Source organism: Oncorhynchus nerka, linkage group LG3 (assembly GCF_034236695.1).
Source record: "Oncorhynchus nerka isolate Pitt River linkage group LG3, Oner_Uvic_2.0, whole genome shotgun sequence".
Classification (NCBI taxonomy): domain Eukaryota; kingdom Metazoa; phylum Chordata; class Actinopteri; order Salmoniformes; family Salmonidae; genus Oncorhynchus; species Oncorhynchus nerka.
Window position 1 is genome coordinate 68,143,121 of NC_088398.1, and position 111,929 is coordinate 68,255,049.

The 111,929-nt window shown below is 44.1% G+C and overlaps 1 protein-coding gene and 1 pseudogene across 3 annotated transcripts; one reads left to right on the forward strand and one right to left on the reverse strand.

Moving 5' to 3' along the window:
- Positions 1 to 6,336: 6,336 nt before the first annotated feature.
- Positions 6,337 to 17,453, forward strand: LOC115115931 (sushi-repeat-containing protein SRPX-like; annotated as a pseudogene).
- Positions 17,454 to 21,061: 3,608 nt separating this feature from the next.
- Positions 21,062 to 111,493, reverse strand: sytl5 (synaptotagmin-like 5). Of its 3 annotated transcripts, none has more exons than XM_029639744.2 (17): positions 111,302 to 111,493; positions 70,386 to 70,808; positions 66,077 to 66,292; positions 65,527 to 65,760; positions 64,967 to 65,128; positions 62,510 to 62,621; positions 57,019 to 57,163; positions 39,591 to 39,688; positions 32,852 to 32,947; positions 28,957 to 29,025; positions 28,252 to 28,430; positions 25,233 to 25,335; positions 24,483 to 24,644; positions 24,272 to 24,380; positions 24,013 to 24,148; positions 23,670 to 23,878; positions 21,062 to 23,433 (listed from the first exon to the last, which is right to left on the reverse strand). In XM_029639744.2, exons 2-17 carry the CDS (start codon positions 70,502 to 70,504, stop codon positions 23,291 to 23,293), a joined length of 2,292 nt encoding a protein of 763 aa, XP_029495604.1. In that variant the 5' UTR covers positions 70,505 to 70,808; positions 111,302 to 111,493; the 3' UTR covers positions 21,062 to 23,290. The 3 variants fall into 3 exon arrangements, with proteins under 3 accessions (XP_029495604.1, XP_029495598.1, XP_029495609.1); XM_029639738.2 differs by having other exon boundaries at positions 62,504 to 62,621; positions 111,302 to 111,488; XM_029639749.2 differs by lacking the exon at positions 28,957 to 29,025 and having other exon boundaries at positions 62,504 to 62,621; positions 111,302 to 111,485.
- Between the last annotated feature and the right edge of the window lie 436 nt (positions 111,494 to 111,929).

Consider the following 111,929-nt stretch of genomic DNA (forward strand, 5'->3'; position numbering starts at 1 on the left):
CATATTTTGTATGTTGTTTTCTTGGTAAATTTTACTGGGGAAGTCTGGTTTCTGTTGGCATCCATGAATACACGCCACTGGTTGAGAAAGATGGAAACAGAGAGAAAGAGATGGTAGAACCATTCCGCTGTCTTCAGTCTGTGTTTCTGATTGGGCGGGCGGTTATGGATCTGTTTCCTTCCGTTTGCATGTACGATAGTATGTACATTAATCACACGCGATACCTCAGACACCACTGGCCCAATTTTGACAAAACTTGATTGAATGATGTGTCTTGCCATAGAGATATGACATTTACACTGATTGGCCCAAGGGGTTGCTATGGTAATCAACTCAAATTCCAAGTATGTGGCCTCCCCTTAAAATTAGTGGACACCCGTTGCTGACAGGTGTATAATATCGAGCACACAGCCATGCAATCTCTATAGACAAACATTGGTAGTGGAATGGCCCGTACTGAAGAGCTCATTGACTTTCAATGAGGCACCGTCATAGGATGGCACCTTTCCAACAAGTCAGTTCATCAAATGTCTTTCCTGCTAGAGCAGCCCTGATCAACTGTAAGTGCTGTTATTGTGAAGTGGAAACATCTAGGAGCAACAACGGCTCAGCTGCAAAGTGGTAGTCCACACAAGCTCACAGAACGGGACCATCTGTCTTCGGCTACATCACTACTGTTACGCACGCCTCTATGAAGAGGGAACGCAACACCATGCTACAATTAAACTCTCCGTGAAGTGAAAAAGGTATGGACTGTAGGTGCGAGTAAGAATGACAACAAGCAGAATGTGGTACCGTTTACAAGGACTTTAGTCCTTTACACGGAAATATGGGGAAAAGGGGCTGGACGGAACCAAAGCAAAGAAAGTAAATCTCAAAGCCCCCTCTCCTATCTTACCTGCCTAACCAATATTTACCCAATTTAGCACCACCTGGTGCCCTAACCAAAATACAGGGGGTGGTCCGCCCAGGTCTTACCTAGTGTGCCTAGACAGCGAATATGCTACGGGTATATGTATGCCCGCGGGCCTCTTGCCTAAGCACTCCCTAGGTGCCTTCCCCTTCTCCCCTGGGAACAAATGAAACAGAATATTAAACCATTTTCACAAACAAACTAAGGACATCAAATAAGCTCTATCTGAGCAACAAACTCACAAAACATACCAACTCTCAGCAATGAACTCCCAGCAAAATCAACCTCTAGCAAAATCTCTGCAATGACCTCCCAGCAAATCTCTCTCTCTCCTGAACAGAACACTGGCTTTTTTATATAGCTTCAGATTGAATTGGTAATTGGAGACAGCTGAGTCTTGACGAGGGGGCGGGGTCAGCTCTCCAATTAGCCATGGAGTCGACCAATCAGCTGCTTGAGGGATTTCAGGAAGCCATTTCCTGAAATAAACACATGCACAAACACAAACTACAACACATAAACTGGGGAACGTAACAACTACCGAGTTCCAAACTGCCCCTGGAAGCAACGTCAGCACAATAACTGTTAGTCGGGAGCTTCATGAAATGGTTTTGCATAGCCGAGCAGCCGCGCACAAGCCTAAGATCACCATGCGCAATGCCAAGCGTCTGCTGAAGTGGTGTAAAGCTCACCACCATTCAACACTGGAGCAGTGGAAACTCGTTCTCTGGAGTGATGAATCAACCTTCACCATCTGGCAGTCCCAGAATCTGGGTTTTGCAGATGCCAGGAGAACGCTACCTGCCCGAATGCATTGTGCCAACTGTAAAGTTTGGTGGAGGCGGTATAATGGTCTGGGGATGTTTTCTTTAGTATCAGTGAATGGAAATCTAAACACTACAGCATACAATGACTTTCTAGTTGAGTCAGTGCTTCCAACTTTGTGGCAACAGTTTGGGGAAGGCCCTTTCCTGTTTCAGAATGACAATGCCCCTGTGCACAAAGCGAGGTCCATACGTAAATGGTTTGTTGAGAACTTGAGTGGCCTGCACAGAGCCCTGACCTCAACCTCATTGAAACACCTTTGGGATGAATTGGAAAGCTGACTGCGAGCCAGGCCCAGTCACCCAACATGAATGCCTGACATCACTAATGCTCTTGTGGCTGAATGAAAGCAAGTCTCCGGAGCAATGTTCCAACATCTAGTGGAAAGCCTTCCCAGAAGAGTGGAGGCTGTTATAGCAGCAAAGGGGGGACCAACTCCATATTAATGCCCAATGAGATGTTCGACGAGCACGTGTCCACATACTTTTGGTGTCTCCTGTCCTGTTTGAGCTACAGTGTGGGACTGTTTGTCCTCCACCAAACATTGAACAAGCATATACAGTATATATGTTTTTTCTCTCTCATTTATCCACACAACATACGTTTGAATAATTGTTACTAATTGGCCCGTGTTTACTGTTGCCTTGTTCCCAGATAAAACAACAGAGGCTGTCTGTACTATCTGTACTATCTGTACTGTCTGTACTGTCTGTACTATCTGTACTATCTGTACTATCTGTTACTATCTGTACTATCTGTACTATCTGTATTATCTGTTACTATCTGTTACTGTCTGTACTATCTGTACTATCTGTACTATCTGTATTATCTGTTACTATCTGTACTATCTGTTACTATCTGTACTATCTGTTACTGTCTGTACTATCTGTACTATCTGTACTATCTGTTACTGTCTGTACTATTTGTACTATCTGTACTATCTGTACTATCTGTACTGTCTTCACTATCTGTACTATCTGTACTATCTGTACTGTCTGTACTATCTGTACTATCTGTTACTATCTGTACTATCTGTATTATCTGTTACTATCTGTACTATCTGTTACTATCTGTACTATCTGTACTATCTATTCACTTCCCCTCCTGGCATGTTTCTACATTATTGATCTGATTGGAACCTCCATTTGTGTTCCCTATGGTCCTGTTGTTCTCTGAGCTTGATAGGAGAGCCTCTCCCTCTCTCTCTCTCTCTCTCTCTGTCACTCTGTTCTCTCTGACGTCTTTCCACCCTCTGAGGAGCCGTTTTCACTGTGAGAGAAGAAAAAATAAGAGAGGAGCGGAGAGAGAAAGAGAGAGCTAAGGCCGGGATGCTATCTGAGAGACATACCATTTGGAGTGGATGTAAGCCGTCTCTTTCTTTGATCTTGTATGATCAGGATCTAGCCTGTATTCACTCACTGATGTTAACCAAATGGGAAATAAGTAATAAAAGGAACCTTTATACTGTCAACCTTTCAGCATATCAGCTTGCATTCAAGGCTGGCTCGTGTTGATGATGTGGATGAGATAGTTTCAAGTCAATCAAAGTGTTATTTTACCCCTGGCTGTTCTGGAGTCAGCTTTATTGTAAGATATTGTAAGATCCCTTAGGGAGGGAGAGAGAGATTGACAGTCTATAATAATGTGTTAGGCCCTCTGCTGCAGTTCCCTGGATGGGATGTGAGTGCCAGTCTACCTGGCTGTCTCTAAGGATGTGGATGTGGTGCTCTGTGTCTGGGGAAATATCCCCTACCATAGGCTGTGCTGGCTCTCTGCTGGTATGGTGTATGTCAGTAGGGCCCATGTAGGAGTCTATTTCTTACGGAAAAACAAAACTAGGAAGTTAGGTTTTCCGAGCAGAACTTTCATTATTGAAGCAGGATAGCAATCTGTAGAACAGTCTCGGTAGAGACAGAAATGAAGGCCTATGTTTGTGTTAGCTTGACTCTATTATCTGTTGTTATGGCTCCATAACCAAGCCCAGTAGAGATGTGTAGCTCCATGTGCTCTCTGGTGGGGTGCTTGTACTATGTAAGGTCGTATTACACAACCTCACTGTAGGCAGTGAATTGTCTGCAAGCTTGAGATTTCCCCTCAGCCAGCTAAATCGGATCAAAGTCTGTGTGAGGATGTCCTCAATACCAGTGTGATCTGACTGCTAAAACTGCAGTGTGTGTGTGTGTGTGTGTGTGTGTGTGTGTTGACAGAGCTGGAGGCACAAAGTAAAGACGGGTGCACTGCAGCGGTCATCTAGCTTCTCCTCAGACCGCAGCGGTGAAAGAATTCCCCTTTGAGGAACATCAAACCCTTGTGATTTCTGTTCCAGACAGGTCGTGTTCGTTTGACAGAAAAGCCACGTTAAGGAGAGGAAAGTCCGACACTCACGTCTCAGTGACAGAATGTAATTAGAGTATCAGACAGCCATTGATAGACATGTGTAAACCCATAGGGCGGAGAACTTAAGGCTGTAGCAGGAGTGAAACTCTTCTCTGTCTGTTATGTCCCTTAAGGATTCAGAACAGGGGACAGATTCATACAGGGCTGGGGTCCATGACGTCCTCAGCTGGTCACTCCCCTTACCCATTTTCTCTCCCCCCATCTCCTCACTCTTCTATCACCCATTCTCTCTCCCTCATGTCACTCTTCCTTTATTTTCCATTGAATGGTCATGTATAATTTTGAAGCAGAATGTTCTGGATCATGCAGTAATTTTGCTGTGACAGCGAAGCATTGTCTGCTTGACAAGTGATGTCCCAATACTCTTATCTTCTTTCCTTTTGACAACTATTGTCAAAGAACTTGACAGGTGAAAGCAATCAAAGGCCATTATTTGCTATCATCTTTCTATCTCTCTCAAACCAGTGACCAAGAAGAAGAGGAAACCAATATCACAGTAAGTATGTTGGTGACTGCACAACAACACCCTGGGTCACATTCATGCTTACTGGTTTTACAGCAACGTTTCACTAAGCACAAACCTGCTGGGGAGAAAGGCTCCCATGGGGTTTATCTTCTCTCTGTGTGTGTTGTGTAACCTTTATTTAACTAGGCAAGCCAGTTAAGAACAAATTCTTATTTATAACAGCCAACAGTGGGTTAACTGCCTTGTTCAGGGGCAGAACAACAGATTTGTACCATGTCAGCTCAGGGATTTGATCCAGCAACCTTTCAGTTACTGGCCCAACACTCTAACCACTAGGCTACCTGCCACCCCTTTTCAAGAGATCTCTCTTATGGTCCAACCTCTGGGGTTCTCTTTGGAGGTATAGCTCAGCAATGTTTTCCAACAGTGATAGCCTTGATTTAATAATTCCCTCTGGCAAAACACCAGTAAAATCCAACCCAAACTCTTGCTCAAGGATGAGGCCTACGTCATGTTTTGAAATGTTGCTAATCCCTTTGAATGCAGCCCTACTCTTATCCCGAACAAAGCCTTGCTCTCTCCTTGCCTGGTAACTAGCAGCTTTCTTCTCCCTCATATTTTCCCAGGGTCGGCCTACTATGTCTATGGAGATGATGAAGACACATATGCTCGTAGAAATGGAGGTGAATGCTTTGATCAAGCTCTGCTGCCACATGCTCTCACACTTTTCCACACTCTCAGACACTCGCTTTCAACATGCAGGAGAGTTTAGGGTTGACGTAAGTCTCTGAAACGCAAAGCAATAACTTTTTACTTTTTAAAAACATGGGGGAATAATTGTTACTTGAATAGCCTAGAAATGTGATGTCTACACTTGGGTTCATTTTCTGTCCACAAGATGCCGATATTCTGCATCCGTTCACTGTGTTTTACAAACTGACAATTATGCCAAACTAACTTCCAACGTATCATTGTGGTCAGTTGGACATGGAACCTTACCCTCTAGGTCAAACCAAAGGTTTTATTTTCCTGGAATACGAACCTGGTGTCCCCTCAAACTTCACATTCTCTAAAGGAATCTTTACACAAGTGTTTGAAGGATGGATAGAGTGGTCCAACTGGCAGAGGAAAGATGACAAATCTTCTGACAAATCTTTATCCTCACGATTATTACACGTCCTGGTAATCCATCTGGCCCCGCGGCTTTGTGAATGTTGACCTGTTTCAAGATCTTGCTCACATAGGCTACCGAGACCGTTATCACATAGTCATCCAGAGCATGCACGAGAGCACCAGCTGTTCTGGATGACTGTGTGATAACGCTCTCGGTAGCCGATGTGAGCAAGGCCTTTAAACAGGTCAACATTCACACAGATGGATTACCAGGATGTGTACTCAAAGCATGCTCGGACCAACTGGCAAGTGTCTTCACTAACATTTTCAACCTCTCCCTGACTGAGTCTGTAATACCTGCATGTTTCAAGCAGACTACCATAGTCCCTGTGCCCAAGGAAGCGAAGGTAACCTTCCTAAATGATAACCGCGCGTAGCACTCACGTCGGTAGCCATGAAGTGCTCTGAAAGGCTGGTCATGACTCACATCAACAGCATCCTCCCGGATACCCTAGACCCATTTCAATTTGCATACCTTTCCAACAGATCCACAGATGACGCAACCTCAATCTGACTCCACACGGCCCTTTCCCACCTGGACAAAAGGAACACCTATGTCAGAATGCTGTTCATTGACTACAGCTCAGCGTTCAACACCATAGTGCCCACGAAGCTCACCACTAAGCTAAGGACCCTGGAACTTAACACCTTCCTCTGGTGGTAGGGGTAGGTGACAACACGTCTGCCACGCTGATTCTCAACACTGGGGCCCCTCAGGGGTGTGTACTTAGTCCCCTCCTGTACTCCCTGTTCACCCATGACTGTGTGGCCAAACACGACTCCAACACCATCATTAAGTTTACTGACAACACAACAGTGGTAGGCCTGATCACAACAATGAGACAGCTTATAGAGAGGAGGTCAGAGAACTGGCAGTGTGGTGCCAGAACAACAACATCTCCCTCAATGTGAGCAAAGCTAAGGAGCTGATCGTGGACTACAGGAAAAGGCGGGCCGAACAGGACCCCATTAACATCAACGGGGCTGTAGTGGAGTGGGTAGAGAGTTTCAAGTTCCTTGGTGTCCACATCACCAACGATCTATCATGGTCCAAACATACCAAGACAATCGTGAAGAGGGCACGACAAAAACCTTTTCTCCCCCAGGAGACTGAAAAGATTTGGCAAGGGTCCCCAGCTCCTCAAAAAGTTCTACAGCTGCACCATCGAGAGCATCCTGACCGGTTGCATCACCAACTGGTATGGCAACTGCTCGGGATCTGACCGTAAGGCACTACAGAGGGTAGTGCGTGCGGCCCAGTACATCACTGGGGCCAAGCTTCCTGACATCCAGGACCTATATAATAGGCGGTGTCAGAGGAAAGCCCATAAAATTGTCAGAGACTCCAGTCACCCAAGTCATAGACTGTTTTCTCTGTGACCTCTAACCTGTACCCCCGCACGCACACTGACTCGGTACCGGTGCCTCCTTTATATAGCCTCGTTATTGTTATGTTATTGTGTTACTTTTTATTATTTTCACGGTAATTTCACAGTAAGGTCCACACTTGTTGTATTAGGCGCATGTGACAAATAAAGTTTGATTTGATTATGACCATATTGCTGTAAATCAGCTCTTAATTATCATCCACTTCAGCCTCTATTCTGAAGGTTTTATTTGTTGATAGTTGAATTGAAGGGGTTAAGTACCTCTAATCAACACTATGATTGAATGATCCCATTTGAATCCACTGTATCTACAGCGACCAAAGACAGACGAACACAAGCACACACCCTCAAACACACCTTTTCCTTCTCTCTCAACCCCTCGGTCTCTTCTTTATTCAAGCAAGCATTTCTTATTATGTCAGTGTGGACTATGGTAAGTGACAAACCCATTGTATCTGTTTATCTACCTGTGATGATTGATTGGTGGGTGAACACTAGCACTGCAGCTTTTACCTCTCTAGTCTATGCTGTAAACACTGTCCTGTGGTCAGTGGGGATAGGTTATGTATGTTGCTATGGGTAAGTCAGTGCCTGCTCTCTCTAAAATTAAGAGAGTATGTGTGTAAGGTAAGAAAACATGGATGTCCACACAACTCTAGTTTATTTACATTGATGCAAAAATAATATTTCTATTTTCTATGGATGGATAGCTGAACCAGTAGGTTTTATTTCACTCTTTTATATGAATGGTATACAGTGCATTCGGAAAGTATTCAGACTGCTTGACTTTTTCCACATTTTGTTACGTTACAGCCTTATTCTAAACTGGAATAAAAAAATGCATGCACTGTCCACTGTGGGACCTTATGTAGACAGGTGTGTGCCTTTCCAAATCATGTCCATTCAATTGAATTTACCACAGGTGGACTTTAACCAAGTTGTAGAAACATCTCAAGGATGATCAATGGAAACAGGATGCACCTGAGCTCAATTTGGAGTCTCATAGCAAAGGGTCTGAATAGTATTTTTTGTCATCATGGGGCATTGTGTGTAGATTAATGAGGAATAATATTTATTTAATTCATTTTAGAATAAGGCTGTAACGTAGCAAAATGTGGAAGAAGTCATGTGGTCTGAATACTTTCCAAATGCACTGTAATTCTCCCTCTCACTCCGTTCCCACCCCTGTTTTTAGGGACCCCTTGGTGCGCCCCCATCAAGGTGAAGCACGGTAATGTGAGCTGTCGCAGTCCCGGCGGGGAATACTCTGGGATCGCGCTGTAAGATCCGCTGTAAGAGGGGTTACCAGGTGCAGCATGGACACACAGAGGTGGTGTGTATGGCCAGCAAACACTGGTCAGGGAGCTATGCCTGCAGGGGTGAGACCACCACACACACACACACACACACACCTGTACTACTGGCGAGACACAACATCACTGGACACACACCTCTACACCAAAAATAGAGTTGTGTGTCCAGCTACCTGACCATCTACGTGACAATCAGACATGTATGGACTATTCATTTATGTTTCTATGTCAGAGATTCACTGTCCTAAGCTGCAGATGCCTGCGAATGGGGGCTATACGTGTTCAGACGGATCCTACCTTAACTCCCACTGTGAGTTCTTCTGCTCCCCTGGATACAATCTGAAGGGGCCCAATACTGTCACCTGCCAGTACCACAAGACCTGGACCTCAGGAGAGAGCGTCTGTGTGGGTTAGTCAGAGAGCGTGTGTATGTGTGTGTGTTCGTCCGTGCATTTACAGATGTACAGTGTGTTTGTGGTGTGTGTGTCTGTGTCTGTAGCTATGTGATTATTATTGAGGTTTCCACGTCAAAAGCACATTGAATTTAACCACATCCTAATTCCAACCCCCACACGGTTTAACAGCTGCATATAGGCTGCTCTCCAGACTATGGGATCAATTAAATGATAAATCACATTCACTCTGAATCCTGACTGACTTCATGAGGCTGTGTTATAGACGGGTTTTATCAAGATCTAAGACCTACATCAAACACACACACACACACACACACACACACACACACACACACACACACACACACACACACACACACACACAGTGTAAGGGTGAGTAACCATACGCCTGTGCTACTAGCTCAAGCATGACACACTATGAACTATGACAATCCCAGTCTCAGAACAACTGGAGTAGCATCTCATATGCAAACACATTTTAATTAAGGTGGTGTGTGATTTGTTAATGCAGTTGTGGAGACATTGTTCACTGTAGCTTGTCTTCATTACTGACGATGGATATGGTGAGATTCAGATTCCTCCCTCCTCATCCCCACCAGCAAATTACACCCAACAGCCAACTAGCAATCTCACAGAGAAAGTAGATGTTCAATGACTGTGTTTATGTAATTATAAGCATGGCTGAATTTGTGTGTGTGTGTGTGTGTGTGTGTGTGTGTGTGGTGTGTGTGTGTTTGTGGCTAAGCCTGAGACTCAAAAATTATCACTAATGTTCAAGACAATACTTCATATTGCATGTTCTTTTGTCCAAGAAAGTCAGATTTGGACTTTTTGAGTTATTTAGAAGAACAGGTTGTGTAACACACACACACACACACACACACACACACACACACACACACACACACACACACACATAGCTGTGATGGAGTAGAGTGCTTTCTGCTCTAGTGAAATGACATTGATTCTCCTGGTCTGCAGTGACAATAGCTTCTCTAGTCTAGATTCAGCCCAGTTACATAGACAGGACACAACATCGCAGAACAGAACAGGGGGATCACTCTGGATAACAGTTTTCCTTTTAATTTTTCTCTCTTCCTGTTTCTCTCCTGTCTCTGTCTCCTGACATTTCCTCTTCTCCTCTACTTCCCCCTCTCTCTACTTCTCCCTTTCCCCCCTCGCTCTCTCTCTGGTAGATGTTGACATCCCAGTAATAAAGTGTCCTAACCTGAAGGAGAAGACAGCAGAGCCAAGCAGGCTCACAGCCAGGGTGACCTGGGACACACCAGAGGGCAAGGACACAGCTGATGGCATCCTCACCGAGTCAGTCTGACCTCTGACCCCTGACCCTTAACCCCTTCCTTTAACATGTAGTATTAAAGGAATATTGTTCTACTTACCCAGAGTCAGATAAGCTCATGGATGCCATTTGTATGCCCCTGCGTGCAGTCTGAAGAGAGTTTCATGTGCCGTTGCTAACTAGTGTTAGCGCAACGTAGTGGAAGTTAGCAACTTCCTTCAAACTGCACGCAGAGACATAACAATAGTATCCATCAGTTTATCTGACTCTCAGGAAGTAAAAAATTTTTAATTGCCAAATGAATAGTAGTAGTAGCAGCAGTAATAGTAGGGTAAATCTTTAGTTAGGCTTCAGCACTATTGACACAGTATAGTATTTGACTGAGGCTTTTTACAGTGTTATATTTAAAGGGAAGCCTCCTGGACACTTCCCTGAGGGTCTCCATAAGATGTCCTACACCGTCTACGACCGCGCCGGGAATAAGGGCAGCTGCCGCTTCTCTGTCAGAGTACGAGGTGACCCCCCAACATAAGGGCCAGTTTGAAATTTACTGGGGCAATGTTCTGACAACATTTGAAGGAACAATCACATAACTTACACATTTTTCCTGTGAAAGTGGTTTCTGAATCTGTTTTGTGCCACCAGTGCGTCGCTGCAGCCCCATGACCCCCCCAGACAACGGTTTTATGAAGTGTGATAGTGATGGTAATAACTATGGAGCAACCTGTGAGTTCAAGAGTACAGGAGGGTATGAGCTGCAGGGCAGCGCTGCGAGGGTGTGCCAGTACGGCCTCACCTGGTCTGGCACGGAAACCAACTGTGCAGGTACGTGTCTGTGCACACATACGCACACACACACACCACACAAACGTACATGACACATCCACCATGTTGTGTTTAGCAGTAGTGAAGCGGTGGTCAGGGGTGCTGAGGGGTTCGCTGGAGGTGAACATGGGCATGTCTCCCTCGGCCAGGGTGGGCTGTCGATCGGTCACAGAGATCCAGAAGATCAATACCGCCTGCTCTGAAATCGACCAGCACTGTCTGTGACACATACTTATGTGGGTTATTTAAGCAATAAGGCCCAATGGGGTCTGGTATATGGCCAATATACCACGGCTAAGGGCTGTTCTTTTGCATAATGCAACGCGGAGTGTCTGGATACAGCCCTTAGCCGTGGTATATTGGCCATATACCACGAACCCCCGAGTTGCCTTATTGCTGTTGTAAACTGGTTACCAACGTAATTAGAGCAGTAAAAACATTTTTTTTGTCATAACCGTGGTATACAATCTGTAATATACTGGGTGGTTCGAGCCCTGATTGCTGATTGGCTGACAGCCGTGTTATATCAGACTATATACGACGAGTATGACAAAACATTTATTTTTATTGCCCTAATTACATTGGTAACCAGTTTATAATAACAATAAGGCACCTCAGGGTTTTGTGATATATGGCCAATATACCACGGCTAAGGGCTATTCTTAAGCACGACGCAACACAGAGTGCCTGTATACAGCCCTTAGCCGTGGTATATTGGCCATATATCACAAAACCCTGAGGTGCCTTATTGTTATTATAAACTGGTTACCATATACCACACCCCCTCATGCCTTATTTCTTAAATATACCACGGCTGTCAGTCAATCAGCATTCACGGCTTGAACCACCCAGTTTATAATGTCTGATAGAGGTGTATTATACTTCTATTGTATTGTGTAATATAGTGACAATTCACATAGCACTTCTTATACACTCTGGGTAATTGGCTAACAATGTTTCTAGCAACAAGACCAGTACAGAGTAAAACAGCAATGAAATAAATAAAAAACAATTTTTTTATTGTCAATTGCAATTCAAGTGTTTCAAAAAAATAACATAATTTACATTCATAAAATGTGATGATGTGATATGATGAAATTGTATATAGTGTTTTATTATGTCATGTCACAGCTATGAACATCAACGTGGGGGTGCGTACGGCCTCAGGTCTGCTGGACCAGTTCTATGAGAAACGACGCCTCCTCATCATCTCTGCTCCCACTGCTGCCAATCATTACTACAGGTTCCAGATGACTGACCTACAGGTGAGGGAGAGAGGGATGGAGGGATAGAGGGATAGAGGGAGGGATGGAGGGAGGGATGGAGGGATAGATGGAGAGGAAGGGAGAGAGGGAAGGAGGACAGAGGAGAGGGAGGGACAGAGAAGGAGGGAGGGAGGGAGAGAGGGAGAGAGGGAGAGAGAGAGGGAGAGAGGGGAGAGGGAGGGAGGGAGGGAGGGAGGACAGAGGAGAGGGAGGGAGGGAGGGAGAGAGAGAGGGAGAGAGGGAGGGAGAGAGAGAGGGAGAGAGGGAGGGAGGGAGAGAGAGAGGGAGAGAGGGAGAGAGGGAGGGAGGGAGAGAGGGAGAGAGAGAGGGAGGGAGAGAGGGAGAGAGAGAGGGAGAGAGAGGGAGAGAGGGAGAGGAGAAAGGCTGAGAGAAAGAGGAGAAAGACTGAGAGAAAGAGGAAAAAGGCTGAGAGAAAGGAGAGACTGAGTGGGAGAGTAGGTAAAATTCTGCTTATTGAGTGCCGCAGCAGAATGTGTGTGTTTGAAGTGGTTGTGCTGATGGGGTGTGTAGTGCCACAGTTCCTGCTAAACAGAAAATGTCATGGGGCAGAGTAAAAAAGGCCAGTGCTCTCTGAAAATTCAGGCTGTTTGGAGTGTTCTCTGGCATAAAAAGCTATTAAAGGCCAGTGCTCTCTGTAAATTCAGGCTGTTTGGAGGGTTCTCTGGCATAAAAAGCTATTAAAGGCCAGTGGTCTCTGTAAATTCAGGCTGTTTGGAGGGTTCCCTGGCATAAAAAGCTATTAAAGGCCAGTGCTCTCTGTAAATTCAGGCTGTTTGGAGGGTTCTCTGGCATAAATATGTCAATATGCCTTGTATACCTGTTGTTCAGGTTAGTTATCATTGTTTTAGTTTACAATGGAGCCCCTAGTTCCACTCTTCATACCCCTGATACCTCCTTTGTCCCACCTCCCACACATGCGGTGACCTCACCCATTACAACCAGCATGTCCAGTGATACAATCTCTCTCATCATCACCCAGTGCCTGGGCTTACCTCCGCTGTACCCGCACCCCACCATACCCCTGTCTGCGCATTATGCCCTGAATATATTCTACCATGCCCAGAAATCTGCTCCTTTTATTCTCTGTCCCCAACGCTCCAGGCGAACAGTTTTGATAGCCTTTAGCCGCACCCTCATTCTACTCCTCCTCTGTTCCGCGGGTGATGTGGAGGTAAACCCAGGCCCTGCATGTCCCCAGGCACCCTCATTTGTTGACTTGTGTGATCGAAAAAGCCTTGGTTTCATGCATGTCAACATCAGAAGCCTCCTCCCTAAGTTTGTTTTACTCACTGCTTTAGCACACTCTGCTAACCCTGATGTCCTTGCCGTGTCTGAATCCTGGCTCAGGAAGGCCACCAAAAATTTGGAGATTTCCATACCCAACTATAACATTTTCCGTCAAGATAGAACTGCCAAAGGGGGAGGAGTTGCAGTCTACTGCAGAGATAGCCTGCAAAGTATTATCATACTTTCCAGGTCCATACCCAAACAGTTCGAATTACTAATTTAGAAAATTACTCTCTCCAGAAATAAGTCTCTCACTGTTGCCGCCTGCTACCGACCCCGCTCAGCTCCCAGCTGTGCCCTGACACCATTTGTGAATTGATCGCCCCCCCATCTAGCTTCAGAGTTTGTTCTGTTAGGTGACCTAAACTGGGATATGCTACAATCCTACAATCTAAGCTAGATGCCCTCAATCTCACACAAATCATCAAGGAACCCACCAGGTACAACCCTAAATCTGTAAACAAGGGCACCCTCATAGACGTCATCCTGACCAACTGGCCCTCCAAATACACCTCCGCTGTCTTCAACCAGGATCTCAGCGATCACTGCCTCATTGCCTGTATCCGCTACGGAGCCGCAGTCAAACGACCACCCCTCATCACTGTCAAACGCTCCCTAAAACACTTCTGTGAGCAGGCCTTTCTAATCGACCTGGCCCGGGTATCCTGGAAGGACATTGACCTCATCCTGTCAGTTGAGGATGCCTGGTCATTCTTTAAAAGTAACTTCCTCACCATCTTAGATAAGCATGCTCCGTTCAAAAAATGCAGAACTAAGAACAGATACAGCTCTTGGTTCACTCCAGACCTGATTGCCCTCGACCAGCACAAAAACATCCTGTGGCGGACTGCAATATCATCGAATAGTCCCCGCGATATGCAACTGTTCAGGGAAGTCAGGAACCAATACACGCAGTCAGTCAGGAAAGCTAAGGCCATCTTCTTCAGGCAGAAATTTGCATCCTGTAGCTCCAACTCTCAAAAGTTCTGGGACACTGTGAAGTCCATGGAGAACAAGAGCACCTCCTCCCAGCTGCCCACTGCACTGAGGCTAGGTAACACGGTCACCACCGATAAATCCATGATTATCGAAAACTTCAACAAGCATTTCTCAACGGCTGGCCATGCCTTCCGCCTGGCTACTCCAACCTCGGCCAACAGCTCCGCCCCCCCCGCAGCTACTCGCCCAAGCCTCTCCAGGTTCTCCTTTACCCAAATCCAGATAGCAGATGTTCTGAAAGAGCTGCAAAACCTGGACCCGTACAAATCAGCTGGGCTTGACAATCTGGACCCTCTATTTCTGAAACTATCCGCCGCCATTGTCGCAACCCCTATTACCAGCCTGTTCAACCTCTCTTTCATATCGTCTGAGATCCCCAAGGATTGGAAAGCTGCCGCAGTCATCCCTCTTTTCAAAGGGGGAGACACCCTGGACCCAAACTGTTACAGACCTATATCCATCCTGCCCTGCCTATCTAAGGTCTTCGAAAGCCAAGTCAACACACAGGTCACTGACCATCTCGAATCCCACCATACCTTCTCCGCTGTGCAATCTGGTTTCCGAGCCGGTCACGGGTGCACCTCAGCCACGCTCAAGGTACTAAATGATATCATAACCGCCATCGATAAAAGACAGTACTGTGCAGCTGTCTTCATCGACCTTGCCAAGGCTTTCGACTCTGTCAATCACCATATTCTTATCGGCAGACTCAGTAGCCTCGGTTTTTCGGATGACTGCCTTGCCTGGTTCACCAACTACTTTGCAGACAGAGTTCAGTGTGTCAAATCGGAGGGCATGCTGTCCAGTCCTCTGGCAGTCTCTATGGGGGTGCCACTGGGTTCAATCCTCGGGCCGACTCTTTTCTCTGTATATATCAATGATGTTGCTCTTGCTGCGGGCGATTCCCTGATCCACCTCTACGCAGACGACACCATTCTATATACATCCGGTCCGTCCTTGGACACTGTGCTATCTAACCTCCAAACGAGCTTCAATGCCATACAACACTCCTTCCGTGGCCTCCAACTGCTCTTAAACGCTAGTAAAACCAAATGCATGCTTTTCAACCGTTCACCACCCTGGATGGTTCCGACCTTGAATATGTGGACATCTATAAGTACCTAGGTGTCTGGCTAGACTGTAAACTCTCCTTCCAGACTCATATCAAACATCTCCAATCGAAAATCAAATCTAGAGTCGGCTTTCTATTCCGCAACAAAGCCTCCTTCACTCACGCCGCCAAACTTACCCTAGTAAAAGTGACTATCCAACCGATCCTCGACTTCGGCGATGTCTTCTCCAAAATTGCCTCCAACACTCTACTCAGCAAACTGGATGCAGTTTATCACAGTGCCATCCGTTTTGTCACTAAAGCACCTTATACCACCCACCACTGCGACCTGTATGCTCTAGTCGGCTGGCCCTCGCTACATATTCGTCGCCAGACCCACTGGCTCCAGGTCATCTACAAGTCAATGCTAGGTAAAGCTCTGCCTTATCTCAGTTCACTGGTCACGATGGCAACACCCATCCGTAGCACGCGCTCCAGCAGGTGTATCTCACTGATCATCCATAAAGCCAACACCTCATTTGGCCGCCTTTCGTTCCAGTTCTCTGCTGCCTGTGACTGGAACGAATTGCCAAAATCGCTGAAGTTGGAGACTTTTATCTCCCTCACCAACTTCAAACATCTGCTATCTGAGCAGCTAACCAATCGCTGCAGCTGTACATAGTCTATCGGTAAATAGCCCACCCATTTTTACCTACCTCATCCCCATACTGTTTTTATTTATCTGTGTTAATCTGCAAAATTTTAATTATTCGCCTATCTCCTCATGCCTTTTGCACACAATGTATATAAGACTCCCTTTTTTTTCTACTGTGTTATTGACTTGTTAATTGTTTACTCCATGTGTAACTCTGTGTTGTCTGTTCACACTGCTATGCTTTATCTTGGCCAGGTCGCAGTTGCAAATGAGAACTTGTTCTCAACTAGCCTACCTGGTTAAATAAAGGTGAAATAAATAAAAAAATAAAAAAATAAAAAGCTATTAAAGGCCAGTGCTCTCTGTAAATTCAGGCTGTTTGGAGGGTTCTCTGGCATAAAAAGCTATTAAAGGCCAGTGCTCTCTGTAAATTCAGGCTGTTTGGACGGTTCTCTGGCATAAAAAGCTATTAAAGGGCAGTGGCCTTTAAAAGGCCTGACCTTTAAAAGTGACACGAAAGAAGTGACTCTTGTCATATGCTGTGAGTCATTCCAAACTCGCCTTTAACTGTCCAGGTGATAGATTCAGTGAAACGTCTATGTGAGTGCATTTTCATGTTCTGTGCTAGTGTGCTAGTGTGTGTACAATGTTATTTGTGTGTTTATGATATGAATGGCTGTGTGTGTGTGTGTGTGTGTGTGTGTGTGTGTGTGCTTTTGTGCATGCATGTTCCAGCATGCCCAGTGTGGTCTGGACCTCAGGCATGTGACAGTGATTGAGCTGGTGGGGATTTACCCCGCACAGATCGGCCGTATCCGCCACAGACTTATCCCTCCAGGGCTGGCCTTACAACTCAGGTACACACACACACACACCATCATCATTCATAACAAACCTACAACTAATTTTCCCAGCATTCTTCAGAATGACCATTGTGTGTTCAGCCTTGACCTGATGGAAGTGTTGATGTCTGTTGTCTAGGTTACTGCTCCAGATCTCCCATAATAACTTCAACATGGTGATGATTGACAAGCAGGTGATGGACAGGGAGCGCTACACGTACCCCATCACCTCCGCCCAGATCTTCACCACCATTGACAAATGGCAGGGACGCGTAGATGAGATGGTGCAGCAGGAGGCAGGCCACACCTGCCAGTAGTACAACAGCTCAACAACGCCCTCACCCTAAATAATCCCCCTGCCCCCAACCAGAATCATATAGAGGGTGGGGCCAGGTTTTACAACTGCTGCCATGTTAGCGTCTTCATTCTTGCTGTAAACAATCACAACAGAGCAGTGTTTTATGTTTAACAACAGACATTTTTATTTGGGATAGTTATGTGTATCCAAGTCTGTACTGTGTTGTGGTGTCAACAAATTGCATATCTGCTTTCACTGGACATCTTCACAGGTTTAGAAAACTTTCAGCATAACTTGGAAGCGTCAATCTTCACTTAGCAACGGCTATGGAAGAGAAAGTGCCGACTTCGTTCAGACAATGCGCATTGGCCCAACTCTCTCTCTCTCTCTATATATATATATATATATATGACTCTGCCCGCAACTTTCTCTTTACACCCCCACCCCAGTCCTCCCCATCTCAACAAAGACCCTTCTGTCACTTAAACCCAATTTACTACTTAAACTAAACTGTCGCTCAAGCTTACTACCTGAACTCATGACTCCCATCCTCCACTTCCCCATATCAGACCACAGCCCTCACTAGGAGACTCCCTCAAATGGTTCAACCCTGCATTTCCCACCAATGTAACGCCTTTCAGTAATTAAAGACGTCCTCCAGCGATGTTTGGAGTTTTACTGTTGGAAACTGTTTCCCCATCTATAAATACAGTCAACACAAACTAAAGGGTTTTGGATAACTGAAAACAAGCTGTTCTTTGTCTAATAAAGGTACAGTATGCAGAAATAGCTCCCATTTTCTGGTTGCTACAATTCTAATAGTTTGCCTAATTTTAGTTTGTGTGACAAAACAAGCAAGTATAGTGTAGAGAATCATTGTACCATATAAACTGATGTGAAATATATTTTCACTAACCAAAAATATTGTATTTTCAGCTGTTTGAAGCTGGTGTACAAAACCGAATGTAAGAGATGCAAAAACGAAAAAGAATGGGAAGCATAGACATAGCGCCCATAGAACAAATCTATCGCTTCTTAGAGTTGCTTTCAATGAGAATGACAGATCTATAACTCACATTTCTACGTGAATATGTTTTAGGGTCGCCATATTGCAGCTTTAACCATTTTACTGCATGGTGATGTTACCATGGAAAGCTGCAACTCCTGCCCATGTAAACCGGCTGATTAGATGGTCCTGTGTAGATTGTATTTTCAACCTGCAACTATCAGGAAATAACACTAATCCTAATTTGTTCACACTTTTACAGACGCCCACACACACTGGATCTGATACAGACAACACACAGAAAAGTTTGTTCTCAACATACATAGAAGTCATCTGAGGAACGATGTTGTTTATTTCTTCAACATATTCTGATAAAACATTTTAAACCAAATCAGAGATTGATTCAATCACATTGCCATGTCAAATCGAACAATCTAGTTTTGAATGAGAGGACATTAAAACAGAGACAGTAACATGCTGTCAGACACGTCTAGTGTTTCTTTAGTAGCAGGGTATTGCCCGCAACTCATCTACACACTAAATGCCATTTTAATAGTATTATTATTACTGTATTCTGTAGTTTTCAATGGTTGTTTACACTCAGAATTCAGAGCATAACAGGAACTCAGACAATGGTGAATATGTAGACTTGCATTCCACAGTAGACTGTAGGTTGTGACAGTAGCCTGTGACACCGAGACCAAGTCTGCAGCCCAAATGGCATCCTTTTCCCTATAGAGTATTTGGGGTACTCTACAGAAGTGTTGTAAATTGCTGTCCCACTTAAAAATTAATAATAAACTATTTAGAAAAACATTTAAGTCTCCAAACTTAGGACATTTCATTACATCATGATGTATTCTAATTCACTTCAAGGGAATAACAAACATATTTTTCAATTAATATAGTACAAAGTCATTGTTTATATAGCTGTTTCTATTGAGAGATGTCTGTCTCACACACTGACTCTTAAACTTCATGTTTGAAAATAAAGCAATTCATGATTTTTTAAATAGTTTTAGTATTATTATTTCAACAGAACATCTTGAGTTGTTCTATTATTACATTGAAAGATACTGGTATAATTAGTAGATTTGTTTATTTTAAAACATACTTCCCAAAAAAATGCTGGCCCACCTTTTGATGTCACTACCGTTAAGACTGATAAAGCACACACATTAAAAGACTGATAAAACACACACATTAAAAGACTGATGAAACACACACATTAAAAGACTGATGAAACACACACATTAAAAGACTGATGAAACACACACATTAAAAGACTGATAAAACACACACATTAAAAGACTGATGAAACACACACATTAAAAGACTGATGAAACACACACATTAAAAGACTGATGAAACACACACATTAAAAGACTGATAAAACACACACATTAAAAGACTGATAAAACACACACATTAAAAGACTGATGAAACACACACATTAAAAGACTGATAAAACACACACATTAAAAGACTGATGAAACACACACATTAAAAGACTGATAAAACACACACATTAAAAGACTGTAGAATGAATCTGCATTAAGCCACACCCCTACTTATATCTCCAGCTGATGGGATTGCACCCCTCTCTAGCATGGCCACATAGTGAGTAGTCTGTCTGCAAACATATTGGATAAAATTTGTGAACAGGTTTAATAAATCTTCATGTATTTTTAAGACGCTTCACTACTCAACATCTAATATTTCAAGAAATATGTATGTATGTATGTGTTTGGTGGGAAGTACATCTGTCCAAAAGTCTAAATTGTCCAACCAAAGCAGTCACAACTGAAACAATTGACTCCATAGAGATTGATAGAGGTCTCATCTTTGTATCTGTGCCATTATGGCATCTGTGCCAGCATGACATCTGTGCCAGCACAGGCAGCGCCATTGAGGCTATCTCCATTTTAAATTTGCAAGCGCCATGCTATACATCCTGAGCAACCATGTAGGTAGTGGTCAAGAGCACACTTCAGGAAAAAAGAGCCCAAACATAAACGTCTATAATGTGCTGTGCTGTACTCTTCTCTACTGTACTGTACTATACAGTACTCCAGTGAACTATACTCTACTTTACTCCACTCAAGTTTCTTCGAATTTAAGAAAGGGCCCATGGAGTCTTGTGGTCTTGGTCTTGAGACCACTCAAGTCCACATATATTATGTATTTAACTTGTCATGGTCTCAACTCCTTAGGTATGGATCTTGGGACCAATGTCCTGGTTTAAATCTTGGTCTTGGCTCATGCTCTCGGACAAGACCTTAGTCTTTGGCTTACAAACCATAGGCAACTCAATTTGAAGAAGAGAAATGCTCCCAACCCATAAGAATCCCCATCCAGCTGACTACTTTAAAATGATGGAAGCCCTCAATGGTAATGTCTATACTAAAATATACCCAATATATATTCATTGACAATCTTTATTTTGCTAAAATAAAGATAGGAAAAGTTACAATGTATACATCAAGCAACAATGAATTAGATACATAAGTAAATTAATTAATCAAAACATTTTAGATTCTACAATCAACATTGAACATTTTACAGAAGAACAATAGAGATTATATTTCTCTAAATTCAATTTAAAGGATTTGAAAGTCCGGTTAAAAATCATGTTTTTATTATTTTGACCATTTTGTATGCAAATAAAACATTAATAGAAGGTTAATCCAAATGATCAATAATGAGCATGTTTCTCCATGTATTTATACTATTTCAGTATGTTTCGGTCGTGACACATTTTTTTCCTGGTAAGAAATTCAGGACAATACTTCAAATTTGAAATACAAACAGTGTGTGAGTATTAATACAAACAGTGTGTGAGTATTAATACAAACAGTGTGTGAGTATTAGATATGTCTATCTGGCATATGAGATGTGTGCTGACAGTTTAGGAAAAATAGGATACAAATGTGATTTTTTTTCCCAACCCCCAATTTACACCACTTCTGTAGAATCACCCATATTTATTTTTTATTTTATTTTACCAGGCAAGTCAGTTAAGAACAAATTCTTATTTTCAATGACGGCCTAGGAACCTAACCACTAGGCTACCCTGCCACCCCAATAGGGAACAGGGTGCCATTTGAGGTGCATGCCAAGACTTCAGAACCACTAATGGGGGGATACTAGAAGTGCTATTACTCATCCAATGAGGTCGTAGGGACAGACAGGTCACAGTGGCCTGGGCTACAGCGACAGACAGGCTGACGGATGTGTTCTATTCAATGAGTCATAGAGAGAATTTCAATTACATTCTCCTCACGTCCTCTCTTCTCAAAACCCATTGGATTAAAAAGCCAAAGGTCCCTCCCCTCTGACTTTCTCCTCCAGTGGGTTTTTAGAAGGAGGCGAGGAGAGAAGACGGGAGGACTATGCAATAGAGTTCTCCCTATGACTGAGAGGGTGGCCTGGACATGGGTTCACTCTGGAACATGCAATCCTTCTCCCATCTCCCCAAGGCTCCTGGGGCAAAATGTTTCCTGTGTTGCAGATATAACTGCCCCCTTGACTCTCTATTCCACACTTGACACAATACATTTCTATCAGCGATTTGGTGCTGCTGGATCTCTGGTTAGATTTCTGCCTTAACTGTTTCCACCCAAAATGAGGTCCAAAACATCTGTTTATGAAGTGGCTATTTGTGCCACTCTACTCGTAATGTGTGCTTTATCAAAACTACAGTAAAACCATTGGTGTGTTCAGGATTAGTTACAATGCAATTTTGCAACACTTTGAAACTGGGGTTTATCAGTTCAAAAATGTTGCATAATAACATTATTGCATTAAACAATGCAATCTTGAACACACCCTTATTACCATTTTACAGTATACTTTGGGAATGTTTAAATCTACTCAGCATGCATCAACCCCTAAGTGCCTTTGGAGAAGTTACCTTATGAGAGAAGGGACTAGATTCTATTAGATCCCCATATCGTTTGTTTTGGCGGTGTCTGAAGTGTAACTGCGTTAGAGCTGAAAATCCACAAGTGGCTCCATGCGTTAGCTTATTGTGGACACGAAACAAAACATCCGCTAAGCGGATGTCTGCCAACGCAGGTTCTGATTGAGTCAAAGCCTAGGTAAAAGCTACCCTGAGCCACTGATGCGGGGTCAGATACATTATCTTCCCCCTAAATGGTTATGGTTAAGAGCAGGTCAGAGCAATCTGATCCTAGATCTGGGGTTAAGAACAACTTATACCTCAAGTAGTCTCAACACAGGGAGAGGAGAGCATTGTGCATAGTCAGATCAGATCATACAAATGACAATGTGCTTGTTCATTATGTTACATATATGTAACTGCTAAAATAAAGGAAACACCAACATAAAGTGTCTTAATAGGGCGTTGGGCTACCACCTTCTATGAGTGTCTGGAACTCTATTGGAGGGATATATACTTTGTATCTCTCATTTACTCAAGTGTTTCCATTATTTTAGCAGTTACCTGTACATGTCATAATGTACAGTAGTAGTAGTAGTAGTAGTAGTAGTAGTAGTAGTAGCAGCAGTGCTTGGTCTTGGCTGGGTATGGCCATGTGTGTGTAAGGCATGACTGGTTTACCTCTTTACCAGGTAGAGGACTATGAACCCCAGTGCAGGATCAGGGTAGCTCAGAGGTTAGGGTTCAAGGGTCAGGAAGTGGAGTGATGTCATCAGCTCTGTATTGCGGGATAGAGCTTGGACATGGAGCACTGTCAACCAATGTCCTTCTCTTTCTTTTCTTCTCTTTTCTCTCTCCCCCCCTCCCCTTTCATCCACTGTTTCTCCCTTTTCTGCCACCGCTCTCTGTCCCTTTTTATTTTGTCCTTCTTTCCCTCCCTCCCTCCATATCATGTGTTGTGCTTGCACATGCTGGATCTCAGCATCAGTGTACACTCCTGGGGGACCTCCGGGTTGTCAATCATGCGTTGCCATAGCCGCTGTTCCTCTCCGTACGAGTCCATCCAGTCCACCTCGTTCCCATAGCTCTGGCCTGTAGGGAGACAATAGATCATCACTATCTGTTCCATACACTCCATATCCCTACGGCGTTATGCTGACTGAATATGCTACAAATCACCATAACCTCTGAGAAGAGAGTAAAGAAGAGAAGTAAAGACTAGAGTTAAACTGAAGAGAAGACCAGAGAACAAAACAAAAGAAGAGAGAACAGCAGAGAAGTCCAATGCCAAACAGCCCATCCCTGCCCCTGGTTCTTCCCAGACAGACCTGTCCCTCCGTTGAGTCGGACTCCCCCCAGGAAGACATTGCTGGCCAGAGCCTCCTTGTCCCAGACGGTGAGCTCCAGACACACGTTGTTCAGGTCTCCGGCCTGCAGGCCACAGTAGGTGAAGGTGTGGTTCCACTGGGGGTTGACCGAGCGACGCACCACCACCGTCTTGTGCTTGGTGGACTTACTGTTGTCAGGGAGCAGGTACCTGGATGGATGGGGAGACAGGAAACAAGACAAAACTGTCAGAGGAATTGGAATTAGGTAGGTAGTAGGTCCTTCCCATCATTCTTACTAGGAATGAAGGCTGGATGAAACTGAATGGGTCTATCTGGGTCTCACCCTTTCACAAAGGGGTCTGAAGTGCCTCCAGACTTGACAGAGGTCAGGTTCTTGGCCTCCTTGACCAGCAGTTCCACCATACCTCCTTGAGGCAGCTTGATGCTGGTCTTCTTTCCTTTCAGAAAGCCTTTCTTCACTGAGAGGAAGAGAGAGGTGAATGAGCAAAATTCCAAACAGTCTTTCATGAAATGTCATTAGTTGAATGATATGTGTTAGTGATGGGTTGGAGCAATTAAAACAGAAGGAGTTTGTGGAGCACCTTGGACTTGGTCCAGGGGTAGCATGAGGTTCTTCTCTGCAGGGATGTACTTCAGAACCACGGTCAGCTCCCCTTTATACTGGAGCGTGGAGTCCATACTACTGTCCAGCTGCACATAAAACACATCTACTTACAGTATTTACCACTGATAAACATACAGTGCTGTATAAATCCACACATAGACACTATTGTCCATCTGCACACAGGATACCTTGGGCTGCAGAGAGTACCACTCCTCCGTGTTGCTGTCAAACTCCCAGGAGTCAAAGCTCAGCTCCACCTCCCCCAGGAAGCTGTTGTGTCCGAAGCGGTCATGGTGCCACACAGACAGCTGCAGCGTTCGTGTCTCCAACTGGGAGTGGCTGATCACATACTACACAAAACAGCATAAGAGAAAGTGACGACAGGAGAGTAGGACTGAGTACAAAAATCAAAGTTCCTGCCGATGCTCTTACAGGAATGACACATGTACAGCAGGGGTGCTTGAGGTGAAGTCTATTGACGGCTATACACAGTAGGTATGGTGGTACAGGTTAATAAAAACACATGGGAGGAGCAGGCTTCATTCATTTATATACTGTACAGATGTAGGATCTTAATTCAGTTTGCTACAGCAGGAAAATAAATTATGTGAATTATTATGTGGAAAGTTCTCCTGCAACAGGGTGATCAAGTTAAGCTCCTACATCAGTATGAACACCTGCTGACTGACACTCCAGTTGACACACACACTGTCTCCAGGCAACTTGATCCCATCCAAGGACACACATTCTCATGATCACAAAAACAAACTCATTAAATATTACTGTTTCCCAAGCTACACACAAGTTCATATGCACACACACACACACACACACACACACACACACACACACACACACACACACACACACACACACACACACACACACACACACACACACACACACACACACACACACACACACACACACTCCCTCACCCTAAGGTTCTCGTTGAATACAGGGTTGATTGTGTTGGTCTTGATGCTGGTCTTCCTCTTGCTCTGGCGAGACTTGTCTGGGAGGAGGTAGGCCTTCACATAGCTGCAAATGGAAAAGACATTCAGCCACACTCTTCATAGAAAGACCTGTGTGCCGTGATCCATATGATCACCCCAAGGCTTCACTAAGGTTACTCTGACATACCGAATGTCACAGTTGTTGTGGGTCATGCTGAGGTCACACGTCACTCATGGATTGGTTCAAGTTGAGCTGACGGTCAGGAACTGTGATGTTAAGAGGTGTGTGTTCTTTTTCAAGTGTGAATGTGTGATAATGAAGTGTGTGTAATTTCACAGTAAGCATAGGTTCTTCAGTGGCGTACTGCCTCCTGTGGCGTTCTGCATTAGCTTCGAATAGCCCCCGCGATATGCAACTTTTCAGGGAAGTTAGGAACCAATATACACAGGCAGTTAGGAAAGCAAAGGCTAGCTTTTTCAAAGAGAAATTTGCATCCTGTAACACCAAGATCTGGGACACTGTAAAGTCCATGGAGAATAAGAGCACCTCCTCCCAGCTGCCCACTGCACTGAGGCTAGAAAACACTGTCACCACCGATAAATCCGTGATAATTGACCATTTCAATAAGCATTTTTCTACGGCTGGCCATGCTTTCCACCTGGCTACCCCTACCCCAGTCAACAGCCCTGCACCCCACACAGCAACTTGCCCAAGCCTCCCCATTTCTCCTTTACCCAAATCCAGATAGCTGATGTTCTGAAAGAGCTGCAAAATCTGGACCCCTACAAATCAGCTGGGCTAGACAATTTGGACCCTCTCTTCCTAAAATGATCCGCCGAAATTGTTGCAACCCCTATTACTAGCTTGTTCAACCTCTATTTCGTATCGTCTGAGATCCCCAAAGATGGAAAGCTGCCGCGGTCATCCCCCTCTTCAAAGGGAGACCCAAACAGCTACACACCTATATCTATCCTACCCTGCCTTTCTAAGGTCTTCCAAAGCCAAGTTAACAAACAGATCACCGACCATTTCGAATCCCACCGTACCTTCTCCACTATGCAATCTGGTTTCCGAGTTGGTCACGGGTGTACCTAGCCACGCTCAAGGTCCTAAACCCTATCATAACCACCATCGATAAGAGACAGTACTGTGCAGCTATATTCATCGACATGGCCAAGGCTTTCGACTCTGTCAATCACCACATTTTCACCACAACAGCCTTGGTTTCTCAAATGACTGCCCAGGCTGGTTCACCAACTACTTCTCTGATATAGTTCAGTGTGTCAAATCGGAGGGTCTGTTGTCCGGACCTCTGGCAGTCTCTATGGGGGTGCCACAGTGTTCAATCCTCGGGCTGACTCTTTTCTCTGTGTATATCAATGATGTCGCTGTCACGACTTCCACCGAAGGTGGCTCCCCTTCCTGTTCGGGCGGCGGACGTCGTCACCGGTCTACTAGCTGCCACCGATTCCCTTTTCCTTTTCTGTTGGTTATGTCTTATTGGTTTCACCTGTTTCTCGTTTGGGGTTTGGTTTAGGGCTATTTAAGCCTGTTATGCCCGCCTGCTTTTGTTCGGGCTTGTTTCTCTGTTCTGTGTTGTGGATGGTGTTGTTTGTATTTTTACGGACTGTTTGTGTCCTGTTTTGGGCCGGTCATTTATTCGCCTAGTTACGTAACAGTCGCTCTTGCTGCTGGTGATTCTCTGATCCACCTCTACGCAGACGACACCATTCTGTATATTTCTGGCCCTTCTTTGGATACTGTGTTAACTAACCTGCAGATGAGCTTCAATGCCATACAACTCTCCTTCCGTGGCCTCAAACCGCTCTTAAATGCAAGCAAAACTAAATGCATGCTCTTCAACCAATCGCTGCCCACACCTACCCACCCGTCCAGCATCACTACTCTGGACAGTTCTGACTTAGAATATGTGGACAACTACAAATACCTAAGTGTCTGGTTAGACTGTAAACTCTCCTTCCAGACTCATATTAAGCATCTCTAATCCAAAATTAAATCTAGAATTGGATTCATATTTCACAATAAGTGAGGTACACACATACACAAGGAGGCAAGAACTCATATTTCGCAACAAAGCATCCTTCACTAATGCTGTCAAACATACCCTAGTAAAACTGACTATCCTACCGATCCTTGACTTATTTACAAAATAGCCTCCAACACTCTACTCAGCAAATTGGATGCAGTCTATCACAGTGCCATCCGTTTTGTCACCAAAGCCCCATATACTACCCAACACCGCGACTTGTATGCTCTCGTTGGCTGGCCCTCGCTTCATATCCGTCGCCAAACCCACTGGCTCCAGGTCATCTATAAGTCGTTGCTAGGTAAAGCCCCGCCTTATCTCAGCTCACTGGTCACCATAGCAGGACCCACCCGCAGCACGCGCTCCAGCAGGTATATCTCACGGTTCACCCCCAAAGCCAATTCCTCCTTCGGCCGCCTTTCCTTCCAGTTCTCTGCTGCCAATGACTGAAACGAACTGCAAAATCACTGAAGCTGGAGACTCATATCTCCATCACTAGCTTTACGCACCAGCTGTCAGAGTAGCTCACAGATCACTGCACCTGTACATAGCCAATCTGTAAATAGCCCATCCAACTACCTCATCACCATATTGTTATTTATTTGATTTATTTTGCTCCTTTGCACCTCAGTACCTCTACTTGCACACTCATCTTCTGCACATCTATCACCCCAGTGTTTAATTTGCCATACTGCAATAATTTTGCCACTATGGCCTATTTATTGCCTCACCCCCTTATCCTACCTCATTTGCACACACTATATATAGACTTTCTGTATTGTATTATTGACTGTATGTTTGTTTATTCCATGTGTAACTCTGTGTTGTTGTTTATGTCGCACTGCTTTGCTTTATCTTGGCCAGGTCGCAGTTGTAAATGAGAACTTGCTCTCAACTAGCCTACCTGGTTAAATAAAGGTGAAAGGTGTGTGTGTGTGTGTGTGTGCCCTTACGCATCTGTGCGTTGCCTCTTCTCATCCCCGGTGGCCAGGTTGCGACACTCCTTCACCAGGACGTTAAGAGCGCCTGTCTTATAGCTGTAGCTGATGTTCAACAGCAGCTCGCCACTCACGTTGGCGTTGCCATAGTCACCAGTCTCACTGTACATACTCATCATACTGTTCAGACTGCTCTGTGAGGAGAAGAGAGGGGGGGAAGAGAGGAGAGGGAGAGAGAGAATAGATAGGATAAAGGGAGAAAAGAGAGGAGATGGGTAGGGAGAGAGCAACATTATTAAAAGAGTAATAGAGGAGGGGGAAGAGGGGAGAGGAAAATATCAGAATGGAGGACAGAGAAGTAGAGGATCAGGGGTAGAGAATCTGAACAGATGAGTGAGAGAAGAGGAGACCAAGAGTGGGGGAGAAATTAAGAATGGAGTGGAGGGAAAAGGAGGAAGACAGATGGAGGCAGGGATAGCCTTTCGTCTTTGTGCAGGTAAAAATGCAGACTGGACAGATTGAGTCATTTCGTGAGAGATTGGTCTGGCTGGGGAATGTAAAACACTAAAGTTGATCTAATTTATGTCATAGAGTGAGCCAGTATGATGAATGACCAATTTAGGCAGTCAGTGGCAGCGATGGGAGCACAGCGGCACCGATTGGTGGAAACATATTCACAATAAGTGAGGTACACACATACACAAGGAGGCAAGAACTCACAGTTTCTGCGTCTGAGTCGCCAGGAACACTGAGGTAGCCCCATTTTCTCTCTGAGCCGGGAGTAGAAGACTAGCAGCCAGAGGAAGAATAGAACCCGAGCCAGCAGGGGGAGGAGGAGAGAGAGAGTGAAGGAGAGAGGAGATAGAAAGAGAGGAGAGAGGGAAGGAGGAGAGAGGGAAGGAGGGAAGAGGGAGGAGAGAGGGAAGGAGTAGAGAGGTGAGAGAAAAGAGGAGGGAGAGAGGGGTGATACATGTGAAAGTGTAAAGAGGACAGAGACGAGAGGACAGACCCCATGTACCAGGGCAGAAACCCCAGATACGGACACAAAACTGAATCTATCAGGGTTACCATGGTGATTATCAGATGAAGCAGGACCCGATTAGAACTCATCAATGAATAAACAGAAGGACACAGCTGACAGGCTGAAAGCACCAGTAAATATCAAAGACAACTAAACACAGATGCTTCCACCAAAGCAACATATCTGGGAGCAATGGATTTCCAGTTTTAGTAGATACAAGAGAATCAGCCTTCTGGGCTTCATATTCTTTTTTGGGGACCAACTTTTTATTTAGTGTTGTCTATTTTTAGGGGGGAGGGGTTACAGGAACAAAACAACTATCAAAGAAATGTATACAAAGATAACCCCCAACTCAGTCCCCATCCACCCACCAGCATCCTCCCTCCCCACCCAGAAACCATGTGTCACGTACGTCATAACGAGGAGACCAAGGCGCAGACTGATTGGAATACGTCATTTTATTTCATGAAGAACACTTACACAAACTAACGTGACGCTATAAACTAGTGCTGACATGCAACTACACATAGACAATAACCCACAAAACCAAAATGGAAAATGGCAACCTAAATAGGATCCCCAATCAGAGACAACGATAAACAGCTGCCTCTGATTGGGAACCAATTCAGGCCACCATAGACCTACATATACCTAGACATACTTAAACCCCATAGATATACAAAAAACTAAACCAACCACCCTTGTCACACCCTGACTTAACCAAAATAATAAAGAAAACAAAGATAACTAAGGTCAGGGCATGACAGTAGCCCCCCCCCCCAAAGGTGCGGACTCCCGGCTGCAACCTAAACCTATATGGGAGGGTCTGGGTGGGCATCTAACCCCGGTGGAGGATCTGGTTCTGGACTCCGCCCCCCTTCTTTACATTGAGTCCGCTCTTGTAGCACTGACCTGTGGATCATCGTCGGAGGCTCTGGACTGCGGATCCTCGCCGTAGGCCCCGGACTGGGGACCCTTGCTGCGTGGATCATCGCCGGATGTTCTGAACTGGGGACCGTCACTGGAGACCCCAAACTGTGGCCCGACGTTGAAGGTTCCGGACTGTGGCCCGTCGTTGGAGGTTCCGCACTGTGGCCCGTCGTTGGAGGTTCCGGACTGTGGCCCGTCGTTGGAGGTTCCGGTCTGTGGCCCGTCGTTGGAGGTTCCGGTCTGTGGCCCGTCGTTGGAGGTTCCGGTCTGTGAACTGTCGCCAGACGCTCTGGACTGGGTACTGTCGCCGGACTCTTTGGACTGCCGAGGCGCACTGTAGGCCTGGTGCCGGCACTGGTGGTACCGGGCTGGTGACACGCACCTCAGGTCGAGTGTGGGGAGGAGGAACAGGACGTACTGGACTCTGGAGGCGCACTGGAAGCCTGGTGCATGGTGTCGGCACTGGTGGTACTGGAGGTCTGGAGTGTAGAGCTGACACAACCCGTCCTGGCTGGATGTTTATTTTCACCCTGCAAATGCAGGACGCACTGGGCTGTGCAGACCCACCGGAGACACAGTACGCAGAGCCGGCGCAGGATATCCTGGTCCAAAGAGGTATACTGGAGACCCGGAGCGCTGAGCCGGCACCCTCCTTCCTGGCTGGATGCCCATTCTAGCCCGGCCAATGCGAGGAGCTGGAATAGAGCGCACCGGGCTCTACCGCATAACACGCTAGGCCTATACAGTGCCTTCGGAAAGTATTCAGACCCCTTGACTTTTTCCACATTTTGCTAGGTTATAGCCTTACAGTCCATCTAAAAGTACACCCAATAGATTTTAAATTAAACTAAATATACTATAGCCTGTTCAACTTTCTGAAACAAACAATTCACTCAAAAAAAATTGTGCACTCACTCTCCTTCCAGGCAAAGAGTGGGCGTGCATACCCATAACATGATGCAGTCAGCACTATGCTTGAATATATGGACAGTGGTACTTAGTAATGTGTTGTATTGTATTTTCTCCAAACATAGCACTTTGTATTCAGGACAAACCATTAATTGGTTTCCCACATTTTTTACAGTTTTACTTTAATGCCTTATTGCAAACAGGATGCATGTTTTGGATTGTTTTTATTCTGTACAGGCTTCCTTCTTTTCACTCTGTCAATTAGGTTAGAATTGTGGGGTAACTGCAATGTTGTTGATCCATGCTCAGTTTTCTCCTATCAGTGACTAGTGTTCCATTATTAAAGTGGCCAGTGATTCCATGTCTATGTATATAGGATAGCAGCCTCTAAGGTGCAGGGTTGAGTAGCCGGTTGGTAGCCGGCTAGTGATGGCTATTTAACAGTCTGATTGCTGTTTTTTAGTCTCTCGGTCCCGGCTTCTTTGAGCATGGCTATATTGCCAGGATATCAAGACAGCTGGAACAAATAGCTAGGGTTGCCATTTAATTGTTTAAAAATGTAATATTGATGATGTCATTGTTCTCTTCAGTGTTAATAACCCCATGGTGGTGAAACCAAAAGCAGGAGCCACAGGGAAACCCACCCATTGATTGTTCCCCACCCAGAACCCCCCCACCCATTGGTTGTTTCCCACTCAGAACGCCCCCCCCCCCAACACGTTTCAATATATGCCACCGAAACCGGAACACCGGGCTTCAGTTATGATGAATATTACTCACAGTGTACATGAACATTATAGGAAGAATTGCTGCTATAGATATCTACTGTGTGTTTGTTTCCCTCATCCACCCCTATATTCATTCTGTTCTATTCATACAATATTTTCAAGCAGGGAGATTCACAGAAGCCAGTCACCATTCATCTCCATAATCTCTGTAATCATGGCCCTCCACCTCTGCTGTTATTGAGAGCAGAGCCCACAGCCAGAATTAATGTTGTTAGTCATGTCTGAGGTGAAATTGGAAATGTCAGACAGGCAGGAAGTGTGTGTCGCCTGTTAACCTAACAATGTCTCCGATTTGTCCTTTTTTTATGAGTGTGTTTTTGATCTCTTCTATGTTCTGGGGGGTATTTCCTATTCATTAACGTGGGAATAGTCTGTGCCCAGTGGGATGTGTGTATGTTTGTATTCTGCAGGGCTCATTTGTAAAAGAGACCTAGGTCTCAAAATCGGAACTGAAGAGAGTCGGTCAATATGACTCTGTCAATCACAAAACTCAGCTAATTATTTAGTTTAGTGTTGTGAGAAAAGAAACAGAAATGTTGTTCTAAGCCAGGTTCTACCAGAGCATAGCACACATACAAAAGATATACAGTATATACACCTGTGAGTTTAGGCACATTTTCCTGGCTCCTAGTCAATGTCTATATGTGAGCTGTGCTGTGCTGTGAGTTGTGCTGTGAGCTGTGCTGTGAGCTGTGCTGTGTGTGTGTGTGTGTGTGTGTGTGAGACACTGCCCTGCTGTTCCTCAGCCCTGAGGTCACTGGTGCTATTGACACTGTTCACACAATGGTTTCAACACAGCCATGACTCACTCATCAATCCTCTTTATGGGCTGTGTGTGTGTGTGGCAGTAGGCCTGCCAGTCTGTCTTCTTGTGTGCCAGAGCATGGCAGATGCATCTTTGTGTCCATTATGTGTGTGTGTGTGCGTTTGTGTGTGTGTCTGTGTTTACTATACGGCAGGGTATTACCGTAGACACAGCGCAGCTCATGCGTCGGCTGGCGGCCTTGCTGTGTGCCGACATCAGAGCATCGATGTCTTCGTCTTTATCATTATCATCAAACTCCTGGAGAACACAGAAACCATCAAAGGAGACATCAACCAATGGGATCTCTCTGTAGATTCACAGTAATAAGGCAATACAGTGTAAACACATCCGTCAGTTTTCTGTGGCAACTTCAAATTCAATCAGACAGGTCAGGATTTAATCAGACAGGTCAGGATTTATTCAGACAGGTCAGGATTTAATCAGACAGGTCAGGATTTATTCAGACAGGTCAGGATTTAATCAGACAGGTCAGGATTTAATCAGACAGGTCAGGATTTAATCAGACAGGTCAGGATTTATTCAGACAGGTCAGGATTTATTCAGACAGGTCAGGATTTATTCAGACAGGTCAGGATTCAATCAGACAGGTCAGGATTTATTCAGACAGGTCAGCATTGATTCAGACAGGTCAGGATTGATTCAGACAGGTCAGGATTCAATCAGACAGGTCAGGATTGATTCAGACAGGTCAGGATTCAATCAGACAGGTCAGGATTTAATCAGACAGGTCAGGATTTATTCAGACAGGTCAGGATTTAATCAGACAGGTCAGGGTGTTAATTAGATTACTCGCTTATTACACACTGTCTTTGAGCTCTTTATGAGTGTGTATGTCTGTGTATGTGTGTGAATGTGTCTGTGCATGTGTGTGATTGTTTATTCACGTGTGTAGAAAGATCAAACAACTTAATGAAATGCTCACCTACAGTAAATACGGAGTAGTGACCCTTAGCCAGTGGTTCTTATGTACAGCTGTTCCACCACACAGCCTCCAGCCTTGCTACTCAGCTGCTGCTACAGGCTTTTATGTGAGGCTACACTCACTAATGAGCTCTTAACTGGGCAATAGCCCCCACAATGTATAGGCATTGATTGAAAATTAATGTTAAATCTGGTTTGTGCTCAGTGGGACTATCATTTGTTTTTCAACAGGACAATGACCTAACACACCTCCAGGCTGCGTAAGGGCTATTTGACCAAGAAGGAGAGTGATGGAGTGCTGCATCAGATGACCTGGCCTCCACAATCACCTGACCTCACCCTAATTGAGATGGTTTGGGATGAGTTGGACCGCAGAGTGAAGGAAAAGCAGCCAACAAGTGCTCAGCATATGTGGGAACTCCTTCAAGACAGTTTGAAAAGCATTCCTCATGAAGCTGGTTGAGAGAATGCCAATAGTGTGCATATCTGTCATCAAGGGAAAGGGTGGCTGCTTTGAAGAATCTCAAATATAAAATATATTTAGATTTGTTTAACAATTTTTTGGTTACTACATGATTCCATGTGTTATTTCATAGCTTTGATGTCTTCGCTATCATCCTACAATGTAGAAAATAGTTTTAAAAAATAAAGAAAAACCCTTGAATAAGTAGGTGTGTCCAAACCTTTGACTGACACTATATACACTACCGTTCAAAAGTTTAGGGTCACTTAGAAATGTCCTTGTTTTTGAAAGAAAAGCACATTTTCTGATACTCACCTATTCTAAAGAAGGACAGTTTTATAGCTTCTTTAATCAGTACAACAGTTTTCAGCTGTGCTAACATAATTGCAAAATGGTTTTCTAATGATCAATTAGACTTTAAAATGATAAACTAGGATTAGCTAACACAACGTGCCATTGGAACACAGGAGTGATGGTTGCTGATAATGGGCCTCTGTACACCTATGTAGATATTCCATTAGAAATCAGCAGTTTCCAGCTACAATAGTCATTTACAACATTAACAATGTCTAAACTGTATTTCTGATCAATTTGATGTTATTTTAATGGACTTTTTTCTTCTTCTTTTTTTGAACAGTAGTGTATTTGTCATTGTGACCTGCTGCTGCTGACTATCAGGCAGTGAGCAGGCTGTTACTGATTGAGTGCAGAGGCAGCTGAGTCAAGGAGACAGAGCAGCATGCACACGTCATGACAACTTTTTACCAGGCCATTTAGATTGGTCATTATGGTGACACCCTTTTTCCATAAAACATATTAACCATCTAGAACTGATACAGAGACAAAGCATTGGAAAACTACTTTAGGCGCACTAGAGCTCTTTAGATAAATTCGCTCAGAGGTGGTTTAAAGTAACCTGCATTCTAATGTCAACTTTTCTTATGGAGAACAGTATCAAGCGATAAGTTTTACTCATGCTCAGTTCCAGGGTTTGGAGCGCTGTGCGGGTGGAAATTTGAAATGGAAATTATGGAACTCTCTCGTGTGCTTGTGTTATGGGGAAAAAGACCACAATGAAAATGCCTTCCATTTGATACAATAAATATATTGAAATGAAGATATCACTGGAGTCCTTGCAAATCAATTTGTGCCACTTGTGTAGCCTACCTGGAGCTGGCAAACAGATTTCATAAATTGCCTATAACTCAGTTTGCTGTTGTAGCCTTGTGTTAAAAGTCAATCAATTATTTTTACACAGCTTAAAAATCTACCGGGCGCAGTGGCCTCTTTAACTCAGCAAGCTCTCTTTCTCGCTCTCTCTAGAAGCAACACCCACCTCTATTAGTGCCCCGTCTAATCCAATCGCATGGTTATATGCAAATACAAGAGGCCCATTTACATCAATCCAAATATCCTCTGCGGAACCCTGGGACAAGCAGGCAGAAAGAAACAGAAAGATTTGACCGCAGTTCAACTGTTACTATCACAGATAGAAGGAGCTTCGTTACCAGTATCTTTGTTAATATGGTTTGTTTAAAAAAAAAAAGTTGACTCTGAAAACCGTATATTCAAAGATGAGTGGACGGAACAGTATATATTCATTCCCCCCGCAACTAGCACAAAACCAATGTGCCTGATATGCAGCGAGTCCATAGCGCTCGTGAAAAGTGACAATGTTAAGCGGCATTATGACACCAGGCATAGTAAATTCGATCAGACAGATCCCCTGAACACGGAGGTGAGATCAAACAAGATTAACCAACTCAAATCCCAATATGAGAGGTCCACCAATATGAGAGGTCCACCAATATGAGAGGTCCACCACTATGAGAGGTCCACCAATATGAGGTCAACCAATATGAGAGGTCCACCACTATGAGAGGTCCACCAATATGAGGTCAACCAATATGAGGTCAACCAATATGAGAGGTCCACCACTATGAGAGGTCCACCACTATGAGAGGACCACCAATATGAGAGGTCCGCCAATATGAGAGGTCCGCCAATATGAGAGGTCCACCAATATGAGAGATCCACCACTAAGAGATGAACAACCAATATGAGAGATCCACCACTATGAGAGGTCCACCAATATGAGAGGTCAATCAATATGAGAGGTCCACCACTATGAGAGGTCCACCAATATGAGAGGTCCACCAATATGAGAGATCAACCAATATGAGAGGTCAACCAATATGAGAGAACCACCAATATGAGAGGTCCACCAATATGAGAGGTCCACCAATATGAGAGGTCCACCAATATGAGAGGTCCACCACTATGAGAGGTCCACCAATATGAGAGGTCCACCAATATGAGAGGTCCACCACTATGAGAGATGTCATAAGGTGAATGCACCAATTTGTACGTCGCTCTGGATAAGAGCGTCTGCTAAATTACTTAAATGTAAAATGTAAATGTAAATGAGAGGTCCACCAATATGAGATTTTCAGACACTGAGATGGTAAAAGAATGTGTGAATTTGCTGACACCTTGCTTGAAGGTAAACAAAAAGATGATCTGAGGGTAAAGATCAAACAGGTCCCATTGTCAGATTCCACAGCAATGAGGAGAACTGAAATATTAGCTGAAGATTTAACTAAACTTTATTTTTACATTTTTAAATGTATTTTTTTTACATTTGTTTTGGGCCATTCAGTTAAGAACAAATTCTTATTTACAATGACGGCCTACCCTGGCCAGAGCCGGACAACGCTAGGCCAATTGTGCGCCGCCCTATGGGACTCCCAATCACAGCCGGATGTGACACAGCCTGGATGAGCCCATTCAGAATGCACCATGCTTTTCTTTAGCTGTGGATAAACCAACAGATAACACTGATAATGCCCAGCGTCTGGTGTTAGTCAGATTTTCTAACGAAGCAAAGAAGGAATTCTGCGAGGAGCTGTTGGGCTTAACACATCTAGAAGCACACACACGGGGAGAGGATATCCATGAGGCCATCAACGGGATGCTGACAAAAAGGGGATAGATCTGAAGTCAGGGGTCTCCATCACCACAGATGGAGGTCCAGCCATGAGGGAGAGGACTGGTTGCACGTTTGAAAGAGGACCACCCTGACAACATATCACTGCATCATCCATCAATCTGTCCTGTGTGCCAGTCTGGGAAAATAGCATTCTGAGGCCATGACAACGATGACGAAACTGATCAACCTTTTGAGAGCAACTTCATCCCTACAACACCGCTTGCTACGAGGCATTCTGACAGAGGTCCATGCCAGTTTTGATGAGTTACTACAGCACAACAATGTCAGATGGCTCAGCAAAGGCAGGGTTTTGGAACACTTTTGGGCCATTCAGGAGGAAATCAAAGCTTTCTTATTAGAGCAAAAGAGTGACAGAGTTTTTGGAAGATGAGGAGAAGATGGAAACAGTTGCATTTTTGACAGACATTACATCACACCTTAATCAACTGAATGTTAAGCTGCAGGGACAGGACAACACATTGTGTGATATGATAACAGCAGTCCAGGCTTTCCAGAAGAAATTGGAGCTTTTCAAGAATGATCTTCAGAGAGAACTTGTCCACTTCCCCAATCTTCTGGTGCAAACGCAGGGAGACAAAGATGTTCCCAATCATGTTGATTTCATCTAGAAGCTGATGGATAACTTCAAGGCTTGCTTTGAGGACTTCACTGTTGGAAGAGAACTGCTGCTGCTCATCCAGGACCCTTTCTTAGTCACAAAAGTGACAAAGTTGTCAAAAGAAGCAAAACAGATCTTCAGATGGGTAGATGTTGCATTACCCAATAAAATTGTTGATTAAGCTGCAAGAAAATGTGTCTTTGAAGGAGCAGGCTGGTGATTGTGACCCTGTCACTTTCTGGGGAAAGATGGTGCCTTCAGCTGCTGTCCCTGTTCTCAAGAAACGGGCACTATACATCCTGACAATGTGTGGCTCCACATACAGCTGTGAATACAGCCTTCTCCACAATGAACTTTATTAAAAACAAATACCGCACCAGGTTTACCAATGAACACCTGCACTAATGTCTCAGAGTTGCTCTCACACCATTTGTGCCAAAGTTAAAACCATTGGCAGTAGACAGAAAGTGTCATTTCTCTCATTGATGCGAGGGCAAGGCCCAGAGTGACTTCTACATGAATTTTGCATGGCCCACATTGACATTCTGTGCATTCAGATTCTTATTACTGTTCAACTCTCCTTCGTTCTCCAGAAAACATGCACTTTATTTGATAAAAATAAATTCTTTAATTGAAGGCCCTTGTATAATGGTGGACTTTTTAGATAGATAATTATGCAACCACTCATAATTCAACAATGCTGATGTAATGTTGCACATTCTTACATTCAAAAGAAGTAGTAATTAATAGTACTTATTAGTCTAATTTAATGTATTTAAATAACATTTTATGTAACAAAATGTTTCCTAAGTCGTAGACTAAAAGCTTTTTTTCTACGCTTGTACCACAGCGCCGATAAAGGACGATATCCATCCGGACATTTGTCACTGGACCTTCTGAAATACTAGTTGAGTACCTCTGGGCTATAGGCTGTCTGCATCTAGCTTAGCAAAGTTTAATTGCAATTTTCAACCCAGATTTTAGTCAGTAGACTAGGCCTATTGAAATAACAAGTCAATCTTACAAATATGCCCTTTATAACAGTTTATAGTGTTAGCATCTGGCACATAATAACGGTAGAAATGCCCAAAAATAGCCTAACATTCGGTTTTTGAAGTCGTTCAAGTGTTTCTTGCACAGAGATTTTGAGATCCTCTGTCCAAATTTCATCACTCAAACTCCCCTGTCGGATATATCTATAGTTATGCACATGCACAAACAAGATTTATTTACAATTATAAACTGGGTGGTTTGAGCTCTGAATGCTGATTGGTTGAAAGCATGGTATATCAGACGTGTACCAGGGGTATGACAAAAACATACTTTTTACTGGTCTAATTACGTTGGTAACCAGTTTATAATAGCAATAAGGCACCTCAGGGGTTTGTGGTATATGGCCAATATACCAGAGCTAAGGGCTATGCCCTAAGAACAGCCCTTAGCCATGGTATTTTGGCCATACATTACACCTCCTCTGGCCTTATTGCTTAATCATAGCAGTCAAAACAAGTTAAATCGGCATCCATTGATGGTAAATGATCTGGAGAGTTTAATAAGAGCGATTTATCTTTTCTCTTGTCACATATTCTTAAACTCACAAGAATCATTATTTTGATGGAAAACCTTGGTAGAGCATGGGTGGAATAGGCATTGTGGTGCTTGTGAATTTCCTTTATTTTTTGGCTTCAGACCAATGCCTATTCTCACTTAAAAAGTAGTTTGGGGTTTCTCATAGCTTAGAGGAAGTCTACTGTACTGTGCACTATCTGTATGTATCAAAGATCATGGTTATGTTGCCATAGAGATGGACACAAAATATGTTGACTTATTCCGGGCTAAGGTGTGTGGGTGGTGTGTGGAGGTGGACAAGAGGTGTGTGTGTGTGTACCGTGTCATTGAGCCCAGGAACGGAGCGGCTCCTCAGGCTGAGGGCCTCATCACTGGCAGAACCAGGAACAGACAGGTCCACCTCAGAACGACTACGATCTACAGAGAGAGAGAGAGAGAGATGGAGAGAGGGAGAGAGAGATGAGAGGAGGAAGTGACAAGGTATTCCCTCCCCACAGCCACACATAAAGACTGTTATTTCCAGTTATTTCACAGCTATGCCTAATGGCACTAATTGGAGTTGTTATGAAATGCTAACATGTGACAGAGCACCATATGCTGCTACAACAGCCATCTGCTACCAGGGGAAGATGAGAAAAGTGTTTGAGTGGCGAAAGGGAGAAAGACAGAAAGGGAGAAGAGAGAGGAAAGAGAAAGAATAGAAGAGGAACAAGAACAGGGGAGTATGTGAGTGTAAGAGAGAGATCAAGAGAGGTCTAGAGTGAGAGAAAGAAAGAAAGAAAGAAAGAAAGAAAGAAAGAAAGAAAGAAAGAGGAAGAGAGGAGTATGAGGAGAGAGAGATACATAAATAGAGAGAGAGGTATAAATTCACAGAGCTAGAGAGACATGGTGGAGCTCAGAGAGCTAGTCCACACAATCCAGACAGAACAAACCCACAAAACAGACCAGCACAACAACAACCCCCCAACAAGACCCGGAGGGCAGAAGTTGGAGATGGACGGCTGGCTGAGAGAGCTGGCTGCTATATGGACTGAGGTGAGAGAACTTATGGAGACACACACGGTACTGAACGAGGTCAGAAAGCTGAGGTGTAACAGAGAGCAGTACACTCCCCCAGAGAAGCCAGCAGAACAGCCCACCTCAGACCCGGACCACAACCTCAACACCACAATGGGATAGACAACACAGGACCCACCAACCCAACAGACCCCACCCCCTCCTGTCAGCTCCCCCGATAGCCCTCCTGACAACCCCCACACATCCACTGAGGACACAAGAGCCAGAGATTGTGCTCCTCATTGACTCAAATGGAAAATACATTCAAGAGGATACACTTCTTCCCAAACACTAGGCATGCCCTGGAGCTGTTGTCAGAGGACAAACACTAGGCATGCCCTGGAGCTGTTGTCAGAGGACAAACACTAGGCATGCCCTGGAGCTGTTGTCAGAGGACAAACACTAGGCATGCCCTGGAGCTGTTGTCAGAGGACAAACACTAGGCATGCCCTGGAGCTGTTGTCAGAGGACAAACACTAGGCATGCCCTGGAGCTGTTGTCAGAGGACAAACACTAGGCATGCCCTGGAGCTGTTGTCAGAGGACAAACACTAGGCATGCCCTGGAGCTGTTGTCAGAGGACAAACACTAGACATGCCCTGGAGCTGTTGTCAGAGGACAAACACTAGGCATGCCCTGGAGCTGTTGTCAGAGGACAAACACTAGACATGCCCTGGAGCTGTTGTCAGAGGACAAACACTAGACATGCCCTGGAGCTGTTGTCAGAGGACAAACACTAGGCATGCCCTGGAGCTGTTGTCAGAGGACAAACACTAGACATGCCCTGGAGCTGTTGTCAGAGGACAAACACTAGGCATGCCCTGGAGCTGTTGTCAGAGGACAAACACTAGGCATGCCCTGGAGCTGTTGTCAGAGGACAAACACTAGGCATGCCCTGGAGCTGTTGTCAGAGGACAAACACTAGGCATGCCCTGGAGCTGTTGTCAGAGGACAAACACTAGGCATGCCCTGGAGCTGTTGTCAGAGGACAAACACTAGGCATGCCCTGGAGCTGTTGTCAGAGGACAAACACTAGGCATGCCCTGGAGCTGTTGTCAGAGGACAAACACTAGACATGCCCTGGAGCTGTTGTCAGAGGACAAACACTAGGCATGCCCTGGAGCTGTTGTCAGAGGACAAACACTAGGCATGCCCTGGAGCTGTTGTCAGAGGACAAACACTAGACATGCCCTGGAGCTGTTGTCAGAGGACAAACACTAGGCATGCCCTGGAGCTGTTGTCAGAGGACAAACACTAGGCATGCCCTGGAGCTGTTGTCAGAGGACAAACACTAGGCATGCCCTGGAGCTGTTGTCAGAGGACAAACACTAGACATGCCCTGGAGCTGTTGTCAGAGGACAAACACTAGACATGCCCTGGAGCTGTTGTCAGAGGACAGACACTAGGCATGCCCTGGAGCTGTTGTCAGAGGACAAACACTAGGCATGCCCTGGAGCTGTTGTCAGAGGACAAACACTAGACATGCCCTGGAGCTGTTGTCAGAGGACAAACACTAGGCATGCCCTGGAGCTGTTGTCAGAGGACAAACACTAGACATGCCCTGGAGCTGTTGTCAGAGGACAAACACTAGACATGCCCTGGAGCTGTTGTCAGAGGACAAACACTAGGCATGCCCTGGAGCTGTTGTCAGAGGACAAACACTAGGCATGCCCTGGAGCTGTTGTCAGAGGACAAACACTAGGCATGCCCTGGAGCTGTTGTCAGAGGACAAACACTAGACATGCCCTGGAGCTGTTGTCAGAGGACAAACACTAGACATGCCCTGGAGCTGTTGTCAGAGGACAGACACTAGGCATGCCCTGGAGCTGTTGTCAGAGGACAAACACTAGGCATGCCCTGGAGCTGTTGTCAGAGGACAAACACTAGGCATGCCCTGGAGCTGTTGTCAGAGGACAAACACTAGTCCCTGGAGCTGTTGTCAGAGGACAAACACTAGGCATGCCCTGGAGCTGTTGTCAGAGGACAGACACTAGGCATGCCCTGGAGCTGTTGTCAGAGGACAAAACACTAGGCATGCCCTGGAGCTGTTGTCAGAGGACAAACACTAGGCATGCCCTGGAGCTGTTGTCAGAGGACAAACACTAGTCCCTGGAGCTGTTGTCAGAGGACAAACACTAGGCATGCCCTGGAGCTGTTGTCAGAGGACAAACACTAGACATGCCCTGGAGCTGTTGTCAGAGGACAAACACTAGTCCCTGGAGCTGTTGTCAGAGGACAAACACTAGGCATGCCCTGGAGCTGTTGTCAGAGGACAGACACTAGGCATGCCCTGGAGCTGTTGTCAGAGGACAAACACTAGGCATGCCCTGGAGCTGTTGTCAGAGGACAAACACTAGGCATGCCCTGGAGCTGTTGTCAGAGGACAAACACTAGGCATGCCCTGGAGCTGTTGTCAGAGGACAAACACTAGGCATGCCCTGGAGCTGTTGTCAGAGGACAAAACACTAGGCATGCCCTGGAGCTGTTGTCAGAGGACAAACACTAGGCATGCCCTGGAGCTGTTGTCAGAGGACAAACACTAGGCATGTCCTGGAGCTGTTGTCAGAGGACAAACACTAGGCATGCCCTGGAGCTGTTGTCAGAGGACAAACACTAGGCATGTCCTGGAGCTGTTGTCAGAGGACAAACACTAGACATGCCCTGGAGCTGTTGTCAGAGGACAAACACTAGTCCCTGGAGCTGTTGTCAGAGGACAAACACTAGGCATGCCCTGGAGCTGTTGTCAGAGGACAAACACTAGGCATGCCCTGGAGCTGTTGTCAGAGGACAAACACTAGGCATGCCCTGGAGCTGTTGTCAGAGGACAAACACTAGGCATGCCCTGGAGCTGTTGTCAGAGGACAGACACTAGGCATGCCCTGGAGCTGTTGTCAGAGGACAAACACTAGGCATGCCCTGGAGCTGTTGTCAGAGGACAAACACTAGGCATGCCCTGGAGCTGTTGTCAGAGGACAAACACTAGGCATGCCCTGGAGCTGTTGTCAGAGGACAAACACTAGGCATGTCCTGGAGCTGTTGTCAGAGGACAAACACTAGGCATGCCCTGGAGCTGTTGTCAGAGGACAAACACTAGGCATGCCCTGGAGCTGTTGTCAGAGGACAAACACTAGGCATGTCCTGGAGCTGTTGTCAGAGGACAAACACTAGGCATGCCCTGGAGCTGTTGTCAGAGGACAAACACTAGGCATGCCCTGGAGCTGTTGTCAGAGGACAAACACTAGGCATGCCCTGGAGCTGTTGTCAGAGGACAAACACTAGGCATGCCCTGGAGCTGTTGTCAGAGGACAAACACTAGGCATGCCCTGGAGCTGGTGTCAGAGGACAAACACTAGGCATGCCCTGGAGCTGTTGTCAGAGGACAAACACTAGGCATGCCCTGGAGCTGTTGTCAGAGGACAAACACTAGGCATGCCCTGGAGCTGTTGTCAGAGGACAAACACTAGGCATGCCCTGGAGCTGTTGTCAGAGGACAAACACTAGGCATGTCCTGGAGCTGTTGTCAGAGGACAAACACTAGGCATGCCCTGGAGCTGTTGTCAGAGGACAAACACTAGGCATGTCCTGGAGCTGTTGTCAGAGGACAAACACTAGGCATGTCCTGGAGCTGTTGTCAGAGGACAAACACTAGGCATGCCCTGGAGCTGTTGTCAGAGGACAAACACTAGACATGCCCTGGAGCTGTTGTCAGAGGACAGACACTAGGCATGCCCTGGAGCTGTTGTCAGAGGACAAACACTAGGCATGCCCTGGAGCTGTTGTCAGAGGACAAACACTAGGCATGCCCTGGAGCTGTTGTCAGAGGACAAACACTAGTCCCTGGAGCTGTTGTCAGAGGACAAACACTAGGCATGCCCTGGAGCTGTTGTCAGAGGACAGACACTAGGCATGCCCTGGAGCTGTTGTCAGAGGACAAACACTAGGCATGCCCTGGAGCTGTTGTCAGAGGACAAACACTAGGCATGCCCTGGAGCTGTTGTCAGAGGACAAACACTAGTCCCTGGAGCTGTTGTCAGAGGACAAACACTAGGCATGCCCTGGAGCTGTTGTCAGAGGACAAACACTAGACATGCCCTGGAGCTGTTGTCAGAGGACAAACACTAGTCCCTGGAGCTGTTGTCAGAGGACAAACACTAGGCATGCCCTGGAGCTGTTGTCAGAGGACAAACACTAGGCATGCCCTGGAGCTGTTGTCAGAGGACAAACACTAGGCATGCCCTGGAGCTGTTGTCAGAGGACAAACACTAGGCATGCCCTGGAGCTGTTGTCAGAGGACAGACACTAGGCATGCCCTGGAGCTGTTGTCAGAGGACAAACACTAGGCATGCCCTGGAGCTGTTGTCAGAGGACAAACACTAGGCATGCCCTGGAGCTGTTGTCAGAGGACAAACACTAGGCATGCCCTGGAGCTGTTGTCAGAGGACAAACACTAGGCATGCCCTGGAGCTGTTGTCAGAGGACAAACACTAGGCATGCCCTGGAGCTGTTGTCAGAGGACAAACACTAGGCATGCCCTGGAGCTGTTGTCAGAGGACAAACACTAGGCATGTCCTGGAGCTGTTGTCAGAGGACAAACACTAGGCATGCCCTGGAGCTGTTGTCAGAGGACAAACACTAGGCATGTCCTGGAGCTGTTGTCAGAGGACAAACACTAGACATGCCCTGGAGCTGTTGTCAGAGGACAAACACTAGTCCCTGGAGCTGTTGTCAGAGGACAAACACTAGGCATGCCCTGGAGCTGTTGTCAGAGGACAAACACTAGGCATGCCCTGGAGCTGTTGTCAGAGGACAAACACTAGGCATGCCCTGGAGCTGTTGTCAGAGGACAAACACTAGGCATGCCCTGGAGCTGTTGTCAGAGGACAGACACTAGGCATGCCCTGGAGCTGTTGTCAGAGGACAAACACTAGGCATGCCCTGGAGCTGTTGTCAGAGGACAAACACTAGGCATGCCCTGGAGCTGTTGTCAGAGGACAAACACTAGGCATGCCCTGGAGCTGTTGTCAGAGGACAAACACTAGGCATGCCCTGGAGCTGTTGTCAGAGGACAAACACTAGGCATGTCCTGGAGCTGTTGTCAGAGGACAAACACTAGGCATGCCCTGGAGCTGTTGTCAGAGGACAAACACTAGGCATGCCCTGGAGCTGTTGTCAGAGGACAAACACTAGGCATGTCCTGGAGCTGTTGTCAGAGGACAAACACTAGGCATGCCCTGGAGCTGTTGTCAGAGGACAAACACTAGGCATGCCCTGGAGCTGTTGTCAGAGGACAAACACTAGGCATGCCCTGGAGCTGTTGTCAGAGGACAAACACTAGGCATGCCCTGGAGCTGTTGTCAGAGGACAAACACTAGGCATGCCCTGGAGCTGGTGTCAGAGGACAAACACTAGGCATGCCCTGGAGCTGTTGTCAGAGGACAAACACTAAGCATGCCCTGGAGCTGTTGTCAGAGGACAAACACTAGGCATGCCCTGGAGCTGTTGTCAGAGGACAAACACTAGGCATGCCCTGGAGCTGTTGTCAGAGGACAAACACTAGGCATGTCCTGGAGCTGTTGTCAGAGGACAAACACTAGGCATGCCCTGGAGCTGTTGTCAGAGGACAAACACTAGGCATGTCCTGGAGCTGTTGTCAGAGGACAAACACTAGGCATGTCCTGGAGCTGTTGTCAGAGGACAAACACTAGGCATGCCCTGGAGCTGTTGTCAGAGGACAAACACTAGGCATGCCCTGGAGCTGTTGTCAGAGGACAAACACTAGGCATGTCCTGGAGCTGTTGTCAGAGGACAAACACTAGGCATGTCCTGGAGCTGTTGTCAGAGGACAAACACTAGGCATGCCCTGGAGCTGTTGTCAGAGGACAAACACTAGGCATGCCCTGGAGCTGTTGTCAGAGGACAAACACTAGGCATGCCCTGGAGCTGTTGTCAGAGGACAAACACTAGGCATGCCCTGGAGCTGTTGTCAGAGGACAAACACTAGGCATGCCCTGGAGCTGTTGTCAGAGGACAGACTAGAGTCCCCCAGCAACATCATAATTCACATGGGCAAAAATGACCTGAGGTCCCAGATGGAAAGGGTGGCAACAGCACGGGAGCAGCTCTGTCGGACACTGAGTATGTACATAGTCAATGGTAGGCTTCGAGGGGACTCCTATGGTAGGTACACCTCTAGCTCATCTCTTGGCAGTAGTACTGTAGACTATTTTATCACTGACCTCAACCCAGAGTATCTTAGAGCGTTCACAGTCAGTCCACAGACACCCCTATCAGATCTCAGCAAAATCACACTCTACTTGAACAGAGCTATGCTCAATCATGAGGCTTCAAAGCCAAAGGAACTGAATAATATTAAGAAATGCTATAGATGGAAGGAAAATAGTGTGGAAACATACCAAAAAAACAATTAGGCAACAACAAATTCAATCCCTTCTAGACAATTTCCTGTAATTGTGAAGGTGTAAACTTGGCAGTAAAAAACCTAAGCAGTATATTTGACCTCTCTTAGCTTTCCTATCAAATCTACACATTTCAAGCAGACAACCTAAGACAAGAACAATGTCAAATGGTTTGATGAAGATTGCAAAAGCCTAAGAAAGAAATTGAGAAACCTATCCAACCTAAAACATAGAGACCCAGAAACCTGAGCCTTCACTGTGGTGAATCACTAAAATAATACAGAAATACATTACAGAAAAAGAAGGAACATCACATCAGAAATCAGCTGAATATATTTGAAGAATCCATAGAATTGAACCACTTCTGGGAAAATTGGAAAACTCTAAACAAACAGAGATGTATGGATAAACCACTGATCCAATCTTTTTGGCTTTACAACAAAGAACAAACAGCAAAAACATATACATGATCAAATACATTTTTTCAACTATTAAAGACTACCAGAACCCACTGGATTCTCCAATTACATTGAATGAACTACAGCGCAAAATAAAAAGCCTCCAACCCAAAAAGGCATGTGGGGTTGAAATGAAATGATAAAATATACAAACCACAAATTCCAATTGGCTATACTTAAACTCTTTACCATCATCCTCAGCTCTGGCATATTCCCCAATATTTGGAACCAAGGATTGATCACCCCAATCCACAAAAGTGGAGACAAATTTGACCCAAATAACTACCGGGGATATGTGTCAACAGTAACCTTGGGAAAATCCTTTGCATTATCATTAACATCAGACTTGTACATTTCCTCAGCGAAAACAATGTACTGAGCAAATGTCATATTGGCTTTTTACCAAATTACCGTATGACAGATTTCTTTCCACAGTGCCGGGGGGTGAGGCAGGGATGCAGCTTAAGCCCCACCCTCTTCAACATATATATCAACGAATCAATGAACAGTCTGCAGCACCCAGCCTCACCCTAATGGAATCTGAAGTCAAATCTCTACTGTTTGCTGATGATCTGGTGCTTCTGTCACCAACCAAGGAGGGCCTAAAGCAGCACCTAGATCTTCTGCACAGATTCTGTCAGACCTGGGATCTGAAAGTAAATCTCAGTAAGACAAAAACAATGGTGTTCCAAAAAAAGGTCCAGTTGCCAGGACCACAAATACAAATTCCATCTAGGGACTTCTATGCCATCAAAAGGGACATAAAATTTGACATACCAATTAAGATCTGGCAAAAATACTTGAATAAATTCTAGAACCCTATTGCAATTCATGGTTGTGAGGTCTGGGGTCCTCTCATCAACCAATAATTCACAAAATGGGACAAACACCAAATATCCTCTGTGTACAATGTAAAACACCAAATAATGCATGCAGAGTAGAATTAAGCCGATACCCACTAATTATCAAAATCCAGAAAAGAGCAGTTAAATTCTACAACCACCTAAAAGGAAGCGATTCCCAAACCTTCCATAACAAAGCCATCACCTACAGAGAGATGAACCTGGAGAAGAGCCCCCCACCCCCTAAGCAAGCTGGTCCTGGGTCTCTGTTCACAAACACAAACAGACCCCACAGAGCCCCAGGACAGCAACACAATTAGACCCAACCAAATCACGAGAAAACAAAAAGATAATTACTTGACACATTGGAAAGAATTAACAAAAGAACAGAGCAAACTAGAATGCTATTTGGCCCTAAACAGAGAGTACACAGTGGCAGAATACCTGACCACTGTGACCAACCCAAAATTAGGGAAATCTTTGACTATGTACAGATGAGCATAGACTTGCTATTGAGAAAAGCCGCCGACGGCAGACCTGGCTCACAAGACAGGTTATGTGCCCACTGCCCACAAAATGAGGTGGAAACTGAGCTGCACTTCATAACCTCCTTAGAGAGACATATTTCCTACAGATTACACAGACCACACAAAGAATTCCAAAACAAATAAAATGTTGATAAACTCCAATATCTATTGGGTGACATACCACAGTGTTTAATCACAGCAGCAAGATTTGTGACCTGTTTCCACAAGAAAAGGGCAACCAGTGAAGAACAAACTCCATTGTAAATACAACATGTATTTATGTTAATTTACTGTACATTTTTGATAGTTTACTTCACTTTTGTCTATGATCTATTTCACTTGCTTTGACAATGTAAACATATGTTTCCCATGCCAATAAAGACCCTTAAATTGAGAGAGAGAGAGAGAGAGAGAGAGAGAGAGAGAGAGAGAGAGAGATAACAGGGTGGGAGGGAGGAAGAGAGTAACATAGGAGCTGTAATAACTTATGCCCTTGGCAGCTTTAGTGACAGTTTAACGTGTAAACTTCATTCTTACAAAGTGCTACAACTCTCCAGTCTACGTCACGCTCCCATGCACCCAGCCTAATAGAACACTTCCTAACACATGCTCCCATGCACCCAGCCTAATAAAACAGTTCCTAACACATGCTCCCATGCACCCAGCCTAATAGAACACTTCCTAACACATGCTCCCATGCACCCAGTCTAATAGAACACTTCCTAACACATGCTCCCATGCACCCAGTCTAATAGAACACTTCCTAACACATGCTCCCATGCACCCAGTCTAATAGAACACTTCCTAACACATGCTCCCATGCACCCAGCCAAATAGAACACTTCCTAACACATGCTCCCATGCACCCAGCCTAATAAAACAGTTCCTAACACATGCTCCGATGCACCCAGCCTAATAGAACACTTCCTAACACATGCTCCCATGCACCCAGCCTAATAGAACACTTCCTAACACATGCTCCCATGCACCCAGCCTAATAGAACACTTCCTAACACATGCTCCCATGCACCCAGTCTAATAGAACACTTCCTAACACATGCTCCCATGCACCCAGTCTAATAGAACACTTCCTAACACATGCTCCCATGCACCCAGTCTAATAGAACACTTCCTAACACATGATCCCATGCACCAAGCCTAATAGAACACTTCCTAACACATGCTCCCATGCACCCAGTCTAATAGAACACTTCCTAACACATGCTCCCATGCACCCAGTCTAATAGAACACTTCCTAACACATGCTCCCATGCACCCAGTCTAATAGAACACTTCCTAACACATGCTCCCATGCACCCAGTCTAATAGAACACTTCCTAACACATGCTCCCATGCACCCAGCCTAATAGAACACTTCCTAACACATGCTCCCATGCACCCAGTCTAATAGAACACTTCCTAACACATGCTCCCATGCACCCAGTCTAATAGAACACTTCCTAACACATGCTCCCATGCACCCAGTCTAATAGAACACTTCCTAACACATGCTCCCATGCACCCAGTCTAATAGAACACTTCCTAACACATGCTCCCACACACCCAGCCTAATAGAACACTTCCTAACACATGCTCCCATGCACCCAGTCTAATAGAACACTTCCTAACACATGCTCTCATGCACCCAGTCTAATAGAACACTTCCTAACACATGCTCCCATGCACCCAGTCTAATAGAACACTTCCTAACACATGCTCCCATGCACCATACACCCAGCCTAATAGAACACTTCCTAACACAAGCTCCCAAGCACCCAGTCTAGTAGAACACTTCCTAACGCATGCACCCAGTCAAATAGAACACTTCCTAACAAATTCTCCCACACATTCAATCTAATAGAACACTTCCTAACACATGCTCCCATACACCCAGCCTAATAGAACACTTCCTAACACAAGCTCCCAAGCACCCAGTCTAGTAGAACACTTCCTAACGCATGCACCCAGTCAAATAGAACACTTCCTAACAAATTCTCCCACACATTCAATCTAATAGAACACTTCCTAACACATGCTCCCATACACCCAGTCTAATAGAACACTTCCTAACACATGCTCCCATACACCCAGTCTAATAGAACACTTCCTAACACATGCTCCCATACACCCAGTCTAATAGAACACTTCCTAACACATGCTCCCACACACCCAATCTAATAGAACACTTCCTAACACATGCTCCCATACACCCAGTCTAATAGAACACTTCCTAACACATTCTCCCACACATTCAATCTAATAGAACACTTCCTAACACATGCTCCCATACACCCAGCCTAATAGAACACTTCCTAACACAAGCTCCCAAGCACCCAGTCTAGTAGAACACTTCCTAACGCATGCACCCAGTCAAATAGAACACTTCCTAACACATTCTCCCACACATTCAATCTAATAGAACACTTCCTAACACATGCTCCCATGCACCCAGTCTAATAGAACACTTCCTAACACATGCTCCCATACACCCAGTCTAATAGAACACTTCCTAACACATGCTCCCATACACCCAGTCTAATAGAACACTTCCTAACACATGCTCCCATGCACCCAGCCTAATAGAATACTTCCTAACACATGCTCCCATGCACCAAGTCTAATAGAACACTTCCTAACTCATGCTCCCATGCACCCAGTCTAATAGAATACTTCCTAACACATGCTCCCATACACCCAGCCTAATAGAACACTTCCTAACACAAGCTCCCAAGCACCCAGTCTAGTAGAACACTTCCTAACGCATGCACCCAGTCAAATAGAACACTTCCTAACACATTCTCCCACACATTCAATCTAATAGAACACTTCCTAACACATGCTCCCATACACCCAGCCTAATAGAACACTTCCTAACACATTCTCCCACACATTCAATCTAATAGAACACTTCCTAACACATGCTCCCATACACCCAGCCTAATAGAACACTTCCTAACACATTCTCCCACACATTCAATCTAATAGAACACTTCCTAACACATGCTCCCATACACCCAGTCTAATAGAACACTTCCTAACACATGCTCCCATGCACCAAGTCTAATAGAACACTTCCTAACACATGCTCCCATACACCCAGTCTAATAGAACACTTCCTAACACATGCTCCCATGCACCAAGTCTAATAGAACACTTCCTAACACATGCTCCCATACACCCAGTCTAATAGAACACTTCCTAACACATGCTCCCATGCACCCAGTCTAATAGAACACTTCCTAACACATGCTCCCATACACCCAGTCTAATAGAACACTTCCTAACACATGCTCCCATACACCCAGTCTAATAGAACACTTCCTAACACATGCTCCCATACACCCAGTCTAATAGAACACTTCCTAACACATGCTCCCATACACCCAGTCTAATAGAACACTTCCTAACACATGCTCCCATGCACCCAGTCTAATAGAACACTTCCTAACACATGCTCCCATACACCCAGTCTAATAGAACACTTCCTAACACATGCTCCCATACACCCAGTCTAATAGAACACTTCCTAACACATGCTCCCATGCACCCAGTCTAATAGAACACTTCCTAACACATGCTCCCATACACCCAGTCTAATAGAACACTTCCTAACACATGCTCCCATACACCCAGTCTAATAGAACACTTCCTAACACATGCTCCCATACACCCAGTCTAATAGAACACTTCCTAACACATGCTCCCATACACCCAGTCTAATAGAACACTTCCTAACACATGCTCCCATGCACCCAGTCTAATAGAACACTTCCTAACACATGCTCCCATACACCCAGTCTAATAGAACACTTCCTAACACATGCTCCCATACACCCAGTCTAATAGAACACTTCCTAACACATGCTCCCATACACCCAGTCTAATAGAACACTTCCTAACACATGCTCCCATACACCCAGTCTAATAGAACACTTCCTAACACATGCTCCCATGCACCCAGTCTAATAGAACACTTCCTAACACATGCTCCCATACACCCAGTCTAATAGAACACTTCCTAACACATGCTCCCATACACCCAGTCTAATAGAACACTTCCTAACACATGCTCCCATACACCCAGTCTAATAGAACACTTCCTAACACATGCTCCCATACACCCAGTCTAATAGAACACTTCCTAACACATGCTCCCATACACCCAGTCTAATAGAACACTTCCTAACACATGCTCCCATACACCCAGTCTAATAGAACACTTCCTAACACATGCTCCCATACACCCAGTCTAATAGAACACTTCCTAACACATGCTCCCATACACCCAGTCTAATAGAACACTTCCTAACACATGCTCCCATACACCCAGTCTAATAGAACACTTCCTAACACATGCTCCCATACACCCAGTCTAATAGAACACTTCCTAACACATGCTCCCATACACCCAGTCTAATAGAACACTTCCTAACACATGCTCCCATACACCCAGTCTAATAGAACACTTCCTAACACATGCTCCCATACACCCAGTCTAATAGAACACTTCCTAACACATGCTCCCATACACCCAGTCTAATAGAACACTTCCTAACACATGCTCCCATACACCCAGTCTAATAGAACACTTCCTAACACATGCTCCCATACACCCAGCCTAATAGAACACTTCCTAACACATGCTCCCATACACCCAGTCTAATAGAACACTTCCTAACACATGCTCCCATACACCCAGTCTAATAGAACACTTCCTAACACATGCTCCCATACACCCAGTCTAATAGAACACTTCCTAACACATGCTCCCATACACCCAGTCTAATAGAACACTTCCTAACACATGCTCCCATACACCCAGTCTAATAGAACACTTCCTAACACATGCTCCCATACACCCAGTCTAATAGAACACTTCCTAACACATGCTCCCATACACCCAGCCTAATAGAACACTTCCTAACACATGCTCCCATACACCCAGTCTAATAGAACACTTCCTAACACATGCTCCCATACACCCAGTCTAATAGAACACTTCCTAACACATGCTCCCATACACCCAGTCTAATAGAACACTTCCTAACACATGCTCCCATACACCCAGTCTAATAGAACACTTCCTAACACATGCTCCCATACACCCAGTCTAATAGAACACTTCCTAACACATGCTCCCATACACCCAGTCTAATAGAACACTTCCTAACACATGCTCCCATACACCCAGTCTAATAGAACACTTCCTAACACATGCTCCCATACACCCAGTCTAATAGAACACTTCCTAACACATGCTCCCATACACCCAGTCTAATAGAACACTTCCTAACACATGCTCCCATACACCCAGTCTAATAGAACACTTCCTAACACATGCTCCCATACACCCAGTCTAATAGAACACTTCCTAACACATGCTCCCATACACCCAGTCTAATAGAACACTTCCTAACACATGCTCCCATGCACCCAGTCCTAATAGAACACTTCCTAACACATGCTCCCATACACCCAGTCTAATAGAACACTTCCTAACACATGCTCCCATACACCCAGTCTAATAGAACACTTCCTAACACATGCTCCCATACACCCAGTCTAATAGAACACTTCCTAACACATGCTCCCATACACCCAGTCTAATAGAACACTTCCTAACACATGCTCCCATACACCCAGTCTAATAGAACACTTCCTAACACATGCTCCCATACACCCAGTCTAATAGAACACTTCCTAACACATGCTCCCATACACCCAGTCTAATAGAACACTTCCTAACACATGCTCCCATACACCCAGTCTAATAGAACACTTCCTAACACATGCTCCCATACACCCAGTCTAATAGAACACTTCCTAACACATGCTCCCATACACCCAGTCTAATAGAACACTTCCTAACACATGCTCCCATACACCCAGTCTAATAGAACACTTCCTAACACATGCTCCCATACACCCAGTCTAATAGAACACTTCCTAACACATGCTCCCATACACCCAGTCTAATAGAACACTTCCTAACACATGCTCCCATACACCCAGTCTAATAGAACACTTCCTAACACATGCTCCCATACACCCAGTCTAATAGAACACTTCCTAACACATGCTCCCATACACCCAGTCTAATAGAACACTTCCTAACACATGCTCCCATACACCCAGTCTAATAGAACACTTCCTAACACATGCTCCCATACACCCAGTCTAATAGAACACTTCCTAACACATGCTCCCATACACCCAGTCTAATAGAACACTTCCTAACACATGCTCCCATACACCCAGTCTAATAGAACACTTCCTAACACATGCTCCCATACACCCAGTCTAATAGAACACTTCCTAACACATGCTCCCATACACCCAGTCTAATAGAACACTTCCTAACACATGCTCCCATACACCCAGTCTAATAGAACACTTCCTAACACATGCTCCCATACACCCAGTCTAATAGAACACTTCCTAACACATGCTCCCATACACCCAGTCTAATAGAACACTTCCTAACACATGCTCCCATACACCCAGTCTAATAGAACACTTCCTAACACATGCTCCCAGTCTAATAGAACACCCAGTCTAATAGAACACTTCCTAACACATGCTCCCATACACCCAGTCTAATAGAACACTTCCTAACACATGCTCCCATACACCCAGTCTAATAGAACACTTCCTAACACATGCTCCCATACACCCAGTCTAATAGAACACTTCCTAACACATGCTCCCATACACCCAGTCTAATAGAACACTTCCTAACACATGCTCCCATACACCCAGTCTAATAGAACACTTCCTAACACATGCTCCCATACACCCAGTCTAATAGAACACTTCCTAACACATGCTCCCATACACCCAGTCTAATAGAACACTTCCTAACACATGCTCCCATACACCCAGTCTAATAGAACACTTCCTAACACATGCTCCCATACACCCAGCCTAATAGAACACTTCCTAACACATGCTCCCATACACCCAGCCTAATAGAACACTTCCTAACACATGCTCCCATACACCCAGTCTAATAGAACACTTCCTAACACATGCTCCCATACACCCAGTCTAATAGAACACTTCCTAACACATGCTCCCATACACCCAGTCTAATAGAACACTTCCTAACACATGCTCCCATACACCCAGTCTAATAGAACACTTCCTAACACATGCTCCCATACACCCAGTCTAATAGAACACTTCCTAACACATGCTCCCATACACCCAGTCTAATAGAACACTTCCTAACACATGCTCCCATACACCCAGTCTAATAGAACACTTCCTAACACATGCTCCCATACACCCAGTCTAATAGAACACTTCCTAACACATGCTCCCATACACCCAGTCTAATAGAACACTTCCTAACACATGCTCCCATACACCCAGTCTAATAGAACACTTCCTAACACATGCTCCCATACACCCAGTCTAATAGAACACTTCCTAACACATGCTCCCATACACCCAGTCTAATAGAACACTTCCTAACACATGCTCCCATACACCCAGTCTAATAGAACACTTCCTAACACATGCTCCCATACACCCAGCCTAATAGAACACTTCCTAACACATGCTCCCATACACCCAGCTAATAGAACACTTCCTAACACATGCTCCCATACACCCAGTCTAATAGAACACTTCCTAACACATGCTCCCACACACCCAGTCTAATAGAACACTTCCTAACACATGCTCCCATACACCCAGCCTAATAGAACACTTCCTAACACATGCTCCCATACACCCAGTCTAATAGAACACTTCCTAACACATGCTCCCATACACCCAGTCTAATAGAACACTTCCTAACACATGCTCCCATACACCCAGTCTAATAGAACACTTCCTAACACATGCTCCCATACACCCAGTCTAATAGAACACTTCCTAACACATGCTCCCATACACCCAGTCTAATAGAACACTTCCTAACACATGCTCCCATACACCCAGCCTAATAGAACACTTCCTAACACATGCTCCCATACACCCAGTCTAATAGAACACTTCCTAACACATGCTCCCATACACCCAGTCTAATAGAACACTTCCTAACACATGCTCCCATACACCCAGTCTAATAGAACACTTCCTAACACATGCTCCCATACACCCAGTCTAATAGAACACTTCCTAACACATGCTCCCATACACCCAGTCTAATAGAACACTTCCTAACACATGCTCCCATACACCCAGTCTAATAGAACACTTCCTAACACATGCTCCCATACACCCAGTCTAATAGAACACTTCCTAACACATGCTCCCATACACCCAGTCTAATAGAACACTTTTTTATTAAATGCTTAATCTTCTTCCCTGTCAGATTCAAACTAAGTAAACAAGTAACGTTGTCTGGGCTCTGTGAAACAGAGAGAATCCTGTCTCTCTCTGTAAGGTGTTCAGATACACACATGTTGGAGGTGTGAAGAGTGTGTTATCATGACGATACCTGATGAAACAGAGGCCCTGGAGACAGCAATGGTGGGTGGGGCGGTATCAGACCCTGTCCAGCCAAGCCCGGTGACGGTGTCGGACATCTTGTCAAACACGCTGTCGCTGGAGTGGAAACTAGCCACGCTCTCCGCTCCGTCCGGCTACACACACACACACACACACACACACACACACACACACACACACACACACACACACACACACACACACACACGTGTTAATGAGGTTTGTGTGCTATGAGGTATGTGTGTTTATGAGTGCATGCAATGTGTCTGTCTGTTTTTTTATTTGTATTTATTATGGATCCCCATTCAGCTACTCTTCCTGGGGTCTATCAAAATTAAGGTAGTTTATAAAATGTTAAAAACATTACAATACATTCACAGATTACACAACACACTGTGTGCCCTCAGGCCCCTACTCCATCACTACCACATGGTACAAAATCCATGTGTACGTGTGTGTATAGTGCGTATGTTATCGTGTGTGTATATGCATGTCTCTGTGTCTCTGTGTTTGTGTTGCTTCACAGTCCCCGCTGTTCCATAAGGTATATTTTGATCTGTTTTTTTAATCCAATTTTTCTGCTTGCATTAGTTACTTGATGTGGAATAGAGTTCCATGTAGTCATGGCTCTATGTAATACACTGCGCCTCACATAGTCTGTTCTGGACTTTGGGACTGTGAAGAGACCTCTTGTGGCATGTCTTGTGGGGTATGCATGGGTGTCCGAGCTGTACGCCAGTAGTTCAAACAGACAGCACGGTGCATTCAACATGTCAATACTTCTCATAAATACAGGTAGTTATGGAGTCAATCTCTCCTTCACTTTGAGCCAGGAGAGATTGACATGCATATTATTAATATTAGCTCTCTGTGTACATCCAAGGGCCAGCTGTGCTGCCCTCTTCTGAGACAATTGCAATTGGCCCTTTTTGTGGCATCTGACCACACGACTGAACAGTAGTCCAGGTGCGAGAAAACTAGGGCCTGTAGAACCTGCCTTGTTGATAGTGCTGTTAAGAAGGTAAGGCAGCCCTTTATTATGGACATACTTCTCCCCATCTTAGCTACTTTTGTATCAATATGTTTTGACCATGACACCTCAACTTTCCCAATTTCCACATTATTTATTTACAAGATTTCTTTGAGGTTTAGGGTTTAGTGAATGATTTGTCCCACATACAATGCTTTTAGTTTTAGAAATATTTAGGACTAATTTATTCCTTGCCACCCACTCTGAAACTAACTGCAGCTCTTTGTTAAGTGTTACAGTAATTTCAGTTGCTGTAGTAGCTGACATTTACAGTGTGGAGTCATCCGTATACATAGACACATTGGCTTCACTCAAAGCAAGTGGCATGTCATTAGTAAAGATTGAAAAAAGTAAGGGGCCTAAACAGCTGCCCTGGGGAATTCCTGATTCTACCTGGATTATGTTGGAGAAGCTTCCATTAAAGAACACCCTCTGTGTTGTGTTAGACAGGTACCTCTTTATCAACCATATAGCAGGGGATGTAAAGCCATAACACACGTTTTTCCAGCAGCAGATTATAATCGGTAATGTCAAAAGCCGCATTGAAGTCAAACAAAACAGTCCCCACAATCTTTTCATCATCAATTTCTCTCAGCCAATCGTTAGTCATTTGTGTAGGTGCTGTGCTTCTTGAATGTCCTTCCCTATAAGCATGCTGAAAGTTTGTTGTCAATTTGTTTACTGTAAAATACCATTGTATCTGGTCAAACACAATTTCTTCCAAAAGTTTACTAAGGGTTGGTAACAGGCAGATTGGTCGGCTATTTGAGACAGTGAAGGGGGCTTTACTATTCTTAGGTAGCGGAATTACTTTTGCTTACCTCCAAGCCTGGGGGCACCCACTTTCTAGTAGGCTAAAATTGAAAATATGGCAAATAGGAGTGGCAATATTGTCTGCTATTATCTCAGTAATTTTCCATCCAAGTTGTTAGACCCCGGTGGCTTGTCATTGTTGATAGACAATAATGTCTTAACCTCTTCCACACTCACTTTACGGAATTCAAAATTACAATGGTTGTCTTTCATAATTGAGTCAGATATACTTGGATGTGTAGTGTCAGCGTTTGTTGCTGGCATGTCATGCCTAAGTTTGCTAATCTTGTCAATTAAAAAATAATTAAAGTAGTTGGCATTAGCAGTCGGTTTTGTGATGAATGAGCCATCTGAATCAATGAATGATGGAGCTGAGTTTGCCCTTTTCCCCAAAATGTCATTTAAGGTGCTCCAAAGCTTTTTACTACAATTCTTTATGTCATTTATCTTGTTTCATAGTGTAGTTTCTTCTTCTTTTTATTCAGTGTAGTCACATGATTTCTCAATTTGAAATACATTTGCCAATCGGTTGTGCAGCCAGACTTATTTGCCATTCCTTTTGCCTCGTAAAAAGCTTTGGGGTGGCAGGGTAGCCTAGTGGTTAGAGCGTTGGACTAGTAACCGGAAGGTTGCGAGTTCAAACCCCTGAGCTGACAAGGTACAAATCTGTCGTTCTGCCCCTGAACAGGCAGTTAACCCACTGTTCCTAGGCCGTCATTGAAAATAAGAATTTGTTCTTAACTGACTTGCCTGGTTAAATAAAGGTTAAATTAAAAATAGCACCTCTCAACCATGCAATTTTTCATATTCCTCATCAATCGATGGGGATTTAACAGTTTTTACAATCATTTTCTTAATAGGTGCATGCTTATTAGTAAATGGAATTAGCAATTTCATAAATGTGTCAAGTGCAGCGTTTGTTTGCTCCTCATTACACAATACGGACCAACAAATATTCTTTACATCAACAATATAGGAATCACTACAAAACCTCTTTTATGACCTCTTATACACTATATTAGGCCCAGCCTTGGGAACTTTGGTTTTCCTAGATATGGCTACTATATTGTGATCACTACATCCGCTGGATCTGGATACTGCTTTCAAACACCTTTCTGCAGCATTAGTAAAGATGTGATCAATACATGTTGATGATTTCATTCATGTGCTGTTTGTAACTACCCTGGTAGGTCGACTGCACCTTGAAAGCGGCAGCTCTAGCCTTTAGCTCGTTGCGGATATTGCCTGTAATCCATGGCTTCTGGTTGGGATATGTACGTACAGTCACTGTGGGGACGACGTCATCGATGCACTTATTGATGAAGCTGATGACTGAGGTGGTGTATTCCTCAATGCCATTGGATTAATCCCGGAACATATTCCAGTCTGTGCTAGCAAAACAGTCCTGCTAACATTAATTTATTTTAACTAGGGAAATTGTGTCACTTCTCTTGCAACAGAGTCAGGGTATATGCAGCAGTTTGGGCCTCCTGGCTCGTTGCGAACTGTGTGAAGACTATTTCTACCTAACAAAGACAGCCTACTTCGCCAAATAGGGGATGATTTAACAAAAGCGCATTTGCGAAAAAGCACAATCGTTGCACGACTATACCTAACCATAAATATAAATGCCTTTCTTAAAATCAATACACATAAGTATATATTTTTAAACCTGCATATTTAGCTAAAAGAAATCCAGGTTAGCAGGCAATATTAACCAGGTGAAATTGTGTCACTTTTCTTTGCACACAATGAACGCAAGGGTATATGCAACAGTTTAGGCCGCCTGGCTCGTTGCGAACTAATTTTCCAGAATTTTATGTAATTATGACATAACATTGAAGGTTGTACAATGTAACAGCAATATTTAGACGTAGGGATGTCACCTGTTAGATAAAATATGGAACGGCTGCGTATTTCACTGAAAGAATAAACGTTTTGTTTTCGAAATTATAGTTTCCGGATTTGACCATATTAATGACCAAAGGCTCGTATTTTTGTGTGTTATTATGTTATAATTAAGTCTATGATTTGATATTTGATAGAGCAGTCTGACTGAGCGATGGTAGGCAGCAGCAGGCTTGTACGCATTCATTCAAACAGCACTTTTGTGCATTTTGCCAGCAGCTCTTCGCAATGCTTCAAGTATTGAGCTGTTTATGACTTCAAGCCTATCAACTCCTGAGATTAGGATGGTGTAACCGATGTGAAATGGCTAGCTAGTTAGCGGGGTGCACGCTAATAGCGTTTCAATCGGTGACGTCACTCGCTCTGAGACTTGGAGAATTTGTTCCCCAAAAGCTGCGGCTTTTATGGAGTGATGGGTAACGATGCTTCGAGAGTGGCTGTTGTCGATGTGTTCCTGGTTCGAGACCAGATAGGGGCGAGGAGAGGGACGGAAGCTATACTGTTACACTGGCAATACTAAAGTGCCTATAAGAACATCCAATAGTCAAAGGTATATGAAATACAAATTGTATAGAGGGAAATAGTCCTATAATTCCTATAATAACTACAACCTAAAACTTCCTACCTGGGAATATTGAGGACTCATGTTAAAAGGAACCACCAGCTTTCATATGTTCTCATCTTCTGAGCAAGGAACTTAAACATTAGCTTTTTTACATGGCACATATTGCACTTTTACTTTCTTCTCCGACACTTTGTTTTTGCATTATTTAAACCAAATTGAACATGTTTCATTATTTATTTGAGGCTAAATTGATTTTATTGATGTATTATATTAAGTTAAAATAAGTGTTCATTCAGTATTGTTGTAATTGTCATTATTACAAATAAATAAATAAAAAATTGGCCGATTGATCGGTAACAGCTTTTTTTTGGCCCTCCAATAATCGGTATCGGCGTTGAAAAACCATAATCGGTCGACCTCCAATCAGGAGGATAGAATTATGGTCAGACTTGTCAAATGGAGGGCGGGGGAGAGCTTTGTATGCATCTCTGTGTGTGGAGTAAAGGTGGTCTAGGATTTTTTTCCTTGGTTTCACATGTGGCATGCTGGTAAAAATTTGGTAAAACTGATTTAAGTTTGCCAGCATTAAAGTCCCCGGCCACTACGCCGCTTCTGGGTGAGCATTTTCTTCTTTGCTTATGGCTTTCTGCCATGCTTACTTGTTTTCATTGCTTTACTGGGAAGCTTAGCAGAAGTAGATATGCTCATGTTATTTATTTTAGTGCAGGGTGAGCTGCACACAGTGGACTTCCTCCTAGGGCATACTGTCTCAGTGCTAACAGTATAAATCTGGTTCATAGGCACATGATTACTGCATACAATAGTTGTAGGAACAGCAGAGACATTCAGGGCAGTTAGAGGGACATAAATTAGGTTACTTACATTGCATCTACCAACACCCTTGGTGTAATGTACATTTGCTGAAGCTTTATGACAACTCTGAGTCACAATGGTAGGGATTAGCTGAGTTGGGCTTGGGTCATTGATAAATTATTGTCTCAACGCAGCCTTATAATGCTGTAAAAGGATTATTGGTGTGTGTGTCTGTCTATCCGTCTGTCTGTCTGTCTGTCTGTCTGTCTGTCTGTCTGTCTGTCTGTCTGTCTGTCTGTCTGTCTGTCTGTCTGTCTGTCTGTCTGTGTCTTTTGGGTTGCTGACCCTGACCCTCCTGCTCTTGCTGCTGGGTGTAGGGGACCTGTCCCTCTCCAGGGTTTGGGAGCGCAGGTTGTTAGGTACAGTACGTATCCCTGAAGACTCCAGAGCCACAACACTGCCCCTGAGGACAAGACAGAATACACACCATCACATTAAACATCACTACCCCTGAGGACAAGACGGAATACACCATCACATTACACATCACTTCCCCCGAGGGCAAGACAGAATACACACCATCACATTAAACATCACTACCCCTGAGGACAAGACAGAATACACCATTACATTACACATCACTACCCCTGAGGACAAGACAGAATACACCATTACATTACACATCACTACCCCTGAGGACAAGACAGAATACACCATTACATTACACATCACTACCCCTGAGGACAAGACAGAATACACCATTACATTACACATCACTTCCCCTGAGGACAAGACAGAATACACACCATCACATTAAACATCACTACCCCTGAGGACAAGATAGAATACACCATCACATTACTACCCCTGAGGACAAGACAGAATACACCATCACATTAAACATCACTACCCCTGAGGACAAGACAGAATACACCATCAAATTAAACATCACTACCCCTGAGGACAAGACAGAATACACACCATCAAATTAAACATCACTACCCCTGAGGACAAGACAGAATACACCATCAAATTAAACATCACTACCCCTGAGGACAAGACAGAATACACCATCACATTACTACCCCTGAGGACAAGACAGAATACACACCATCACATTAAACATAGGACAAGACACCATCACATTAAACATCACTACCCCTGAGGACAAGACAGAATACACCATCAAATTAAACATCACTACCCCTGAGGACAAGACAGAATACACACCATCACATTAAACATCACTACCCCTGAGGATAAGACATAATACACACCATCACATTAAACATCACTACCCCTGAGGACAAGACAGAATACACCATTACATTACACATCACTACCCCTGAGGACAAGACAGAATACACCATCACATTAAACATCACTACCCCTGAGGACAAGACAGAATACACACCATCACATTAAACATCACCACCCCTGAGGACAAGACAGAATACACACCATCACATTAAACATCACCACCCCTGAGGACAAGACAGAATACACACCATCACATTAAACATCACCACCCCTGAGGACAAGACAGAATACACACCATCACATTAAACATCACTACCCCTGAGGACAAGACAGAATACACACCATCACATTAAACATCACCACCCCTGAGGACAAGACAGAATACACACCATCACATTAAACATCACTACCCCTGAAGACAAGACAGAATACACCATCACATTAAACATCACTACCCCTGAGGACAAGACAGAATATACACCATCACATTAAACATCACTACCCCTGAAGACAAGACAGAATACACACCATCACATTAAACATCACCACCCCTGAGGACAAGACAGAATACACATCATCACATTAAACATCACTACCCCTGAGGACAAGACAGAATACACACCATCACATTAAACATCACTACCCCTGAGGACAAGACAGAATACACCATTACATTACACATCACTACCCCTGAGGACAAGACAGAATACACCATTACATTACACATCACTACCCCTGAGGACAAGACAGAATACACACCATCACATTAAACATCACTACCCCTGAGGACAAGACAGAATACACATCATCACATTAAACATCACTGCCCCTGAGGACAAAACAGAATACACACCATCACATTAAACATCACTACCCCTGAGGACAAGACAGAATACACATCATCACATTAAACATCACTGCCCCTGAGGACAAAACAGAATACACACCATCACATTAAACATCACTACCCCTGAGGACAAAACAGAATACACACCATTACATTACACATCACTACCCCTGAGGACAAGACAGAATACACCACATTACACATCACCACCCCTGAAGACAAGACAGAATACACATAATCACATTAAACATCACTACCCCTGAGGACAAGACAGAATACACACCATCACATTACACATCACTGCCCCTGAGGACAAGACAGAATACACACCATCACATTACACATCACCACCCCTGAGGACAAGACAGAATACACACCATCACATTAAACATCACTACCCCTGAGGACAAGACAGAATACACACCATCACATTAAACATCACACACACTGGGATAACACATGAGATTCAGATGATTATTCATCAACATATGGTTAAATTGGAAATCCAGAGTGGGGGAGCCCTATTTGTGTTTCCTATTTGTGTTTCTTTCACCTATCCAGTAACATCAACTGAGTGGAGACAAGGCAAGGAAGGAGATGATGAACGTAAGGAGACGATGTAAAGAACTTCCTTTAGACAGTGGAGATGTGCCTGTTGTGGGTGTTACTTGCATGAGTGTGGTTTGGTGATTTGTCCTCACCTATGTGAGTGAGGCGCTGAGCGGGTTGTGGAGCGTGGTGCAGACCGGGCACTGCGTACGCTGTGTGTGTCTGTGTCGGGGACAGGAGCACACACACTCCCACCCTGCACCCCGTTCTCTGGCTTCAGGCTGGGACGGCTGCCCTTCTTATCCATCAATATCCTAGGATCCAACAGAACTAGTCACTACACACACACATCAGACTGTGGTGTGTGTGTGTGTGTGTGTGTGTGTGTGTGTGTGTGTGTGTGTGTGTGTGTGTGTGTGTGTGTGTGTGTGTGTGTGTGTGTGTGTGTGAATGCAATACGAAACCCATTCTCTGATGGAAGCCCAACTTTCCACTTGCTTGTGTAGTAGATTACTCTTTATATTAAATCTGTGCAGTGATCTTCTCCTGTGTCTTTTAATTATATTGTAAATGGTCAAACTGTGATTGACAACTGATTACATGTTGAAGTAATCCAGCCCAAACCTGTTGGTGTACATACTGTATGTGTTTGTATGTGTGTATGCGTGTGTATTTGTTTGTATGTGTGTCTGTATGTGTGTGTGTTTCTCACCCTTTCCCTTTCCTCTTGGCACCATCCACCAGGTTCCTCACGGCACTTCTTCCTGATTTTGGGGTGTCAGGCCTCTCAGGTGAGTCAGCTGGCACTGGGGACTTCCTGTGGGGGCTTCCTGCGGGGCTGCTCATGATAGACTGTTTGACCACATCACTGCTGAGCACTGTCCCCTTGTCAAACCGCTTGGACCGCTCCTCTAGGAACCACTCCCCGGTCACCACCTTCAGCTCCCTGCCAATCAGAGACACAGGGGACCCCTGACCTCTGACCCCTGTACGGTACACTGACCTCTCAACTTTAACCCTGGCTTTAACCGGCTCTTATGTTCACGTCAATCGGCCCACATAAGTGATAACGCCATGTGACAGAGCAAATGAAGACAGCTGCAGAGTGGTTAAACAACAAATAGGAGCCATCTGGCCTTAAATAAAACACACACACAGACACACACATACACCCACATACACACACACAGTCACACACACACACCCAACTGTTAGTAGTGCTAAACCATGGCCTGTCCCCTGATACCTTTGCCCAGACTCACAAGACTTTGGCACAGATGGAGCACTTCCAATGCTTTGCTTTAGGGGCCATCACGCGACAGTCGCTGCAGACACGCTGTAGACACTGCTCACAGAGCTCCCCGCGGTCGAAAATCAGGCCCAGGCCCTTCAGGCAACGGGCGCATTGACGCTCCCCAACCTCTTGGGGGCGCCGCGAACCCTTACGCCTGATCTCCACCAGCTCATTCTTCAGCTTCCTACAACAGAGAGAAACAGAGGAAGAACACTGATCAAGTTTGTTATTGTCACTAATTATTACAACCACGGTTGTAGTAGTTGTTGTGATGTTGTGGTCGTATTGTGATTATAGTAGTTGTTGTGATCATATTGTGATTGTAGTAGTTGTGGTCATATTGTGATTGTAGTGGTTGTTGTGATGTGGTCGTATTGTGATTGTAGTAGTTGTTGTGATCATATTGTGATTGTGGTAGTTGTTGTGATATTGTGATTGTAGTTGTTGTGATGTTGTGATTGTAGTTGTTGTGATGTTGTGGTCGTACTGTGATTGTAGTAGTTGTTGTGATCATTGTGATTGTAGTAGTTGTTGTGATCGTATTGTGATTGTAGATGTTGTGAAGTTGTGATTGTAGTTGTTGTGATGTTGTGATTGTAGTAGTTGTGATGTTGTGGTCATATTGTGATTGTAGTGGTTGTTGTGATGTGGTCGTATTGTGATTGTAGTAGTTGTTGTGATCATATTGTGATTGTAGTAGTTGTTGTGATCGTATTGTGATTGTAGATGTTGTGAAGTTGTGATTGTAGTTGTGAAGTTGTGGTCGTATTGTGATTGTAGTAGTTGTGATCGTATTGTGATTGTAGTTGTTGTGAAGTTGTGGTCATATTGTGATTGTAGTTGTTGTGAAGTTGTGGTCGTATTGTGATTGTAGTAGTTGTTGTGATTGTAGTTGTTGTGAAGTTGTAGTCGTATTGTGATTGTACTTGTTGTGAAGGTGTGGTCGTATTGTGATTGTAGTTGTTGTCAAGTTGTGGTCATATTGTGATTGTAGTGGTTGTGAACTTGTGGTCGTATTGTGATTGTAGTTGTTGTGGTCGTATTGTGATTGTAGTTGTTGTGAACTTGTGGTCGTAGTTTGATTGTAGTTGTTGTGAAGCTGTGGTCGTATTGTGATTGTAGTAGTTGTTGTGATGTTGTGGTCATATTGTGGTTGCAGTAGTTGTGATCGTATTGCGATTGTAGTTGTTGTGAAGTTGTTGTCATATTGTGATTGTAGTAGTTGTGAACTTCTGGTCGTATTATGATTGTAATAGTTGTGGTCGTATTGTGATTGTAGTTGTTGTGAAGTTGTGGTCTTATTGTGATTGTAGTTGTTGTGAAGTTGTGGTCGTATTGTTATTGTAGTTGTGAAGTTGTGGTTGTATTGTGATTGTAGTAGTTGTTGTGATCGTATTGTGATTGTTTTAGTTGTGAAGTTATGGTCGTATTGTGATTGTAGTGGTCATATTGTGATTGTAGTAGTTGTTGTGATTGTAGTTGTTGTGAAGTTGTGGTTGTATTGTGTTTGTAGTAGTTGTTGTGATCATATTGTGATTGTAGTTGTTGTGATGTTGTGGCCATACTGTGATTGTAGTAGTTATTGTGATGTTGTGGTCATATTGTGATTGCAGTAGTTGTTGTGATGTAGTTGTCGTAAAGTTGTGGTTGTATTGTGATTGTAGTAGTTGTTGCGATTGTAGTTGTTGTGATGTTGTGGTCGTATTGTGATTGTAGTTGTTGTGGTCGTATTGTGATTGTAGTTGTTGTGAAGTTGTGGTCGTAGTTTGATTGTAGTTGTTGTGAAGTTGTGGTCGTAGTTTGATTGTAGTTGTTGTGAAGTTGTGGTCGTATTGTGATTGTAGTAGTTGTTGTGATCGTATTGCGATTGTAGTTGTTGTGAAGTTGTTGTCATATTGTGATTGTAGTAGTTGTGAAGTTCTGGTCGTATTATGTTTGTAATAGTTGTGGTCGTATTGTGATTGTAGTTGTTGTGAAGTTGTGGTCTTATTGTGATTGTAGTTGTTGTGAAGTTGTGGTCGTATTGTTATTGTAGTTGTGAAGTTGTGGTTGTATTGTGATTGTAGTAGTTGTTGTGATCGTATTGTGATTGTTTTAGTTGTGAAGTTATGGTCGTATTGTGATTGTAGTGGTCATATTGTGATTGTAGTAGTTGTTATGATCATATTGTGATTGTAATTGTTGTGAAGTTGTGGTCGTATTGTGATTGTAGTTGTTGTATTGTGATTGTAGTTGTTGTGAAGTTGTGGTCGTATTTTGATTGTAGTTGTGAAGTTGTGGTCCTATTGTGATTGTAGTTGTTGTGATGATCATATTGTGATTGTAGTTGTTGTGATGTTGTGGTCATACTGTGATTGTTGTAGTTGTGGTCATATTGTGATTGCACTAGTTGTGATCGTATTGTGATTGTAATTGTTGTGAAGTTGTGGTCGTATTGTGATTGTAGTTGTTGTATTGTGATTGTAGTTGTTGTGAAGTTGTGGTCGTATTTTGATTGTAGTTGTGAAGTTGTGGTCCTATTGTGATTGCAGTAGTTGTTATGATCATATTGTGATTGTAGTTGTTGTGATGTTGTGGTCATACTGTGATTGTTGTAGTTGTTGTGGTCATATTGTGATTGCACTAGTTGTTGTGATCGTATTGTGATTGTAATTGTTGTGCAGTTGTGGTCGTATTGTGATTGTAGTAGTTGTGAAGTTGTGGTCGTATTGTGATTGTAGTTGTTGTGAAGTTGTGATTGTAGTTGTTGTGAAGTTGTGGTCGTATTGTTATTGTAGTTGTTGTGAAGTTGTGATCGTATTGTGATTGTAGTTGTTGTGATGTTGTGGTCATATTGTGGTTGTAGTTGTGAAGTTGTGGTTGTATTGTGATTGTAGTAGTTGTTGTGATCGTATTGTGATTGTTTTAGTTGTGAAGTTATGGTCGTATTGTGATTGTAGTTGTTGTATTGTGATTGTAGTTGTTGTGAAGTTGTGGTTGTCTTGTGATTGTAGTTGTTGTGGTTGTATTGTGATTGTAGTAGTTGTTGTGATCGTATTGTGATTGTAGTTGTTGTGAAGTTGTGATCGTATTGTGATTGTAGTTGTTGTGGTTGTATTGTGATCGTAGTAGTTGTTGTGATTGTAGTTGTTGTGGTTGTATTGTAATTGTAGTAGTTGTTGTGATTGTAGTTGTTGTGAAGTTGTGGTCGTATTGTCATTGTAGTAGTTGTTGTGATCGTATTGTGATTGTAGTTGTTGTGAAGTTGTGATCCTATTGTGATTGTAATTGTTGTGAAGTTGTGGTCGTATTGTCATTGTAGTAGTTGTTGTGATCGTATTGTGATTGTAGTTGTTGTGAAGTTGTGATCCTATTGTGATTGTAATTGTTGTGAAGTTGTGGTCGTATTGTGATTGTAATTGTTGTGAAGTTGTGGTCGTATTGTGATTGTAATTGTTGTGAAGTTGTGGTCGTATTGTGATTGTAATTGTTGTGAAGTTGTGGTCCTATTGTGATTGTAATTGTTGTGAAGTTGTGGTCGTATTGTGATTGTAGTAGTTGTTGTGATCGTATTGTGATTGTAATTGTTGTGAAGTTGTGGTCGTATTGTGATTGTAATTGTTGTGAAGTTGTGGTCGTATTGTGATTGTAATTGTTGTGAAGTTGTGGTCGTATTGTGATTGTAGTAGTTGTTGTGATCGTATTGTGATTGTAGTTGTTGTGAAGTTGTGGTCGTATTGTGATTGTAATTGTTGTGAAGTTGTGGTCGTATTGTGATTGTAATTGTTGTGAAGTTGTGGTCGTATTGTGATTGTAAGTTGTTGTGGTTGTTGTGATTGTAGTTGTGGTTGTGTATTGTGATTGTAGTAGTTGTTGTGATCGTATTGTGATTGTAGTTGTTGTGAAGTTGTGGTCGTATTGTGATTGTAGTTGTTGTGAAGTTGTGGTCGTATTGTGATTGTAATTGTTGTGAAGTTGTGGTCGTATTGTCATTGTAGTAGTTGTTGTGGTCGTATTGTGATTGTAGTTGTTGTGAAGTTGTGATCCTATTGTGATTGTAATTGTTGTGAAGTTGTGATCCTATTGTGATTGTAGTTGTTGTGAAGTTGTGGTCGTATTGTGATTGTAATTGTTGTGAAGTTGTGGTCGTATTGTGATTGCAGAGGTACGAATAAGGATGATGATTACGATAAAAAAAATCCTCATCAACATCAAGAAAGTTGTAGTAGTAGATGTATCATTGTAGTGGATTGTACAGTGATGACGATGAAAATGATGAAGACTTATTCTGCCCTCACCGTATCCTCTTCTCCTCTAGTTTCCTTAGTTTCTCGTCCTTCTGCAGGACTCCGAGGATCATCTCTCGCTCATGCTCCAGCAGGAACGAGAGGTTCAGCTCCTCAGCACTCTTCTCCATTGGTCCGTCGCTCTCCAAACCAGCCAATTAGAAAAGCCGAGGTGACACAGAAGGCGTAGTCACATGCAGGGGTGTCAGAGGGCAGCTACATGACCTCACTCAGCATTCCATTAGGTTTCCTTTAGCGTTCTGTTAGCGTTATCATGGTCTCTGTGTAAAGCAGGATGTTCTCCAGATTATCCAAGGTTCCTCTAGTATGTTCTTCTCCTTATCTTGTTTCTCTCTGGTGTATCAGACAAACCGCCAATCACACAGCAGTTACTGTATCCCCAAAGACTGGTCCACAGCCTGCCTAAACCTGATCCTGTTCAAAACACAACACAACACAAACTGTTGTTAGAGATCTCTGAAGTTAGAGTCTGCAGCTGACCCTTGATGTTAGAGTCTGGTCGAACAACCTATTGAGCTCATAGTTAATCTCTGGTCTAATCACATTCCCACTGTGTTGAAGCTCTAATGAACAGACAGTCGATATTGATTGTCAGGAGGATTACCATGGTAACTACTACAGTCTAACAGCCCCTGACAATCCTACCATCACCCAATCAGTCTGAACATCTCACACCCCAGGCTTAACACACACCATCACCTTCATCACTCTATACCAGTTAACCTTATCAAATGACCTACCAAATTAGTCTAATTAATAGCTGTTAATACTAATGGATACACACGCACGCAGGCATGCACTTGGACACAGACACACACAGTATGCACCTGTCCTCTTAAACGAAAGTAAGTCCACTGGGTACTTGGCCTTCAGCGGCGGTGCAAATGTCAGCCCGTCTCCAGCTGCAGTGCACCATGGGAATGCTAACTGGCTCATTACTGCACGCCACTGTCAACAATGAGTACTGCTGTTATTTCAAAGACACACACACACACACACACACACACACACACACAGGATGATCTTCTTTGATTAAAAGTACACAGACATTTTTGTATATACACCAGCTGTGCTATCTGTGTCAAATCTGTAGTTTAGAAGAATCTGGGTGATTACCCAATGTGTTTCAGCAACCATGATCAATAGTTAATTGTCTAATCTATATGCACCCTCCTCTACTGGAGTGAGAGAGAAACGGATAAATAAATACAATGTAATGATTTTGTTTACAGATGTTCCGTTTTGATCGTTCCCTGAATAACACTGGAGCATAATAGGGACTGAAGTGACATTGGTTCATCCTGTAATTATGATTCAGATTTTCAAGGGCTGATGATCTGCTTTCAAGTCGCTGACACAGAGAGATGGAGAGGGTGATGGAGGGATAAAATAACATAGGAGAGACAGGTCAGCGAAGAGGCGGAAGGACGAAGGACGAGAAAGATGGGAGAGTGATGGAGATAGAAGAAAAGGAATGAATCAGGGAGCAGACAGACTGAAATGAATGAATCAGGGGGCAGACAGACTGAAAGGAATTAATCAGGGGGCAGACAGACTGAAAGGAATGAATCAGGGGGCAGACAGACTGAAAGGAATGGGAGGAGAGATGGAAGAGAGCAACTGAGGGAGAGGTGAGAAAACTTAGGTCTTCTGTCTGTGAAGACCATGAGAATATAAGCAAAATGGACATGGTATCATACCAAGCAAGACTAACATGATTGCACAGGTGTGAAAGACTGGGGTTTCTGAAGCCCAAAAATGGTATATGTCTTTATGCAAATGAGACATGAGTATAATATAAGCAAATTTACAGATGAAGTTTTTATAGCTACAGCAGTGATGCATTGCCTCACCAGAGGCATAAACACCAATATGTGTCCGCTAGTGATTTATCTAGACAAGCACCTTGATTGTTCTATTCTTTGTACCATGTGAAAAACTTAAATCACATTATCAAAACAATCAACACACATCCACTGTGCGTGTAGAGTGTGTGGGTTCACTTTGTGTGTGTGTGTGTGTGTGTGTGTGTGTGTGTGTGTGAGGAGGGAGGGAGAAGAGGGAGAAGGAGAACTTCCTGACAGGCCGACCCCAGGTGGTGAAGGTAGGCAACAACACCTCCGCTACGCTGATCCATAACACGTGGGGCCCACAAGGGTATGTACTCAGCCCCCTCCTGTCCTCCCTGTTCACCCATGACTACTTGGCCAAGCACGTCTCCAATTGAGAGCCTCCTATCGGGCTGTACCACTGCCTGGTATGGCAACTGCACCTTTCTTTTTCTTCTTGGAGATTTGCGTGTATTGTTTTGTAATGTTAGATTTGTTATTAGATTTGAGTGAAAGATGAGATGAAAGTGAGAGCAGAGGGAAAGTGTCAATGCCATCCTCCATCCATCCCTCCATTTATACCGGTCTATTTCAACCTCATCCTGTCTTCTCTCTCTCCTCCCCTCTCCACTCCCCCTCTTTACATAAACTAGAAGCTAATGAAGAGGCACAGCCACCTCTGTCAAATCTGTCTCAGCCCAGGAGCCACTGAGGTGTTTGTGATTAGCATATCAAGTGGTGCTGTGCTGCTCCTCCACAACAACTGACAGATGAATCAACAGCCAGAGACACTAAATGGCTGTTTGGTTAAGCGACAGACAGTGAACATCAACAAGGTTTACCTTTGGTTTGAGTCAATCTGAGTATCAAACAGTACACTGCACTGCAGCATTTCTCCAGAGTCCTGCATTCTGAGAACATACACACTTCACAGTCTACTCTACAACATCAGTTACCATTTCCTGGGGAATTCTTTAAGTCACTTAGAAAAATGTTTTCCGCCAAGACTTTGTCTGATAAGTCTTGTTAATGTAAATGTGAGTGCATTCCATCTTAGTGAGATGAAGCGTGTGTGTGGATGAGTGAGAGAGTGTGTGTGTGTGTGTGTGGATGAGTGAGAGTGTGTGTGTGTGTGTGTGGATGAGTGAGAGTGTGTGTGTGTGTGTGTGGATGAGTGAGAGTGTGTGTGTGTGTGTGTGGATGAGTGAGAGTGTGTGTGTGTGTGTGTGTGGATGAGTGAGAGTGTGTGTGTGTGTGTGTGTGGATGAGTGAGAGTGTGTGTGTGTGTGTGTCCCACTGCGCACAGAAGTCAGATCAATGTCTATTTTTCGATTTACATTTGGTTGAGTTGTTAACTAAGATGAATTAAATGTGAAATCACCAAACAATGTCACCATGACATTGGATTTAGGTTACAAGTTGGGTGAAAAAGATATGGAATTCCCTTACGTTGATGACTTTTAAAAAATCCAATCAGTTTTCCACGTTGATTCAACGTCATCATATTGCATTTCTTTGTTGAAATGAGGAAACAAGTTGTGTGTGTGTGTGTATGTGTGTGTACGTGCACTGTTGTGTGTGTGTGTGTGTGTATGTGTGTGTGTGTGTACGTACACTGTTGTGTGTGCTGTTTGTGCACACCCTTATGCGGTAGGACTTGGGTAGCACTGTGCCTTTGTTTCTCTATGACTCAGAGGGAACAGAAGCAAATACAATCCTCATTACACGCACTGCTCTATATGAGGTTACACTCAGACTTCACAACAGACACACACATACATTGCCTTGCAAAAGCATTCATCCCCTGTCATGATTGTCGTATGTGTGAGACCAAGGCGCAGCGTGGTATGTGTACATTCTCTTTTAATGAATGAAACACTTAACAAAAACAACAAAACTAAACGTGAAGCTATACAACTTAGTGCAGATAGGCAACTAAACATAGTCAAGATCCCACAACACAAATGAGGAAAAAATGGCTACCTAAATATGATCCCCAATCAGAGACACAAATAAACAGCTGTCTCTGATTGGGAACCATCTCAGGCCAACGTAGACATACAAAAACCCCATGACATACAAAAACCCTAGACATACAAAAACTAGAGTACCCATCCTAGTCACACCCTGACCTAAACAAAATATATAGAAAAACAGAGATATCTAAGGACAGGGCGTGACATCCCCCTTGGCATTTTTCTTATTTTGTTGCATTACAACCTGTAATTTAAATGGATTTTTATTTGCATTTCATGTAATGGACATACACAAAATAGTCCAAATTGGTGAAGTGAAATGAAAAAAAGAACTTGTTTAAAAAAAAATCTAAACAATTAAAACTTCAAAGTGGTGCGTGCATATACTATGAAGCCCCTAAATAATATCTGGTGCAACCAATTATCTTCAGATGTCGCATAATTAGTTAAATAAAGTCCACCTGTTTGCAATCTAAATGTCACATGATCTGTCACATGATCTCAGTATATATACACCTGTTCTGAAAGGCCCCAGATTCTGCAATACCACTAGCAAGGGGCACCATCAAGCAAGCAGCACTATAAAGACCAAGGAGCTCACTAAACAGGTCAGGGACAAAGTTGTGGAGAAGTACAGATCAGGGTTGGGTTATAAAAAACGTTGAACATCCCATGGAGCACCATTAAATCCATTATTAAAAAATTGAAAGAATATGGCACCACAACAAACCTGCCAAGAGAGGGTTGCAAACCAAAACTCACGGACCAGGCAAGGAGGGCATTAATCAGAGGCAACAAAGAGACCAAAGATAACCCTGAAGGAGCTGCAAAGCTCCACAGCGGAGATTGGAGTATCTGTCCATAGGACCACTTTAAGCTGTACACTCCACAAAGCTGGGCTTTACAGAATATTGTCCAGAAAAAAAAGCCATTGCTTAAAGAAAGAAATAAGCAAACACTTTTGGTGTTTGCCAAAAGGCACGTGGGAGACTCCACAAACATATGGAAGAATGTACTCTGGTCAGATGAGACAAAAATGTAGCTTTTTGGCCATCATGGAAAATGCTATGTCTGGCGCAAACCCAATACCTATCATCACCCCGAAAAACGAGGGACTGGAAAACTGGTCAGAATTGAAGGAATGATGGATGGGGCTAAATACAGGGAAATTCTTGAGGGAAACCTGTTTCAGTCTTCCAGAGATTTGAGACTGGGACGGAGGTTCACCTTCCAGCAGGACAATGACCCTAAGCATACTGCTAAAGCAACACTCAAGTTGTTTAAGGGGAAATATTTAAATGTTTTGGAATGGCCTAGTCAAAGCCCAGACCTCAATCCAATTGAGAATCTGTGGTATGACTTAAAGATTGCTGTGCACCAGCGGATCCCCTCCAACTTACATTTTACATTTACATTTAAGTCATTTAGCAGACGCTCTTATCCAGAGCGACTTACAAATTGGTGCTTTCACCGTATGACATCCAGTGGAACAGCCACTTTACAATAGTGCATCTAGGTCTTTTAAGGGGGGGGTGAGAAGGATTACTTTATCCTATCCTAGGTATTCCTTAAAGAGGTGGGAAGGAGCTGGAGCAGTTTTGCCTTGAAGAATGGGCAAAAATCCCAGTGGCTAGATGTGCCAAGCTTATAGAGACATACCCCAAGAGACTTGCAGCTGTAATTGCTGCAAAAGGTGGCTCTACAAAGTATTGACTTTGGGGGGGTGAATAGTTATGCACGCTCAAGTTTTCTGTTTTTTGTTGTCTTATTTCTTGCTTGTTTTACAATAAAGAATATGTTGCATCTTCAAAGTGGCATGTTGTGTAAATCAAATGATACAAACCCCCCCAAAACTCTATTTTAATTCTAGGTTGTAAGGCAACAAAATAGGAAAAGTGCCAAGGGGGGTGAATACTTTTGCAAGCCACTGTATACACACACATGTCTCTAAGGTCCTCATCTTATGTAACCTGTAGTTACACTTTATCTGCAATATCTTAGAACATCCCAACATCCGGACTGATTCAGTGCACTTCTTGACAGCCATACTGTGATGATTACAACCTATCCAAACCAGAAACCGTGGATAGATGGCATTTAATCCTGGCAAGGTGACTGGGAACATGGACAAGTACAAACAATCCAGCCTTCATAAGGCAATCAAAGAGGCAAAATGTCAGTACAGAGACAAAGTGGAGTCGCAATTCAATGGCTCAGAAATGAGAAGTATGTCTCAGGGACTCCAGACAATCACGGATTATGAAGGGAAAACCAGCCACGTTGCGGACACCGACAATCTAAACACCTTCTTTACCCGCTTCGAGGAAAACACAGTGCAGCCAACGTGGGCCACCACCGATCACGAGGACTGGGAGCTCTCGTTTTCCGTGGCAGATGTGAGAGTTAACCCTCACAAGGCTTCCAGCCCAGATGGATCCCAAGCCGCGTCCTCAGAGCATGTACAGACCAGCTGGCTGGAGTGTTTACGGACATATTCAATCTCTCCCTATCCCAGTCTGTTGTCCCTATCCCTATTCCACTTGCTTCAAGATATCCATCATTATTCCTGTACCCAAGAAAGCGAAGGTAACTTAACTAAAGTACTATTGCCCCGTAGCAGAACATTTCTGTCATCATAAAGTGCTTTGAGAGGCTAGTTAAGGATCATATCACCTCCACCTTACCCGACCTCCTAGACCCATTACAACTTGCATACTGCCCCAACAGATGTCGAGTTAACTAAAGGTGAAATAAAAATCAATTTAAAAAATCCACAGATGATGCCATCGCCATCGTACTGCACAGTGCCCTATCCCATCTGGACAAGATATATACCTATGTAAGAATGCTGTTCAGACTACAGCTCAGCCTTCAATACCATAGCACCCTCCAAGCTCATCAGTAAGCTTGGTGCCCTGGGTCAGAACCCCGCCCTCTGCAACTGGGTCCTAGACTTCCTGATAGGCCGTCCCCAGCTGGTGAAGGTAGGCAACAACACAAGGTAGGAGCACACCCCTATCCACATTGACGGGGCCGCATTGGAGAGGGTGAAAATCTTCAAGTTCCTTGGCGTGCACATCACTGACAACCTGAAACGGTCCATCCACACAGACGGTGTGGTGAAGAAGGTGCAACAGCACCTCTTCAAACACAGGAGGCTGAAGAAATTTGGCTTGGCCCCTAAGACTCCCACAAACTTCTACGATGCACCATTAAGAAAATCCTGTTGGGCTGTATCACCGTCTGGTACGGCCAGTGCACCTCCCTCAACCGCAGGGCTCTCCAGAGAGTGGTTTGGTCAGCCCAACGTGTTATCTGAGGCACACTGCCTGCCCTCCAGGACACCAACAGCACCCGGTGTCACAGGAAGGCCAAGAAGATCCTCAAGGACAACAACCACCCGAGCCACAGCCTGTTCACCCCACTACCATCTAGAAGGCGGGGACAGTACAGGTGCATCCAAGCTGGGACCGAGAGACAGAAAAACAGCTTCAATCTCCAGGCCATCAGACTGTGAAACAGTCGAGCTCCACCCAGTACCCTACCCTGAACCTTAGTCACTGTTCTAGCCAGCTACCACCCAATACTCAACCCTGCACCTTAGAAACTGCTTCCCTATGTACACTTTAATAATGTTTACATACTGTATCCTAGTCAAGGCCTATTCTATATAACTACTGCTGTACACACCTTTTCTATTCATATACTGCCCATCATTTCTAGAGTATACACACCATTATATACATATATATTTATATACCGGAAAATGACATTGCTCCATTCTAATATTTTATATTTCTTAATCCCTTTCTTTCGATTTCTTAAAAATGAACATGTATTGTTTTGTACGGTCAGGTATTACCGCACCGTTGAATCTAGAAACATAAGCATTTTGCTACACCTGCGTTAACATCTGCTATATATGCATATGCAACCAATACCTTTTGATTTGATCTATGGCGTGTGAGAGCTGACTCATGTTAGCAGCCTTGAACAACAATGTCTATTGATTCAATACATGTTTTATTTGATTTGACTTGGTGCCATTCATTTTGGTGCTGTGGTGCACTACTGTGTCTACAGTGCCTGTCTCTTTACACCAGACTGTTGATACAGCAGCTGCTATGGTATTGTGTGGGAGTGGGAGCCCTCCTTCAGTACACAGTTACACACACTACAGATGTATTGTCTTAATTTGATCACCCTACTGTAGGAGAATTTTCCTGAAATGCAGGAAATGTAAAACTTCTAGTGTATTTGAGGTTTAAAACAGCTTCTAAAGTTTGTCATTTCCAATTTGAAATTTCAGACAATTTTCCATTAAAAAAAATCAAATTCAACCCCTACAAAAATGTCCATTAACTATAATTCACATTTCCTGTTGCTGCAGGATCATTTTCCTGCTGTAGAAAACTGGCTCAAATGAAGATCCTCCATCTGTAACAGTCTCTCTGAAGTCGTCTCTGCCCTGAGCAAATACAATGTCCAGAAAGGTCTAAACCTCAGCCTCTAACCAGAGGCACCGCACTCTGCACTCAACCAATAAAGGGTTAGGACAAAGCCTTTCAAATACGGTTCTTGACTTACTGCTTCTTTCCTCGTCTCCTCATCTTTGTTTTCTTCAGTTCTGTTTCTTGGACTTCTCTCTCTGATCATTAACTAATTGCTTAATGTCATTGATTGACCATTCACTGTCCACTCACCCGAGGTCCCAGGTCTGAATCAGTACCTGATTAGAGGTGAAGGATAGAAACCAGCAGGCCAGAGTCTAAATACCTCTGGGTCATGAGTCAAGACACGATAAAAACAGAGATTTCTTGGTTCAGTGTGGGAGTGGAAGTGGAGGGAGTTTCGTCCCTTGTTACAGCATTATGTAGCACAAGGCTACAGTTCATGGTCTGACTAATGCTTTGTCAATATCGCTTCCATACCACGGTGGGTAGGCAGAAAGGAATGAGTCACCACAAAGTCTGTGGTTTCTTGAATGGCAATCTATGTTAACATTCTTCAGTATGTGGAAGGGAGGTGTCCTGTATGGCTTGTTTCATTATGTGGGTTATGACTGCATTTACATCATAGGGAAAGGCCTGTTGATACCTGGGTGACTGGGCAGCTGCTGATGGACTGGATTCATGTAGCAGATTTCGGAGGCCTCTGCCATTTACATTTAAAGGTGGGTCAATGTGAAGCATCTCATCTGCCTAGGTGACGCACGGCAGCCTTGTGAGCGCCAGCCTGCTCACCCACCACATATCAACTATCAGCTGGGCCCAGTGTGACTTTGAGCCAAGGGTATGGAGTTTTCCTTCCTTTGGTTCAATATGGTTTATAACTACATTTCTATCTGAGAGAATGGACTGTGGATACCCAGGAGACGTTTTGGCTCACTGCAGACAGGTGCATCTATCTACATATTACCCACCACAGGAGAGTGAGGGAGAGTGGCCATGTCCCAGTTGGCAAGAAGCACAAGAAACAAATTAAAGTATGTGTAGAGTGATAACACGCTGCCTATCAATGAGAACAGGAGATAAATGAGACATCTAGTACTTAATAGCAAACACGAACCACACACACACACAACTAAAACAACACAAAAAAATATTAAAACCCATTATGGTAGACAAACAATTCCCCTACAAATGTAATGAGCTTTTCGAAGAGCATTTCTCCCCCACACCCTCTTTCTCCCACTCTCTCAGCTCTCATTTCTACTTTGATATCCCTTGACAGCCTGTACTGTAGAGCTCTAGAGGGAGGAGGAGTGTTACAGACAGCCTCTGGGCACAGCGCTGTACTGTAGAGCTCTAGAGGGAGGAGGAGTGTTACAGATAACCTCTGAGCACAGCGCTGTACTGTCGAGCTCTAGAGCGAGGAGCAGTGTTACAGACAGCCTCTGGGCACAGCGCTGTACTGTAGAGCTCTAGAGGGAGGAGGAGTGTTACAGACAACCTCTGGGAACAGTGCTGTACTGTAGAGCTCTAGAGGGAGGAGGAGTGTTACAGATAACCTCTGGGCACAGCGCTGTACTGTAGAGCTCTAGAGGGAGGAGGAGTGTTACAGACAACCTCTGGGAACAGCGCTGTACTGTAGAGCTCTAGAGCGAGGAGCACCGTTACAGACAACCTCTGGGAACAGCGCTGTACTGTAGAGCTCTAGGGGGAGGAGGAGTGTTACAGACAACCTCTGGGCACAGCGCTGTACTGTCGAGCTCTAGAGGGAGGAGGAGTGTTACAGATAACCTCTGGGAACAGCACTGTACTGTCGAGCTCTAGAGGGAGGAGGAGTGTTACAGATAACCTCTGGGAACAGCGCTGTACTGTAGAGCTCTAGAGGGAGGAGCAGTGTTACAGACAGCCTCTGGGCACAGCGCTGTACTGTAGAGCTCTAGAGGGAGGAGGAGTGTTACAGACAACCTCTGGGAACAGCGCTGTACTGTAGAGCTCTAGAGCGAGGAGCACCGTTACAGACAACCTCTGGGAACAGCGCTGTACTGTAGAGCTCTAGGGGGAGGAGGAGTGTTACAGACAACCTCTGGGCACAGCGCTGTACTGTCGAGCTCTAGAGGGAGGAGGAGTGTTACAGATAACCTCTGGGAACAGCACTGTACTGTCGAGCTCTAGAGGGAGGAGGAGTGTTACAGATAACCTCTGGGAACAGCGCTGTACTGTAGAGCTCTAGAGGGAGGAGCAGTGTTACAGACAGCCTCTGGGCACAGCGCTGTACTGTAGAGCTCTAGAGGGAGGAGGAGTGTTACAGACAACCTCTGGGAACAGCGCTGTACTGTAGAGCTCTAGAGCGAGGAGCACCGTTACAGACAACCTCTGGGAACAGCGCTGTACTGTAGAGCTCTAGGGGGAGGAGGAGTGTTACAGACAACCTCTGGGCACAGCGCTGTACTGTCGAGCTCTAGAGGGAGGAGGAGTGTTACAGATAACCTCTGGGAACAGCACTGTACTGTCGAGCTCTAGAGGGAGGAGGAGTGTTACAGATAACCTCTGGGAACAGCGCTGTACTGTAGAGCTCTAGAGGGAGGAGCAGTGTTACAGACAGCCTCTGGGCACAGCGCTGTACTGTAGAGCTCTAGAGCGAGGAGCACCGTTACAGACAACCTCTGGGAACAGCGCTGTACTGTAGAGCTCTAGAGGGAGGAGGAGTGTTACAGACAACCTCTGGGAACAGCGCTGTACTGTCGAGCTCTAGAGCGAGGAGGAGTGTTACAGACAACCTCTGGGAACAGCTCTGTACTGTAGAGCTCTAGAGCGAGGAGCACCGTTACAGACAACCTCTGGGAACAGCGCTGTACTGTCGAGCTCTAGAGCGAGGAGCACCGTTACAGACAACCTCTGGGAACAGCGCTGTACTGTAGAGCTCTAGAGCGAGGAGCACCGTTACAGACAACCTCTGGGAACAGCGCTGTACTGTCGAGCTCTAGAGCGAGGAGCAGCGTTACAGATAACAGTAACACACTATTCTCTATGTGTGTGCAAGTGTTTGTGTACGCATGTGCATGTATGCAGTGCAACTGTGTGCCTATGTGTGAACTCTAATTAGTTTTGATTCATTTATTTTACTCTAAAATGTATGTCAAACAAAAATCTGTGATTTCACAGTTGAACAAACCATGAAACTCTTTGCACAATTACTTATTTTAACAATTTACATTGAAAAATGTGCAAAAAATAATTTTGTGTAAGAACTGTGTAGATGTAAACTTTGGTACTGGGATTAAGGTAAGATCTCTCTCAGGTTTTTATGCGACCACGTTTTCTAAAAACTCCCCGAACTGTTGCACAAAGTTAGAAGCACAGAATCGTCTAGACTGTCATTGTATGCTGTAGTGTTAAGATTTATCTTCACTGGAACTAAGGGCCCTAGCCCAAACCATGAAAAACAGCCCTAGACCATTATTCCTCCTCCACCAAACTTTACAGCTGGCGCTATGCATTGTGGCAGGTAACGTTCTCCTGGCATCTGCCAATCCAGATTCAGCCGTCGGACTGCCAGATGGTGAATTGTGATAAATCACTCCAGAGAATGTGTTTCCACTGCTCCAGAGACCAATGGAGACGAGCTTTACACCACTCCAGCAGACGCTTGGCATTGCGCATGGGGATCTTAGGCTTGTGTGCGGCTGCTCGGCCATGGAAACCCATTTCATGAAGCTCCAGATGAACACTTCTTATGCTGACGTTGCATCCAAAGACAGCTGATTTTTACACTGCGCTTCAGCACAGTCCCAATCTGTGAGCTTGTGTGGCCTACCACTTTGCGGCTGAGCCTTTTCCACTTCACAACAACAGCACTTACAGTTGACCAGGGCAGTTCTAGCAGGGCAGACATTTCACAAACTGACTTGTTGGAAAGGTGTCATCCTATGATGGTGCCATGTTGAAAGTCCCTGAGCTGTTTAGTGAAGCCGTTCTAATGCCAATGTTAGTCTTTGGGGATTGCATGGCTATGTGCTCAATTGTATACACCTGGCAGTAACGGGTGTGGCTGAATTAGCCAAATCCACTCATTTGAAGGGGTGTCCACATACTTCTGTATATATAGTGTATTTGTGCCAAATTAAAATGTAAAAAAGGCAGAAAGAATGGGTTGTCAGCCTTGAGTTTGGTTATTTAACTACAGTAAGTGAAGTGGATTTACACCCGGTAACAGAATTAAACTAAGGTAATGGAATTACATCATGCCTCCCTTATCTGTACTACACACGGTAACAGAATTAAACTAAGGTAATGGAATTACATCATGCCTCACTTATCTGTACTACACCCGGTAACAGAATTAAACTAAGGTAATGGAATTACATCATGCCTCACTTATCTGTACTACACCCGGTAACAGAATTAAACTAAGGTAATGGAATTACATCATGCCTCACTTATCTGTACTACACACGGTAACAGAATTAAACTAAGGTAATGGAATTACATCATGCCTCCCTTATCTGTACTACACCCGGTAACAGAATTAAACTAAGGTAATGGAATTACATCATGCCTCCCTTATCTGTACTACACCCGGTAACAGAATTAAACTAAGGTAATGGAATTACATCATGCCTCACTTATCTGTACTACATACGGTAACAGAATTAAACTAAGGTAATGGAATTACATCATGCCTCACTTATCTGTACTACACACGGGGACGGGGAGTAGTGAACTACATGTAGTTCAACAAATCATTTAATTACATATTGCAGTAGCTTGGTGGTTGTTCAACGAATCATTTAATTACATATTGCAGTAGCTTGGTGGTAGTTCAACGAATCATTTAATTACATATTGCAGTAGCTTGGTGGTTGTTCAACAAATCATTTAATTACATATTGCAGTAGCTTGGTGGTTGTTCAACAAATCATTTAATTACATATTGCAGTAGCTTGGTGGTTGTTCAACTATATTCAAATCTTGGTAGGGTTCACAGTAGTTTTGGTATTTATTAGGATCTCCATTAGCCGACGCAAAAGCAGCAGCTACTCTTCCTTGGTTCCACATGAAACATAACATCATACATAGTACAGGACATTATTAGTCAAGGACTGAAATACGTACATTTGAAACGTCACACAGAGCCTACATGTCAGTACATACACACAATATCTAGGACTAATACATCACACAGTGCAAAGTATAATACAAGCTATAGAAAATGTCTGTGTCTCTTCAAGGTCCCCTTTGTGCAGTAAGGTGTTCTTTAATTCTTTTAAAATCTGGTTTTATTGCGAGCTTCAGTTACCTGGGGTGGTAGACAAAGTGCAAAGAAAAGCTTGCTCAGTTCTTTGCCTCAGACTGCACAGCAGTCTCATCAAGTGATCATATTTTCACCTATCAAATCAAATCCAATTTTACTGGTCGCATACACATGGTTAGCAGATGTTAATGCGAGTGTATCAGACTATTCTTCATTTAGTCTCGTTTTTACTAATATATTAAACTTGTTTCGATTTATAATGTCCCATTATCAAATGGGCAGGAACAGGGACAGGGGAAACATGTCTGTATGCACTTGAATAGCGAAAGGAGACATCGCACTTTCCCGCCGGGCCGTTTGGTCGGCTACTTCGGTTTTATAGTGGATCTGTGTTTAATATGCTGAGAGATACATATAAGAACACTTATTTCAGCCATGCATCAACCACTGTTTGAACATGCTCACGCATCACCGACAGGTGATATTCTGCCCAAACTCTGTATCCATGGGCTCTCCAACCTTGTTCCTGCAGCTACCCAGTAGTTAATTTGGGAAACACATGTCAAATCTGTTTGAAAACATTGCAATGAAATATATTTCACTAAACTGTTAACAGGCCATCTGTGCGCTCGAGAAAATAGTAAAGGACAGAGAGGAGGATATGAAAACGCATGGTGGTGAGATATTCTGTATAGCTAAAGGTAATGTGTCACCCAATTAATTATGAAAATATAAAACATTCCCTATTACTAGGCTATTCAAATACATATTCACTAATTGTAGGCTAACTGAACAATCAATGAACCAACAACATTGCCTAGGTTATATGTTCTCTCCCAGACTAATGGATATACAGTACATGTTGGAGCGAAGCAGAAGGTCCATCCAGTATGTATAATAATATGTATCGAAGACAACTTAAATCGCTTCTGTTGTATTTCTTTCTGCCATGGTAATGTGGTAGGCTATGTGTTGTATAATTGTAAGGACAGATGCTGGGAGACGAGATGCAAGTACAAGGAGTGAATATTTAATGAATCAACAGATAGGAAAGAAAACATGAACAGCGTCTGGACAACAGACACATAACAACATTAATGCTGACTCGGGAAAGAAAACACGAACAGCGTCTGGACTAGGGACACATAACAACATTAATGCTGACTCGGGAAAGAAAACACGAACAGCGTCTGGACTAGGGACACATAACAACATTAATGCTGACTTGGGAAAGAAAACACGAACAGCGTCTGGACTAGGGACACATAACAACATTAATGCTGACTCGGGAAAGAAAACACGAACAGCGTCTGGACTAGGGACACATAACAACATTAATGCTGACTCGGGAAAGAAAACACGAACAGCGTCTGGACTAGGGACACATAACAACATTAATGCTGACTCGGGAAAGAAAACACGAACAGCGTCTGGACAACAGACACATAACAACATTAATGCTGACTCGGGAAAGAAAACACGAACAGCGTCTGGACTAGGGACACATAACAACATTAATGCTGACTTGGGAAAGAAAACACGAACAGCGTCTGGACTAGGGACACATAACAACATTAATGCTGACTCGGGAAAGAAAACACGAACAGCGTCTGGACAACAGACACATAACAACATTAATGCTGACTCGGGAAAGAAAACACGAACAGCGTCTGGACTAGGGACACATAACAACATTAATGCTGACTCGGGAAAGAAAACACGAACAGTGTCTGGACTAACAGACACATAACAACATTAATGCTGACTCGGGAAAGAAAACAAGAACAGCGTCTGGACAACAGACACATAACAACATTAATGCTGACTCGGGAAAGAAAACACGAACAGCGTCTGGACAACAGACACATAACAACATTAATGCTGACTTGGGAAAGAAAACACGAACAGCGTCTGGACTAGGGACACATAACAACATTAATGCTGACTCGGGAAAGAAAACACGAACAGCGTCTGGACAACAGACACATAACAACATTAATGCTGACTCGGGAAAGAAAACACGAACAGCGTCTGGACTAGGGACACATAACAACATTAATGCTGACTCGGGAAAGAAAACACGAACAGCGTCTGGACTAGGGACACATAACAACATTAATGCTGACTCGGGAAAGAAAACACGAACAGCGTCTGGACAACAGACACATAACAACATTAATGCTGACTCGGGAAAGAAAACATGAACAGCGTCTGGACTAACAGACACATAACAACATTAATGCTGACTTGGGAAAGAAAACACGAACAGCGTCTGGACTAGGGACACATAACAACATTAATGCTGACTCGGGAAAGAAAACACGAACAGCGTCTGGACAACAGACACATAACAACATTAATGCTGACTTGGGAAAGAAAACACGAACAGCGTCTGGACTAGGGACACATAACAACATTAATGCTGACTCGGGAAAGAAAACACGAACAGTGTCTGGACTAACAGACACATAACAACATTAATGCTGACTCGGGAAAGAAAACATGAACAGCGTCTGGACAACAGACACATAACAACATTAATGCTGACTCGGGAAAGAAAACACGAACAGCGTCTGGACAACAGACACATAACAACATTAATGCTGACTCGGGAAAGAAAACACGAACAGCGTCTGGACAAGGGACACATAACAACATTAATGCTGACTTGGGAAAGAAAACACGAACAGCGTCTGGACTAGGGACACATAACAACATTAATGCTGACTCGGGAAAGAAAACACGAACAGCGTCTGGACAAGGACACATAACAACATTAATGCTGACTTGGGAAAGAAAACACGAACAGCGTCTGGACTAGGGACACATAACAACATTAATGCTGACTCGGGAAAGAAAACACGAACAGCGTCTGGACAACAGACACATAACAACATTAATGCTGACTCGGGAAAGAAAACACGAACAGCGTCTGGACTAGGGACACATAACAACATTAATGCTGACTCGGGAAAGAAAACACGAACAGCGTCTGGACAACAGACACATAACAACATTAATGCTGACTCGGGAAAGAAAACAGGAACAGCGTCTGGACAACAGACACATAACAACATTAATGCTGACTCGGGAAAGAAAACACGAACAGCGTCTGGACTAGGGACACATAACAACATTAATGCTGACTCTGGAAAGAAAACACGAACAGCGTCTGGACAACAGACACATAACAACATTAATGCTGACTCGGGAAAGAAAACACGAACAGCGTCTGGACTAGGGACACAACATTAATGCTGACTCGGGAAAGAAAACACGAACAGCGTCTGGACTAGGGACACAACATTAATGCTGACTCGGGAAAGAAAACACGAACAGCGTCTGGACTAGGGACACATAACAACATTAATGCTGACTCGGGAAAGAAAACACGAACAGCGTCTGGACTAGGGACACAACATTAATGCTGACTCGGGAAAGAAAACACGAACAGCGTCTGGACTAGGGACACATAACAACATTAATGCTGACTCGGGAAAGAAAACAGGAACAGCGTCTGGACTAGGGACACATAACAACATTAATGCTGACTCGGGAAAGAAAACACGAACAGCGTCTGGACAACAGACACATAACAACATTAATGCTGACTCGGGAAAGAAAACACGAACAGCGTCTGAACTAGGGACACATAACATTAATGCTGACTCGGGAAAGAAAACACGAACAGCGTCTGGACTAGGGACACATAACAACATTAATGCTGACTCGGGGAACAAACTGAGGAAGTGACAGATATAGGGGAGGTCATTAATAACGTGATGGAGTCCAGGTGAGTCCGATGAAGCGCTGATGCGCATAACATTGATGACAGGTGTACGTAATGATAAGCAGCCTGGCGACCTCGAGCGCCAGAGAGGGGGAGCAGGAGCAGACGTGACAATAATGGCACAATCATAATTAAAATACCGTTTTTTTTAGGGGGCTTGGGATCATAAGCTTATGCATAAGCTCTAATATGCATATGGGTGCTTTGAATGAATCATCACCTTATAAAGCGCTGGCCATTTCGTTTTAGCAACCAGGAAATGGTGGATAGATTTATGCATACTGCATCTTTAATCCTTTTTTTTGCCATGTAGTGGTGTAACTAACTACATGGGAAAAGTAGGCAAGATTTTCTTTCTTTTTATGTATCAAACCAGCCTTATTCTCACTTGAAACATAGTTTTTGTGTTTAATAAGATACATTTCACATTATGTTAACATCTGACTGCAGAGTGATCTGTTCTTGCAATGTGTAGTCTATGACATTTCTGATTTAGAGATTATCATTTTTCACAAAGTAGTTGGGATGTAGTAAACTACTTAGTCTTTAGGTAAGTCAACTATATGTTTCTTAATAAGGGTAGCTATAGTGTAGACTAACCTCTTCCTATGTGAAGTAATTGGTAGCTGGTAAACTATATTTTCAGAGTAGCTTTCCAACACAGACTACACAGAAATGCATAATTATGGATATAAAAGTCATTCTCCATGTTTCACAAGTTTGGACATCACAGCGCACGCAGCACAGTAGAGAACAGTAGAGTACAATACAGCAGAGCAGAATAGGGTAGAGTTCAGTACAGTGCAGTAGAGTACAGTAGAGTTCAGTACAGTAAAGTAGAGTATAGTAGAGTTCACTACAGTAGAATACAGTACAATATACTGTACTCTACTTTTCTTTACTGTGCTGTATTGCATTGCACTGTGCTCTACTCACTGTACAGTACTGTACTATACTCTACATTTCTTTACTGTACTGTACACAGTACTGTACTGTGCTGTGCTATCCACACTTGTGAAACATACGATATAGTAAAATATACTATATTCTACTTTTCTTTACTGTACTATACTCAGTACTGTACTGTATTGTACTTATTGTTCTGTACTCTACTATGCTGTACTCACTGTGCTGTACTGTGCTATCCAAACTTGTGAAACATACAGTGCCTTGCGAAAGTATTCGGCCCCCTTGAACTTTGCGACCTTTTGCCACATTTCAGGCTTCAAACATAAAGATATAAAACTGTATTTTTTTTTTGTGAAGAATCAACAACAAGTGGGACACAATCATGAAGTGGAACGACATTTATTGGATATTTCAAACTTTTTTAACAAATCAAAAACTGAAAAATTGGGCGTGCAAAATTATTCAGCCCCCTTAAGTTAATACTTTGTAGCGCCACCTTTTGCTGTGATTACAGCTGTAAGTCGCTTGGGGTATGTCTCTATCAGTTTTGCACATCGAGAGACTGACATTTTTTCCCATTCCTCCTTGCAAAACAGCTCGAGCTCAGTGAGGTTGGATGGAGAGCATTTGTGAACAGCAGTTTTCAGATCTTTCCACAGATTCTCGATTGGATTCAGGTCTGGACTTTGACTTGGCCATTCTTACACCTGGATATGTTTATTTTTGAACCATTCCATTGTAGATTTTGCTTTATGTTTTGGATCATTGTCTTGTTGGAAGACAAATCTCCGTCCCAGTCTCAGGTCTTTTGCAGACTCCATCAGGTTTTCTTCCAGAATGGTCCTGTATTTGGCTCCATCCATCTTCCCATCAATTTTAACCATCTTCCCTGTCCCTGCTGAAGAAAAGCAGGCCCAAACCATGATGCTGCCACCACCATGTTTGACAGTGGGGATGGTGTGTTCAGGGTGATGAGCTGTGTTGCTTTTACGCCAAACATAACGTTTTGCATTGTTGCCAAAAAGTTCAATTTTGGTTTCATCTGACAAGAGCACCTTCTTCCACATGTTTCGTGTGTCTCCCAGGTGGCTTGTGGCAAACTTTAAACAACACTTTTTATGGATATCTTTAAGAAATGGCTTTCTTCTTGCCACTCTTCCATAAAGGCCAGATTTGTGCAATATACGACAGATTGTTGTCCTATGGACAGAGTCTCCCACCTCAGCTGTAGATCTCTGCAGTTCATCCAGAGTGATCATGGGCCTCTTGGCTGCATCTCTGATCAGTCTTCTCCTTGTATGAGCTGAAAGTTTAGAGGGACGGCCAGGTCTTGGTAGATTTGCAGTGGTCTGATACTCCTTCCATTTCAATATTATCGCTTGCACAGTGCTCCTTGGGATGTTTAAAGCTTGGGAAATCTTTTTGTATCCAAATCCGGCTTTAAACATCTTCACAACAGTATCTCGGACCTGCCTGGTGTGTTCCTTGTTCTTCATGATGCTCTCTGCGCTTTTAACGGATCACAGTGCAGGTGCATTTATACGGAGACTTGATTACACACAGGTGGATTGTATTTATCATCATTAGTCATTTAGGTCAACATTTGATTATTCAGAGATCCTCACTGAACTTCTGGAGAGAGTTTGCTGCACTGAAAGTAAAGGGGCTGAATAATTTTGCACGCCCAATTTTTCAGTTTTTGATTTGTTAAAAAAGTTTTAAATATCCAATAAATGTCGTTCCACTTCATGATTGTGTCCCACTTGTTGTTGATTCTTCACAAAAAAATACAGTTTTATATCTTTATATCTTTGTGGCAAAAGGTCGCAAAGTTCAAGGGGGCCGAATACTTTCGCAAGGCACTGTATGTCTATGATAGGTTCAGATTTGTTCTAGTCTGGTTCATCTGTGGACATTAACATCAAGGCCAGGGTGGACTGACCAAATTTCAACTACTTTCCAACGTCCATAGACGTCCGGTGTTGGTCGGTGCTCAGTGGGTGAGGATGCTGGTTAAAGTACATGGAAAGAGAGGGGGCTCCTGGGTAGGTGTCAGTAAGATCTGGAAGAGGTGACATTAACTGGATATTGAGAAAGGCAGCGAGGGAGAGAGGAAGAGCGAGAGGGAGAGGTTGTCCAGACTGTTTTAACACTCTGGTTTGACTACCAGATGACAGAAAGACAAAAAAAACAGTTATTATCTGAACATAACAGCATGCCAGTGGAAGGGAGGAAAGTAGCAGGTGACCCAACTATGGTTTGTGTCGATTATGAATCACCCATTGTTACCATTTCAGTTGCAGTAATTCCAGTACAGATTTTTGGGTAATTCCGTTACCAATTTGGTAATGGAATTCTGAGTTTTAATCACTTAATAATTCAGAAACAAAATTGATATCAGTAAAATCACTATAACTAATTGGTGATTACTTGTTACTTCTGTGAACTTTCATTATCTTCCTTACTCATGAGGGAGAGAAATGAGAAAATATCTTAAAGATATAGGGTCTCTACCCATGGAGATTTCTTTGTGCTTTTTTTCTCTGGCCTCCATTGATTTAGTCACCCGAATTCTGACGTTCATACAAGGGTAAAAACTCCAATAACTTTTGAACGAATTAAGATAGAGACATGAGGTTTGGCCCATAGTTTTTGTTAGAGGAGTATCTACACAATTAATATTTTACCCAATGGTCAAAAGATGTGTTTTTGATTGGACACCTTGTAAAATATATGAGTTTTTGGTAACGGAATTACATGGTACAAGGCAGTATTTCTTCAACTTACCAGATGTCAACAATTTCTCCAAAAATAAATATGTGATGCTATTAGTTGGCATAGGTCTTTATGTCAACATTATTGTGTTTTGATGTACAGTACCAGTCAAAATGTTGGACACACCTACTCATTCAAGGGATTTTCTACTACTTTCTACATTGTAGAATAATAGCGAAGACAACAAAACTATAAAACTATAAAATAACACATGTGTAATCATGTAGTAACCAAAAAAGTGTTAAAGAAATCTAAATGTATTTTATATTCTACAAAATAGCCACCCCTTGCCTTGATGACAGCTTTGCACACTCTTGGCATTCTTTTAACAAGCTTCACCGGGAATGCTTTTCAAACAGTCTTGAAGGAGTTCCCATATATGCCTTCACTCTGCGGTCCAACTCTTCTCAAACAATCTCAATTGGGTTGAGGTGGGATGATTGTGGAGGCCAGGTCATCGGATGCAGCACTCCATCACTCTCCTTCTTGGTCAAACAGACCTTACACAGCCTGGAGATGTTCAGAGTGACTGTCGGGTTCTTGGTCACCTTCCTGACCAAGGCCCTTCTCCCCCGATTGCTCAGTTTGGCCGGGCGGCCAGCTCTAGGAAGAGTCTTAGTGGGTCCAAACTTCTTCCATTTAAGAATGATGGAGTCCACTGTGCTCTTGAGGACCTTCAATACTGTAGACATGTTTTAGTACCCTTCCCCAGATCTGTGCCTCGACACAATCAATTCCTTTGACCTCATGGCTTGGTTTTTGCTCTGACATGCACTGTCAACTGTGGGACCTTACATAGACAGGTGTGTGCTGTTCCAAATCATGTCCAATCAATTGAATTTACCACAGGTGGACTCCAATCAAGTTGTAGATACATCTCAAGGATGATCAATGGAAATAGGATGCACCTGAGCTCAATATCTAGTCTAATAGCAAAGGGTCTGAATACTTATGTAAATAAGGTATTTTTAAAATGGTATTTTATACATTTGCAAAAAAATCTAAAACCGTGTTTTTGCTTTTTCATTATGGGGTAATGTGTGTAGATTGCTGAGGATTTCTTTTTGTGGAAAAAGTCAAGGGGTCTGAATACTTTCCAAAATATAGACTATTAGCTTTCATTTGACACCCAATTAGATATGCTCCTATGAACTTCACATGTTGGTGAAGTTTACATCGAAATGCCCCTCTACAGTATATGTGTGTATGTGGACCACCCTGTATCGTCATCCCATGAATCCCATGGAAAGCACAGCGGATCTCCCAGAGGCCTTAGTGTCTAGCCTCATTATTTCAGCTAAGATCAGCACATATTTCTCAGACTTTGGAGTATTTATTTGGCCTTAAATCAGTGGGACTTTCATCATAAATAAAATATATTTCAGTTCACAGATCTTTCTCCATTCATCTCTAGAGAAGCAGGTATACAGGATCCTACAAGATCATTCCACCGTGGACACACTGAGATGTAACGTAATTCTCGGGGGTACGGCCTGTGCTTAAGGGTTTGTGACAAGCAGTTTGGGGGCCATGCTGTCTGTCTCATTGTTCTCTTCTTAATGCAGAACTCTGTCCTACTCTTTCCTGCTGTTAATAGATCGATTCAGTGAAAAATGCAAAGCTGTAATCTATTCATGTAGATGGACTGTGGTTGATGTATACTGTACTCAGTTCTTAATGTAGTAGGTCTATTTTATACCTCAAATATGACTGGATTATGTTCTTATTGGTGGATTCTATTGTTGTTCTAATGTTATTAGCTTATGTTCTAAATGTATAACTGTCATAACTCTATTTTATTTGTAAGACAATTATTGTCTGACTGTATGGCTGTACTGTATTATACAAAGGGTGGTTCGAATCCTGAATGCTGATTAGTTAAAACCACATTCCAGCCAGTGTCTATTCCACAATTTACCACCGGCTAAATCTATGACGTTAAAATGCCTATTTTTACTCTGTTCCATCTGACTGCGCAATCCACTGTCTCATCAGACCTGCCAGGCAATTTATCAACTTGATCTCCACTATAAAAAGCATATAGACATTATCTCACATTTCTTTTAGACTAACACTTAGTTTTCAACAGCAGAGATGTATATAAACCTTGCTGTCTGTCTCTCTGACATGTGCAACATTGTTTCAGTATTCAAATTCCATCTGCAGCTGTCCCATAGTAATGAAAGAGTCTGGACGAGACAGACAGGCAGGCAGCGTTTCTCAGCCAATTGAAATCATGAATCAGCTGGCATAGTTTTTATGGATATATACAAAGAAATGTCATTTGAAAAAAGGTCAAATGAAAAGAAGAGCAGCTAGTTTACAGTCTTTCCAGCTTCTGTTTGAAGTGATTTTGTTAGCTGTGTTGTTGGCTAGCTCCTCTGAACAACAGTGTCCTGACGAGAGAGCACATTGTCTATGCCAGGCGAAATCACGCCTCATTAGTTCATTGATATGGATGTATCCAAATAAATGTCACTAGAAAACAGCTTATGCAAATGCAGCTACTGGGCATAACAAACCCTGTGCCAATATATCCTCCAAACACCAGTGTTTCTGGTATAATTGAAGGGCTATATGGCCAAAAAGTCATATCACAATATTTTTCTACATTTTAGCAGTATGGTGGTATTTGACAGTATTTCATGTTTTTTAATGATACATTTTTTAAACACAGCATGTTTTACAAGTAGTGCATGACCCTAGGATTGCAACAAATTAATTCTAAGTGGTTTTAATGGGCTTTCTCAATTCTGCTGGTTTTATTGATACCCAGACTAGAACAAACCTGACAGTTCAGGAGTCCAATTTATACAAGTGTTGCTTTCTTTAGCACTGCATCAAAATATGTTCTATAATATCAACAGTACTGTAAAGATCCACCCAGTATGTGGATCTATTTCATTTTTTAAAACCTTTATTTAACTAGACAAGTCAGTTAAGAACAAATTCTTATTTTCAATGACAGCCTAGGAACAGTGGGTTAACTGCCTTGTTCAGGGGCAGAACGACAGATTTGTACCTTGTCAGCTTGGGGATTTGAACTTTCAACCTTTCAGTTACTAGCCCAACACTCTAACCACTAGGCTACCCTGCCGCCCCCATGCTAGTACACCTTAAAATATGATATATTGATATATTTCACCCAGTCCTACTGTGATGTGTAGTGTTCCAATAATGTACTGCTCAGCTCCGTTGCATTCTGTGCTGTTATTATGCAGTACATCCTCTGTGTGTGTGGTGTGAATGTCCATCCAGGCTGTGTCTCTGAAAGGTTTTATGCCAATCTGACATGGACACAGATGAATGGTGAATGTCAGAGCATCTCGACCCAGCGACACCCCAGGAGAGCAATAAACAGCAGAGGGCCCCCACTTAACCGACACTACATTACACTGCAGAGAAAACAGCATTCTGTACGGATGGAATCTCCTGCAACAGTAGATGGTACCACAGACTATTACACAAAGAGAGATTTGGAATCATGCGCAACAATGGTTAGAGTGTAAGTTAATTGTGCAGCATAACAATTTCCAAATAAATTCTTTCTGGTTTAAGGATAGATCCATAGAGTTCTATGTCAGATATTCTAATCCTGTCGGAAAAAGCCAGAGGAGCACACAACCTCAGCTCAGAGTAGTGACGGAAATCACATTATGTTATGGCCACCCCTCAGAGCCTGGTTCCTCTCTAGGTTTCTAATCTCCACCCGGCACAGCCAGAAGAGGACTGGCCATCCCTCAGAGCCTGGTTCCTCTCTAGGTTTGTAATCTCCACCCGGCACAGCCAGAAGAGGACTGGCCACCCCTCAGAGCCTGGTTCCTCTCTAGGTTTCTAATCTCCACCCGGCACAGCCAGAAGAGGACTGGCCACCCCTCAGAGCCTGGTTCCTCTCTAGGTTTCTAATCTCCACCCGGCACAGCCAGAAGAGGACTGGCCACCCCTCAGAGCCTGGTTCCTCTCTAGGTTTCTAATCTCCACCCTGCACAGCCAGAAGAGGACTGGCCACCCCTCAGAGCCTGGTTCCTCTCTAGGTTTCTAATCTCCACCCGGCACAGCCAGAAGAGGACTGGCCACCCCTCAGAGCCTGGTTCCTCTCTAGGTTTCTAATCTCCACCCGGCACAGCCAGAAGAGGACTGGCCATCCCTCAGAGCCTGGTTCCTCTCTAGGTTTCTAATCTCCACCCGGCACAGCAAGAAGAGGACTGGCCACCCCTCAGAGCCTGGTTCCTCTCTAGGTTTCTAATCTCCACCCGGCACAGCAAGAAGAGGACTGGCCATCCCTCAGAGCCTGGTTCCTCTCTAGGTTTCTAATCTCCACCCGGCACAGCCAGAAGAGGACTGGCCACCCCTCAGAGCCTGGTTCCTCTCTAGGTTTCTTCTTAGGTTCCCGCCTTTCTAGGGAGTTTTTCCTCGCCACTGTGCTTCTACATCTGAATTACTTGCTGTTTGGGGTTTTAGGCTGAGTTTCTGTACAGCACTTTGTGACATCAGCTGATGTAAAAAGGGCTTTATAAATACATTTGATTGACGGATTGATTGATTTGTATGTAGGTTGGCTGTAATGACTATTTCTGGATGTTTTAGCCTTGGGACATTTCCAGTTATTTTGCCAAGCATGGCCACTACTGAGAATAACTAGTTATATTTAATGAGATCGCTCATCAATGAAACCTAACCTTTAGACTTAATATGTCATCTTCACGGAAAGGCCTCTAGAAATACACACACACTTAATATAAACTTTATCTGAAGGGGAAACGCAACAAATCTAATTCTCTGCTGTCTATCTTACTGCATATAATACACCTCCTGAGGTAGGATGTCAGTCTCTTTGTACAATGAGGTGCAATCGATGGGCAGCCGGCCCATTTACAGCCAGCCGGAGATAAGACCTGGCGTGCTGCAGGGAGATTGGGGATGTTTCTGGGATGAAATGCTTGTTGGGTATGGAGGAGGGAGCACCGCGAGACTTGATTATACGTGACGTGTCTGACCGAGCGGAATGGTCCTTGCCTGTGTCGACTTCACAAGTAGTCACTCACACACACTCCAATTTAACAACTAGGCACTCACACACACACACCCACAGACTCCAAATTCACAACTAGACACTCACATACACTCTGACTTAACACACGCACACACTGCCCCGTGGCCGGTAGCAGAGCTATCAGTGAACTAATGACCATCTCAGACCTGTCAGTCACATTCTCCTTGCTACCGTCAATCAGTCTAGAAAGTCTAAGAATACTATTACATACCTATCAATCTCACTCACTCATGCTGTTAGACACGCATGCCAATACCTGTTGAGAAATACTGCTAATTATTTCATGCCAATCACAATCCCATTTAAGCTTGACAATCACTGCAAATGTCTGAGAGAAATAACCACGGTGCAACACTAAGACGGAGAATCTGTTAGAAACCAATGATAAAAGGTACAACATTCTAATTCTATTTGACGAAAAATATAGTAAAAATATAGTATACATTCAAATTGTGTTTCAGTCATCATGCGACCCTGACATTCCAAAAATACACAGTCCACGTGTGACGCCATTTTGTGATGAAATAACTGCAAGTGGCGGTTGGATGAAGTTTCCCCCTAGATGTTAATCAACCTCAAGTATTCCTACCCTATATTAACAATTAGGATTGGGGGTAGTACGCCAATTCTACGTCTGTGTGTTCGGCGAGGTTCTACTCATAGGCAGGTCCCCTATTGTGATCTGCTGCCTCAATTAATTTGACATTCACTGGGGCAGGGGGCCGAATAAATAAAGAGTCCTACAACACACACACACACACACACACAGGTCTGGATAGGGTCACTTGTTATATGTATGTAATAAAGGACACACATACAGCAGTAACAATGGAACATCATTGCCCTGCAGCAATTTTGCTACAACCCATCATAGTGAATCTGAGTAATCACCAAACCATGTTCAAGGCCACTGCAACTTCCTGTGGGGCTCAATGAAGCAGAACATTTGAAAAATAGATTAAGCCATCTGAGCCTTTGTCTATATAGACTTACTTCACCCCTTCCTTTGTGCTGGCACCTGTCCTCTCTATTCCTCATCACTCTCCTCCTCCTTTCCTCTCCTCATATTTTCTCCTTCCTCTCAAACCTGTCCTCTCCATTCCTCATCACTCTCCTCCTCCTTTCCTCTCCTCATCTTTTCTCCTTCCTCTCAAACCTGTCCTCTCCATTCCTCATCACTCTCCTCCTCCTTTCCTCTCCTCATCTTTTCTCCTTCCTCTCAAACCTGTCCTCTCCATCCCTCATCACTCTCCTCCTCCTTTCCTCTCCTCATCTTTTCTCCTTCCTCTCAAACCTGTCCTCTCCATTCCTCATCACCCTCCTCCTCCTTTCCTTTCCTCTCCTCATCTTTTCTCCTTCCTCTCAAACCTGTCCTCTCCATTCCTCATCACTCTCCTCCTCCTTTCCTCTCCTCATCTTTTCTCCTTCCTCTCAAACCTGTCCTCTCCATTCCTCATCACTCCTCCTCCTCTCATCTCTCTATTATTCATCTCCCCCTCTCCTTTCCCCCTTTCCCTATGATTGGTTTTGTTGGCTTCCTCCATCTCCCTCCTAATTTCCTCTCTTGTTATCTGCTCTCCTACTGCCCCTGAAGGAATGCATCTCCTCGTCGATGCTGTTAATGACCTGCGTGTCTTTTGTCCTCTAAATGAGAGATGCCAGCATGCACAGGCCAAAATTAGCATGGAAACACCAAGCCTATGCACCGAGATGACAGTCCCCTTCAATCAAACACACACCCACAGAGAGAAAAAGGCAGGAGGAGGAGGGAGAAAGGGTGAGAGGGATAGAGACAGAGACAGAGACAGAGATAGAGAGATATAGAGAGAGAGAGAGAGAGAGAGAGAGAGAGAGAGAGAGAGAGAGAGAGAGATAGAGAGAGAGAGAGAGAGAGAGATATAGAGAGAGAGAGAGAGACGTAAAAGAAGTAAATAAGGGAATAACAAGAGCGGTGGCGGGAGGAGACACTCTTAGAATAAGATGCTATGTAGAACCTAAAAGCGTTATTCGGCTGTCCCCATAGGAGAACCCTTTGAAGAACTGTTGTTGGTTCCAGATAGAACCTGTTTGGTTCTAACTAAAACCGTTTTGGGTTCCATGTAGAAACCTTTCCCCAGAGGGTTCTAAATGGAACCCAAAAGGGTTCTAGCTGGAACCAAAAAGGGTTTTACCTGGAACCAAAAAGGGTTATCCTATGGGGACAGCTGAAGAACCGTTTTTGGAAGAAAAAAAATTCTAAGAGTGTACGTGTCATATTCTGTGACATTGTGAATGCCAGGGAGGGATTGGTTATGAGTCCTTGAGGAGAAGCCTTGGCAACGATGAGACAGAAGTAAGCCAAGGCTTGCTGAGAACAAAACACAATGGGATGATATCGTTATCGAACAATGATTGGGTTTTCACCCTCATATCTATCATGACATGTTGCTACAAGGAGTCATCATGCTGGTTGAGTCACAGTCAAAGAGAGAGTATGTTTTTTTTAAACAGCTAAACCCAGCTTTCTTTGAAAACGTTCTATTCTATAAGTCTTTGTTCAAAATTATACACAAGTAACACTGAAATCAACACTTGTACTTAGAAGCCCTCTCCCCCACCTTTCCAACTCTTCTGCTGTTCTCAAATTAATTACCAATCAGCTCTGGGTGACAATAATCCATAGAATTTCTAACCTGGCTAATATGGCTATGCTGGGCCTTCCGAGTGGCTCAGTGTTCTAAGGCACTGCATCACAGTGGTTGAGGCCTCACTACATACCTGTTTGTACCGGTTTCATACCGGTTTGTTCCCAGGCTGTGTCACAGCCGGCCATGACCCGGGAGACCAATGAGGCGGCGCACAATTGGCCCAGCGTTGTCTGGGTTAGTGCAGGGTTTGGCCGGCCGGGATGTCCTTGTCCAATTGCGCTCTAGCGACTCCGTGCGGTGGGCTGGGCACCTGCAAGCTGACTTCGGTCGCCAGTTGTAGTGTTTCCTTCGACACATTGGTGAGGCTGGCTTCCGGGTTAAGTGAGCAGTGTGTCTAGAAGCAGTGAGGCTTGGCAGGGTTGTGTTTCGGAGGATGCGTGGCTCTCGACCTTTGCATCTCCCGAGTCCATACGGGAGTTGCAGTGATGGGACAAGACTGTAACTACCAATTGTCTATCAAGAAATTGCGGAGAAAAAGGGGTAAAAGTACAAAAACATTTTTGATATATAATAATATGACTAACAGGCACAAAGAGAGTGACCAGTCCTCACCAGCAGATCAATGTAATGAATACAGAAGCTAAAATCTATTGGGCGGTGGGGGTGAGCAGAGGGGGTGGGCAGTGGGGGTGGGCAGAGGGGGTGGGCAGTGGGGGTGGGCAGTGAAACAGTCCGTTGAAAGGAGAATGAACTCAGTTATGGCTGTGTTGTTTCTATCCTTTGCCGCAGAGTCATGACAAGGAGTGGTGATAAACTGGGTTCCAACATACGTCATCTGTAGTGCAGAGGTGAGCGATCTATCAGCTTATCAGTTCATTACTTAATAACTACCTACTGGGCACAGATGTCAACGTCCAGTTTTGAGAGATGTCATCGAATTGTCGACTAATGTGAATTCAGTGTAGACTCAAGAAACACCAAGGCATGTTGTTTACCTTTTATTTCAGATTGAGTTCATATAAGATGATAATGGTGTTTGGTGATGACTTTGAGCATCTCTAAGTTTAAACACAGTGGAAACAACATTTTGTTCCCAGTGGGAAACTTCTTTAGAAACTTTCAACAGTTCAAAACAAAAAGTGAGAATACAACTGGGAACCCTGGCCTAGGCTAGATTAACTACAATCACAGATTCTTCACTCTGATAAAACTGTGATGAAGCAAGAGGGATTAAGTTACATATCTGATCTTCAAGATCTATCAGACATGACACCTCCCCTGCTAAGATTAGGATGCAAGAACCCTTTGTTTTTTACTGCAGTGGTTAATGGTGGTTTTATAGTTTTTCTGTGTGTGGAGAGCTTAGAACAGAACAGAGAGATGCTGTGCTGGATAAAGATGAGTCCATCCTATTAACCCAGATTCAGGAGTGCTGCCGTCTCACTGAGAACTGAAAGAGGCTGGAGACGTAAACAGCCTCCTCCTCCTCCGGCAGAAAGCACCAGACTGAATATTTAATAGAACCCATTTCAGATTCACTGCTGCTTTTAAATGTACTTCCGCTTCTCAAAGACGAGGCTGGCTGCTGAATAACTGAGTAGGGCTGAGCCTGAGCAGGGAATCCCGTTGAGGTGTGTGTGTGTGTGTGTGTGTGTGTGTGTGTGTGTGTGTGTGTGTGTGTGTGTTTGCGTGATGTGTGTGCCATGTGTGTGTGAGATATCATTAAAGAACTGTAGAGTTCAGAGACAGAAGAATCCCCTCTTCCATCCCTCTCTACACACCTCCCTTCTTATCCCTTCCCCTGGGGTGGGCAGAAAGACCTTTGTGCCTTTATGCGGGATGGGCGGTGGTAGGGAGAGGGGGGGGGTCACAGGTAGAGGTGTACACATGGGGAGGGAGCTGAGAGAGGGATGCATGGCAGGGCAGTGCATCGTGATTGGCAATCTATTATCCAGTCCAGTCACTTGTCCTCTGCAATGTGTAGAAAATGACTTTTCTCCCCCTGCTGCTGCAGCTTCTTCAAGGCTGTTTGGTTCAGTAGTTGGTCCTGCTGAAGCGGGGTTCACCCTGATTGCCTTGCTGGCTGGCTGGCTGCAATTGAACGGAGACCGCCACAGTCTTCTGAGCCCACGAGTCAGGGCTCCACACTTCATACTAAAAGGCAGTGTAGTTGCAGCGTTGCGGTGTGCACACTTCAGAGGGGGAGCAGGGATCAAAGGCAGCGAGTGGGAGGGAGGGAAACCCAGCACGACACAAAAACACAGCACATCACAGGCACAACTATGCAGCATTTCCCCCACCAGCGTGGTGTATTAATTGCAGTACAACACAGCAGAGTCCAACACAACATTACTCCAGAACATTCTAGAACCGTCTGGAACACTGTAGCACAGCATTGAACACCATGCACTGCACAGTTTAGCAAAGCACATGGCAGCAATTCAATTCAAAGGAATTTAATTTGATGAGACTTTATCAATCCCTCATGGCATTGATAAGACTTAATTACCGTATTCCTCTCATGTCTTTGTCAGGGCACAAGTTCACCCATACTCCCAGTTGCAAACAGAAAACCACATCATATGAATGGCACAGACATGGACCCAGCACAGGCCCCAATTCAGGCTGACTGGCCAAGTAGCCACTGGCTGGAGGAGCCAAGGGAATAGTAACAATAGAGGTTTATGAGGCAGTGTCAGAACAAATACTGACAACACACACACACCTCCCTGTGTGTTGAATCCTACATTCCCTGGTCTCCTAGACAGCTCTGCAGAGGTTGATGTCTAATTCCCTGTGACTGGATTCTCTGATGGATGAGCTCTCTGCCTCCCCCACCGCCCCCTCTCCCGCCTCCCCTGCTGCCCCCTCCCCTGCCTCCCCCTCTCCGGCCCCCCTCCACCGTTGACCCCTCCCCTGCCTCCCCTCTCCTGCCTCCCACGCCGTCCCCTCCCCTCTCCTGCCTCCACCTCTGCTGCCTCCCCTCTCCTGCACCTCCCTCTCCCCCCCCTGCCTCCCCCTCTGCTGCCTCCCCTCTCCTGCCTCCCCCTCTCCTGTCTCCCCCTCTCCTGTCTCCCCTCTCCTGTCTCCCTCTCCTGCCTCCCCCTCTCCTGTCTCCCCCTCTCCTGCCTCCCCCTCTCCTGCCTCCCCTCTCCTGCCTCCCCCTCTCCTGTTTTTATTCTTTCTTAAACATACTGCTCTCCCTCCTTCTCCCCGTTCTCTCCTGTGTGTGCTTGCTCGTGGTTAGAGGGACATTAGGCAGCCCTCATAAATGTTCTGCAGATGATTCATGGCTGGGGAAATCCAGGGAGTGTAATGACTACAATACTACATTATAATGTGCTGGTCTTGTGCTGGGGACATATTTTTGATGATTGAATGTTTTTCTGAAGTTTAAAATAGAGCTACAATAATTCTAAAACCAGATTATTCTAACCAATGTCACATGGGTATCTGAACAAACAATATCACAGGAAAACTATTTGTACTACATTGATAATCTCCTTGGACACCTCTTCCATTTCTCTCCCATTCCTCTCCATCCTTTGCGATGAGCACGAGGCTTTCGCTTGACAAACTTGCATTGCGCCGTCAAATTCGCTCTCGTTGGTTTTGAAAAATCCACTAGACTAGGCCCTACAAATGATCCAGTTGAATCTATTAAATTAAAATGACCGTCACACTTGCCTGTGGCCATGTAACTTTGAACCAATGTAAGTTTAAAACGTGCTATGTTAATATGAAACATTTTGATAGGTTCAGTTCATGCTATTGCAAATGCAAGACTGGTCCCTGCGGCTATAGCTTACTAATTACTAGGTTAGTAGACCTACATGCTCTCGAGAACCCAAGGCATTACATGTAATTAAGAAGGCATTCTACCTTATCCTAAGGGTTCTTAGCTATAAGCACCACTTACCAGTGGGACCATTTGAACTACAATCCCTATGCTTTGTTTTAAATTTAGAAACGTCAATAATCATCGCTTGTGATGCGGTTTTCGAAACATATGGAATTATCTTTCATATCAGCGAGAAAGAATCTTTCAAGTGAAAAAGATACACTTACTGTAGCAGGTCAGATCCATACGGATGTGTCCCTCCAGCCGGCAAACTACACTTCCTCCCCTGTTATGCTTACACACAGGTGTTTGAGCACGATAGATAGCTAATTAGCACAGGTGGTCATCTCTGTTTTCTGTCTGTCTTCTGTAAACAAGCGCTGTAACATGGAGATATGGCCGTGTGAGAACCCTAACCCTATAAAGGTGTGTAGGAATTGTACCGCAAGCGTTAGCTCTTCAAAAAACTAACCCGGCCAGAAGATACCTTCATGAAAAGACGCTGAAGGTAGTTAGTGTATATGAATGGGCGAGGTTAGTACAGGCAAAATGTGTAAATTGTTGTTTCAAAATAGCCCAATAATAGCCCATCGAAAGGAACATTTTCTGATACAAAATCTATCTGTCATGGGCATCATTTTTTGTAAGCATTTTTATATATATATATATATATATAAAATTAGCCTAGAAGTCTACAACTCTGTCTAGACAACAAAAACAAGTCCGATAAATTGACCATCGTCAAACCAGTTTCTAGTAAGCCTGCCCACATGATACTACAGTTTCCTATATAATGATATAGTACTTACTATCTGAAGTTAACTGTAGTAAATTGTAGAATACTGTAGAACATTATACTCCACAGTGTAGTATCCCTCAATCATGTGCAGTACCTACTATAGATTTGTGTAGTGTACTGTAGAATAATATACTACCCACTGGAGTATCTCTTGATCATGTAGTGCTTACTATAGAATGTTGTAGTATACTGTACATTTACATTACATTTAAGTCATTTAGCAGACGCTCTTATCCAGAGCAAATTGGTGCATTCACCTTATGACATCCAGTGGAACAGTAGTGCATCTAAATCTTTTAAGGGGGGGTGAGAGGGATTACTTTATCCTATCCTAGGTATTCCTTAAAGAGGTGGGGTTTCAGGTGTCTCCGGAAGGTGGTGATTGACTCCGCTGTCCTGGCGTCGTGAGGGAGTTTGTTCCACCATTGGGGGGCCAGAGCAGCGAACAGTTTTGACTGGGCTGAGCGGGAACTGTACTTCCTCAGTGGTAGGGAGGCGAGCAGGCCAGAGGTGGATGAACGCAGTGCCCTTGTTTGGGTGTAGGGCCTGATCAGAGCCTGGAGGTACTGAGGTGCCGTTCCCCTCACAGCTCCGTAGGCAAGCACCATGGTCTTGTAGCGGATGCGAGCTTCAACTGGAAGCCAGTGGAGAGAGCGGAGGATACTACCCACTATAGTATTCCTTGATCATGTAGTGCTTACTATAGAATGGTGTAGTATACTGTAGAATACTATACTACACACTGGAGTATTCCTTGATCAAGTCCCACCCACAACTGGCTTTCTGTCTAACTCCCACCCACTGGCTTTCTGTCTAACTCCCACCCACCCACTGGCTTTCTGTCTAACTCCCACCCACAACTGGCTTTCTGTCTAACTCCCACCCGCAACTGGCGTTCTGTCTAACTCCCACCCACCCACTGGCTTTCTGTCTAACTCCCACCCACTGGCTTTCTGTCTAACTCCCACCCACCCACTGGCTTTCTGTCTAACTCCCACCCACCCACTGGCTTTCTGTCTAACTCCCACCCACCCACTGGCTTTCTGTCTAACTCCCACCCACAACTGGCTTTCTGTCTAACTCCCACCCACAACTGGCTTTCTGTCTAACTCCCACCCACTAGCTTTCTGTCTAACTCCCACCCACAACTGGCTTTCTGTCTAACTCCCACCCACTGGCTTCCTATCTAACTCCCACCCACTGGCTTCCTGTCTAACTCCCACCCACAACTGTCTTCCTGTCTAACTCCCACCCACAACTGGCTTTCTGTCTAACTCCCACCCACAACTGGCTTCCTGTCTAACTCCCACCCACAACTGGCTTCCTGTCTAACTCCCACCCACAACTGGCTTTCTGTCTAACTCCCACCCACAACTGGCTTTCTGTCTAACTCCCACCCACAACTGGCTTTCTGTCTAACTCCCACCCACTGGCTTCCTATCTAACTCCCACCCACTGGCTTCCTATCTAACTGCCACCCACAACTGGCTTTCTGTCTAACTCCCACCCACAACTGGCTTTCTGTCTAACTCCCACCCACAACTGGCTTTCTGTCTAACTCCCACCCACAACTGGCTTTCTGTCTAACTCCCACCCACAACTGCATTCCTGCAATTCTATTTTAGGCGTATATGACCCAGCTCACTTGCTGATGATCGCAGCAGTTGTCTGCCCTAAAGGCCATATCAACATGTGCAAAAAATAACCTGACAAAAAGATTAAATACTACACAAAAAAAGGTTAATACTACACAAATAGACACTTGCATCGGCCAATAGGCTAGACGTAGTCTGAAGAGAACAGAGTTGGAGAGATTTGCACTTTCTCTTGAGCTATACCCTACCTTTTAGGAGTGGGATGTTTCAGATGGAGACAAATATGGGTGAACAATATTTATTTCTAGGCAATAGTCAACTATAGTCTAATCATATTTAGGAAGTACATTTTCTTGGAACTATAACAGCCCCATCTTTCTCTGCCCATGCATAGGCTACAGCCTACTATTTTAGTTGAGACCACAGGTGCACCCGATCTCACACATCTGGCCACTGAATTTGAAGCAGCAAGAATGATGACAGTTGACACTTGCATTTTTTCTTGAGCTACGTTTTGCATATTGGATATAGCCTACCTTTTAGGAGGACGATTTACAGGCAGAGAGGTATGAATGGGTAATCAATATTTCAGTATTGTAAAGTACTTAAGTAAAAAATACATTTAAGTACTACTTAAGTAGTTTTTTGGGGTATCTGTACTTTACTATTTATATTTATTAGCTTTTACTTCACTGCATTTCTAAATAAATGTACTGTTTACATATTCCCTGACACCCAAAAGTACTCATTACATTTTAAGAGGTTAGCAGGACAGGAAAATTGTCCAATACCCACACTTGTCAAGAGAACATGCCAGGTCATCCCTAAACTAAACACAAATGGCTTCGTTTGTAAATGATGTCTGAGTGTAGGAGTGTACCCCTGGGTATCTGCAAATGATGTCTGAGTGTAGGAGTGTACCCCTGGGTATCTGCAAATGATGTCTGGGTGTAGGAGTGTACCCCTGGGTATCTGCAAATGATGTCTGGGTGTAGGAGTGTACCCCTGGGTATCTGCAAATGATGTCTGGGTGTAGGAGTGTACCCCTGGGTATCTGCAAATGATGTCTGGGTGTAGGAGTGTACCCCTGGGTATCTGCAAATGATGTCTGGGTGTAGGAGTGTACCCCTGGGTATCTGCAAATGATGTCTGGGTATCTGCAAATGATGTCTGAGTGTAGGAGTGTACCCCTGGGTATCTGCAAATGATGTCTGGGTGTAGGAGTGTACCCCTGGGTATCTGCAAATGATGTCTGGGTGTAGGAGTGTACCCTGTAAATGATGTCTGGTGTATCTGCAAATTATGTCTGGGTGTAGGAGTGTACCCCTGGGTACCCTGAGTGTAGGAGTGTACCCCTGGGTATCTGCAAATGATGTCTGGGTGTAGGATCTGTAAATGTGTACCCCTGGGTATCTGCAAATGATGTCTGGGTGTAGGGTATCTGTGATGTCTGAGTGTAGGAGTGTACCCCTACCCTGAGGTAGGAGTGTACCCCTGGGTATCTGCAAATGATGTCTGGGTGTAGGAGTGTACCCCTGGGTATCTGCAAATGATGTCTGGGTGTAGGAGTGTACCCCTGGGTATCTGTAAATGATGTCTGGGTGTAGGAGTGTACCCCTGGGTATCTGTAAATGATGTCTGGTGTAGGAGTGTACCCCTGGGTATCTGTAAATGATGTCTGGGTGTAGGAGTGTACCCCTGGGTATCTGTAAATGATGTCTGAGTGTAGGAGTGTGCCCCTGGGTATCTGTAAATGATGTCTGAGTGTAGGAGTGTACCCCTGGGTATCTGTAAATGATGTCTGAGTGTAGGAGTGTACCCCTGGGTATCTGTAAATGATGTCTGAGTGTAGGAGTGTACCCCTGGGTATCTGTAAATGATGTCTGAGTGTAGGAGTGTACCCCTGGGTATCTGTAAATGATGTCTGAGTGTAGGAGTGTACCCCTGGGTATCTGTAAATGATGTCTGAGTGTAGGAGTGTACCCCTGGGTATCTGTAAATGATGTCTGAGTGTAGGAGTGTGTAGGAGTGTAGGAGTGTACCCCTGGGTATCTGTACCCCTGGGTATGTGTAAATGATGTCTGAGTGTAGGAGTGTACCCCTGGGTATGTGTAAATGATGTCTGGGTGTAGGAGTGTACCCCTGGGTATGTGTAAATGATGTCTGAGTGTAGGAGTGTACCCCTGACTATCTGTAAATGATGTCTGAGTGTAGGAGTGTACCCCTGGGTATCTGTAAATGATGTCTGAGTGTAGGAGTGTACCCCTGACTATCTGTAAATGATGTCTGAGTGTAGGAGTGTACCCTGGGTATCTGTAAATGATGTCTGAGTGTAGGAATGTACCCCTGACTATCTGTAAATGATGTCTGAGTGTAGGAGTGTGCCCCTGGGTATCTGTAAATGATGTCTGAGTGTAGGAGTGTGCCCCTGGGTATCTGTAAATGATGTCTGAGTGTAGGAGTGTGCCCCTGGGTATCTGTAAATGATGTCTGAGTGTAGGAGTGTGCCCCTGGGTATCTGTAAATGATGTCTGAGTGTAGGAGTGTACCCCTGGGTATCTGTAAATGATGTCTGAGTGTAGGAGTGTACCCCTGGGTATCTGTAAATGATGTCTGAGTGTAGGAGTGTACCCCTGGGTATCTGTAAATGATGTCTGAGTGTAGGATGTCTGAGTGTACCCCTGGGTATCTGTAAATGATGTCTGAGTGTAGATGAGTGTACCCCTGGGTATCTGTAAATGATGTCTGAGTGTAGGAGTGTACCCCTGGGTATCTGTAAATGATGTCTGAGTGTAGGAGTGTACCCCTGGGTATCTGTAAATGATGTCTGAGTGTAGGAGTGTACCCCTGGGTATCTGTAAATGATGTCTGAGTGTAGGAGTGTACCCCTGGGTATCTGTAAATGATGTCTGAGTGTAGGAGTGTACCCCTGGGTATCTGCAAATGATGTCTGGGTGTAGGAGTGTACCCCTGGGTATCTGCAAATGATGTCTGGGTGTAGGAGTGTACCCTGGGATGTCTGGGTGTAGGAGTGTACCCCTGGGTATCTGCAAATGATGTCTGGGTGTAGGAGTGTACCCCTGGGTATCTGTAAATGATGTCTGGGTGTAGGAGTGTACCCCTGGGTATCTGTAAATGATGTCTGGGTGTAGGAGTGTACCCCTGGGTATCTGTAAATGATGTCTGAGTGTAGGAGTGTACCCCTGGGATGTCTGAGTGTAGGAGTGTACCCCTGGGTATCTGTAAATGATGTCTGAGTGTAGGAGTGTACCCCTGGGTATCTGTAAATGATGTCTGAGTGTAGGAGTGTACCCCTGGGTATCTGTAAATGATGTCTGAGTGTAGGAGTGTACCCCTGGGTATCTGTAAATGATGTCTGAGTGGAGTGTACCCCTGGGTATCTGTACCCTGGGTATCTGTAAATGATGTCTGAGTGTAGGAGTGTACCCCTGGGTATCTGTAAATGATGTCTGAGTGATGTCTGGTGTAGTGTACCCCTGGGTATGTGTAAATGATGTCTGGGTGTAGGAGTGTACCCCTGGGTATCCCTGTAAATGATGTCTGAGTGTAGGAGTGTACCCCTGGGTATCTGTAAATGATGTCTGAGTGTAGGAGTGTACCCCTGGATGTATCTGTAAATGATGTCTGAGTGTAGGAGTGTACCCTGGGTATCTGTAAATGATGTCTGAGTGTAGGAGTGTACCCCTGGGTATCTGTAAATGATGTCTGAGTGTAGGAGTGTACCCCTGGGTATCTGTAAATGATGTCTGAGTGTAGGAGTGTGCCCCTGGGTATCTGTAAATGATGTCTGAGTGTAGGAGTGTGCCCCTGGGTATCTGTAAATGATGTCTGAGTGTAGGAGTGTACCCCTGGGTATCTGTAAATGATGTCTGAGTTTAGGAGTGTACCCCTGGGTATCTGTAAATGATGTCTGAGTGTAGGAGTGTGCCCCTGGGTATCTGTAAATGATGTCTGAGTTTAGGAGTGTACCCCTGGGTATCTGTAAATGATGTCTGAGTGTAGGAGTGTGCCCCTGGGTATCTGTAAATGATGTCTGAGTGTAGGAGTGTACCCCTGGGTATCCCGCCTGGTTTGCTTAATATGAAGAATTTGAAAGAATTTCTACTTTTACTTTTGACACAGTATATTTTAGAAATTAAATTTACTTGTTATACTTAATTATATTTAAAAACAAATAGTTTTAGATTTAGTCAAGTAGTATTTTATTGGGTGACTTTCACTTTTACTTGAGTCATTTTCAATTAAGGTGTCTTTAGTTTTACTCAAGTATGACCCTTGGCTGCTTTTCCACCATCGCAATATTTAATGATAAAGAAACGGCTCGCTCACCATGGTAGCCTATGCGCGCGATGCGCTTTTTCCTTTTCGACGATTATCAACAACACGTCGACTCACGTCCACTTCATTCCAGTATGAATATTTATTTACAGACACTGTAGCAAACTATATAGTCCAATCATATTTAAGTTAATTTCCTTAGAAAGATAAATGCCACATGATTCTCCACCCATGCATAGGCAGCCTAGTGTATTTCATTGAGACCAAACATAGAGTATACGCGCTCTTGGTCTCCCACACCCAATTTGAAGAGGGGAGGCAGGCTCCTTAACTTGAAGCAGTGCGTTCTGAGTGTGTGAATAATGCGACAGAGACGTGCTTTAAATACAATAGGCAGGCCTAAGCTAACGCATACAAAGCAGAAAGACGACCGGTTCCATTATACTGGGAAAGATGGGTTAATCTGTGGACATCGGAGGGTTGGAGTTAAGAACTGAATGAATGGTGGATTGGCCGCGGAGGGTGAAAACAAATAGGAATATATGTATAATTCTGTAACTACAGTTACCATCGATGTGAGCGAAATAGCTGTAAGTAGCAGTATAAATATTGTTATATGTTAGTTTACTCCACTTAGGGTATGGGTGGTAGGGTTGTGGTAGGGTTGTGGTGGTGGTGGGGGGGTCAATCCTGCAGGAATGCTGCCCTCTACTACCTACATACAGTAGGTTTCTGCAAAACACTACAGTAAATACTACAGTATGCTACTAATGCCAGCAAAAACAATACAGTAAATACTACAGTATACCACCAATGAATGCCAAAACACTACAGTAAATAACACAAGGCGACAGGTAGCCTAGCGTTTAGCCAGTAACTGAAAGATTGCTGGTTAGAATACCCGATGACCAAGGCACTTAAACCTTTTACAGCACATTTTACTGCACCTAAAAATAAAACTACAGTAGCCTTTGCGGAGTCCCTAACCACTGGATGTCCGGTTTTCAGGGGAAATGGAAAGAGAGCAACTTCAGCATTTGGACGTTAACAAGGCAACACTCCATCTTAACTCGTCCCACATTTCCCTGGATTGGTTGAACAATGCAGAAAAGAACCTCTCCCGGCAGTATTTTTTCTTCTTGTCAAGACAAGTATGTAAGGGTTCTAGTTTCAGGCATTTATTTTACACCTGTTACGTTAGCTTAATACTACAGTAAAAAAACACTAGGCTACAGTGAATAATATAGAATATAAATATAGTAATACTACAGTATTTATACCATAGTATACTATAGTATTTTTCACGTGGGTGGAGAGCACAAAAAAAAACAATTTTGCTGCATTGCACCTGTCCAAACAAACACTTGTATGCGAATGTAGGTTAGTTGAGACCTCACCTGAACTGAAACGTTTAATTTTATAATGATTATATAATTTAATGAATTTTCCATCATAAAATTATTTTGAATGTTTGTAACAAGTTACAGTATGAAATCAATAAATATAGTCTAAGTTTAGGCGATCCTATGAGTGGTAACCACTATAATAATGCTATCGCGTTGGGAATGGCAGTGGTCTTAGTCGTTTGTTACGTCTTCTTCGGGAATCCCCTTCTCATAATCATTATGGGACACCGCAGTGCATGTTTCACAAAACCACCATCAGAAAAGTATAACGTTTCTGTAAAGATTGCAACAGAAACCCTCTCTTACCTGAGAATTGCACTACAGCAAGTGGTGGCTTGGTGGGTCGTGAGAGTGGCTGGTGGTGGAGCCTGTGCAGTCCGTCTCTTGGCGCGCCTCTGTGGCGTGTGATCACAGCTGTGGCATCAACAGCCCCGCTCCGCGCAGCAGCCGGGTGCTCCGGTGTGTAGGGGGCGTGGTCACAGTTTCGGGGAGCCAGCTGGGGCAGCTTCTCTGCTATCTGCTGAACCCTATTTAGGGTTTAATTTATCCAGTGGTAATGTACCGTGATATTGAATGTCCTAATAATATCCAATTGACCTAATAAGTCATACCGCAGTATCACATTATTTGTTCATATGTCTCTCTCTGTGTGTGTTAAAAGCGTGAGGAAGAAGTGTTCCAGATCTAGGTGCAGATTGTGATATCGTACCCTACTTCTGCCCTTAGCTGTTACCGGATGCAATTATAGCGTTACAATTATATAATCACAATTATAGATTATAGCGTTACAATTATATAATCACAATTATATAATTACACAGAACACTGAATTATAGGATTTATTTTTTGTGAACAACTGTTTTCATTAGACCAATTTAAAAAATATTTATAAAATGCCTTGTTTTTAAAAAAAAAATAGGCAAGTCAGTTAATT

Bases quoted from the DNA above. Each gene is read 5' to 3' on its own strand.
- sytl5 (XM_029639738.2), bottom strand. From the start codon at position 70,504: ATGGAGAAGAGTGCTGAGGAGCTGAACCTCTCGTTCCTGCTGGAGCAT. The intron at 57,164-62,503 runs GTCAGCAACCCA...GTGTGTGTGTAG, and splicing joins GCAAGAGCAGGAGGGTCAGG to CCGGACGGAGCGGAGAGCGT. The intron at 23,879-24,012 runs GTGAGACCCAGA...CCATCCATCCAG, and splicing joins TCAGACCCCTTTGTGAAAGG to GTACCTGCTCCCTGACAACA.